At 38.8% G+C, this 109,437-nt stretch overlaps 2 protein-coding genes across 5 annotated transcripts; one reads left to right on the forward strand and one right to left on the reverse strand.

Moving 5' to 3' along the window:
• Positions 1-5,834: 5,834 nt before the first annotated feature.
• On the forward strand, positions 5,835-25,298 carry LOC117400742 (transcription elongation factor A protein 1-like). Of its 2 annotated transcripts, none has more exons than XM_034001059.2 (10): positions 5,835-6,072; positions 7,684-7,746; positions 9,400-9,505; positions 10,235-10,349; positions 16,141-16,286; positions 18,774-18,830; positions 19,885-20,039; positions 21,358-21,504; positions 21,869-21,940; positions 25,003-25,298. In XM_034001059.2, exons 1-10 carry the CDS (start codon positions 5,998-6,000, stop codon positions 25,009-25,011), a joined length of 945 nt encoding a protein of 314 aa, XP_033856950.1. In that variant the 5' UTR covers positions 5,835-5,997; the 3' UTR covers positions 25,012-25,298. The 2 variants fall into 2 exon arrangements, with proteins under 2 accessions (XP_033856950.1, XP_033856949.1); XM_034001058.3 differs by having other exon boundaries at positions 5,836-6,072; positions 16,138-16,286.
• A 12,019-nt stretch (positions 25,299-37,317) lies between these two features.
• LOC117400634 (regulator of G-protein signaling 20-like) lies at positions 37,318-75,334 on the reverse strand. 3 transcript variants are annotated; one of them, XM_059022177.1, is made up of 5 exons: positions 74,969-75,334; positions 51,739-52,127; positions 45,063-45,140; positions 40,390-40,624; positions 37,318-37,784 (listed from the first exon to the last, which is right to left on the reverse strand). In XM_059022177.1, the coding sequence occupies exons 2-5, from the start codon at positions 52,122-52,124 to the stop codon at positions 37,596-37,598; spliced, it is 888 nt and encodes a 295-aa protein (XP_058878160.1). In that variant the 5' UTR covers positions 52,125-52,127; positions 74,969-75,334; the 3' UTR covers positions 37,318-37,595. The 3 variants fall into 3 exon arrangements, with proteins under 3 accessions (XP_058878160.1, XP_033856746.3, XP_033856745.3); XM_034000855.3 differs by having other exon boundaries at positions 45,063-45,152; positions 74,969-75,330; XM_034000854.3 differs by lacking the exon at positions 74,969-75,334 and adding an exon at positions 73,078-73,160 and having other exon boundaries at positions 45,063-45,152.
• Between the last annotated feature and the right edge of the window lie 34,103 nt (positions 75,335-109,437).

Here is a 109,437-nt window from a genome sequence, read left to right on the forward strand (position 1 = left end):
GAGCCGACCTCACACCGAGGCGGGGCACCGCGAGGAGGGGTCCAACTTTAGAGGTCTGCCAGCTGGGACGGGCGCGCCATCTCCGCATCGGGTGCTGTGTGGAAGACACTTACTGCAAGGGTCTCATCGACACCGGTGCCTCGGTGACCATTGTGAGGGCTGATGTCCTGGACAGGGGAGGACAGGGATGGAGGAAAAAGCTCCGGCCGGTGGATGGTGAGCTGTTGACGGCAACCGGTGAACCAGCTCCAGTGCTGGGAGCTGTGACCTTGAAGTTTGAGCTGGGAACGATGTCCGTTAGGCATGAGGCCTGGATTGCTGAAGTGGAGGATGACCTGATCCTGGGCCTTGACTTCCTGTGTGCCACCCGAAGCTGCCTGGATCTTAGCCAGGACAGGCTGATCTTGGGGCCCCGGGGTCAGCAGTTCCATGTTGGATTGGTGAAGCAACAATGGGAGTCACTGCAGCCGAGCGCCTCTGGGCGCATGACACAGGCAATGCTTGAGATGTGCCACCGGGGAAGTCTCTGCCTGGATAGGGAGGAGCAGAGAGCCATGTACTGTCTGGTGGAGGAGTTTTGGGATGCCTTTCCCCAAGGGAAGGGTGACAAAGGGCGCACAGATTGGGTCCAGCACTGCATCGACACTGGCCACTCCACCCCGATTCGACAGCCTCCACGACGCATGCCCTGGGCCCGCCGTGAGGAGACCGAGCGTCTCATACGGGAGATGCGGGAGACAGGAGTAATTGAGCCTTCGGACAGCCCATGGGCATCCCCGGTGGTGTTAGCAGACAAGAAGGACGGCACCAAGCGGTTTTGTGTTGATTACCGCCGCCTTAATGAGGTCACAACGAAGGATTCTTACCCCATTCCCCGCATTGACGACACCCTGGATGCTTTGGCCGGGTCCCAGTGGTTCTCCACTCTAGACTTGAAGAGCGGGTACTGGCAGGTGGAGGTGGAGCCAGCATCACGGCCAAAGACAGCATTCAGTACGGGCCAAGGGCTGTGGCAGTTTACTGTCATGCCATTCGGGCTCTGCAATGCCCCGGCGACCTTCGAGCGATTGATGGAGCGAGTCCTTGATGGCCTTCCCAAGACTGTGTGCCTCGTCTATCTAGACGATATCCTGGTCCACGCAAGGACGGTGGAAGAGGAAATGAAGCACCTGCGACTGGTATTGGAACGCCTACGGAGCGCTGGGCTGAAACTTCACCCAGCCAAGTGCAATCTCTTCCAAAGGAAGACCCCGTTTCTAGGCCATGTTGTGAGCGGAGATCTCTACTGACCCTGGGAAAGTGGACGCTGTCCGGAAGTGGCCACGGCCCAAGAATGTTCATCAGTTGCGCAGCTTCCTGGGATTCACGTCCTATTACCGACGGTTTGTCCGGGGGTTTGCCACAGTGGCGCGGCCATTGCATAGGCTTACAGAGGCCAAGCAGAGTTTTGTTTGGACGGAGGAGTGCGAGAAGGCCTTCGAGTCTTTAAAGCAAGCCCTCTGCACGACCCCAGTCTTAGCCTACCCCATCCCAGGCTGCACCTTCATCTTGGACACCGATGCCAGCGACCAGGGAGTGGGGGCAGTGCTCTCCCAGGAGACCGAGAATGGGGAGAAAGTGGTGGCTTTCTACAGTCAAACACTTAACAAACCAGAACGAAATTACTGCGTGACACGGCGGGAGCTTCTGGCTCTGGTAAAGGCGGTAGAGCATTTCCACCCCTATCTGTACGGGCAATCCTTCATGGCAAGGACAGACCATGCCTCACTCCAGTGGCTAATGAGCTTTCGTAACCCGGAGGGCCAGATGGCTCGATGGCTGGAGAAGCTGCAACAATACGACTTCCAAGTGTTGCATCGCCCAGGCCGTCACCACAGCAATGCTGATGCCTTGTCTCGGCGCCCCTGCCTAGAGGCAGAGTGCAAATACTGTGACCGAAGGGAGGAGACGGAAAGTGAGGCTTGTCGGGTCCATGCCATCAGGGAGACAACAGGGTGGGAACCAGAAGAGTGGACGTGGGAGCAGCTGGCCAAACTGCAGCAAGAAGATGGGGACATTGCACCACTGCTGGGGTGGAAGCGAGCAGACCAACGGCCTACTTGGGAGGAGGTTGCCCCGCACGGAGCGTTGGTGAAGGCTCTATGGGCTCAATGGGACCACCTGGAGATGAAGGAAGACGTGTTATACCGGAAGTGGCAGACGCCGGCAGGAGACCGCACCATGTGGCAGTTGGTGGCACCCAGTGCCATCCAGTCCTCCATCTTGAGAGTTGCACATGACCTGCCCACAGCTGGCCACTTTGGCGTTACCAAGACGCTGCTCCGGGTGCGCCAACGGTTTTATTGGGTCCGCTGCAGGAGGGATGTGGAGAGCTGGTGCCGTCGCTGTGACGCCTGCACGGCGCGAAAAGGGCCCCAACACAGAGCGCGAGCCCCAATGCACCAGTATAATGTAGGTGAGCCCATGGAGAGAGTCGCCATCGATGTTCTTGGCCCCCTGCCCACAACGGAGAGCGGCAACCGATTTATATTGATCGCCATGGACTATTTCTCTAAGTGGCCTGAAGCCTACGCCCTACCCAACCAAGAGGCTGTAGTGGTGGCTGAGGTCCTCGTGGGACAGTTCTTCTCCCGATTTGGCGTCCCAAGTGAGCTCCATAGTGACCAGGGACGAAATTTTGAATCTGAGATCTTCCGGGAGGTCTGCAAGCTTCTGCGGATACAGAAGACACACACCACGGCACTGCACCCCCAGAGCGATGGCATGGTGGAGCGATACAACCGTACCTTGGAAGTTCAACTATCTTTGTTTGTGGAGCAGCACCAGCGTGACTGGGACACCCACCTCCCTCTCCTACTCATGGCATATAGGACAGCGGTCCACCATACCACAGGGTGCACCCCAGCTGCCATTATGTTTGGCAGAGAGCTCAGGACACCCACAGAGTTGCTTTATGGCCGACCACCTGGGAATGAAAATGGCAATGGGCCAGGTCCGGAATACCTACACCAATTGCAGGACCGCATGGATAAAATCCACCGGTTTGCCCGCCGCCATGTAAGAGGGGAGTCTAACCGGCAGAAGCGGCAGTATGACATCCGTGCCCGAGAGACCCACTTTCAACCTGGGGATAAGGTGTGGGTCTACTCGCCGCGCAGGATCAGGGGCAGGAGCCCAAAGCTCACCAGCGCCTGGGAGGGCCCCTGTGCCGTGCTGGAAAGGCTCTCAGACGTTGTCTACTGGGTGCAGCTTAAGGGAAGACGGCGAAAGGTCATCCTTCATCAGGACCGGCTGGCACCCTATCGTCCTGGAGAGCCTAAAGAGAATGAGACGCAGGTGCCCCTGTCTGAGCGGGAAGATCCCCCTCTTGACCTGCCTGTCCTTTTCCAGGAGCCTGTCACTGTTCCTCTTTCTCCCAGGGCTACGGTTTCAGACCCCTGTGACCCCCACCCGGAGTGTACGCCGAACGCTGCTCCAGGGGAGGAGGCCAACGAACCAGACCTGCTGCCCACAACAGAAGAGTGGCCCTACTCTCCAGTGGGTGAGCCTCAACCGCCGAGGGTTCCTGCTGCCCCACACAGACCGAGGAGGGCCACAAGGGCCCACACGGACTGCCCTTTCTGCTGTCGGCTGGGTTCCCCAGCCACCATGGTTACCCAGGACGAGGTTGACAACCTCAGCGGTGGAGGACCTGGGGAGTTAGGGGAAGTTGTCATTGTAAATAGTTAGGTTAGGGGGAGTGTTAAGACCAGGTGGGTTCGGGAGTCACAGGGTGGTTTATTTTGGGGACCCCCCCTCTGGCTAGGGATGTAATTTTAACATATTCGGGGACGAATGTGTCTGAGAGGGGGGCAGTGTAACGTGCTATCACCTCCATTGTAGAAACAGGGGAAACAGGATTAGGGACCCGCCTGCCTATAGCACATTAGGGGGGTCTTGATTGACAAGTGGGGGTCCCATGAGTGTTTTCGCGGGTTTAATATGGGACTATGATAGGGGATTGACTCTCGTGGGCGGGATAAGAGAATGATTATATAGGGGTGCGCGGGGTTAGCCCCGGCAGAGCTGAGCTAATTGTGATTTTCCGGTACACTGTTAGAGTGGGCTGGCACAGTGTAAACAGTTAAAGGGCAATAAATATTTCTTTGAACCTGAACAATGTGGTCCGGAGTGCCTCTGTGGGGTCAGTCAATGGGGAATGCTACAATATATATATATATATATATATATATATATATATATATATATATAAATCACAGGCTACTTTCAAATCAGCACAATCGTTTATATAACAGGTCGGATGCATAGTTAACACACTAAACGTTAATTCGTTAGACTAATTATAAGTATATTGTTTTAGCTGCGAGTTATCATGCAGGCTTGTATTACCAAAAAAAGGCTCGTTTTTAAGCAAGACAAAGCTGAACAGGTTTCTCAAGTCAGATCATTGTGATAAGTTGCGTAATAAAGAACAAGTCAAAGACGTTTTTAATGAAAACGGATCACAGCTGACTATCATCACAAAGAAATCATGCCGTCCTATCGAAAACGTTAGTAAACGATTGCAAAATGCAGCCGACATCTGCTGCGCATGCACATTATTCGTATTTTACCTGAGACACGAACAGAAGAATAATCAGCCGTGCCCGTGAGCCAATCTCATTTTATGCATGCGCAATGCACCTGGAATACAGATTTCAGGGGATACTGGGTGCGTTCACGTAGATCATTCTGTACAGAATCTGACCAATTTAGTCAATGACCTTCTAAGAATGATCTCTGTGAACGCACCCATTGGCTAAATCGGTCAGATTCTGCGCAGAATGATTTCTGTGAACGCACCCACTGATTTGGGCGCTACACCTGATTCTATGATTCATTCGATAAAGTCATCTATGTGTATTACAGGAAGTATCCGGTACATGCAAACTATTTCACTGCCAATTTGTTTTGTACTCTGGAGGGCATGAATGATACAGATATTTCGCACAATCTATGAAAAAGACCTAGGAGTTTATGTTGACTCAGAAATGTCTGCATCTAGACAATGTGGGGAAGCTATAAAAAAAGGCCAACAAGATGCTCGGATATATTGTGAGAAGTGTTGAATTTAAATCAAGGGAAGTAATGTTAAAACTTTACAATGCATTAGTAAGACCTCACCTAGAATATTGTGTTCAGTTCTGGTCACCTCCTTACAAAAAGGATATTGCTGCTCTTGAAAGAGTGCAAAGAACAGCAACCAGAATTATCCCGGGTTTAAAAGGCATGTCGTATGCAGACAGGCTAAAATAATTGAATCTATTCAGTCTTGAACAAGGAAGACTACGCGGTGATTTGATTCAAGCATTCAAAATCCTAAAAGGTACAGACAATGTCGACCCAGGGGACTTTTTTGACCTGAAAAAAGAAACAAGGACCAGGGGTCACAAATGGAGATTAGATAAAGGGACATTCAGAACAGAAAATAGGAGGTACTTTTTTACACAGAGAAATGTGAGGGTCTGAAACCAACTCCCCAGTAATGTTGTTGAAGCTGACACCCTGGGATCCTTCAAGAAGCTGCTTGATGAGATTCTGGGATCAATAACAACCAAACGAGCAAGATGGGCTAAATGGCCTCCTCTCGTTTGTAAACTTTCTTATGTTCTTATGTACTTACATATTCTAGCACATATCTGGCTAGAGTTTGGGAACAAATGTGTCCCCTTTTTGTGTGTATACACTGCAAGACAGAACGAAATGCATTTTTAGCTACAGTCTCAGCACTGGTACACACGCCTTATTAGGTTTCTCGGGATCTGTCAGACATAACAACAAACAGTGCATACATCGATTGTATCTCCCGCCCCCTTTCTCCTTAGTGATTAGTCTTGTCTGTACCGTTTGCGTTTGATGCCTGGAGCCCGCCATTGACAGTGTTTGGTCATTGAGCTGCTTTCATTGTATTTTTTTCAATTTGTTTAGATTTTTTACAGCAATTAAATATCCACAACCATGGGGAAAAATGAGGAAGACGAGATAATAAGGATCGCTAAAAAGATGGACAAAATGGCGCAGAAAAAAAATGGGGTAAGGTTTGTTGCTGTATTTTGAACGGAGGATATGGAATGTTTTTTCCGTTTTTACAGCGCTGTTATACTCCTCATAATCGGGGAAGTAAATTTGGTAAACACAAATGAATAAGTAATCTACACCTACACATAAACATATAGAAACACAGAGTTTCTTAAAATAGTGTACCCTTTTCAAGGAGAGTGCGTTACCTACCATATCCACTTACGCGTACCGCCGGTAACGTGAACCCATGTTTTGTTTGTACACTAATGCAGATTTTGTGAACAGTCCAACATGCAAAATCGAAAGCACAGCATACACGTGTCCTTATTATTTCAGAAAATAAAACTTTGCAGTGTAATATTTCGAGGGTTATTCGCGTAATAATGTATACGTTCTCGTGTAATGTGTTTTGTATTGTTACACCACACAGCTGTGTAGATTCCCGACCCTCGATTGTGAAGTCAGCCGATTAGCAGCTATACTGTTTGGGGAAGCAACATTTGTGGTGGTGGTTTTTGTGTTGGACGTGTTGTTGCTTTCAAATTACATAAGTAACCGTGTTCGTGTTCAGCAGTGTACAGTGTTACAATACAATCAACTTGATACACGGACAGTAATGTGTATGTGTGTGTATATGTATATATATATATATATATATATATATATATATATATATATATATATACTCTCCACTTAAAGCAAGTTAAACCCAAGATAACTTTCGTACTATATTGGTATAATCAACATAACAATTTAAAGTCACACGTTTATTCTTTCAATCACAAAAATGATGCACATAATACTACTGTTTGTTATTTACCACGGCGACCTCTTGTGCCTGCATTTACTTTAGCATGATTTCTAAAACTAGTAATGAGAGCTGTATTATTATTATTGTTATTGTTATCTTAAACTATTAAAACCTTCAATTGTGGCGCACCACCGGATCTTAATAGCTTTTGCTTAAGTATTATGAGTGACTTACTTATCAAGTGTACATTATAAATGGCAGACAGACTCTTTTAAAATATGGCCTGAAATTGCTATTAGAAGCAGTAAAGGAAGCTTGTGTCTCACAGCTGGAACCATCAGGTGTTATAAACAAACTGGGATGTCAACAATATATATATATATATATATATATATATATATATATATATATATATATATATAATATATATCTTAATGCACTAACTGTAGAAAAAAATGAATATTACAGTTGTACATCACAGCTTTAATTGAAGTAAACTGTACAACAAAAATAAACACCCCCATGAATTATTTAAGTAGAACTTGGACATAAGATATTGTATGTTTTAATATAGGTATGATATTTGCATGTTATTGTAAACTGCATCTTTATTATGAGGATTGTTTAAATATTTAATACATTTGAGTAAATTTACTCACTGCTGCAATTAAAAAAAATACATGTTTTATTTTTGTTCTTCAACTTAAATTTCTATTCTTAGTTTAGTAATTATGCCCAAAATGTGTTTTGCTTGTTTAGTTCCAGAGCTTTGTTAGCAAAGATTTTTTCAGTGTAAGCTGCCAAGCTTTAAAAAGAACCCCCTCAGTCGAGATTTTGAATTTGAAGACTGTTTTTCTATACCTGTGTTACAGTCTGAAGCCTTGGATCTGCTGAAGGAGTTAAAGAATATACCTATGACTCTGGAATTGTTGCAGGTAAACTAAAGTTGGTTATTTCTTATAATAGTGCTACACAAAGTTTTATAAAGAACCAAAGGAGCGATGGCCAATCTAACAAAGGTATGCTCCTTCCACACCTTCTGTAGTTATACATGGTAAGCTGAATGTCCTGCTTATGACCAGCAGGAAATAAACACAGGAGGTTAGAATGTGTTATGATTGAATACTCTTAATAAATGTCTGGTTCTTAAAGGAGGAGAAAAAGGAAAAAAAGTCTTTTGACTAGCCCTTGTATTGGTTCTTCAACAGGCTTGTGTGAACCCATGAGAAGTATTTGTATTGTAGATGGATGCGTGAAGCGTTTTTGTTTCGGATTGTATTAAAGTACTGTGTTATAGACTTTCTGTGCTGAAAAATGTACTTTATGTCTAGCAGGGGTTTAAAAAGTAAAATAAAAGCGGGGTTGTGTAACACAGCTTGAAAGCACGGGTTTATGTTCCTTGGTGAAGAGAAGACTACTACTCAGTAGCATGCAAACTGTTTCTCATGTAAAGTATCTGGTACCAATACCACTAAACAGCATCTGTAGAAGGTTGAAAACAGGGTTTTAAAAATAAATAAATTGTCCTGTGGGTCCCTGAGTGCCTCACCTGGTAAAAGAGCAGCAGCATGGTGTGCGGGGCAAATCATACAGGAACAAAGTTGGGTTCAATTCCCTTTTTCAATTCCAATTCCATTTGAAATTCATTTTTAAAATAAATTCCCAATCCAATTCCCAGCCCTTTTAATCAATTCCCATTCCCAGCCCTTTTAATCAATTCCAATTCCAATTCCCTTTTAATCAATTCCAATTCCCTTTTAATCAATTCCAGTTCCCTTTTAATCAATTCCATTTCCCCAGCCCTTTTAATCAATTCCGATTCCCTTTTAATCAATTCCATTTCCCCAGCCCTTTTAATCTGTTCCGATTCCCTTTTAATCAATTCCATTTCCCCAGCCCTTTTAATCAATTCCAATTCCCTTTTAATCAATTCCGATTCCCTTTTAATCAATTCCATTTCCCCAGCCCTTTTAATCAATTCCATTTCCCCAGCCCTTTTAATCAATTCCAATTCCCTTTTAATCAATTCCATTTCCCCAGCCCTTTTAATCAATTCCAATTCCCTTTTAATCAGTTCCATTTCCCCAGCCCTTTTAATCAATTCCAGTTCCAAGTTGATTAAAAGGGAATGGGAATTTATTTTTAAAAATAATTAGAAATGGAATTGGAATTGATTCCAACCCTGTCCAGGAATGCAGTGTCTTTGCATTTAAACAAACCACATTTTAGCAAGATTTGTGACAGATGCATAATGTTTCCAATGTTCTCTGGAACAAAGGAACCCAAATCGATCTCCATGACAACATGTGGCAGGGAAACAATTAACGAGGCCCCATGCAGGATTTACGTTTTAAATAAATGTAATTTTAAATCTGGTTAAAATGATAAAAATGTATTTTGTAGCAATTTATGCAGCTTTTAAAAACTATATTTTGTTTTTCCTTGCTGGGAAAGCATCTTAAATATATTCTGACTTGCTTATTGGGGTGTTCAGAGTCTGAAACTGGTAAAGGTAACTTAGCTTGTTATGTCTTGTCAGAGGCCCCGTCCATAGGTTTATTAACGCATTAAGCTGTTTTTATTTCTAGTCTACAAGGATAGGGATGTCGGTGAATGCCATCCGCAAGCAAAGCACAGATGACGAGGTTACATCGCTAGCAAAGTCACTCATCAAATCCTGGAAGAAGCTATTAGGTAACAGGGAAATAAACATATATTGTGGTGGGGGAAGCGTTTCTCTGTAAGGAGTTACAAACACAATACACAACTGAGTTTTAATTAAAATCACATTCATTGCTGGAACTACCCAACATCATGAAGTAATACTCTTGTTTTGGTACTTCTCATAAACATATATTAAATAAATATAGCTGCATTTTTACAAGAAAGAAATAAAATTATTTAGATCTACCAAGGGAAATTAATGTATAGTGCGTTACTTTTTATGGTTTTAAGTGCCAACACCACAGTAAAATGTTATAAAGTCACATAAGCAAGATGACCACACCATATAAACTGTATATCAACCTAGAGAGAGAGAGAGTGAACCCTAGTGGAAAAATGAATGAGTAAATAAAAAAATAAATATTGGCTGTGGTGTGTTTAAAGTTCTGACTGTTGGTTTCACTTGGTTTGTAAAACTACTTGTAGTATTTTATGGCAATTTAAAAGTTTGCTAGACAGGAGGAATGTATGATTTGTGTTAGGTCTATACTGTGGCCCCTTATTTTAAAACGAGTAAAAGAACATTTTCAGTGACAAATTAAAAACAATATCCTTTGAATTAATTAGTTTCTTGCTAGATTTTTACCACATTACTATTGTTTTATTTGTCTAAAAAAAAAATGCAGCCTCTGCGCTTCAAAACAGAGCCCTTGTTTGACAAGAGCTTTATTGGTTTTGTTCTGATTTTTATTGGGGAAGATGAACCAGGAGGAGCAGAGAAAGCGCCAGAAGAGAAGAAAAAGGAGCCTGCCTCATTACCAGTCCCTGCACCTGCTTCATGTTCACAGAACAGTCCTGAACCAAGAGAAAAAAGGTACTTTTTAAACCATAACATCTGTGTATCAGTGAACTATCCTTTAGAGGGAGCAAGGGAGACAGTGGCTCTTTAAAATTCAAAGTGAAAAAAAAAATATATATAATGTAGCAGACAAAAGTATTTGGGCAGTTACAAAAAAATGAGTAAAACCACAAAGAAAGTGATTTCTATAATTTCTAATTATTCTATTTATAAGAATTGAGAGAAGATGGTCAAGAAATTCACGAGAGAACAATTCAACGATACCTTAACAAGATGAATGTCCATGGGCGAAAACCAAGATGCAAACCTTTGTTAAAAACAGTAACAATACTGTATTTCAGGAATAAACAAAACATTTAACTTGAACTGCTATTTGGCATCCTTTGTTTTGTAGTTAATTCACTGGGGTAGGCCTACACAACATATTCTTTACTCCTGGGATATTTTTCTACTTTAATGTGTTACATATTGTAGCATCTTGCTGTAAAATAAAGGCACACACACACCATGCCCCCCTGTCCCTGCTGCTGTGCTGTCTCTGCCTGCGTACTGAGCAATATAATTGCTTTTATTACTTTTACAAATATTTAAATTATGAGCGACTATCCAAACATGAAAATCCCATGTTCGTCCCAGTACTGTCCAAAATAAAACATTTTTCATCAAGAAAGCAAGAATATGTTTGGAGGAAGAGAGGAGAAGAATTTAAAGAAAAGTTCATGAGTGATGGTATGGGCTTCTTAGAAGCCTTCTTCCTCAGGCACTGGCCAATGAGTGGATCAATGAGTGCTGCAAAATATCAAGGCAGCACTCTCATTTGTTACCCAGTTCTAGAAGGCACTTTGGACGGAAGTTTGTATTCCAGCAGGATAATGACCCTAAGCGTTCTGCAAAGTCTACAAAGGAATTTCTAGAAAAAAAGGAAGATTCTGGATTGGCCATCGTAGTCCCCAGACTTTAATCTCATCGAGATGTTGTAGACTGACTTGAAGGAGGAGGCTGTTGTGGTCCAGTGGTTAAAGAAAAGAGCTTGTAACCAGAAGGTCTCCGGTTCAAATCCCACCTCAGCCACTGACTCATTGTGTGACCCTGAGCAAGTCACTTAACCTCCTTGTGCTCCGTCTTTCGGGTGAGACGTAGCTGTAAGTGACTCTGCAGCTGATGCATTGTTCACACACCCTAGTCTCTGTAAGTCGCCTTGGATAAAGGCGTCTGCTAAATAAACAAATAATAATAAAAAGGCTGCTGTTGCAAAAAGGAAACCAAAGTCGATTGCAGAACTCAAAGCTGTATGTGTTGCATAATGGGCAAATATATTTCTGGAAAGATGCAAGAAACTGGTTTCAAAATACAAAAAGACTGCAAGCTGTAAAGGAAGCAAATGGTGGGCACACAACATACTAATGTAAAGGTGCCCAAATACTTTTGTCAAAGTATGAAATTAGCTTTCACATGTCATTTTATGAATGTTATGTAATAATTTGTTTTATTACAAAGCTGAATTTCTACTTTAATTTATATCTTTCAATAGAACAATTAGAAATTATAGAAATCACTTTGTGGTTTTTGTCTTTTTTTTTTTTTTAAACTGCCCAAATACTTTTCTGTGACTATATGTATTGTTGTGTAGCATTATAATTAGGACTTATGTTTTTCGTTTTTTATTAATTTCATTTTTCAGTGCTTATTTTTAGCTATTTTCGAGTTTACTCTAAATGGTTTATTTTTGGGGGGCTTTCGCTTTTTATATACTGTATGAAATTATTGTCTCTCTATAGAGCCCCTGTTACACCAGCTGAGGGAGAAACTGCCTGGATTGGCAGTACCAGCTGCGCCCAATGCAACCCCTATCAAGCTCTCTGCCCATGCTGACGATCTCAGTGTGTTTGTCACCACTGACCGAGACGTCGCTGTGCTGGAGTCATGCATTATAATGTATGAAAAGGCAACCTCAGCACGAGTAAACTGGGCAAAAAGTGAAGCTTTTCTTGTTGGCAGCTGGGAGGATACCTCCCCTCCATTACTGCCTTCAGTTTTAAACTGGAATAAAACTGGGGTCAGACTTTTAGGTATTTATTTTGGGAATGAGAAGTTCATGCAGCTGAACTGGGAGGGGCTGCTGGACAGGGTGAAGGGTAGGCTGCAGAGCTGGCAGTGGCTCCTCTCTCGGCTCTCCTTCAGGGGCAGGGTCCTCATCATTAATAATCTTGTCGCCTCCATGCTTTGGCATAAGCTGATGTGCCTGGATCCTCCCCTGGTTTTGTTAAATGAAATACAGAAATGCGTGGTGCAGTTTTTTTGGAGCGGGCATCACTGGCTGCGCCCTGCTGTTTTGTATCTCCCCCGTGAGGAGGGAGGGCAGGGGCTCATTGATATCCCTAGCAGGATTGCAGCGTTTAGGCTGCAGGCTGCCCAGAGACTGTTGTACACCCCACAGCTGAGCTGGAAAGACCTGGCATTTTGTTTATTGCAGAAGGCAGGGAAGCTGGGTTTTGACAGACATTTGTTTTTAATATCTCTTGATTGTTTTAGTGATGCAGGGTTGGAGGGTTTTTATAAGAATCTGTTAAATGCTTGGAGACTTTTAAAGATCACAAGGTCAGAAGAATCACAGAGCACACAGTGGGTGTTTGAAGAGCCCCTGTTTTTTAACCCCATTTTTAAATGTGAGCTTTTTAGCTCTGTTTTTTTATCCACTTTGTTTTTTAAAGCCGGTTTTACTAAACTGGGGCATTTAATTGATTTTAACATTTTCAATTGGAAAGCCAGCAGGGTTTTAACCCCTGCACTGAATATTAGATCAGAGCGTTTCCTGGAGAAGGTGCTGTGATCTCCAGGCATCCCTCTGTCCGGCACTCTCCCAGTTTCTGAGCAGGTTTCTGGCGGAGCACGTGGCTCCAGAGCAGAAACCCCTGTTCCCTGCAGTGCTGGTCTCCCCTTCAGTGACAGTGGAGGAGGAGGAGGAGCCGGCTGGAAAGCTGCTGTCGCTTAAGAAGGTCACTGAGGTGGCTTTCCACACAATTGAGAAAAAGACACTATATGAAGTCTGTGAAAACCAGACACCTTGGTGTCCCTGTTGCTGAAGTTCCTGTCTGGAAGGTGCTGTATAAGCTTCCCTTGCCTAAGCGCTCCGGAGACCTGCAGTGGACAGTGCTGCTGCGTGGCATTTTTGCCACAAATTGTTATTTGAGCCCAGTGGAACCAGGGGTCAGTGTCCAGTGCCCCTTCTGTCCCGTGGAGGAGTCTGTTTTCCATTTGTTTGTGGATTACCCACGGCTGCAGCCCTTCTTTTTGTTTTTAGAGAACCTGCTGGCTTCCTTGGGGGTTATTTTTACTAAAACATTTTTTGTTTTTAGTGTAAAGTATAGTTTTGCACGGAGGGATAGGTGCTCATTGGTTAACTTTGTCCTTGGTCAGGCGAAATTAGCTATTTTAAAATACTGAAAAAATAAGATTTTAGCCACTGGTTTTATGAATCCCATTAGTATTTTTAGGATCAAGATGGGGTTTGCCTGTTTTAAAATGGTGCACGACCTGGACAGTTTTGAGAGACGTTGGTGCATTGGGGAGGGGGTGTGTGCCGTGAGTGAGGAAGGGCAGCTTGTTCTGCTCATGTGAGAAACACTCTGAAAGACTGATCCCATTGAACTGGATCTGTCATGATATTTTGCACCAATGTATTTTGTTTTGGCTTTATTTAGTTTTTTATATTGTATTCTAATTTATAGAATAAAGGGATCTTAAAAGTCTCTCTCTCTCTCTCTCTCTCTCTCTCTCTCTCTCTCTCTCTCTCTCTCTCTCTCTCTCTCTCTCTCTCTCTCTCTCTCTCTCTCTCTCTCTCTCTCTCTCTCTCTCTCTCTCTCTCTCTCTCTCTCTCTCTCTCTCTCTCTCTCTCTCTCTCTCTATATATATATATATATATATATATATATATATATATATATATATATATATATATATATATATATATATATATGTATATATATATATGTATATATATATGTAAACTGCCTTGCATAAGTATTCACCCCCCTTGGACTTTTCCACATTTTGTAGTGTTACAACCTGGAATTAAAATGGATTTAATTAGGATTTTTTGTCACTAATCTACACAAAATAGTCCATAATGTCAAAGTGGGGATAAAAATCTGCATATTTTTAAAAATTATTTACAAATAAAAAACTGAAAAGTCTTGATTGCATAAGTATTCACCCCCTTTGCTGTGACACCCCTAAATAAGCTCTGGTGCAACCAATTGCCTTCAGAAGTCACATAATTAGTTGAATGGAGTCCACCTGTGTGCAATTAAAGTGTCACGTGATCTCAGATTAAATACACCTGTTTCTGGAAGGCCCCAGAGTTTGTTAGAGAGCATATCTAAACAAACAGCATCATGAAGACCAAGGAGCTATCAAAACAAGTCCGGGATAAAGTTCTGGAGAAGCACCAATCAGGGTTGGGTTATAAAAAAATATCCCAAACTTTGAACATCCCCCGGAGCACCGTTAAATCCATTATTAAAAAATGGAAAGAATATGGCACAACCATGACTCTGCCTAGAGAAGGCCCTCCACCAAAACTCAGTGACCAGGTAAGGAGAGCATTAGTCAGAGAAGCAACCAAGAGGCCAATGGTAACTCTGAAGGAGCTGGAGAGATCCACAGCTGAGATGGGAGAAACCGTCCATGGGACAACTATAACCCGGACACTCCACAAAGCTGGGCTTTATGGAAGAGTGGCGAGAAGAAAGCCATTGCTGAAAAAAACCCATATCAAATCCCGTTTGAATTTTGCCAAAAGGCATGTAGGAGACGCAGCAAACGTGGAAAAAGGTTCTCTGGTCTAATGAGACCAAAATTGAACTTTTTGGCCTTAGCGCAAAACGCTATGTGTGGCGCAAAGCCAACACTGCTCATCACTTTGAGAACACCATCCCCACGGTGAAGCATGGTGGTGGCAGCATCATGTTATAGGGATGCTTTTCATCGGCAGGGACTGGGAAACTGGTCAGGATTGAGGGCAAGATGGATGGATCCAAATACAGGGACATTCTAGAGGAAAACCTGTTTCAGTCTGCAAGAGACCTGGGACTGGGGAGGAGGTTCACCTTCCAGCAGGACAATGACCCTAAACACACAGCCAAAGCTACACTGGAATGGTTTAAAAACAAGAACCTGAATGTTTTAGAATGGACCAGTCAATGCCCAGACCTCAATCCAATTGAGAATCTGTGGCAAGAAAATTGCTGTTCACCAATGGTCCCCATCCAACTTGACAGAGCTTGAGCAATTTTGCCAAGAAGAATGGGCAAAAATTGCAGGATCCAGATGTGCAAAGCTGGTAGAGACTTACCCAAAAAGACTCACAGCTGTAATTGCTGCCAAAGGTGCTTCTACAAAGTATTGACTCGGGGGTGAATACTTATGCAACCAACAAATGTCTTTTTTTTTGTTTAATTAACTTTTGTGTCACAATAAAACATATTTTCCACCTTCAAAGTGTTAAGTATGTTGTGTAAATCAAATGGTAAAAGTCCCAATTAAATCCATTTTAATTCCAGGTTGTAACACTACAGAATGTGGAAAAGTCCAACTTATGCAAGGCACTGTGTATGTATGGAGAGAGAGAGAGAGAGAGAGAGAGAGAGAGAGAGACTGTAGTAAAGTTATATGATCAATATTTTCTAGAACAATCAATACCTTTAAGTATTCCTATTTAAGCAGTTGCTTGCAACATAGTGAGTATTTTTGTGCTTGTTTATTTGTTTGATGTTTAAAACATGTTGTATTCTAATCTTTTCAGCAGCTCAAGCAGTAACTCAAGCAGTAAAGACGAAGCTGGTGATGCTCCTGTAAATTCTCTGATTACAACTTTCCCTCGCGCCCCAAACACATCCGACTCTGTGAGGATTAAGTGCAGGGAAATGTTATGCAATGCTCTTCAAGCAGGGGGTAAGCTTATTTTTTTTTATTTTACATTTTTTAACATGGGGAGGGTGTTGGGAGTGCTTTTAAGTTGGGCTGTACAGTATGTGTGTATTAGGGATGGGAATTTGAAACGTATAAACTCTAAAGAAATAGTGAAACATTTAATAATATGCTAGACAATATGCTTTTATGTATGAAGTGAATACTGATGAAATATACAAAGCATTTTTACCTTAAATAAATATATATTTTTTATTTAGTCATAGGGAAAGGTTTTGACTAAAAAATAACATGTAGGCAATAAACAATAAACAACGGGGTGGAACAACCACAACAACACGTCCTAACAACAAAAAAAAGGAGAGCGCGAGAGAGAGAGATGAATAAATCATATCCGGGTAAACAGGTTGTGGGGGCGGAGGGAGTGAGTCTAATACTTCAGCGTATGATACTGCTTGAAGCATAGAGCAACGCACAGAGCTTGGCGCCGTCTCTTCGCTGTCACTTGATGTTGATGGTAAATATTCTTCACTTATGTCTTCATTGGCACACTCGCATTCGATTCAGTGGAAGAATTGTATGTATTTGAATTTAAATTGGAATCTGAATTCAGTATTATTATTAATACTTTTCTCACTGAGTGATTTTTTCTGGTTTACAAACACTGTTGACATTTTTGTGACTCGGTTTATTATATGTAATTCAGTCAATATCTGGCAGAGGGCGCAAGAGACCAATAAAAGGTGTTACAGAAACCTAGTGTTACAATATTATGTGATCTGGAGTTTTGTAGGCTCAGTAATTCAAGTTTAAAGTTGCAGAACGTACCGGTATGTTCGTACTCCCTGGGGACCAGCGAGCAGTGAACGTACCGGTATGTTCGTACTACTCAAAGAGTTAAGTATGTTTGAGTAGTTTTATGTTTACAGAGCTCACTTCATATCGCAAAAGACAATGAAACCTGTTGTATTAATTGTAATGATAATTTCTCAAAATATTATATAAATATCACAAAATATAATTCTTTGGGTTGTACAATTCACCTAGATTATGTTCGGACCAAAAAAATAAAAAAAATCAAAGTGGATTTTATTGTATAACAGTTTGTTTTTAAGACAAGCAGCCATTGAATTTCCAGACTTGGCTTTGCAGAAGGTGATGGATTTCGAGATGTGATCATTTGTTGTCATGCTGTACCGACCCATAAAACAATAGCAGCATGGCTGTGTGCTGCAGCTGTTCGTACAAAACTTTCAAAGGGAGAAAAAGTTTAGATTACCACAGACTTGTGGACCCCATTCCCCAATCTTCCCGTAGGCGGAAGGCTTTTTTCACTTGAAATTGTACTGTATGATTTTGGACCGAACGACCATTTGTTTAGTACCATTTTTGTTTGTATAATGGAACTACTGCAGTAAAACAAAGGACCTCCGAGAAACACTTCAAACAGGTAGGCCAGGCATCCCTTTTTAATAACTTACTGTAAAGCTTGTGTGAACACGTGAATTTGAATATGTTACGTTATTTAGCAATACTTGACCATATACAATTAACTGCACAAAAAGAAAAAAAACATATATGCATTACTTAATGTATTACTTGATTGTGTGTTAGATTGGCATTTAATAGGACTTGTGGCAATGTTAGGGAGGTTTATGTACGCTTGTATGTAGAGGAGAGTGGCGACGGATTCGAGAACTCAGAAATTGTAGCGCTCAAGTACTCGAGCAATATTTTTCTCGAAAATCCCACTCTTACTATCAAAGACCGCAAACTTTTTAATCTCCAAGGAAGACCTATTAATATCAGTCACAGTGCTCTTATCAATTCGAAAATCTTGTGCTATTTTATCCCTGGTAATTACCCTTTTCCAGAAGTGAAAGTATTTAAGTTACTTATATTTATTTATTTATTTATTTATTTATTTATTTATTTATTTTACAAAAAAAACAGAAGAGGTTCCTGTTTTTTTTTTTAGTTTTTCTTAAAGGTTCATTAATATTCTAAAAACCTTATACTATCTGAAAATGTGTTGAGTATGTGTACACTGTAGTTTTATCTCTACTGACAACTTTAATTACAACCATTGTTTGATTGAAGAGGACATTTAAATATAAACATTTCAATATATACTTTGGTGTGGGCGTGTTTTTTTTTTCTTCTTTGTAGTTAATGAAGTTTTTTGCGATGTTAAAACTTTATTTGCTTATTTAGGGTTTCTTTGCCTAGAAAATACTAACCAGGGCCGTCAGTATACATCAGAATGTAATATACAGAGTGTGTGTGTAGATATAGTTTAAACATTTAAACACTGACACTGCATAGCATTTAAATGTTTATAAAAAAGTACCAAAAGCACATCCCTAGTGTGTATATATTTAACAGTCAAATTACACTTAACCCCTAAATGCAAGTAGAACATACACGTTGAGTTTCCTGTGTATTCAATGGTACTGTCCTGCATGTGTTTTGTTCCCCATGCTCTAATTAATATCTCTTGATTCTTTCCAGATGACTATATTGCCATTGGTGCTGATTGCGAAGAACTTGGAGCCCAAATTGAGGACTATATCCTTTCTGTCTGAAATACTTTGATTAAAGTCCTCAAAGCAGAGATTGTCAACTTTATGTACCCATTTCACACATCCTTTACCAATACCTAACACAGTATCTTAAAGTGATTGTAGCTAACCAAATAGTTCCATTGATCCTTTTGCAACGCATATCCATTCTGAAATGTGCAGTGTTGTAAGAAACACGTTTCAGCTAACATGTATTTTGGTTTTAGAACATAATATCTATTAATACACTAGGTTAAATAAATCTGTTTGCAAGACGTACTTTCAGATTAACTTGTGCTTCCTGGATCCTTTCACTTCAGGACCTTCTTCCCTGCCAGTAGCCAACCAGCTGCTTCCCCTAATGACTGACATGCTTTGAAGTCTGTCAGGTGCTGGCCACAAAGACACCATTTGGGTGAATTTGAGCTAGAAAGTAAAGCAGTAACATACTTCCTGTCAGTCAATGCAAGAAAACTGACATTTCTTTAACCTAGTGAAGTACTAGATGTCATGTTCTAAAATGAAAACACGTGTTTGCTAAAACTGAACATATGAAACTTATATAGTGAATAAAAGTCCATGACAGGCAAGATAATTTATTTTGCTAGCTACAACCACTAACAAACCCGTTTTGTGATTAAGAACATACTACTTTAACCATCTACTTTTAACACTTTGCAAATCATCATCCTGGTAATATGAATCCTTCATAACACTAAGGTGTTTCTCACGATTGGTAACAATTGTGTTGGTTACATTTCTATAATAACCATCTATGACCTAGTAAACTGCAATATTGCTAGCAAAAAAAGGAGAGCACTGAAGAAAAAAAGTTTGTGTGCTACTTAAATTGTCTGCAGAGTTTGTCTGTCAGCCCAGTAAATTAAACTGGAAGGTCTCTTGAGCTACCGAATTGGTCCCTCATAGCTTTTTTTTTTATGTATACTGTTGTATTTATGTGACATTTCTAGGCATTTTTTTAAACAGAGAAAGATGGTATCTGAGAAAATGCTAGGAATTGAATTAATTGTGAACCAATAAGATCCTTGACCAGTGTGCACGTATCTTTCAAGAATTCAAAAACATTGACATGAAGTACAAAAACAGGGTGCGGAGTAGGATCGCAAATCTGAAGGATATTAAAAACCCCAATCTTAGAAGGAATGTCCTTTGTGGAAGTGTTGCTCCAGATAGAATGGCCAGGATGACGGCAGAGGTGAGGCTAAACATCTGCCATCCAAAAGTTGGGAAAGGTCATGTTCATGGGTGTTCTCCGTGAAAAAACAAGTTTAAACAGAGCAGGACAACAGTGTTGAAGTAGGCAGGTTTATTGATTAGATTTATAACATCAAATACATCAGGACACCCTCGATGGCAGGAAGGTTCATCTGCTACCAGCACCAACCAGCCAGTTAGCGAGATTAGTGAGAGGCATGGCCTGCATACAGGATGAATTGACACATTGGAAGCTACAGTAGTATGACATGTATAACATTATGACATTAAATCTGACATTGCATTACATTAGATTTGGATTTGTGCTCTGGCTCCTGGACTACCTGCGATCAGCCTAATGTTAATCCAAATATGAGAGCACAGTGGAGAGAGTCAGTGGTGATGCGCTAGCAAGAGAAAGACATTAATTTGGGCCTGATCCCTCACCCAAACTGTACCCTAGGGAGAAAAGCCCCCCCACCCCCCCCTCTTCTCTCAACCCCCCTCCCCCACACAAGAACCCAGCTCAAAACAAAACTGCAACATAACGTTTAAGGGTGGGTGTGGCAGGAGAGGGTTTGCTTGAATGACATTGGATGAAAGAAAGCAGGTAAGTACTCTCAGACTAAACCATTTATAGCAGGTAGGGGGTTTGCCCCGCTCTCTGAACTACAGCAAGCTTACATTTTTGTTGTCTGAAGGGTTAGCGCTTAAAATACAGCCAGTGGGGTCTATTCAGTTGCTGTAAACAGTGAAAGATCTAAATGCCCGCACTGAATTGTAATTTGAGAACCAAGGTTATGAAAAACTAAGTATGTAATTGTCTTTGGTGCATTTCAGTCTGTACAAACATGTAAAATACCAGAGAGGGTCCTATTGTGATTTAAATGTGATATTTATATTTACCACAGTTTACATAATTTGCCCCTAGGGTCCAAGCAAGTTTAAGTGTGTGTTCCCTCTGATGAGGCATTAAAGCAGAAGCAGTGTCTATCTTCAGTTTAGACTGCTAAAACATTTGTTAATATTTTGTAATATAATCACATTACTATCCTGTAGCTATTTCAAACAAGGGTGCCCAAACTTTGACCCTGTTGCATTACAATGTGAATTAGCAGTCGGTCCACAATTACTGGAATGTTGTTTTTTTTAAATCGCAATATGCCTTCAGTACAGCTCTACCATATGGGTTGGCCTTGGTGCTTGTGTCTGTTTAGTGTAGTTAGATGAATTGACAGTATAGTACCAGCCCTTTGTGGAAAAAAGTTTGCACATGCCTCGTCAAGAAGAATATAAATCTGAACAAATCTTGCATGCAGGATATGGCCAGCGATGAACTTAAGGAGATGAGAAAAAACCTCACCAAAGAAGCAATCAGAGACCATCAAATGGCGAAGACAGGAGGCACCCCGTCTGACATGTTCTGTTGTGGGAAATGCAAGAAGAGGAACTGTACATATACACAGGTACGTGCTTTTATAAACAGATGAGAACAAATTAACGTAGGTGATGGGGGGGGGGGGGGGTCAATAGAGTATGAGATGATGCAGTAAGAAAATATTTTTGTTTTATATTGTATTTAAAAAGAAAAAACACATCCCCTCACAGGGACTGGGATATAGTGGAATAGTGGAGGCGGTCAAACTTCCATCTGTCACACTTTACATTTTTCCATGTATCTGGAAAACTGCTTTTGCAATTGTGATTAAGCTTGATGTTAACAGTATTTAGCATTAGTTATGTACGTCACATTGGGTGCCAATTAAATTTACATACAGTACTGTCTTGTTTGTAATGTGATTAACCGCTTCCCTGGTTCATGTTTTGCAGGTTCAGACACGTAGCGCTGATGAACCTATGACCACATTTGTTTTCTGTATTGAATGTGGAAACAGGTGGAAGGTAAGAGTTCAAGTTATTTGTGTGTGTGTACACTTTATGCAGGAGAGATGCTTGCGATTTATATAAAATGGCAAGGCACAGTTTCATATCATCCTAATACATTATTGTCATATGATTTGTTTGCATTAGCAATGTGTGTGTAATATATATATATATGTGTGTGTGTGTGTGTGTGTATATATATATATATATATATATATATATATATATATATATATATAATCCACACATTTGAAAATGGAGAATTGCTGTGTAACAAAATGTGCAAAATCAAAAAGAAAAATGTAGTGTAGTACACAAATACATGAATAATTGATAAAAAAAAAAAAAAAAATCTGTTGTATCAAGACGTTTCAAACTAGAAGTCCTTTAGCTGGATGGAAAATATGAATCAGTGTGTAAAATATGAATCGGTGATTGGAAATCCTAGCCTGTGATTGGTTAAAACCTTATCATACGAGGAAAAATAGATTGAACTGTTGCCCTAACATCCTTACACCACCAGTCAATAGTCTCCATCTGTTATGTGATTGGTTCACATCACTCAGTCCTGCCCCTTTTCAAAGGAACACCTTTCTCCCCTGCACTCTTCACAAGTGAATGAACACCGATTCTGTGAGTTAACAGAAAATTAATTGCAAAACATACTGCAAAAGAAAGATGCTCCAAACACTAAAATGGTGATTAAACTGTCACTGTTTTCTGACTTTCTGAAATTCAAACAAATTCAACTTGCCATAAACTGGATTATGCTGCAGTATGAATTTTTTTTCCTGCTATTTATTTATGTTATTTATTTATGTATGTTGTATCGGCAATATTTAAACAAAATATATAACTTTGTATTTATTATCCAACTTGTCGCACTTATTTTATTGACTGATTCATAGATTAAATATGTACTGCAGACCTCAGTTCATAGTGGAAAATTAAATACCCCTCGGGAAGACTATTGTTACCTGCGGCTTCTGGCATTGTAGCCCCCTGTCGGTAACAATAGTCTTCCCTCATTTCAATAATTTTCTGTTATAGCCATCCTCTCTGTCCATATTTACTATATATAGTAAATATGGACTGGAGAGGTGTATAGTGGGAAACTATGGCCCCCAAGGGAAGAACTATTGTTACTAACAGGAGACTATAACTCCCTGACCTGGAGGTAACTATAGTTCTTCCCGAGGGGCCTTTAGTTTCCCATTATGAACTGAGGTCTGCAGTCCATATTTGGCATATGAATCAGTCAAGCTAGTAATGTTTTTGAAGTCCATAGCGCATAGTTATTAGTTTTTTTGGCATAGAACTGTCCGTCTGACTTAGCATAGAATTTTCGGAGGAGTCTGAGTTTGAAGGCTGTATTTATTTGCATCGTCTCGTTGGATTTGTTTGAGTATTAGGAAGTCAGAAAACAACGAAAGCAAAGTTTTTATGACAATTTTAGTGTTTGCAGCATCTTTGTTTTGTAGTGTATTTTGTAATTTTCTGTTGCCCGCCATTTTGCTTTATTGTGTGAAAGGGGAAGGACGTTCAGCATGATGACGCAACAAACAAACAAAAAAAATACTATTGACCATAAATAGTCTCACAGGGGCAGTAGTTGGATAATTAGGGCTTCTAGTTTTCGGGTTTTATTTTTGATCACGTGATGTCCCTTTTAACCCTTTGCAGTCCATTTATTAAGTGCGCGTCAGGTCCAATTTATTTTCACACGTGCAGTTAATTTTAGACGCGCTGTTTAAAAGTATTTTTTTTCGCAGTCAAACGGGTTTAAAAGGCCCTGCATATCAACAAAGCACTCACTAGGCATCTCCAGCCCCGCCCCACCCTTTCGTTCGCTATCGCTTTCACATATGCTAAGAAATAAATAATAATAATAATAATAATAGTCATACATACCGATCAATCATCTCCTGATCACTCGTTTTATCACCAAACTCCTCAATAATGCAATCCAAGTCATTATTTTATTAGTATAACATCTCAAAAAAGCTCTGCAAGTGTCCGTGATAGTCTCTGTGCGCTGATGCAGTATCAGACAGCTTGTTTCCTTATGACCGCCCATATGGGATGCCAGGGGCAGGTATGACTATTCATGAGATACGCCTTTTATTTAATTTTTTTTCGGCTTGTCTCGGCTCCTGTCGCTCCCACTCGGCCATTGAATGATTTTCTCGGCTTTTTCCGGAGAAAAAACGACTAGAAACCCGTTTTTTGCGTCTTTTTGATGATGTCGGACAGAGTCCGATATTGGACCGGATATGAATAATTGCAATGTCGGACGACCGCAAAGGGTTAAAGGGAGGGAGAGAGAAGGAAAATAAAAACCGAAAACTAGAAGCCCTATATATAATTCAGCTACAAATAAACCGAGCCAAACAGATGTGTTTTCAAATAGGATTTAAAAGATTCAATTGTGCTAGCATTCCTGATATGAATCGGGGGCAAGTTCCAAAGACAAGGGGCATTATAACTAAATGCCCTGGCTCCGACCAGAGTTCAAAGAAATTTTAGAGACTGTCAGAAGATTAGCATTGTCCAGTCTTGGGGAACAACCTGGGACAGCAGATCTTGAAGATAAGAAGGTCCAAGAGAATGTAGCCTTATAGGTAAGAAGAACGACAACTTATAATAATAGCATCAGTAATAAAACAAACTTGAATGAGATGGATGCAGTAATTGTATCAATTAAATATGCAATTTGATTAAAATTTGTAATCGCTTGACTGCCCTTATATATACAGTTGTAGTCAGAAGCTTACATAACCCAATGAAAATTGTTACTTTTGTGGATGAGGAAACAAAATTACATGAACAACTCAAATTAAGCCTTAACTGACAGGATATCAATGTTTTACAGGAAACAATAACACACAGCGAGTGGCAAATACCCCTCAATAATAATAACTGCGACAACTGTTCTTCTCAGGAACTAAATCGGACTAATTTTGTCACAAGTGCGACAAAAAATTTGTTTTTGCGAACATACGTTTTAATTTAGGCGCACGTGTGCCACTAAAAAAAGAAATCTAATTTGAAATTGTTGTCATTGTTTCCCTTCTCCCTAGTTCTGTTGAAGAGTGGCAAATTGTTCCTATGGGCAGAGATGAATACAGCTGGACCAGGACTTCACGAATACTCATTTTATACCTGTGTTTGTAAAGTAGAACAGACATAGACATTTTATATCTAGTGGAACCTGGTATATACAGATGGCCACAGAGAAAAACTCCCATGTTTTAATTCAGTTATCGCGTCATCTGAACCATTTATTGTATTTTAACTAGTTAGAATTCCATGATGATTGATGTTAAAACATTTTTTTATATGTAGTTTAACATTAAAATTTGATCAATAACTAGTGCTTTATGCTTTGTCTGTTTTCCTTTGAAAGAGAATAGGATTCGTGCGCACTGAACTGGTGAATGATCACAACTTGAAATGCTCAATTATACAATGAGGTAAATCTATATAATAAACAAAGTGAAGCTGACAAACATATTGGATTAAGTCTCCTAATAAGTTAAACAATTTTCACTTATTTACTACTATCTTATTTGGCTTTTTTTCAGCCTATTAAATGGTTAACAAACATCCTACAGTGTTATAAGAAACACATTACATTACCTTCGCTGTACCCCTACTGCAGATTTTTGTTTTAATTTAGTTTCGTGATTGTTGTGGTATTTTCATTCACCCATCATGGGGTCATAAATCAGCTGGGGAATAACACTGAAAACATTTCTCAACTTGGGAGCGCTCAACCTCGGAATAAGGATTGGCCTTATAAACATCATGCGCCCTATGAAGACACCTTCCATATAAGTAGGCTTCCATAGATTCGTCACACTTACTTTTTTATAAAATGTTTATGTACAGGTGGTGAACTTTTCCGTGATGCCGTTACGTCAAATTGTGTATTTCTGGCTGTGGCTGCAGCTATTTTTCTGCTGATGTACTTTTGACTTATCCTCACAGATGGAAGGGTTGTTTCACACCAAATGGATAAAATGTTGGGATCTTGTACCCCCTCAACTTCTCAGATTCTGCTGATATCGCATATGGAAGTACCTGGAAATGTTTTGGGAGGAATCCCAAAATATTAGCTTGCAACTTATTTTTGAAGCTACAGGCCTCTGACAAATGAAAAGTGGCCATGTTTGAGAAGTCAGGTCTTTCAAACTTAAAGATATTTCTTGATACTTGTTGCACACACATAACTGCTCTTCCAGTTTAGTAATGTGTCAACATACTACCGAATTGTAACCATGGATGTAACTGTAATGGAGGCAAATATAAATTAAATGTTGAGTTAAATGATGCATTTATAAATATCATATTGTACTTGCAAGAAGTCCTGAACAACTGTAGTTATTGCATTATTTGTAGTTTCTCCAGGTTATCAAACAACCAGTATGTACACCCACTAATGTATTGTACACCCACTAATGTATTATGTTAGAATTAATCAATTTACGTTTACATGCTTCTAGACTGCAAATAACTGATGAAACAGCAAACTGGTTTCTGTTATCAGCTAAACCAAGCACAGTATTGTATAGTTTGGCAAAAGTGTGTTTGTATCCATCTTTCAAGGACACTTGTCCCTATGGCAATTCAGAAAGGTCTTTCTAGGACAGTTTGAGTCAGCCATTTTAGTTATATATATACACACACACATTATATATATAATGTGTGTGTATATATATTTATATTTATATACATATACATGGGGGACATACATATATCTATATAAACATATATACATACATATATACACATACATAAATATACACATTATATATGTGTATGTATATATGTATATATATATATATATATATATATATATATATGTGTGTATATGTATATATATGTGTATGTGTATATCTCTCTATCTCTACAGTGCCTTGCATAAGTATTCACCCCCCTTGGACTTTTCCACATTTTGTAGTGTTACAACCTGGAATTAAAATGGATTTAATTAGGATTTTTTGTCACTGATCTACACAAAATAGTCCATAATGTCGAAGTGGGGAAAAAAATCTACATATTTTTCAAAATTATTTACAAATAAACTGAAAAGTCTTGATTGCATAAGTATTCACCCCTTTGCTGTGACACCCCTAAATAAGCTCTGGTGCAACCAATTGCCTTCAGAAGTCACATAATTAGTTGAATGGAGACCACCTGTGTGCAATTAAAGTGTCACATGATCTCAGATTAAATACACCTGTTTCTGGAAGGCCCCAGAGTTTGTTAGAAAGCATATCTAAACAAACAGCATCATGAAGACCAAGGAGCTATCAAAACAAGTCCGGGATAAAGTTCTGGAGAAGCACCAATCAGGGTTGGGTTATAAAAAAATATCCCAAACTTTGAACATCCCCGGAGCACCGTTAAATCCATTATTAAAAAATGGAAAGAATATGGCACAACCATGACTCTGCCTAGAGAAGGCCCTCCACCAAAACTCAGTGACCAGGTAAGGAGGGCATTAGTTCAGAGAAGCAACCAAGAGGCCAATGGTAACTCTGAAGGAGCTGGAGAGATCTACAGCTGAGATGGGAGAAACCGGCCATGGGACAACTATAACCCGGACACTCCACAAAGCTGGGCTTTATGGAAGAGTGGCGAGAAGAAAGCCATTGCTGAAAAAAACCCATATCAAATTCCGTTTGGATTTTGCCAAAAGGCATGTGGGAGACACAGCAAACGTGGAAAAAGGTTCTGTGGTTTGATGAGACCAAAACTGAACTTTTTGGAATTAACGCAAAACGCTATGTGTGGCGCAAAGCCAGCACTGCTCATCACCCTGAGAACACCATCCCCACGGTGAAGCATAGTGGTGGCAGCATCATGTTATGGGGATGCTTTTCATCGGCAGTGACTGGGAAACTGGTCAGGATTGAGGGCAAGATGGATGGAGCCAAATACAGGGAAATTCTAGAGGAAAACCTGTTTCAGTCTGCAAGAGACCTGGGACTGGGGCGGAGTTCACTTTCCAGCAGGACAATGACCCTAAACACAGCCAAAGCTACACTGCAGTGGTTGAAAAACAATAACCTGAATGTCTTAGAATGGCCCAGTCAAAGCCCAGACCTCAATCCGATTGAGAATCTGTGGCAAGACTTGAAAATTGCTGTTCACCAATGGTCCCCATCCAACTTGACAGAGCTTGAGCAATTTTGCCAAGAAGAATGGGCAAAAATTGCAGGATCCAGATGCACAAAGCTGGTAGAGACTTACCCAAAAAGACTCACAGCTGTAATTGCTGCCAAAGGTGCTTCTACAAAGTATTGACTCGGGGGTGAACACTTATGCAACCAACAAATGTCTTTTTCTTTGTTTAATTAACTTTTGTGTCACAATAAAACATATTTTCCACCTTCAAAGTGTTAAGTATGTTGTGTAAATCAAATGGTAAAAATCCCAATTAAATCCATTTTAATTCCAGGTTGTAACACTACAAAATGTGGAAAAGTCCAAGGGGGGTGAATACTTATGCAAGGCACTGTGTGTATATATATATATATATATATATATATATATATATATATATATATATATATATATATACACACACACACACACACCCCGTGCCTATAAAAAGTCTACATCCCCTTGAACTTTTTTTCACATTTTGTTGTGTCAGTGCCTCAGAGTTTCATGCATTAAATTAGGATTTTTTTCCACTTATCTACACACCATACTCCACACTGTTAAGGGGGAAAAAGTTGTATATTAAAAATACAAAACTGAAAGCTCATAATTGGATAAGTCTCCACCCCCCTGAGTTTATACTTGGTGGAAGCACCTTTGGCAGCAATTACAGCTGTGAGTCTGTTGGGATAGGTCTCTACCAACTTTGCACACCTAGATTTGGCAATATTTGACCGTTCTTTACAAAACTGTTCAAGCTCTATCAAGTTCCTTGGGGAGCGTTGATGGACAGCAATCTTCAAGTCATGCCACAAATTTTCAATTGGATTTAGGTCGGGGCTTTGACTAGGCCACTCAAGGACATTTACCTTTTTGTTCCTTAGCCACTCCAGTGTAGCTTTGGCTGTGTGCTTTGGGTTGTTGTCATGCTGAAAGGTTAACTTCCTTCCCAGTTTCAGCTTTCTTCAGGTTTTCCTCAAGGACTTATCTGTACTTTGCTCCATTCATGTTCCCTTCTGTCCTGACAAGTGCCCCAGCCTGCCGATGAGAAACATCCCCATAACATGATGCTGCCACCACCATGCTTCATAGTAGGGATGGTGTTCTTTAGGTGATGCGCTGTGTTGGGTTTGCGCCAAACGTAACGCTTTGCATTTAGGCCAAAAAGTTCAATTTTAGTTTTGTCAGACCACAAAACTTTTTGCCACATGGCTACAGAATCTTCTGAGTGTTTTTTTTTGCATACTTCAAACGGGATTCAAGGTGGGCTTTCTTGAGTAATGGCTTCCTTCTTGCCACCCTACCATACAGGCTAGATTTGAGGAGTGCTTGAGATATTGTTGTCTCATGCACACTGACCAGTCTTGGCCATAAAAGCCTGTAGCTCTTGCAAAGTTGCCATTGACTTCTTGGTAGCCTCTCTGATCAGTCTCCTTCTTGCTCAGTCACCCAGTTTGGAGGGACGGCCTGATCTAGGCAGGGTCTTGGTGGTGCTATACACCTTCTGCCTTTCAACAACTTTGTCCTGGAGTTCTTTTGAAAGCGCCTTGGTGCTCATGGTTGAAATCATGTGAATAACTATAATTTAACACAGGTGGAGGCCACTTAACTTGGTGTGTGACTTTGAAGGCGATTGGTTACACCTGTGCTAATTTAGGATTGCTATTACAAGGGGGGTGGACACTTATCCAACCAAGCTATTTCAGTTTTTATTGTTAATTAATTTTCTACAGATTTCTATAATATTTTTTTCACTTGGAAGTTGTGGGGTAGGATGTGTAGATAAATGAAAAAAAAAAAAACTATTTAAATGCATTTTAATTCCAGGCTATAAGGTGAACATTTTGAAAGGGGGTGTTGACTTTCTATAGGCACTGTGTATATATATATATATATATATATATATATATATATATATATATATATATATATATATATATATATATTATTTCTTAGCAGACACCCTTATCCAGGGCGACTTACAATTGTTACAAGATATTACATTATTTTTACATACAATTAGATTATTTTTTACCTACAATTACCCATTTATACAGTTGTTTTTTTTTTTTCATTGGAGCAATTTAGGTAAAGTATCTTGCTCAAGGGTACAGCAGCAGTGTCCCCACCTGGGATTGAACCCACGATCCTCCGGTCTAGAGTCCAGAGCCCTAACCACTACTCCACCCTGCTGCCCTATATACATATTATATATATACTACAATAATGTATCTGCAATTTGAGAAATCAGGCTCCTGCTAAATCTGCTCTGAACTGATCAGACAGCCAACCAGAAATCAATCTGTAGGTCTTTAACTGTTTTTACCTGTTGAAAGAGACCTAGGCAACCATAAAATGGAAGCAGTTTACTTTAACCAGTTCACAGCATATTTAGTAGGAGCCTGATTGTTCAAATTGCTGGCACATGATTTTTTTTTTGCTTTTTCCAAAAAAAACAGCTTTATGACTTATAAATAACACGTGTGTATCTGCTGCCTTTTAAGTTCTGAGGTGCTGAATGGATGAAATTTTTGGCCTAACATCCACTTTGGGGGCTCATACTTTGTGACACCGACATTGTATAGCATTTGTTGTTGTACAAAAGCCTGGGGAAACTACAGAGAAGGCGATAACTACAGTGGTTCAGAAGTTCTTGCAAGTACAATATGGCATTTTTGGTGGCATCATTGTATGCTTTTTTCCTAGATTTGCCTTAATCGCATTAACATTCATGGTCCAAGACCCTTTTGTCAATTTGAAATGATCCTCTGCTGTGAAACAATGGGGACAAAACCCCATGTGTTCAAGCAATCAGTCCTGTTTCAATCTCTTAAGGTATTGCAGTCTGTGTGGTTTAACAGACTGACCATAAATAATGATCAGCAAGGGAAATGAGTGAATTTAAATCTTATGCATTATTAATCTTGCCCAGTTTTAACAAGAATAATTAAGGTGCAAATGCAATCTGTCCCCTTTGTGATCTTCACAGGTGCATCCACTTAGTGTTCAATAGTGCATGGACACAATCTATTCATTATCCTGTAAATACAAATAACAAAATTGAAAGTGGCAGGAACAAGACCTTATTAGTAAGACATAATCCCCTTATATTGGGATGAATCATTTAATATTTGGGTATGTGGAGATTTAATTTTAATGTTTTGTTGAATCTGAGCTTTTCCCCACCTTATTCACTCATATACAGTGGTGTAACAAAATGCAGTGAATCTTCTATGTTCAATACATGCACGGTGCTCATTTTCTTGTTTTTCTGTAGATACTACTGTACATTATTCCACTGTTGCATCATTCACAACCACTAGAGGGCCCACTGGCCACATTGCTTTCTGCTTAGTCGCATTGCACACTCACGCTATGGAAGTTGTATATGTCAAATAAGAGAATGTTATCTTCTTCAAACAAAGATAATCTGACATATTTAAGGAAGGAAAGTACTTGAAGACTTACAATTATAACTGTCCATTATGTGTACCATATGAGAAAGAAGCAGGCACAAGCAGCAAAGGTAGTTCTGTAATTCTATGCATGTTGTTACACCATGTAGAAAAGATGCACACTTTGTAACTACCACTGTGTGTGTGAGAGAGAGAGAGAGAGAGAGAGAGAGAGAGAGAGAGAGAGAGAGAGAGAGAGAGAGAGAGAGAGAGAGGGATGTGTACTTGATTCCATGAGGATTTCTTGTGCATCAGAGCAGTAGCCATTAGCAAGATGAATTCACTTGAGCAGCAATAAAAACTGAGGGGGTAGGAAACAGCATGCAAATGCCTGTATGCTTCACTGCATGTCAATTGGACCCTACAAAAAGGAAACGTGCAGAAAATTCAGATGTATCTCACTTTCAGAAAAACAAAGTATTTCAGGGTACTTTCTTGACAGCAATTCACGCAGTCTGGTAAAGCAGTTTTGTAAACACCATTAAGACATTGCCATGTAGGCCAGAGCTGTAACTAGGCATTTTAGTGCCCCCCTCCCCACCACCCACCTCCACCCTCACCCCCTCCCGTTTTTTTCCTCCCACCCATACTGCAATGACTTAATGTCATGAAGCATATTCAGAAAGACATAAAATCGCATTTCCATCTATACAGTTAGCAAAAAGAAAATTTGTCACTTTTGAGTAATGAGTCACTCTAACTAAATCATATTATAGAAAAAAATGACCTGATGAAATTTACAGAGGAACTCTCCTAGCCTTAACACTCGCAAACCTGTCTATTACAGTGTCAAAGTTTATTGCTGCGCTCAATGGAGAGAATCAGCAAGTTAAGCCCCTTTCACACTGGCACTCCTACCTGGGTCCGGACCTGGGTTCTGGCTACAGGGGTCACAATCCCGCACAGTGTGAAACCATGTACCTGGGTCCCAGCAGCCCACCTCAGGATGTGGGTCGACACGCAGTGTGAAATCGCGTAGCCAACTTGCATGACACCGGGTCCGACCCGGGTAGAGCATGTCAGTGTGAAAGGGACTTTGGAGAGATGTTCTTGTCGAGCTTCCACCCAAGTCAGCGACCATTTTCAGCCAATTCTGCCACTGTTGAGAAAGCTTACGTGCTTCCTCTTCTCTTCCTCCCTTCTGTTTTCTGAATTAGGCTCCAGATGGCTTCTTTGGAGGCATCTTGGTAATGTATTTATTTAGTTTTCGCTCTGTATTAAAAGTTTCTCACATCACATGGTTTGTGTAGAACCAGGTTAGTGGTCATTAAGACCGTTGCTAAGGAAGTGATGCGTTCCCTTTTCTAGTGTAGAGGCGCATGCAATCTTCAGACTATGCTGGGGGTGGGGGAGACTCTGAGAAATTATTACTCAAGAGGCATTGCATTTCAGTCATTTTTCCAGCCCTCACAGCTTTGCTCCCGGGGTAGCTGCCCCGCTCACCCTGCACTAGTTACAGCTCTGATGTAGGCCTTACATTTATGGTAAGCCATCACTGATGTATTCAAGTGTTTCTTTATGTATTTAGGCAACACAGAATATACTAATGAGCGCCAATGTTAGCATCAAATGGAACTAATAACTTAATGCAACATTACCTTGAAATTATAAGTACTTTTAATAAATACTAAAATGAACAAAAAAATTCAACAATGCCTTTTTCACAGTCATTTAGCCATATCTTAATAATATATAGTTACTACTCTAGTTACTAATAACAGTTGCTACTCTCGATGTAGTTAGCTACTGCGTTCACAGAATCTCCTCCCACTAGTACGAGGCTGTTACGGTTTTTATAGTTGTTTTCTGTAAATCTTCCTTTCTCTATCTCTTGTGCGCTACCTTTCCAACTCGACAGACACGCTCCCTAAAAATGTCCAAAATATTATTAAAAAGCTGATACTACACTAATGCCAATAAAGAAACAATTATATTGTTTTCCTTATTGGTCGCCTTGCTATAGCAATATAAAACATATTATGTAGATTTACCTTTCACAAATTTGGTTGACAGATAAATTGGTAAGTTAGGTTCAGGGGGGACTAAGACGGAGGAATCCAGTCGTTTTTTTCACCAGTCACAAACACGCATTGCAAGTGAGTGGATTCAACCGTAGGTTTTTATTTATTTTGGGATTTTATTGAAAATCCACTTATTGGTCATGTGCTTCTGGCAATTCCCAGGCAGGCTACAATTAGCTGTCCCGGCATTTCTATAATCACCTCTCTAGCTACAAGTTGCAGTATATTCACAATTAACCATTGAGATGCTGAGAAACAATGAAGTACAAAAAGCTTGATAACATGCAAACTCAAGCTGTACAGCATCATTTCTATGCGTGTTACGTTAAAAATTTAAATATCATGTAATTCATATTTTTTCAATGCATAAAACAGACAGTACGCAGTTTATCTGGAGCGATGTATATATATTGCAGCCAATTCACAAATTATGTTATTTAAATCCTCATATTGCTTTTTGAAAGTATTCAAATATGTGACTAAAAGGCAGGTTGGATAAAATTGTTGTGCTTTATTGTAATTGAAATTCCCACATTCAGTCCGTTGTTTTCGTCTGTAAAATAAAACCCAAGATAAATTCTTTAAAAATGAACTATTATAAACATACATAGATTATTAACAAAAATGCATTTTAAGCTAACTCTGATATTAAAATAAAAGATTTTTACAACAAACAAACAAACATTTTATAGGCAGTATTGTTCCAAACCATTGGCTTAGATAACTTGAGGTTGATCCATATTGTTTTCCCATTAGCACTATATTAACAAACCAGTACATCAATTGAGTGTATTCCAAGACAAGTGAAAATACCACCCCTACATTGTTGTTCTTAATAAATGTGGTAAGAAGTTTAATCTAGGTTATAGCCCATGTCAGAAACTACTGTAAATGGCAAGGCACTTCCCCAATTGTAGCTCTTATCTTTGAGAATTTTTTCTGTTTTATATATATAGTAAAACATTTGCCACTTGGGTGTTGTTTGGCCATCATCAGATCTGAACCATACAGCAGCCATCCATATACACTACTCACAAGAAATACAGAGACGCAGGTAAGGTGCCCCAATGCTGTTGGCAGTATATATATATATATATATATATATATATATATATATATATATATATATACAGTACTGTGCAAAAGTTTTAGGCAGGTGTGAAAAAATGCTGTAAAGTAAGAATGCTTTCAAAAATAGACATGTTAATAGTTTATATTTATCAATTAACAAAATGCAAAGTGAGTGAACAGAAGAAAAATCTACATCAAATCAATATTTGGTGTGACCACCCTTTGCCTTCAAAACAGCATCAATTCTTCTAGGTACACTTGCACACAGTTTTTGAAGAAACTCGGCAGGTAGGTTGGCCCAAACATCTTGGAGAACTAACCACAGTTCTTCTGTGGATTTAGGCAGCCTCAGTTGCTTCTCTCTCTTCATGTAATCCCTCGATGTTGAGATCAGGGCTCTGTGGGGGCCATACCATCACTTCCAGGACTCCTTGTTCTTCTTTACGCTGAAGATAGTTCTTAATGACTTTCGCTGTATGTTTGGGGTCATTGTCATGCTGCAGAATAAATTTGGGGCCAATCAGATGCCTCCCTGATGGTATTGCATGATGGATAAGTATCTGCCTGTACTTCTCAGCATTGAGGAGACCATTAATTCTGACCAAATCCCCAACTCCATTTGCAGAAATGCAGCCCCAAACTTGCAAGGAACCTCCACCATGCTTCACTGTTGCCTGCAGACACTCATTCGTGTACCGCTCTCCAGCCATTCGGCGAACAAACTGCCTTCTGCTACAGCCAAATATTTCAAATTTTGGCTCATCAGTCCAGAGCACCTGCTGCCATTTTTCTGCACCCCAGTTCCTGTGTTTTCGTGCCTAGTTGAGTCGCTTGACCTTGTTTCCACGTCGGAGGTATGGCTTTTTGGCTTCCATGAAGGCCACTTCTGACCAGACTTCTCCGGACAGTAGATGGGTGTACCAGGGTCCCACTGTTTTCTGCCAATTCTGAGCTGATGGCACTGCTGGACATCTTCCGATTGCGAAGGGAAGTAAGCATGATGTGTCTTTCATCTGCTGCAGTAAGTTTCCTTGGCCGACCACTGCGTCTACGGCCCTCAACGTTGCCCGTTTCTTTGTGCTTCTTCAAAAGAGCTTGGACAGCACATCTGGAAACCCCTGTCTGCCTTGAAATTTCTGCCTGGGAGAGACCTTGCTGATGCAGTATAACTACCTTGTGTCTTGTTGCTGTGCTCAGTCTTGCCATGGTGTATGACTTTTGACAGTAAACTGTCTTCAGCAACCTCACCTTGTTAGCTGAGTTTGGCTGTTCCTCACCCAGTTTTATTCCTCCTACACAGCTGTTTCTGCTTCAGTTAATGATTGTGTTTCAACCTACATATTGAATTGATGATCATTAGCACCTGTTTGGTATAATTGTTTAATCATACACCTGACTATATGCCTACAAAATCCCTGACTTTGTGCAAGTGTACCTAGAAGAATTGATGCTGTTTTGAAGGCAAAGGGTGGTCACACCAAATATGGATTTGATTTAGATTTTTCTTCTGTTCACTCACTTTGCATTTAGTTAATTGATAAATATAATCTATTAACATGTCTATTTTTGAAAGCATTCTTACTTTACAGCATTTTTTCACACCTGCCTAAAACTTTTGCACAGTACTGTATATATATATATATATATATATATATATATATATATATATATATATATATATATATATAAAGTTACATACCCCAAAATTTTACATAACCCAATGGAAATGTATAATTTCTAGAAATTTCTCAAAAATAATGAACTTTAGGAAAAATTGTTTTGTATCAAAAGTTTTGCAAAAATGCGAATTCAAAAGTATTCATTCAAGTACAAGACTCATGGTACTGTCACAACGCTCCCTCGGTCTGGAAGAAAGAAGGTTCTTTCATCAAGAACAAGTAGAAGAATTGTGAGGAAGGTCAATAACAGTCCGAGATTGACTGCCAAAGATATTCAAAGTGAATTGGCTGCAAGTGGTACTGGGGTTTCCATTTCAACCATAGGTTGAGTATTGCATGGTGAAGGTCTCAGTGGTTGCAGGCCAAGGAAAAAGCCACTCTTAGGAAAATGTCACAAGGACAGTTGCTTAAAGTTTGCAAAACGGCATTTGAATGATGGATATGAGTTCTGGTAAAAGGTTTTGAGCGATGAAACAAAAATCGAGCTATTTGGTCTGGTGAGGCATACAAAGAAAATAACACCAACACACCTCGGAATTTGAATGAACTGGAACAAATTTGCGTTGAAGAATGGTCAAAAATCACTAAAGAATCATGCCAAAAGCTCATTGACAAATATCCTAATCGTTTAAAATAGGTTATTATTGCTAAAGGTGCCTCAACTAGCTATTAATTTCATTTTCCATGTCAGGGTATGAATACTTTTGAATTAGCATTTTTGGAGTTTTGCAGAAAATATTCTGAAATAAATAATTGTAGACATCTATTTCTTGAAACTTTTTTTCTTCATCCACTAAAGCAAAACTTTTGATACACAAGATTTTTCCTAAAATTATTTTTTCTTTTTCTTTTTCGAGAAATTTCTAGAAATTATAAATTTCTATTGGGGATGTAAACTTTAGACTACAACTATATATATATATATATATATATATATATATATATATATATATATATATATATATATATATATATATATATAGATATAGATATATAGATATACACACACACATAGTTAAAAAACACAACAAGCTTTTTTATTTTTTACTTTTTTTCTTGAGTTATCCTTTGGAGTGTTTTGCTAAGTTGGTCTGAAGTTGCATTCAGTTGGTGGTGGTGAGCCCTCTGCAGATTTGAGACTTTAAAATCCATAGTAAAATAGGCCTGAGTATACATTTCAGGGGCAGATCCTATAGGTCTAAAGTCCCTGTGAGTGACCACTTGGCCCACTGGCATTTTCTATTCTAAATAATTTAAGAAAAAAGAAAGACAGTTCCTAAGATTCTGAGGATGGTTCCGATAAGGTCTGGAGCAGGTCCTTGTAGACTGAGGAGTTCATGAATCGTGGATACGAGTCTCTGTGCATTAAGGTGTATATCTGCAGCTGTGCATCGTCAAATGTGTGGGATGTTGTCTCAAGCATATTCCTGTTGATCACTTCACGAACTCTGGAGTCCAGGCTGACCTGGTAATATATAGGAAACTCAGTAAGAAAAGAATTACATAAAGGCAATATATGTTTAAGAATAAAATGTGACCTTTCAGAGTTTGATAACAGATAGTCCATGATGTGGGTATACTTAAGACGGCGAGCTGCACAGAATGTATAAAGGACACTGGTCACTTTCAGCTGTGGCTGAACTGGACAGTCTGTGAGGTGAAAATGGTTTCCACTGATACTCATCTACAATGTGAAAAACAATAAATCATATTCTGACAGTATATACTATACGTACAATAATGCCAACTATTCGAATGTCTGAGTACTGTTCTAAATTTAAAAGTATACAAAATGTTTCAGCTACACAGCCGTCCAGTGTCGGAAAAAAAACAAGGCAGTTAAAATAAAGATTTCCACTTATTGGCTTACACTGGCTTGTTTAAACAAATATGAATAATTCTCTCAGCAGGAGGTCCCCAGTTCAAATCCCACCTCAGCCACTGACTCATTGTGTGACCCTGAGCAAGTCACTTAACCTCCTTGTGCTCCGTCTTTCGGGTGAGACGTAGTTGTAAGTGACTCTGCAGCTGATGCATAGTTCACACACCCTAGTCTCTGTAAGTCGCCTTCGATAAAGGCGTCTGCTAAATAAACAAATAATAATAATAATAATAATAATAATAAAGGTTATTTTTGTCTCCATGTTCAATTTTAGTTTTAGATCAGTCAGTCACATGTGATTCAGCATTTCAAAATGGAGTATATTCATATTAACAACCAAACAAATGAGATCTAATTAGAACAATTCAATAATGCATTGTCTTTCATTCAGCCACAACAAACTACACTATTGTTTTTGTTTTCAGTTGATCTAATTAATGTGCAGTTAATTGCATTACCATACGCCTATGGTCTAATTTCATCTCATTATACCATTATATCTTGCTGAACTATCCAGGTCTCTTCATTCCTGAGCTGTCCAACCCTTTCGATTAAAGTCATACTGATGACCAGGTAGTTCTTAAACAATGAGTCATGCCTAAATCAATGTATTTGCATTTTGACTACTTCTGCCAAAGACTATCGATTACCCTTGTAGTCTTTTCAAACCCATTAAGAGCCTTGAATAGGATACAGTCAGCACTCACATATCCGACCCTATAAAATTTTGACTTCACTGACGGTTAAACGCGTGTGACACATATCTGATTATTTCATTTTGGCCTGTTCCAACCCTTGTCCGTTTTTCAGGGAACACAAAAAAAGATACAATATCAAAAATACATATCTGAAAGGACTATTTTAAAATAAGTAGGCTTCCATTTAGATGTACTATATTGGTTTTGTTGGTACAGTACTATATTTTCAACAGAAGTAGTATATGAATTCGGAACGATATGATTCTGAAAATATCACTTGCCAAAACTAAAGAGACGACACATTAACTGTAATACAGTACATACATTGAACTCAGGTATGTATTGTAGCAGTATGTACAATTTCCCATTAAAGACCTTTGTTTTGGCTGCATTTTCGTCAGGTGTAACTGGAGGAAGCACTGTGTAACTGCACAATATAAGACAGACTAATTTGGCATTAGAGAGAATTAAAAAATAAATGTGATTTGTGATAGACATTCAGCTAAATTGTAACATTGAAGAGATGGGCTTTGTATCAGAAAACTGGTGACGGAGATGGAAATCGCGTGTGGCGGGTAAGTGCATTCATTTGTTATATATATAATGGGGATTGATTTTATTCTTAATACAAGGGCGGTAAAATGCAACTGACGTGTACCTGGGTAACAGATATCCGAGTGCTGACTGTACTCCACTTCTATGTCAAAAGAGCCCTATCGGAGAGCTTGGTGAGCCATATATGGCTCAAGACCCATCCGTCGGACAGCCTTGCTGTATATTATGCCAGTGGTTTACAGTGATGGTTCTCTATTCTTGGTTGCAAGAAACAGTGGAGTATGATCCTTACCCTGCTTTCCTAAAATGTATAAACCTGATGTTAATAGAGGGGCACTAAATCAGCCCTTGGGGAGTTACAGTGGTATGCTACTGGGAGCACACAGAACTGCCAGATCATGTCTGCACCTTACTCTATTGATGATGAACATATCTTTGGAAATAAGGTATCTAATTTCTATCTAAAAACGGCTGTATTTTGTACCTTACTAGGTTGTGTTGAAAATGCCCCTTCACTTAATTAAATATACCAGTTTAATGAACATGACATATGAAAAAAGATGTAATTCTGGAGTAAAATGAAAATAATGAAAATACCGAAACAGCAGTAATTACAGAAAGTGTCATTACAGAATCATTTTTTGACCTTACTAAATTAAATAAGTCACGCCTTGTCATTATAGTACAATGGAAAACAGGGCAATATGGCACTTACTGTGTGCAATTCCTTACATCTTGTTTGTTTACTAAGTACTACATTAATCTCTCTCTCTCTTTTTAAAACTAAAAATTAATGTATTCATATTTTTTGTAAAGCAGTTTGGAATTTATTGGCATTAAATATGCTCTTATACATTGTTTTTGTAGATGACTTTAATATTATTTAATTATATTTGTATCATCACAAGTGGAACAGCTCACTACAACACACTCACCTCTTTAGGCGAAAGGATTGAAATATAGTCCTCATATATAAGCCGTGCTTTTTCTTCTATGACACTTTTGTTGGTTTCCTTTTTAAGTTCCTCACAGGCTAGCCAAAACAGCATGTTCTCTTCGCTGAACTCTGTTCGTAAAAAATCACGGAAAGCGTTTCGTCCGGCGGGGCTTTTCATTAGCTTGTCGAAGGACTGCCCCCAGGAGCCCACCTCCTCCAGTGTCGGCTTTGGGCTTTGAGAAGGACAAGGGGGTAAAGAATGATTTCCTTTAGTAAGATATAGCTTATATTTTATGCATGCTTGAAAACTACCTAATTGTGGTTATTATCTAAAGGTAATGCCACTGCTTTAGAAACCGTACAGTATCATTAAACTGGTTAAATTTGTCAGTAACTTGTAACTGTAATGGATCCTTTTTCAGACAGATAACTAAATGTGGTAACACATTACATTTTATGTGAAAAAATAACCTACCGTAGTTACTTTTAGTTACATAAAAAAAACAGGACTACTGCTTAAAGAAAGGGGCTTGTTACCAGGAGGTTCTGGGTTCAATCCCAGCTTAGCCACTGACTCACTGTGTGTGATCCTGAGTAAGTCACTTAACCTCCTTGTGCTCCTTCCTTAAGATGAGACATAAAACTGAGGTCCTATTGTAAGTGACTCTGAAGCAGCAGTTGTGATGCATAGTTCACCCCCTAGTCTCTGTAAATCGCTTTGGATAAAAGCTTGCTAAATGACTAAATAATAATAATAATAATAATAATAATAATAATAATAATAATAATAATAATAATAATAATAATAATAATAATGCATAACATGGAAATTTGAAAGTGCAGCAGTACTAGTCAAACAATACATGTCGCATGAACGCACTTTTCATATTAGCTTGCCAGAAAATGGCATCAGAGGAGGAGTGTGTTCGATAGCTGGACCTTCAAGAATATTTCAAGCTGTAGCCTGATCAAACTGAAGAAAAAAACCTCTGTAAAATGTAAACTCTGCCTGAGAAGTAATTATTTGTCACTGTAAATGTTACTAGTTACAGTTTTATGGGTGTTTACCTTTGAAAGACCTCAACGTCATTTTTTCCTTCAAGCCTACGACCGGAATGCTACCAGGCCAAGCCGAGGCTGCCCTGTGCGTTACCTTTCAGAACCCCAGTAACAAGTAGCTAGGGCTAAAAAATTGAGGGAGAACTTACCTCTATGCCTGTGTTGTAAGGGTCGACTAAGAAGCAGCCCTTAACGCTCTAGTTCCAAAACTAGGGTTTTCAGGATCCACGACCTAAGTCTGTAGAACCTAGTAAAGGTATGGGGAGTAGCCCACGTCGCTACATTGCAAATGTCCTTGACAGATGCACCCTGGAATGAAGCCCACAAAGTTGCCATGCTCCTGGTGGAATGGGCAGTGAGCTTTTCTGGAGGGGGCAAGTTGGACAGCCTCTGCTTTGACAGGGCTTGACCATGGTATTTAAGCCCTAGCAGACAAAAAATTGTTCAGACTGCCACTTTTTGTCCTGTCTACATAATATGCCAGGGCCCACACAGGGCAAAGACTGGAAAAGAGGTGGATGGAAAGCCTCCAATTCCACATAACAGGTTGACATGAAATGCCGAGATTGTCTTCGGCAAAAAGACAGGATTGGTATGGAGTGTTTTTTGTCCTGGCCTCCATGAAAATTAAGCAGGCTTTTGCAATAGAAAATGCCTGCATTTCACTCACCCTCTTTGCGGAGGTGATAACAAGCAAGAAAGCCGCTTTGAGCGATAGATATTACTGCTCAGCTGAAAGCATGGGCTCAAATGGAGGCTTCACAACTGCATTAAGCACCACTTTCGGGACCAAGCATTTTTCAGTGGGATGCTCCCCCAGGACCAGGCGTTTTTTGGCTGTAGTTGACTCTCTTCCTATAAAAATTCACAAAAAAATATTTTACAGTAGCATCTTGGAAATGGTGTCCTTTTTTCAGAACACTCTGGAGAACATAGTAAAGTACCCCAGAAACCATACAAATGTTTCACTTTTTTTTCAACACAATATTTTGTTTTTGTTTGTTTTTTAAATTAAGTATTTTTATTATGTATTCTGTGTACAGATACATGTATAAAAATGCATTATTCTATGACCTGAGGGACCTTACAATACTTCCTGAAAGTTTTGTTGAAAAATATTCATGTTTGGGCAAATTATAAGACATTATTTCACCTGAGTGATTGCAATGACATAATACACGTTTATTCTCAGGGTCTTTATAATCAAAATTTGCCCAGCCAGAAAGTGAGCTCCTGGGGAGACGAGTCAATTTTGACATAGCAAGCCGAAATGGCTACCAGATAGACCTTTAACGTGAAGGGGGATTTACCCTCATCAAAAAGGTCCTGCAAAAATTGCAGTATAACTGCCATGGGACAGGTTGTGGGGTCGAACCCAGGAAACAGACACCACGTCTGAAAACCACCCCACCTGTACACGTACTGTGCTCTGGCATTCTGCAGGGTGTCAATTACCCTATTAGAAAGCCCCAGATGGCTCAAATGCAGCCGTTCAGGGGCAGACCCAGAGCTGCAGGCTCGATGGGTCAATATGCCATAAGGTCCCCTGTGGCTGAGCAGGTTGCGGCACTTGAGCAGTCTCCACGGCCTCCACTCTGAGGCGCCAGGCCCAGCTTCTACATATCATGCACCCTATATAGGGTGTCCATCGACCGGGAAACAGCCAGAGCTGTAGCCGGATGATCCCAGGATGACTGGATTTCAAAAAGAAAATCTGGGTGCTCTGGGGGGGACACGGGAGCGATGGTAGGCTCATCATCAAAGATAGACTGCCTTGTTTTGCCTTCTGTAGGCCACGGCACTTGCAAGACTGCAGTGGCCCTCTTGATCAGCGGTAAAAGGTAGAGTTTAACCGCAGGGGACCTGGTGTCTGACTCCAAGTCCTCAGAGGGGAACGCCAGCTCCTGTTCGCCCACCTCATCAGAGGTGGCGATGGACAGCATGTCCTGCTGTTGCCAATCTGCACTCGTAGTCTCCTGGGGCCCCCCAAGGGGACAGGAGGGGCAGGCGGGGCCGAACGTTCACACAGTAATTCTGCTAGACCCGTTCCTTGGTGGTAAACAGCTGCCCAGAGCTTTTCCATCTGCTCTGAGTCTGTTGATTGCTTGGAATGGTGACGACTTCTTCTTTCTCAGGGGAGGAGAAAGAGGAGCAGAGGAAAATGAGGAAGACAGTGAAGACAGTTTCCTGCGTGGGCTACTTTCCCGGGTGTGTTGTCCGTTCTCCCCCGGCACAGAGCCATGGGGTGAGGATGCAGCCACCTCTCTAACAGAGGGTGATGGGGAAGAGCACTGTGCAGGAGTAAGGGACGCAGAGCGCGCTAGAGCTGCGGGAGAGACGTTTCTCAAGGGTGCTCTTAAAGAAAGATGCACAAAATTCATAGAAACTGTGGTTCGCCAGTGCCTCCTTGGCATGCTCGGGCCCCAGGTAGGAAGAGCATCTGCCATGCTTGTCCTCAACAGGCACACTGGCCTTGCATGTTTTGCAGGGATAAAATCCAGGCATGATGCAAGTAAGCAATGCAGTGTACAGTATACAGATGTACAGGTGCTGCCTCAATCTGCTTATAGACAGCAACCGGACGGGTCAAGACCGGTTTGGTACCGGACCGGGGGAATGAGCACCGGTCGGTAGTGGGCCGTGTTGGACCGGGTAGAAACTGGGTCGTACACCGGGATTGCCCACCTGTACAAGCCACTGGCAAAACCACACAGTCAGTACTCACACGAGACTGAGGGAAGCCTGCTTGTTAGAATGAACTAACAACCATCGTAATGGTGATGCTAAAGCTGTCACCAAAACGGCATCAAGATGCTGTGGGAGAGATTGCAAGCAACCACAACTGAAGCAAGTATCTTGGTCCTGCACAGTGCTGCTGAGCTGTAGTGCACAAATACGCGTAATTAGTGAAACTAATTCAGCGATTATTTTAATATCACATATAAATGGTGTAAAACACAATAAATGTGAAATATATTGCAGAAAAAATAACAAGTACTTATCTGAAACAGCTCTCCTGTCAGGTCAGTTCTTGAAAGTCTGTGACCGCAGTGCTTTCATGTCCTCGGGGCGGGCCATGACTGCGTCACAGGCTCGTCGAGCAGCTTTGATATATCTATTCAGGTTTCAGGTCTTTCGAAGGTAAACACCCATATGGTAATGGTTACATTGCTTGTTGTCTTATTCCAGGCAGAAACAAAAATTCCCAGAAGCCGAGGGCTTAGTTGCTGGTTAAATATGAATAACTAGATGGGTACTGCTGTTTCATGACTACTGTACTTGACACACACATACAAGGTACTGCTGGATTTCATTAGTTAACCAAAAAGTTTGTTTTTTACAGGACCAACAACCAAACCAACAACCTGTGAAAAAGGTCATTGCATTCTGCATTCTACATTATTTCCCAAAGCAAGGCAAAATCAAACTTATCAAAGAGATTTTTTTCAGTTTTACATGTTTTCTCACAGTTTACCATTTTTCATCTAATTGCTATAACAATCAAGTGAAAAGGTCTAGAAAAAAAGACCTCTCTATACATATGTATCATGATACACAAGGTACAAAGGCAACCCACTCCCCAACAGTCCGAATAACAGAATGGTTACACACCTTTCTTCACAGCTTGGGGTGCCTTCCGCCCTGACGTCATGGGAGGCTCTTGCAGGCCTCTCATCTTCATCTTCATTCCTAACAGTAAGACTGCAAAGTAGTAAACAAATCATTTTACCCAGGTACAGACAACAGGCGAGAGAACTGTGCAGTGTTTGTGAGTGAGCAGAAATATGCAATCCACACCTAATTGAGGACCCTGGAGGCTAAATATTTAAACAATGTCTCTAGGTGAAAGTTGGTAAAGCAGATCTATCTTAGTTATTCATGTCGGGAATTTGACTGAGCTCAGGCACTGTTAGTTTACGTATTTGTATTTATTTATTTTAACAGAAATAGTTAAACGAGACAGAAAGTCTTAATTTTCAGTGACTTCCCATGTTAAATATCCACACAAAATGACAACTGCAGACATACAAATGTAATCAGATATGGCTAGATTCAAGAATCTACAATGCAGTATCCAATAGTTCACTGGTCAAGATATTTGATCGTTAGAGGTTGGAAATCCATTGAAGATCAAGATGGAATGCGTTCCACAATGAAGGAGCAACATGAAAATAAAGCAGTTCCCAATTTACGTCTGCTATTAGAAAGACACAACAATCAGAGCTCCACACTTCTTAAAGCATAACTCGGCCAAATATTCAATACAATGCAGGTAAAGTGATGTGAGGACAATGCTTGACATAAATGATAAGTGGCAGCTAATTTAGTTTATTTGTTGATTTTAGTGAACACCCCTAGTTCATTTTAAAGCCTCATCAAGATGTTTACAGAACTAAATCACTTTAAGAAAACTAAATTAAAACCAATTGGCAGACGTACATTACTGCTTGGAATGTTGTGTTCTTTCACTTTCTCTGAAGCTCTGAAAAACTACTTCACAATAAGGCTCTTGGTGTTCAATCAGTGTGGATGTTCAACTGGTCAAGCAATATAGAGGACATGACTGTGTAAAAAAGAAATGGAATATACAGTGGTCTTTAAAACCTTTTTATTTGTGTACTGTCTGCAACACAGTTTTTTTTGTTGTTTGTTTTTTTTTTTTGTAGTTTTTGGCTGACAAATTCCGGCACTGGACAGATCATTTAGGGATTATCTACCCGCAACACGTGGTTGCCATGGTAAAATGTACCATGGATTAGTGAGTTTTTAATTGCTTATGGAACAAATACAAAACCTTTTCAGTGGTTTTGAAATATGGACCTTCAATACCAGCATTTCTGACCAGTTTTTTTTTTGTTTTTCAGGAGCTGGCAAGTTTATTCATGTGTGTGTCATGTAGAACTTGAGAGGGATGAGCTAAAGCAAGATTTAATACTTTAAAAACACAACAACCGTGCTTTGTAGTCGCAAATGTTATATTTGTTTGGACATTTGCTGGGGCAACAAAAGAATAAAAGTCTGTGAAATCTTCATTCTGTTCATTTCAGATGCTGTAAACTGCTTTCACTCTAGACATGCAGCGGTCCAGATAAGTTGCATTCACAGTAAGAATAAGAGAAATTCAAAGCTACACAGGTTGAAGCATAAAACACCCCAGTCCAGCTGCAAATCCAGCTGGAACCATCGGCAGAGGCAACCACTAAAAAAAGGTGCCTATAATATTAAACAAACTGTTTTACAATGTATTAATGCATGTCCTTATTTTATTTATCTGTATGGCTTTATATTGAAGTTGTAATGTGTTCACTGAGTTTAAGAATATATATATATATATATATATATATATATATATATATATATATATATATATATATATATATATATACATACATAAAAAAAACTAAAACTTTGTTAAGTTGAAATGTGGTACAGCAGTTATTTCAAGTCTTGGCCTTTTTAAATGAAGGTCACCACAGATGCCATTTTAACCAGACAAAAGCAAACACAGATGTTTTACAGTGTCCTGTAGAGAGTGTTGTATATGGTATTAGCATTTGTATTGCGCCTTGCACTGTTATGAAGTTTGGCCTATTGTATTAAAGTCCTGGATATTTGTGACACGGAAAGAATGCATCTTAGTTATAAATCTCTCTCCTGACCTGTGAGGGCGCTGTGTAAAGGGAACAGAGTGCCCAGGACTGGATGGTCAGACAATTAATTCCAAGGGTTAGGTGGAAGTCGGCCATCTAGAAAGGGGGCAAAGCTATGGTACACCAAGTCATTGCTCCAGAGGGAAAGCGATGTGACAACTGCAGATTGGAAGAGAAACGTTTGCACCGGCTAACCAAGGGGGCGTGACTGACGGTACAAAAGGGGATGTGGCTAGGTGATCTGTTCCTTTGTAATGGTTAAGAGTGAACCACTGAAGGACAAGTGTAAAATAACTGTGAGTGTTTTGTTTGTTTGTATCGTCTAATTGTACTGTTTGTTATTCATTAGACGGCAAACACGATCTGGAGCTGTTGCTGCAGGCCAGCACAAAACCGGACAACACTTCACCACTGTGCACAAGTAAATTATATTTCACCACGAGCACTACAGCACTCACTCTGGACTTGTGACCGTGTCTGTGTTTTGTGTGTGTGTTTAATACTGTGTTTATTATTTCGGGACTGAACCCCGTGTCTATTGAACTGTGCAATACACATCGTTGTGTATTGCGAGCCCCCCATTTCTTTACTGTTGTCATCAGACTTTGGATTATAAATAAATCACCATTTCACCAGTACTTTGTTGTTTGTCATTGTCTTGAGAACTGCATCGTCTCTACACCTGCACACTGCAAACCACTTTGCCATAATGTTATATGGTGTGTCACTAGATTGAACACAATGTACATGATACAACAATAGATGGAATACTTAAACAAGTTATACATTATTGTTTTCCAAAGGCTAGAAACACTCTATGATACAATGATACGTGACCTTGCATTTAAAATATCAATGTACTCTTCAGATTTGAAATGGAGAGACAGCGTTTAGGAAAAAGGCAAACTGCAGATGTTGATGGCTACTGCAACCCAATACACCATGGGAAGATGAGGACACAGCAACCAAGTTTAAATACATTACAAGTAGTCTGAGACAGGATTATAACTGTCTAGTAAAGAAGGAACTTTACATACCCTTCTTGAACTTTTCTAAGATTTGTCATAAGATTTGTCCTCTTGAAATGTTGTAGGGTTAACATTTTTTAAATGTTTTATGCATAATCAATCACATTTTACAGAATGTTTAAAGCATAGGATACAAAATTTGCATTGGAAAAAGGAAACATGTTATTAAAAGGTTGAACCATGTGAAGAGTCACTTGATCAACTGTGCAGTATTTTCAACCTTGAACAGTTAGCTATTAGATGGCTTTACAAAAAGCAGGTCAAACCAGTGCATACCCATAATGGCAGACTGCTTCACGTAAACTTCACTTAAAATCAGCAGTTTATCATAATTTACCCAAATGCAACCCAAGAGGTGTATAGGACTGACTAGAACTGTATGGTGAAGATTGTACAAATTGATTGTGATGGACGGACAGACAGACATAAGTAGTGTATAAGGGATCTGTGGCAGAGCTCAGAGCTTCACATGAAATAAGAATAAGACTCTGCACACTGCCAGTTCTGTTTCCTCAGTGTTTTGTTTTGCCTTTTTGCATTTTCTGTTCCCATTCATTTTGTTGTATTGCCTCCTGTGCACTACCAATCCTGGTAGCATCAAGTGGTTGTTATTGTAAATAAATCCTAAGCACCTGTGAGGCATGTCAGTCTCACCTCTGTGTCTCTCCCCGTCTGTAAGCGGATAACCCACACCCCCTATCACAGGTCCACATTAAAAATGAGGATGCTTAATATATAAAGGAAAATATCTACTCTCAGCATTTTATATGATTATTTTGTTGAGAAAAAAAAAAAATTATGATACAAAAGTATTTATCATGACATTTGTTTCCTAATGATGCTAACAGCTAAAAAGAAAGCGTATAAAGGAAAATCAATATGAGTTGTCCAATTAGGGTTTATGAGACTGGTCAGTCTCCTCAGTTCCAGTCATGAACGTCTGTCAGTTAATGTCCTAAAAGCCTTGGGTAGATGAGTTTTCTCCCTGGGGAGCCCTTTGTATTTGATATTCCAGGAATTCAGAATATTTTATCTAATCAGAAACAAACTGGAATAATCAAAAAGGAACATTAGGGGGGCTCCCGAGTGGCGCATCCAGTAAAGGCACTCCGCGTGGAGTGCAGGATGTGCTGTATAGCCCATGACCAGGGGTTCCTAGGGGGAGGCGCACAATTGGCTGAGTGCCGCCCAGGTAAGGAGGGCTTAGGTCGGCAGGGGAATCCACAGTTCACCGTGCACCAGCAACACCTGTGGCCAATAGGGTGCCTGCGGTTCTGCAGTGGAGCCATCAGATCTGTGTTGTCCTCCGGCACTATAGGTCTGGTGGCCTCGCTATGGATCTGCTGTGCGAAAAATGACGGATTGGCAGGAAAACGTTTCGGAGGACGCGTGTTCCAGTCTCCGTTTCCCCGAGTCGCCAGGGGGTTGCAGCGGTGAACCGGGATACAAATAACAATTGGGCATTCCAAACTGGGGAGAAAACCGGGGTAAAAAAAAAAAAAAACATTGAAAAAAAAAATTAATAATAATAATAATAACAATAATAATAATAAAAAGGAACATTATTGTGAGTCCATAGGTAAAAGCTTTAGGAATTTAAAACATACTAGCTTTAAAGTCACAAACTTGGGCCTAATCTTTGATACTGAGCTCACTTTTGAGGCTCATGCCCCTCCAAGGCCTAGCCTTCCCATGTCTGATGCTGAGAAGCTGGTCAATGCCTTTGTTCATAGAGAAATGTCTATTGCAATGACTTCCTTGCTGTAATGATGAATCATGTAATCACATTGTTTTATTGTTTTTATTGTTTCTTTGTCCATCGATTTTACATGGCTTTAAAAATTGAGATTCTTGTTGATGCACATCATTCGATTGTGTAATGTTGATCATTTGATACTACTGTAACTGAGAGTAACTTGTATTTTCTAGTAGTGTGTTCAGGCCTTTTTTTGTAAAATTATTTGAAAATAATACCATTTACAGTATTTCTCGGTTTATTATCTACTCAGGTCAATGCAAGACATTTCCATCTGATGGCTTTTCAAATGTCATATTTACATTATGTTGGATACATCTACACCCACACACTCTTTACTGAAGATACCTTTGTTGTGTCAACACTATGCAAAAAGTGTACACACTCACCCACTGATACAGAGCTCTTAAATGCATGATAGGAATTTGAAAAAAACCTGGATCAACTGAATCCTTTTCTCTTGTGAACATGTAGACATATCACAAACAAAAAAAACACTTTCATGGCACCACAAAACCTTAACAGACAGCCACAAGCACATGCACAAACTGAGCTTTGACACATATGTAAGAAGTTCTGTATGACTAATCCAGATATCTAACTGTTGTTAGAAAGACCTTAAAGCCTTGCAAAATGTTGATCATGCAAAAAAAAAAAAAACATGTAAGTGGAGAATCATTCAAACTATGTACTGAATTTCAACATTTAAGCTGTGTTTTATGCCACATAGAAACAGTTTTATTGTCAGGTGTGTGGTATGCACCACTGAGAGGAAGTGCTGCAAACTTCAGTGAGTCATGTACTATAACAAATACTACTAAAATAGTGAGTGATCTGTGGAAGAACTTCTACAGGCACCCTTATTTTGTTTTTACTGCTATTTTCAGAGATATGGAAAATTGTTTACGGAATCATCAATATTGTCAACAACAATAGTCTAAGCTTAGTTGATTTCTTATACAGTGTAAAATAATTAAATCGCACACAAAATAAAAAAATAAATAAAAGAAATTGGAGGTGGGGGTGGTGGAGGGGGAGGGGGAGGGGGAGGTGGTGCTGCTGCTGCTGCTGTGTTTATATTTTATTTTTGTTCAGTGAAGGCGAATGCCCAGCCTGAAAACGTTTTTTGTGTTTTGTTAAACCTTTATTTTGGCCCTTTTGTTGGTGTTATTTTTGTTTATTAAAGTGCACATTAGCGCTTAAACTGCAACTTCTTTGCCTCTGACTCTCTTTCCTGCCGCTATCCTCTTACACACAGGTACACTGCAAACCACAAAATATATTAATAAGGGATAATGAAAAGGTTGGTAACACTTGATTTTGTGTGGCATAAAAATGATTTGCAATTACTCATTTATTGAAGTTCAGTTATGTTATTAAAGTCAATTGGGGTGTATCTGCTTTTAAACTACCATTTACGTTTTGAAAAAAATATTTATATCTTGCGTGTCATATTCATCTCTTTACATTTTCCTACTGTATATCTATTGACTGTTTATTAACTTTAAATGTGCCATGGGAACAAAAGAAAAACATTACTGAAAATGGTGTAAAAATAAGACAAGTTTCATAAAATGAACTATTTGCATGCCATTTTTAAAGAGAAAACGCACAAGTTACATTTATCTAACATTATCAATTTTGTCTCAAAACATATCCAGCACATCCTTGCTGAGTGTGAATATAACAGTTATTAGCTGTCAACCTCATTAAGAAAGCTATTTTAAATGAAATGTGCTGCATTCCATTCCAACCTCACCAGCCTTTGATTGGGACTAAATGTTTGGTGTAATTACTATTAGTGTATCTAGACAGACCCTCATGAGGGGACGAGTGTAGTCTGAAAGACTTACCACGAGCAGCTGCAGCAGCAGCACCAGCAGAAGCAGCAGGCATTGGATCCTCTGTTCCCTGTGTCCTGCTGTGCTTGTGCAGTGCTCCCTGTATCCGGCTGTGCTTGTGCAGTGCTCCCTGTATCCGGCTGTGCTTGTGCAGTGCTCCCTGTATCCGGCTGTGCTTGTGCAGTGCTCCCTGTATCCGGCTGTGCTTGTGCAGTGCTCCCTGTATCCGGCTGTGCTTGTGCAGTGCTCCCTGTATCCGGCTGTGCTTGTGCAGTGCTCCCTGTATCCGGCTGTGCTTGTGCAGTGCTCCCTGTATCCGGCTGTGCTTGTGCAGTGCTCCCTGTCTCTTGCTGCACCGACATCTGCCGCTTGCGCATCTCCATCCGTTCTGATCCCATGGGCTGTGGAAAGAAAAAAAACTAGTGTTAGTCCATGTGAAGGAGCCATATTGTATTCATCTTTCATTCTGAATTGGAGATTAGGTGGAAACATTACTATAGACAAAGAATTTCCATCAGTGGTTGAAGCTCGTTCAAGTGTATTGGGGTAGCTACCATCCAATTACAGAATAGCAAAGAAGCGATTCGATCAGCTGATGAAAAGATTCAGAACAGACATAATGATGTCTTCCAGGAATATATCGAACAAGGTATAGTAGAAGTAGCAACAACAAGCCATGCAAGCAAGAATGCACATAACATAATACTGTTTACCGCACCATGCAGTCATCAGAGAAGACAAAACTACCACTAAATTGAGGGTAGTGTTTGACGCATCATCACATGAAGAAAGGAGCCCTTCGCTAAATGATTGCTTACTGACCGGTCCCAACTTAAACCCGGATCTACTAAGTATCCTAATTAAATTCTGACGGCACAAGGTTGCATTTATGGCGGACATAACAAAGGCATTCCTGCAAATTTCACCTGCAGAGAGAGACAGAGCTGCAGTGAGATTTCTCTGGATGAATGAGGTTCCCAAACCAAACGAAGAAGCAGATCTGCGCATAATGAGAATGACCAGAGTTCTATTTGGAGCATCATCAAGTCCATTCCTGTTAGCAATAACAATCAGACACAACCTGAAACAGTATGAAGAGACTGTAGTGCATAGACAACTGAAATACACCGAAAAGAATTTACTTGCGTAACCTACTATATGTACTGTACTTTTTCCTTTACACAACCAAAATTTACATAGACTCAAACAAAAGTTTTCTGCAATATTCTTAAATTAACAAATTTTGGGGATTATTAATTTGTTAAGTGTGTTCATAGAATTATGTTTTCACTTATGAGTTGTAACAAAAGCGTTTGTTATACTGCAGGCTAGGTTTTGAGATGCACATATGTTTTTTTATCTAAACATTGTCATACTAACTTTTGTTGAGAACATTAATTTAAAAATCCAACTGATGCCTATGATTAATAGGTTATGTGACCAATTTTCAAGATATTAATGTTTCAATATTAACTAAATCGAGTTATTAATCAAAATGATTAATCTTGTTACATAATTAATTTATTAAAATGTTTGGATATACTGTTACTTGATTGATTACTGCCTTGTTAGAATATGTTTTGTTGAAGAAAAACAATAAGTTTTCTGACCAATTCAGGTTCTGCTGTATTTATTTTCAAAAGGTTTTCTTTAGGTTGTGTCTGGGGCTGTGGGGGTGGGTTTACGTCACAGTAAATCCTAGCGCTGGCACTGGTCTTGGTGAACTTATTTTGTTAGTTATTTCTTTCCATGTTTTATTTCTTAATATTCTTTGGCCCTGCGAAGTTTTAAATAATATTTCAGTTTTTTCTTTCCATTTCACTAACTAACAGGTAAATGTCATCTTTGTGAAAATGTGTTTTCTTTTTGGCCGGTGCCATTGTTGCATCAAGGTTGGAGTCTGCAGAAGTCATAGCTTGATCCTATTATATTTGTCTACTATTTCCTGTTCTAAATCTTGACTTTTGCCGTTATAATGAGATGCAAATTCTGATCTCTCCTGTATATTGAGCAGCAATTTATGCTGTTTGTACTTGCAGTGATATTATGGTAGTTGTTCACGAACAAGAGCTGTTTAGTACATCGCACGCAAACATTCTATGAAGGATGGAGGATATGAATTTGCATTATTTACAAACACGTAAGTAATATTAGTACATAGAGCCCAAGATGTCTGAATAAAAACAGATTAAATTGTATCCCCCTAAATATATGTCAATCACATCCATAAACTGGCAATGTAAATGAGACAGGGAAAAAAAAGTATATTATAATCTAGTGTGTGTGTGTGTTTTTTTCCCCATTCCCGATGTATTCATATAACTTTGATGTTCTGCAGTAGCCATATGTTCTGTTTAGATTTTTAGCACAGGAACACACATCTCTGAACAGAGACTCAGGTATTGGGCATCACCTCATTATTTTAATGCACATGTTAATCAAAATGGCCTCACAAAAAATCACAATAACATACACAAGAAAACCTGCATTTGCATGCTCCCAATAACAAACGTGTTTAAGCAACAAAAAGAACAGCACTGTTTTGAAACAAATATAAATAATACGGCTGGAGACTCCTGTAGCTATTAAAGCTGTAATCGTTTACTTCTGCTATTAAAAGCCATTTCTGAATTTAGTTTAGTATTGTGATGGGTTTTTGTTTTAAAGTTATAAAGGAGATTGTACTGTGATGTGTGTGATTCTTTTGAGTTCTGAAATCTGTATGAAACCTAAAAACAGAAGCATGTTATTTTGTTTTATTTTATTGCAAACAAAACAAAGCAAAGCGTGTAATGACATTCAGCAAAAGTTTGAACCTAGTCCAGGCCCAGTACTGACGGAAACTTCTGTGTATTTTGATGCCATGCCACTGGGATGTCATACATACAGCTATGGCCAAAAGTTTTGCATCACCTAGAATTTTAGGACTGAGACATAAAAAAAAAACTATATGAACAGACTTTATATATTTTATTTAGCATCCTGTAATAGTAGTAAAGTAGTTCATGTTAGATTTCGAAATGTCACAGTTTCCATTTTTGTATGTAGAAAACTACAAAGCGGTATGTAATTCAATATGTTAATGTAACATTATTCAGCAGGTTTCATTCGACTTCATGATAAAGCAAAATGTGTTAATTCTATAGGACAAAGCAAAACCTTTGGCCATAGCTGTATGCTGCGGCTCAAACAAGCCTTTAAATAAATAAATCAAGGCCAAATTTTAAAGGTACCTTTTTATTTTCTTTGTAATTTGTATTTTAAACCTGTCCTGTGATATTCTTCTAATAAAAGTGGGCACCCTTTCATTAAAAGAACATTCAAATTTTGCAGTGTTCACCAAGATTACTGTTTTTTTCTTTCTTTCCATAGGTCTCCTGGTAACAGCGCTAACAGCTCTCCTCCTACCAGTTTTTATACTTTTGGTTACAGTACGTTATTCTTGCAATACCATGCAGACTACGATGAAACGGCAGTGTTAACTCTCATAGTTTTTGTCAGGGTAGGGATTAACAACCCTCACACAAGTCCACCGTTTATAAACCTTTGTTTTTACCCAACTACAGACGTGCTCAAATTTGTTAGTACCCCTCCACAAAAAACGAATGCACAATTTTCTCTGAAATAACTTGAAACTGACAAAAGTAATTGGCATACACCATTGTTTATTCCATATTTAATAGAAATCAGACTTTGCTTTTGATTTTTGATTCAACATAATATTGTAAATAATAAAACAAATGAAAATGTCATGGACAAAAATGATGGGACCGCTAACCTAATATTTTGTTGCACAACCTTTAGAGGCAATCACTGCAATCAAACGTTTTCTGTAGCTCTCAATGAGACTTCTGCACCTGTTAACAGGTAGTTTGGCCCACTCTTCCTGAGCAAACTGCTCCAGCTGTCTCAGGTTTGATGGGTGCCTTCTCCAGACTGCAAGTTTCAGCTCTTTCCATAGATGTTCGATAGGATTCAGATCAGGACTCATAGAAGGCCACTTCAGAATAGTCCAATGTTTTGTTCTTATCCATTCTTGGGTGCTTTTAGCTGTGTGTTTTGGGTCATTATCCTGTTGGAGGACCCATGACCTGCGACTGAGACAGAGCTTTCTGACACTGGGCAGTACGTTTCGCTCCAGAATGCCTTGATAGTCTCGAGATTTCATTGTGCCCTGCACAGATTCAAGGCACCCTGTGCCAGGCGCAGCAAAGCAGCCCCAAAACATAACTGAGCCTCCTCCATGTTTCACTGTAGGTATGGTGTTCTTTTCTTTGAAAGCTTCATTTTTTCATCTGTGAACATAGAGCTGATGTGACTTGCCAAAAAGCTCCAGTTTTGACTCATCTGTTCAAAGGACATTCTCCCAGAAGGATTGTGGCTTATCAATATGCATTTTTGCAAATTCCAGTCTGGCTTTTTTATGTTTTTCTTTCAAAAGTGGAGTCCACCTGGGTCTTCTTCCATGGAGCCCACTTTCGCTCAAAAAGCGACGGATGGTGCGATCAGAAACTGACGTACCTTCACCTTGGAGTTCAGCTTGTATCTCTTTGGCAGTTATCCTTGGTTCTTTTTCTACCATTTGCACTATCCTTCTGTTAAATCTGGGGTCGATTTTCCTCTTGCGGCCGCGCCCAGAGAGGTTGGCTACAGTTCCATGGACCTTAAACTTCTTAATAATATTTGCAACTGTTGTCACAGGAACATCAAGCTGCTTGGAGATGGTCTTGTAGCCTTTACCTTTACCATGCTTGTCTATTATTTTCTTTCTGATCTCCTCAGACAACTCTCTCCTTTGCTTTCTCTGGTCCATGTTTAGTGCACTCAATGATACCAAACAGCACAGTGACTACTTTTCTCCATTTAAATAGGCTGAATGACTGATTAAAAGATTGGAGACATGTGTGATACTAATTAAAGAAACTAATTAGTTTGAAATATCACTATAATCCAATTATTTATTATCTTTTCTAAGGGGTACCAACAAATGTGTCCAGGCCATTTTAGAATATCTTTGTAGAATAAGCAATAATAATAATCTCTTTTCACAGCTTCTTTGCTTTATTCTATGACATACCAAAGGCATGCATGTATACATGATAAAATAGCTTTTAATTTCATCACTTTTCAGGAGGAATGAAGCATTATTTCAATGAGCTGTAAGGGTACCAACAAATTTGAGCACGTCTGTATTTATCATTTTAGCCTGTTGTGCAGAATCAGCTCCTTGGTCTGTTTCCTCACAGTCATGGTCCCAATCCGCTCTAGTAGACCATGGGAATGAGGCGCTTCTAGGGAGTCATGAGGTACCAATAAGCAACAGTTTAAACGTCTATATTGTGGTGTTTGAAAAATATGCACATTTTTTATTAAAACAAAAATTATTCAGCTTCAAGACCAGTGATAATACTTGAAATGCTAATAAGATTGTGTTTACATTAAATCTGTTGTGGCAATCAGCTAGACCCTTTGATCAGAGGCTACCCAGTTAATATTAATTACCTAGAATGATTCACTTTCACACAGTGGGTAGTGTAATGAAAGCTATTGTTTTTCACTCTAGAAAGCAGGGAAATGTCTAGATTAGTTCTAAAGATTTGCTACCCAGAAACAGCTTTGTATGAATTTAAGCCACTGGATGTCAATAGAAAGAACATTTGTACGCTTGACTTAGCTGTATGCTACATGTTCATTGAAGACAGACACAGTAAGCTGATATATACTGGTACTATCAACTATCCATGCACACTTCCATTCAGAACAACTGGCAGGCCCCGCTTGAGAGAGGCACATAACAGAATGATATTCTGAGTGTACCACACCATTGTAAACTTACAAGCGAAACTGCAGCATTACAGAAAATGTAGCATTTTGAATCAATATACCATACAGTCCTAAAGTAATCAAGTCTGCATATTTAAAATAAAAATTAATACAATTTGAATCTCTGGGACAAACATGTCCAAACATGTTTTATTTTGAAAATGTTTCCAGGTGATAATGAACTATTAGCCTAATACTGTGAAATATCCTTATATAAAATGAAATTCATGTCATAACAAAGGTTTTAGGTGATCAGTAGCAGCTGTGATTTTTAAGCTGGCTTTATTGGCAATGCAATTTTTTTAATTGGCGACGAGACACTTTCGCAGCGACATGACCATACACACCTAGCGACACAGAGGCAATGCGACAGGCTTGAAAACTGCCAGATCTATACAAATGTTCAAAATTGCTATTGACAAAACTATGATCAAGACTGGTACATATTCGCCAACATGAAGTGGAAATGATACTCTGATGGTATTTCAACATATATGGCTATAAATCATAAACACCAGGCTTATCCAATTCCTTCGAAATGGGCTCCCATATATTATTTTTTAAATCTGTATCTTTATAATTGTGATGTTTTTTGTCATAAAGCTCTGGGTATTTTGGATACTGCTTCACCCTGCTGGACCACGTGCATTGAAGCTGTTCTCTGATTGCTCAATGCCCTAGTTGACGCATGTCAAATCTCAAAAAATAAATATGTGAGGCACAGGTCTCTGAAGCTGGGAGCGGGAAGGCGTCCCACAGGGAACCTGCAACAGAGAGAGATGGGTTAGTCTAGAAGGGGAAAGGGGAAAACCTCTGGTGGCCCCGGCGGTCAGGTAGCCCCTACTCTGGCCATGCTAGCTAGTCTTTGAAGTGCTACTGCTATGTCGGTAGGGCATGAACGGATGTATGAATTGACTGCAGCAGAGGACCAGCGCCCCATGTTTTTGATTAGACGGAGACTGATGTTGGCTTGGGGGGGTATAAGATTCGGAAGAAAGGTCAGTTCAGGAGACAAGAGTGGTGAGACCATCCTATGTGTTAGTTAATGTGGCATTGATCAGCAGTTTGCTACTATCATGTCTGCTTGGAATGGAAAAGGTGAACTCACATTCAGAGATTTGGGTTTCATAACTCCAGTCATTTTCCTAATAGTGGAACTCCTTAACTCATAATCAAGACAGATTTCCAGTCTCGTACCACGTCTCTCACCATGTATTAATGTTTGTAGTATCTGAAAGGATGAGCGGACTAGATTGCTGAGGAAGTCAAACGGGAATGGCTGCCACGATCTGAGTATTGGAGGAAAGCTGGAGCATTGGAAGCTCTGGAGGAGGGCAGTTGCAGATTTAGGCTAAACGGTAAACTAAAGCAACTTTTGAGGGAGCTGAGATCTGCTGTTGTGAGGAGCGATTAAGAGTAACGGGCGGGATCTGCTGAATAGTGCAGAGATCTGAGGAAGTAAACGATGGAGTGCTGTCAGTAGTGTGCAGTAGCCCAGCTATAGAAAGCAGAGATCTGCTGAAGCAGTTACCTGTAGTAGTGAATGGTGGACTACCATCTGTAGTGTGCAGTGGCCTGCTGAAGAGCGCAGAGATCTGCTGAATGTGGTGGATATTGGTCTTTGAGTGTTATAGCGGTTTAGATGGAGCTGAAGATGGGGCTGCCTTCAGGCAGAGATGAAGAATGCATAGATCTGAGGCCGCTGCAGAACCTGAGAGGATGACGAATGCGTTGCTTTGAGGCTGATGCAAAACCTATTGATTTGATAAGGAGCAGTCTATGAGTGTATTGTCCATTGCGGGGTAGGAGGGCGCCTTGACTGAAACGTTGATAATAGTAGGACATGGTTTCCTTCAGAAATCTTGTGTTTTGTATGCATTATACTGTTTACAAAAAATATATATTTTATTGTTCATTGTATGTGTTGCTATTTACAAAAAAATGCTTGCCTTTTATATTGTGTATGATGTTTGTGTTATTCTTTTCAAAAATAAATATTTTCATAAAAAATAAAGTACATGTCAAATGTGTGTGTCTTACTTATTTTACAAACATACAGGCTTTAAAGGGTTAATGTGAATGTTTATATTTATATATATATTATTATTATTTATTTCTTAGCAGACATCCTTATCTAGGGCAACTTACAATTGTTACAAGATATCACATTATTTTTACATACAATGACATTATTTTTTACACATTATTTTTACATACAATTACCCATTTATACAGTTGGGTTTTTACTGGAGTGATCTAGGTAAAGTACCTTGCTCAAGGGTACAGCAGCAGTGTCCCCCACCTGGGACTGAACCCACAACCCTCCAGTCAAGAGTCCAGAGCCCAAACCATTACTCCACACTTATCTCCAGTGGCTTGCTGCTGTATCTTCCAATTTTCTTAATGCACTCACAGATGAAAGGGATGTTTGCAAGAAATGCGATTGGATAAAAATGTCACCAGGCAAACCCCCAACTGCAAATCAAACATTCCACAGCATGCACACTGCCTATACATAGGGGTCTACTTAAATCGCGGTAAATTTACGTATTTTTCACGGGTATGTTGCAGAATAAAATTAGGATTTCGCGGACATTTCACGGACCTGTTTAAACATTAAATAAACCTAAGTAGACAGTATTTCAGAACACTATAAAGCCTAAAAATAGTGGTACTTGCTTCATTTCTAAAACAGAGTACTGTCATTTGTTAAAGGCGAGTATGCAGCATCCCCCTGCAGTTGACTTGCCCATACATTGAGACTGCACGTTTGCATCCACTGAATTGCTTGGAAGTGTAAGGCACAGCTTTGCCAAGTTATACAGATGTGAAAATCGATTAGAAACAGCCCAAAAACTCGGTTACACAAGGGCATCTGGCATACTTTAATAAAGGCAATGTATGCAGCACGTTCGTTGTCATGTTATTTGTTCCATCCAATCATTTATTTTATTAGTACCGAGTCAAAACAAAGAAGACGTGGCTATTCGGGTCTAAAATTCAAACTGTAAGCAGAAGGTTGAAGCGAGGTGGCTGTGCTGGATCATTTTAGTACTTATTTAACTTGCAGACAGGAATACTTCTTGTCTGCGCTGACTTTCCAGTTTGTTTTCTGAAAGCTGCTGTTTATTTTACGTTCTGTTCAGCAGCCTCTGAAGTAGCCGTTTGTTTAATGTGTGATTCTGAAGCTAAATGGCGATCGATCGTATTTTCTCCAAATACACATTAAGATATGGAAAACAATTACCTCAGTTTGCATGTAGTTTCTTTGTGAAATATCTTAAAACGATCATCAGCCGAAATATACTTTGCTTTTTTTGTCGTCCATATCTACTATTTTCCCTCCAATGCTGAACTAGATTTTAGCATCCTAAATCAAAACAATGCAGCACCTTTGTCCCGCCCCCTCCTGCACAGTACAGATCACATAAAAGCAGTAAAGACACACTGATAGGCTGAAAACTTTGTCATTTGAATAGTAAATAAGAACGTTAACTGCTTTGGAGAATTTATTTTGTAAATGTTACTTGTGGACATTTTTTGTTTGTTTGTTTTTTGCTTAAGTGCAATGCACACGGGACGGCGAAGGAATAAAAATGGGCTATCTACAGAAGGAAGATACGTAGTTTGAGTCACTTGTGTTGTGCAGTAGTTCATTTAAACAAGTTTTCTTTTTTTTTCCTCTCCGTACTTGTTTGTATGCATTGGCCCCTAAGAGGTGAATTTCGCGGTGACCCCTCAATTTCATGATTTCCGCGAAATCCGCGAAATCGCGAATTAGGTAGGTCCCTACCTATACAGCATGCACACTGACCAACCAAAGACACCCCACAGAATAGATGGCAAACCTTGATGTACGTGGAGCGCTAACTACACGGTTATGCGGTCCCTGACTAGCTCGCAGGATGGCTAAGCCATTTACCTGCCCAACAAACACAGCAACGTTTTGTCACAGCACTTACTTTTATATTGACTGCTCGGAAACAGAGCACACCTTCTGTCTCCTTCTACACAGCAGCCCCGAGCAGACTGACTGCACCTCTTAAATACCCTGCACCCGTTTCTAATTTACAATTACTACCCAGTGCAGGGGATAATTAACAATAAAATAAATTAAACAATTAACAGAATGTGCCTACCCACATGTTTTGTGCAGGGAGGATATTAACCCCCTCCCTGCTGTCTTACAATATATATATATATATATATATATATATATATATATATATATATATATATATATATATATAATCTCATTGATTTGTTTAATTTTAACAGCAATTTCAGAGTTAAAAATAGTTTCAAAATCTGATACCTGACATGCAAATTCATTTTTACATCTGGGGTTGAAGGGGTTAATAGTTTGTATTCTATGTTTATGCATCTGAGAATTACCTAGGTTGCTAGTTACTCTCCAAATTGTGAACACGTTTTAATCTTGCATGAATCTACACTAAACGTTCTTATTTTATTTTACACTCCTATCCTTCTATTGAAGTTTCACAATACAGTTCGCTCTAACCTTGCTCTTGTTATGGGATTAAGAGGACCCTCTGTACATGCCTGGGCACATCATCACACTGTTCCCCTCTGAGTTTAATTAGAACGAGTTAGCCACTATAACTTAAAAACAACATTACTGTACATGATGTAAGCTGAATCCGCAATGCCTCAGCAACAAATAAGTACTGTATTCTACATTGAGTCTATCCCTACAAAATTGTATTAAAAATGTCATACAAGCAAACGGCTGGGCTCTTTCTGCCAATCAATTCAATTGTTCAAGCACCTAACACCCAACCAAAAAAATAAATAATTAAACAAAAATCTAACTCTGCAGGCTAGCTACACAAAGAAAAATGCAATGATGAAGGGAAGAGATATTGAATATAGTGTGACTCTCTTGTATGCACACAGCTCACGCGTTCGGGGTTTCCTCTGCATCCTCCATTCTTGCACTTGGAGAGGCTCAAAGGAACACAGCCAATTATAATAACACAAGCACACACAGTTTCTGGGCTTTGAAATCTGGATCTGCTGCCAACTAAAGAACAGAGGTTCCATAAATTGAGTAGAGGCTAAGTGCAGGAGGACAAAGTGGTATGCTAAACCAGTGGTTCTCAAACTTTTGGACCGTGACCCCCTTCTTCTTGTCTTTGGTACTTGATGCCCCCTCCCCTTCACACACAGGTGCTGTTGTGTTTTTTTTCTTTTGTACAAACCAGCCACTGATCCATCGTAAGAGTAAACTTAACACTGCAAATAACAATTTACCAATTGTGACCAACACTTACTAATGTGGACACCCCATAGTAAGTCAATAAACAAGTACATTCAGGGCACTTCATTGAATAATACGCAAGCTTAAATAAAAGGCACAGCGCCATCTAGAAACGTTGATATGCCAGGAGGTGTCAGTAGTAAGATTTGCTTTAAGTTTATATGTATAGGTTAAGATGTGCGCAGTAATTAAAAAAAATTAAATCCTTAACCTTAACCTGTTGCGCTGTTACATTCTTTCACTCAGGAATGCAACATTGACATTGACGTACTCAAACGGCAGCTGGCAGCGCATCTGTCTGGTTTACTCAACAAATGTAATGCTTACTTTCCTGAACTCATGACAAAACAAGCCGCAACACAAACCCCATTAGTGAGAATATTAAAGCTAAACAGGGCAGCAGTGTGGAGTAGTGGTTAGGGCTCTGGACTCTTGATCGGCGGGTTGTGGGTTCAATCCCAGGTGGGGACACTGCTGCTGTACCCTTGAGCAAGGTGCTTTACTTAGATTGCTCCAGTAACTGTATGTAAAAATAATATGATATCTTGTAACAATTTTAAGTTGCCCTGGATAAGGGCGTCTGCTAATAAATAATAATAATAATGTGTGTGTATGTAAGCAAAAAGGCTGAGAACCCCTGCGGTACAGAACACACAAGTAGTTACAATAGTAGACTTGCGGCACATCTATTAGAACCGCTAAACCAGAATCCCACATCACAGACTGTACATCTAGAGGCCAACTGGAGATAAACTGCTAATCGACTGTTTTAATGCACTGTTCTTGAGCTTCTGTGTAATTTAGTCCTTTCTCTACGGTGGCCCTGAAGTGCAAAACACAAATACAAATTACCAAAACACAAATACAAATAACAAAAATACAAATACAAATGACCAAAACACAAATACAAATCAGAAAAACATAAATACAAACTGAAAAACACAACTACAAAAACTCTAAACACGAAAAAAACAAAAGCACGAAAAGCAAAAGCAAAGGCAGGAAACACAAATACATAAAGCCCACACACAACAGAAGTCATTTCACAATGGAAATACATCACGATGGAGGCCACTAACCCACATACTCCAGCACAGTCTGGGGAAGATGAAGCTGTTTAGAAAGTGCAAGTTGAGTCTTTAGTAATTTAAGACCCTTTCACATTATGTATTTGCAACTGTCACCCAGGTCAACCCTGCTTTATCAAAAGCAGTGTGAAATCACTATTATTGTTAGTAGTCATGGTAGTAATAGTCATAGTAGTGTTGTTATTGTTGTTGCAAACTTTAAATAAAAAGTAGACTATATAACCTGCTTCAATATTTAACGTAGTTGTTATATTACATTCATTTATCCATAGAAATACTGCTTAAAATTACTTTTTAGTTTTGAAGGAAATTGGTGGTTTTTCCATGTTAGCAATGTTATCTATATTGTATTATAGGGGGAAAAAAAGGTTTGGCAACAAGACAAAGATATGGTTATTGTTTTCTGTTGTAAAAACAGTCATTAACTGAACTTTATGCAAGTACAAGCTTGGTCTCTTGCATTTTGTGATAATTCTGTATTACAAAATGCATCAAGTAGACTATTAGTATTACATATTATGTTGCTATAACAACACCTGTTAAACCATCTTTGTTCCAGGCCTTTTTTACGTTTTAAACCCAAATATATTGTATTTTGTTTTTACAATATGTGTGCTTTAAATGTAATTTGTCCTGCCAAGCTATAATTTCATTTAAATGTCTGAAAATTAGCTGTGCTTAATTTGTACAGCGAGATGTGCTGGAGCGCAAACAGTGACAATACTGTTCTTAAGAACCTCACATTCAAAATCATAACCAGTTTATTTGAAAGAGTAGTGTACTACTAGTGTTAACCAACTTATAACCGTGGTATATGTCTGTCAGTGTTAACTGGTATCGCAACGGTTTACCATAACTGAGTTTGTGTATAGTAATGGTGGTTAAAGAATACTATTTTAGTTAGACTAAAAAAGTTTGATTTGTTTTTTTGCAGATTAAACAAGTTTGGCTTTGATGCCTGAAAATGATCAGTTATAACACTGACAGAAATATACCACGGCCAACTAGTTAAGTAAAGACTCAGCTAGCGTTTTATAAGCGGCTGCACCTTCTCCAGAAACAGGTGGAGACTGAGCTGGGTATCTGGGGGAGTGGCCTCCATCGTGATGTATTTACCTTGTGAAATGACTTCCGTTGTGTTGTGGGCTTTTTGTATTTGTGTTTTCTGTTCATATATTTGTGTTTCTTGCTTTTGCTTTTGTGTTTTCTGCTTTTGTTTTTGCATTTCATGCTTCTGTTTTTTTGTGTGTTTTTCAATTTGTATTTCTGTTTTTCAATTTGTATTTGTGTTTTTCAATTTGTATTTGTGTTTTTCAATTTGTATTTGTGGTTTTCAATTTGTATTTGTGTTTTTCAATTTGTATTTGTGGTTTTCAATTTGTATTTGTGTTTTTCAATTTGTATTTGTGTTTTTCAATTTGTATTTGTGTTTTTTATTTGCATTTGTGTTTTTTGATTTGCGTTTGTGTACTTCTACCTTAAAACCTTTATAACAAATAATTTATTCAGATGCAACCTCTGCAAGATGTTCTTTAAAATGCTCTGTGGACTTTTTTGAAGACAGTCCAAAATCATCACTATGTTTGGCCACCAGCAAAAGAAAATGTTTCCCACGAGAAGCAACTTGTACTGTAGTTTATTCTTATTTATGTTTAACAAAGAGAATCCGTCAATACAAATTTGAATTAGGGATTGTGGCAGGGCTGAGGCTTGCTGTAAATAATGTTTTTGTTTGATTAAAAATAAAACTGGTTTCATTTTTAAAATAAAGTATGTGCTAAATATGGCAGGGCCGGGAAGTTAGAATTCCCTCTCTGCCTAATTTAACCTTTATGCATATCATGTGGCCAGGTGTTAATTGACTGATTATCAATTAACCCTGGCCACATGCCTTTAAAAAGGGTCTGAAAAGCCAGTTTCTTGGTTCTTAAGCCTGAGATGGATTGGCTGAAGGCTCCCAGCTGTGTATCATAACCAGTGGGAGAGAATCAAGTATGCAATCCCCGTGTGTGGAGCCGGGGTCGTAAATACTACCTTCAAGCATAAGGGTTATATTAGGGGATTTTAATCCCACCAAGTTTATTTAGTTTGTGTGAGGGAAAGGTTCCAGGTGTGGGACCTCCCTAGCTTTTGTTTGTTACTTGTTTATTCACTGTTTTCTTTTTGCCTCTCATTTCTCAGCTGATACCCACAATTTTAACAGAACAAATCGGTTATAAAAACATAAGAAAGTTTGTGACCCCTGGTCCTTGTTTTTTTTTTTCAGGTCAAAAAAGTCCCCTGGGTCGACATTGTCTGTACCTTTTAGGATTTTGAATGTTTGAATCAGATCACCGCGTAGTCTTCTTTGTTCAAGACTGAAGAGATTCAATTCTTTTAGCCTGTCTGCATACGACATGCCTTTTAAACCCGGGATAATTCTGGTTGTTCTTTTTTGCACTCTTTCTAGAGCAGCAATATCCTTGATCCGTTCTGTTTTTGACGTTCAATCATTTTTTAGTAAAAACTAAATTTTAAACTTTAAAACTGAAAAAACAAACTGAATTTCTGCAGCTAATCAGAACAAGACATACCATTATTACCCACATGTTTTTTTTTTTTTGTTTTTTTTTTACTGTGACAATTACGCTTAATAGAGTTTTATTGTATCATTCATACCACTGTATTATACAGTTAAACACAATGTAGAAAAAAATACTGTATTAAGGGACATTAAACTTGTTAATTTATTATTTTCCTGGTACCCCTGTTATCACTGCGGACATTTGTAAATGGCAAATCACGTCCTGAGTAAAACTGCATGGTTTTCAAAATTACAATTATGTAATCAACATGTTGGCTTAAGACTGAGATGTTTGGCAGTATTTTAAAATACAATAATCCATTGTGTATCCGTCCATCACATATCCGCCATCGCCGTTTATCTGCCATGGATAAACCCTGTTTCACATATTGAAATGCTATATTCATCATTTTTCATCATCAGGACATTTTTGTAATAGGGAAAATATTTCCAGCACTTAGATAGAATGCTTAGCAACCCAGCAGTAAATAATGTATACAGAGCTGCACTTGCTCCTTGGTACAAATCTACTTATTACGTCTTTGATCTCGAAAAATGTGAGCAACAGAGGATTCTATCAAGGAGAAAGCTATCAAACACACCAAATGATCTTACATGCTGTCTAATAGTAGGGGTCTGACAATTGCACTGCGTATGAAGAGATTAATAAAGACATGCCAAAAGGGTTGTGAAATTTAGGACAGCATTTAAAAGACTGACAAAGTAATCATCTTGGTTCCCTTTGCCTGAACAGCAGCTTTACAAGTTATAGAAACAGAAAAGGCAAGAACGCTTTTTTTGAAGCAACTGAAAATCGGAAAACCATTGTGGTCATCTTTCTTAAAAAAATAAAAAACATCTCCACTCAACACAAAATCTTAAGAGTTAGAAGAAAGACTGACAGATGAAGCTACAGAAGGAAAGAAGGACATAAATTAATGTAGCATTGTTTGTGCTGTGGCTGGATCTGAGGCGATGATAAAACCACTGGAATATTGAGAAACTTTAGAGATGTAATGTTTCTAAATTTAATTGGGTGCTGGGAGTGTGAGTAGTTAATGAGGTGTATTGTCACTAATTCTAAGGAACCTTGATTATTATTATTATTTGTTTATTTAGTAGACACCTTTATCCAAGGCGACTTACAGAGACTCAGATGTGTGAACTATGCATCAGCTGCAGAGTAACTTACAATTACGTCTCACCCGAAAGACGGAGCACAAGGAGGTTAAGTGATTTGCTCAGGGTCACACAATGAGTCAGTGGCTGAGCCGGGATTTGAACCGGGGACCTGTGGGTTACAAGCCCCTTTTCTTTAACCACAGGACCACACAGCCTTGTTGTGTACTTACACACATCTGGTCCATGGGTGTGGTAGAAACTAGCTGAGAGACAGTTCTTGCATTCAAATGCCCTACCTGACGTTTGTGTTCATCAACAGAAAGCTAACTGCAGCCGAACACATCTCCATCCTAGAGACCAACATAATGCCTTTGTTACACCTCGATGTGTTTTAACACAAGCAGAAGGGGCACATAACAAAAGAAACAGAATCGATAAGCAAGACCTCTACATGGCACAGATATGAATGCAATTAAACATACATGGAAACAACTTTACAGGTAACTCATTTACAGATGACTACCCCCTGGCAACAATAAGAAAGTATCCAAATCTTCTATGAACACAGAAAGCATTGCTGTGTTAAATGTGAATATCTGAGTGTTTTGAATTAAAAACATCAGCTCAGGGATGATTTTTTATTTGATCTGAAAAATGTAATTCAGACCCTTGTTGGTCTGGTTGTCCCCCAGAACGTCAGACAGCCATTGTCCGCCAGCCATTAAAGCCTTTATTAGGCCAATATCAGTGGTTGGCCTAAACTACTCTTTTGTGCTTTTATAAAAGTCCTAGTCTTTACACTGCTGATTGGCTGACAGCATTTCTACATTTCCATCAGTGAGTCTTAGATGAAACACTCTTCACTCGCCCAGCTCCCAAAACACAAAGAACCATGTTCTCTGGTTTCATTGACTCAGGTTTTACCGCGTTATTACTAACACGGAACAGCAATACCGTTATCTCTGTTTTAGCAAAGTGGCCTGACAGTTGTAAGCTTTTTTGGTGCCGTACCATACCAGTTCTACCTGCCCAAAAAGGACTATAAAGAACTGTCCGATGTCTAAAGGACACTTGTAAAAACTGCAGAAGCTACAGCACCCACAATCATTGCACAGGTGTATTCAAACCCTATGGTCAATATTCAGTATAAGCTACCACAGAAGATCACTTACTGTATACTACCAAATCTTTTGCAACAAAAAGGGGAAAAGACTGTGAATAAATTTCAAGAAACATCTTGCGCTTGGCAGACTAACATTTCGACATGTCAAACGTTTTTTTAAAAAGACAAAGAAACGTATTAATGAGTGTTAAAAAAAGAACATTGCGGGGCTCCCGAGTGGCATATCCAGTAAAAGCACTCGCTAGAGTGCAGGATGCGCTCTATAGCCTGAACGTTGCGAGTTCAAGTCCAGGCTATTCCACAGCCGACCGTGGACGGGAGCTCCCAGGGGGCGGCGCTCAATTAGCCGCGCGTCGCCCGGGGGGAGGGAGGGTTAGGTCGGCCAGGGTGTCCTCAGCTCATCGCGCACCAGCGACCCCTGTAGTCTGGCCGGGCGCCTGCGGGCTTGCTTGTAAGCTGCCCAGAGCTGCGTTGTCCTCCAACGCTGTAGCTCTGAGGCGGCTGCACGGTGAGTTTGCAGTGTGTAAAGAAGCGGGCGGCTGACGGCACACGCTTCGGAGGACAGCGTGTGTTCATCTTCGCCCCTCCCGAGTCAGCGCAGGGGTGGTAGCGGTGAGCTGAGCCTAAAAATAATTGGGCATTTCAAATTGGGGAGAAAATAATAAAAACTAATTGGCAACGACTAAATTATTAAAAAAAAAAAAAAAAAAAAAAAGAACATTGCTGATATACATGAATCTTACATTTGTATTTGCCTTTTTTTGTATGCCCAATTATTTTTAATGTCCAATCATTTTTTTCCCCTCACAGCAGTAATTCCCCACACATTTCAGGAGAACTGAAGGTTCAGTGGGCGTCCTCCAATCTCAACGACCGAGCCAGCTTCCTCTAACACCAAGGAACTCAAGAGCAGGTGTCAGCGAGCTACTGGCTCCTGGAGGACAATAGCCAGTCGTGCAGGTGTCCATCTGAGCTCATGGGTGCCTGGTCAATAGGGCCCCTTTCGGTTTTGCCTCCCTATCCCACGGGAGCGCCAAGGCCAAAGCGATGCTCCCTCCAACCGGTGACTTTGCACAGCCAGGACGTGAACCTGCACTCCTCTGTCTTTAATGATTCACCCTGCACACCAAACGGTCGTGCAATTACCCGCAACTTCTTGAAATTGTATTAACATTTTATAAGGATAAGGATTTAAATGTCTTTTTGTGTCCCTGGTACCTGTGCAACTCCAGAAACACTGTGCCTATTTTCCTCATTTCCCTAGGAAGTAGATTATCTTGCAGCATATACCATAACTCATCTTAGTGGTACAGTTTTGTGATATATTAACTTGTATTCTACTTTTAAAGAATAAGCCATAATGCTCCCTTTTCATGAAGTGACCCAAATGTGACATTAGTGCGATTCATTTGACGCTGGGACTTTAACACCATCTACAAGTCAAACAAGTCCCAGAAAAATGAACACATGCACAGTCCCATCAACTGCAACTTATTTATGCTGTGACGTAAATGACACTAAGGAGTCGGGTCAGGAAAAAGGAATCTACATTATCAGTCACAAAACATGTATATGTGTATCAGAATTATGACTGTCAACAACAGACATGGGACCGTGTTACAATTGTTCCATGGCAGCAGTCCTCTTTAAAACAAAAAATGCATGTTCGTGGTGCAATAAGAATAAAGCATAGAGTAAGAGCAGACTGTGGTATGAGAAGGTGAGTCTACTTTTCCCCTTTATCTATCATATGGCCCAGATAAAGAATACACCCAAAGGTTCTCTAATGGTGTGGACAATATTTTGCTGCATGGACTGGGTTCAATCATTACTATGAAGGGCAGGGTGACAGCAGACCATTACCTGGAATGTGTGGCTGACCAGGTCCATTCCATTATGCAAGCATAATTACCCACAGTCTCCTGCAGTATTTGCTGACCGGTTTAAAGAGAATGAGACTGCCTTTCATAATCTAACCTCGCCTACCCAGTCACTTGATCAGAACCTGATTCTGAATCTCTGTGGGACATTGTGGAGAACTGCCAAAGCTTTCTTGAATGAGTTGGAGGCAGTAATCATTGAGGGATAGGCATGTATTCCTCCACTAAATCACTACCATCCAGCTGGCCTTCGTAGCCCAGTGTGTTATCTAACACCTGAACTGTATCCCCCAGCATCACTCCTGATGCATGTCATTTGGTGCATGTCTAGCCAGTGCGCTTTCATTTTACACCAAATAAGAAGGGGGACCATGGCAGAGATATGATATGCACATGGTATCAAACATAAATTAAGGTAATAGTATATACCGAAATTGTGTATTTGAAAACATAAAAAACATATAAAATCGGAACCACTAAAGACAACACTTTACTATACTTTACTAGCTATAATAAACAGTATCCAGCCATGAAAACCAGTGTCCCTTACGCCAGGGGTGCAACAGCAAAACGGAAGGGGGTCCATACCATTTAATGTAAACTTTGTAGAAACTGCTTTATAGTGGAAAACCTTTTTGACTTGCAAATAAGTAATTCCAAACACTGTAAGAAGAGTGATGGCAAATTTACAAGCACAGGTATTACAAAAATATTTTTAAAAATACTTTTGCCTTGGTGTTTTATCTATTTAATGTGATAACTTTCCATATGCATTCTTTTAAACCTGGTTTTCCTTAGTTACGTTGTGTATTTCTGGTGCATTATTAAAACTTTTGACAGTTTGCTGCGCGTTCATTTCAGAAGCTGCTGTTCACAGCTAGCCGCTGCGCGCTCATCGCAGCTGCTGAGTCGCCGTGAACCCGCTTTGACAAAACCAGCCGAGCCCGTGTAGACTGGGAAAAGTTCTCTCTGCACATGCGCAAAATGAGCAGGAAACACTGATTTCCGTGGGGCACCGAATTTAATACTGCACCTGTATTAAAAATAAAAACCATCCCCTCCTGAGAATAGGCGGAGTAGTTCGCATAATGAACATAGGAAATCTATAGATTTTAAAATCAACTCAGTGCTTACAACTTAACATTCTATAGGGGAGGGAAAGAGCAAGAGAAATGTACAGCTATGGCCAAAAGTTTTGCATCACCTTAGAATTCAAGATTGAGACATAATACAAAAAAGATACAAACAAGTACAAATATATAATTTAGATATTTTATTTAACATAATGTAATCAAAGAAACTACAAAATTATATCGCAGAAGTCTATCAGAAGCCACAATCATATTCCGACTTGTCAACTATTTTCTTTGTATTCGTCGTGTATGGAAAACTAAAAAGCGATATGTAATTCAATATGTTAACTTGACACTATTCAGCAGGTTTCATTCAACTTTATGAAGCAAAAACGTTTAGCTTTTGCATTAATATAAATTCTATGGCTATATAATATGCTTTTTTAGACACAAATGCAGCAATAATAATAATAATAATAATAATAATAATAATAATAATAATAATAATAATAATGCATACTTACTCACACGACCTAATTTAATTGACTGCATGTGACATAAACTGAGGTTATTATTATACATGCAATAACAGAATTATTTAAATATACTCGAATGTATGTTTATTTCCCATTCATAACGTTTCAAACAAAGTGACATGTATTATATATATATATATATATATATATATATATATATATATATATATATATATATATGGTATATTTGCAGTATTCCGCAAAAAAAAAAAAAAAAAAAAAAAAAAAAGAGTTTGTCAATAAACCCCGCACGTATAATAAATAGGTATCTGTTAACCATGATGACTGCTGTACATCAGCAGCAATGGTCAACAAATCTGTTCGTACTGCAGCTCCAATATGTCAACATTTTGTTTAAAGTAAAAGATTTAAAATAAAAACAACACAAACACAGACATTTCTCATTAACCGAAACTGGTGCACATGTAACACGTTCACCCAATTCTGAATAGACATAACAAACGATACATACTGTCACAGAGTAAAAACAGATGCAGTGCTATATTTGTATGCAAGCACTGCTGAAATACCAGAACCTATTTAAATACTCCAACTGCAAATCAAATAGTAGATTGACAACAATAACATTTTATTTCCTCAATGTAATAAACTATACGATAACCATAAACAACCATCGATTGCAAATTTGAGTTACTGATAGAATGCATGCAATACAATCAACAATCAGTATCAGATCATTAAAGTGAACCATGTAGAAGAGCTACATCGTCCTGGGCACGGGAAAAGGCATTTCAATGGTAGCCTGTTCTGCGAGTTACCACATCACAGGATGACATCTCCCATTATTAATATCTTGCCATTAAATCTTTATAGAAATTAATTACTGGTCACCAGTACTCACAATTTCACCATGTATGCTAGGAGATGGAGGTAATTCTTTCCCTTGCTCACATCCGTTTGCACTGATCTCCTCACCCAGGGCCGACAGATTGTCACCCATGCGCATGCGTCTGCCTTTTTATTTTTGCTAGAATATCCCTCCTTCCATTTATTTGTGTCTGTATATTTGTAATACACATTCTTTCGAGTGTTTATTACAACAAGTTAGTATTCCAGATGTGCTTTCTTCAGGAGAACGTTAATACATAAGGAACTCAGGAAGTATGGGGGTGAGGGGCTGATGTGGGTACATACATATCTACTACATGAAATACAGCTTGAGTGGAATGACAAGTGAACCAAGAATGCCATAATTACTGTACGGAATATTCACGTAATTCTCAAGATTTATTCAACTTTCTAATTAAACACCAAACAAATCACGGTTTATTTGCAAATCACTCTCGACTGAAGTGATCATGAATACATAATTCTGTATTCCAGCCTGGAACTTCATGCATACATAACTGAGAAAGTAACAAATATAGAACAATTTAGACAAATCTCAAAACTGAACAAAACCCAACCGGTGGAATATAATTGATGTTACTGTTTATTCACCACCTCCACACCCCCACCTAGCCACCCACACTCACATCCACACACACACTAGCAGACTTTATCATAAGTTAGAGGAAATGTATGCCCACTAGAGTTTCTTCACAAACAACAAGACATATTGTGACATAAACTGTTTACAATAAAAGGAAATAAATGCCATATGCCGAATGCATTCCTCTCTGAACTGCAGTGACCGGTTTAAGTTACAGCGCAGTCACAGCGTGCTTAGTTCAAACCTGTTGGTATTACACATAATATATTTACGTTATCAAAAATTGAGCTGATACATAAATAACATCCGCGTCAATTCCTCTAAATACCAAATTGGAATATATATATATATATATATATATATATATATATATATATATATATATATATATATATATATATATATATATATATGTGTGTGTGTGTGTGTGTGTGTGTGTGTGTGTATATATATATATATATATATATATATATATATATATATATATATATATATATAAAGTTAAAAAATCACAGTACTTGCATTATTCAATAGACCGTATCTAATTGTAGGGCTTTTGTTGTGGATAACTCCGATAGTTACTTGTTACAACTGTTTGTAAAGCAAACAAACACAAAGTAAGTAATAGTGCAATATTATTTGTGCAAATTACAATAAATCCAATATACACTATAGGCCTACCTCTCTTTTATGTACAGCAACTTGAACATTTAAATGCTAGATTATAATATTTTGATAAGTGTTATATCGATACTAATGTCTCATCTACATCTACAGTTATAAAACAGCACTGTATAGGCATAATTGATAAATCGTATTGACAACCTTTCACCTAAAACCATAAATGCTATTTATAATGCCAATTTCATTTGCTTCAAGCCAATGGCGGTTACAGGTTTGACTTGATTCCTTGCTGTAAAATTAATGGAAATCCCAAAAACCGGATTCTTGATTCTCTGTTCTTTTCATCTAGAATCCCCGAGTCCAGACATCCAGAAACATATTGATGTAAAAAGCAAATGTGTAGAATCGAGCATTCTCTGAGATCATCATATTTACAGTGTAGGTCTACATTAAACATATAGATTACCACTTAGTATTCCTTTAAAAATGATATCATCGTCCAGCTATCAAAACAAATAATCAGATTTCTTAAAAGCCTGTAACAACAATAACAGTGTGATCATCATCATCATCATCATCATCATCATCATCATCATCATAATAATAATAATAATAATAATAATAATAATAATAATAATAATAATAATAGATAGATAGATAGATAGATAGTACTTACCTCCTTCAGATGTTTGGGTTTATTTTATGACCTCACATCCTTGTTCTACAACTTAGTACTGCTGTTTTCCGTGATCTGTCGATTTTTCAGGCTTCAATCGCTTTATTGTCTTATTATACTGTTGCTAACATCGTATTTTGCTCATACAAAGATGTATAACATTGGCTTGTTGTCTTGCAAGCAATGTACTCTCCAATCAGTAATATTACTAAATCTGATAATAACATAAATACAAAATATATCACAGTACTCGTGTTGCACTTGCGGGCTGGTAACCGCGGTGTTGCTTAGCAGCAAATCTAGTGTCTGGATCCTGGATCGATGTATGAGAACTGGAGGAAAACACCACCGAGTGTAAATCAAGCTAGAAATAAGGAATATCAGTTCCGAAGCACCAACAGGTTGGTTTAAATGAACATGTCTTTAAATTTTGCTATGTCACAAATACAAATTAAATCAGGGATTACAAAAAATATATATTATTATTTCACATTGTTCCCAACCTTTCAATTATTCAATATTAGCTACTAGTGTTCTAAAATAAGATTAATTTGGGAGAAAAACGTTAAGTAGCAATATGAAAAGAAATGAATACATTATATTATTTATTTATTTAGTTTTGTGACACAGTAGTTGTTCTTATGCTCTTGGGGTCTTATAGTTTCTTACAAATTGAGAATGACCAGTTGTGAAGAAGGCCTAACCAAATAAAATTATTTCTATCTATCTATCTATCTATCTATCTATCTATCTATCTATCTATCTATCTATCTATCTATCTATCTATATATATATATCTATATATATATATATATATATATATATATATATATATATATATATATATATATATATATATATATACACACACACTACCGGTCAAAAGTTTTAGAACACCTCAATTTTTCCAGTGTTTATTGAAATTTACGCAGTTTAATGTCTCAATGTACTCTGAAATTAAAGCATAGAACAAATTGGAGATAAAAAAGAAATTATGGAATCGTTTTGTTTAACAAAATTTAATCTAAATTTTTGACTCATCAAAGTAGCCACCTTTTGCAGATATAACAGCCGAACACACTCGTGGCATTCTTTCTACAATGGAAATCAAATATTGTTCGGAAAGTTCTTCCCAACACTGTTGCAGAAGTTCCCACAAATGTGTTGCACTTGTAGGTTGCTTTGCTTTCACCCTTCTGTCCAGTTCATCCCAAACCAGCTCGATGGGGTTTAAGTCTGGAGACTGTGCTGGCCATTCCATGATTTGAAGCCTACCGTCTTGTTCTTTTCTTCTAAGGTAATTCTGACATAGCCTGGAGGTATGTTTTGGGTCATTATCATGCTGTAGGATGAACCCCTGACCAACTAGGCGTATACCAGAGGGTATTGCATGGCGCTGCAAAATGCTGTGGTAGCAGTTTTGGTTCAGGGTGCCACTCACTCTGTGCAAGTCGCCGACTCTGGATTCAGCAAAAGAGCCCCAGACCATCACACTTCCTCCTCCATGTTTGACAGTTGGTGTCACACACCGAGGAACCATCCTTTCGCCTACTCGACGGCGTACAAAAACCCTGCGTGATGAACCGAAGATTTCAAATTTTGATTCATCGGTCCATAAGACCTTCTTCCAGTCTTCAGTAGTCCACTGGCGGTGCTTCATGGCCCAGGCAAGCCTCTTTTTCGTATTTTGCCATCTTAGCAATGGCTTTCTTACTGCCACTCGACCTGTCAAACCTGCAGCTCGAAGTCTTCTCACAGTTGAAACTGAGAATTGCTTACTTCGACCAGTGTTAAGCTGTGCTTGAAGCTGTTGTCCTGTGAGCCGCCTATCACGCAAGCTGTTGACTCTCAGAAACTTGTCTTCTGTTGTGGCTTTGGGTCTGCCAGACCTCTTCCTGTCAGAGTTTCCTCCAGTTTCCAAGTGCCTTTTGATGGTGCAGGAAACTGTACTCACTGACACCTTGGCTTTCTTTGCAATTTCTCTAAAGGAAAGACCTACACTTTTAAGGGTTATAATGGTCTGTCTGTCTTCCTTTGTTAATTGCCTTTTTCTCGCCATTATGAGAGCAATATACTACTTCCTGCAGTACAATACTGTCCAAATAATGCTTAAGAGGGTGTAGTAACACAGTCTGTTCCAACACTGCTTTATACAGACAGAGGGTTTGTAAGTAATCAACAAAAGTTGGGACACCGGTAGGAATTGTTAGCATCAACTTTCAAGGCTTAATTTACTTCCATTGCTGCAGAACAGCTGTAAGTTGTTAACCCATTACTTGTTCCCTGAAAAAGGCCTTTTTGTATGACTGTGAAATGTACATTATTTTTCAGTTTTTGGTAACCTAAACTTTTTTTTTTAACCTCTGGCAGTTTACCGCTTACCTTTGTACCATTTCAGGTTATTCACTGGACTTGAACTGCTTAAAATTCAATAAAAACTGGAAAAATGGGGGTGTTCTAAAACTTTTGACCAGTAGTGTATATATATATATATATATATATATATATATATATATATATATATATATACACATCATATATATATATATAGGTTATAGGTTAATGTAATCAAGATACTTTAAGTTTTTTTTATTTTTTTTTTAGAATTAATGATCAGATAAAACCATTTTGGTTATATAATGAACCCAAAGAAGCATGATTTATGATGGAACCTTAACAAGATATATGAACCATACAGCACACTTTCTGTAAAGAAAGTCTGTAGCATCAAATTGTTTTTTCTGTAACTTACCCACCTAAACTTTGCATGGATTAATTTCAGTTCAATCCAGTGAGTAAAACTACTCGCATCTTGTTAAAACAGCTTTTTGGAACAGAAAATTATCCTATTCTTAAATGCGATGATATACTGTAATACATACACTAATATGGTTAAACTTTGCATACATAACATCATTCAGTATTTGTCTACCTAAGTCAGAGATCAGATATCAATTATATTTTCTGTTTCTCACATATAGATGGTTATTTAACAGAAAAGCGGTCAATAAACAATTAACAGTCAAACTACTGATTATTTCAACTAAATAAAACAAAATATCAATTGGAACAGCCAAAAATGTTATTGGAATGAATATCCAGAAAAACACTGTACATTTTACAGTAGATGAAAAACTAAAATTGATTTAAAAAAAAGACTAAATAAATAAATAAATAAATAAATAAATAAAATGCATAAATAAATCCTAGTTAGGAAAAAAAGATCACAGCACATTTCTTAATTGTAATTAAAAATACTATATCCTCTGAAAATGATGAGGATTGTTGCTTTAGAAAGGTATATTTATGAAGATTTATATTTTTAAACGAACAAAACACACACACACACACACACACACACAAAAAAAATACAAGCTGCCCTCAAATAAAAAAATAATCTCATAGTACTCATTAATTTATGGCAGGTAACACACGTATTTGGCATTCAGCATCAAATATGTAAATCAATAAATAAATAAATCAATAAATAAACCACAAGGTGGCAATGTAAGTCTATAATTCAATATTTTTTAAATGTTGCTGCAGCTATTGTGTAGTGTAGTGTGCTTTTTCAAAAAGCATCTACATCATCAAAGGCAAAGTAGTGCATAAGGACTTCTATATTGATGATGAGGCCATTCCAACAGTGTCAGAAAAGCCTGTAGAAAGTCTTGGGAGGTGAAATGATGGGGAGTTAAAGGTCAGTGAGTGGGAGAGGTGAGACAGCAGGCAGTGCAAGGGCTGAAGAAGACTGACAGCAGTGCTCTACCAGGCAAGCTTAGAGTCTGGAGCTTTCAGTCTCATCTTCTTCCAAGGTTCTTCTTCCAGTGCATGAGATGTCAGTGGTAGAGAGACTGGAAGACTTGAATAGTTCATACATTAGGAAATGGCTGGGAGTTCCACGATGCCTTAGCTGGGTAGCATGTTATGATAAAGGGAAATTGCCGCTACTAGTCTCAGTTCTGAGGAATTCATGTGTACTATGGATCAGCTGGAAATGACTGATGGAATCACATGAGTGTGTAAGGGATGTAGCACCCGTAGTGAGAACTGGGAGAAAGTGGGCAGCAAAGGATGCAGTGAAAGATGCAATTGCTGCCCTTGCTATCAGTGATATCATGGGGCAAGTACAACAGGGAGGAGGAGGCCTTGGTCTCAGTTCAGCTCCCCGAGATGGCACAAAGCAGCTCCAGCTGAATGGAGGAAGTTGGTAGTTACTGGAGTGCAAAGTTAGGAGGAGAGGATGAATGGGTCAGTATACCAGGCTAAGCAGGGAGAATGATTGAGATAGGAGAATGTAGAACAGTATCAGACTGGCTGTGAGAGACCTGAACAATGGAACAGGAGGATCAGCTTCCTAATCAAGTTCACATATGATGTTCTTTCATCAACGCAGAACCTGAATGTGTGGGGTCGGAGAAAACCATGCATGTTCTGTGTTCATTGCCAGCTACTGTAAAGCACATCCTTACTGGCTGTAAGGTGGCTCTGAACAGGGTCGCTTCACTTGGCATCGTAACCAGGAGCTGTAATGCTTGGTATTAGCACTGGAAGGACGGCACCATCTAATGCGGAGAAGTGTATTGCCAGCAAGGAGAACTAAAGTGCAGCACCTGGCAACATAAGTTTAATTCCATCATTCCAATCACATTCTTGGATAACATTTTAAAATGTTGCTTATTACACAGCACACTATATTTGATCATTTTTTTATTTGATCATTTTGCAGTTCTTATTTAATACCATAATCTCTGATACCGGTCACATACTTGACCATTAAATTAACTTTTTATCGGTCTACATTTGTAAAGGCCATTATGCTCCACATGAAAATAAAAAAAAGATTGCCGTTTTAGTTTCAGAGAGCTTCAGAGATTCTGATCTAATGGAGCTAAAATACCAGTTTAATGATATAGAAATTATCACATCAAAATGTTTAGTACGGTACATTTTTTAAATATTGGTAATAATAATAATAATAATAATAATATCATTCAATGGTCATTCATATTGGTTTGCTGGCATATGCATTGGTTCAGTGGCATATGTATTGGTTTAATGTGGCATATGTATTCGTTCGCTGTTACATGTATTTGTTTGCTGGCATATGCCTCGGTTCTCTCACGTATGGTTTGCTGGCGGAAAATAATTCTAAGCAGGCACAATTTAGACAGCCTCTGGTCCTGCTTTATTAGCACAATTTCGCCTTTGTTTTATTTATTTATGTACTGTTTTCCTGTGGGACATACTGTAAAACTGAAATAAATATTTCACATTGATTAAAAGACACTGGATAAGGGTGTCTGCTAATAAATAAATAAATAAATAAATAAATAAATAATAATAATAATAATAATATGAGGTTTTTTTTTCATAGACCGCATGTATAAGAGGCTTGGGGAGTCTAAGGTCTTCTGACCAACACAAAAAAATGTGAGAGAAGAGCGTTTTTTGTTTGTTTTTCCGCAAGTGCGCAAAGCAGGTCTAACAAACACATTTCTCGTTTTCCTACTGCGCAACCGCCAGACCGCTAGGGCAGGTGGGATATTAAAATCAACACTGTAGACTGAGATACGGATTTACTTGCCGTTCAATTGCAGGAGACAATACGCCTTATTCTCGCAGCAGCCATGTTTGGTTGAAAGCGAGGCTTGGTGTGCGAGCAACTGTCATGGCCGCCGCAGCTACTGATAACACTATGTAACACAATTTTTGTTCCTGGGTAGTAAGTGTTATTTCCTAATTGCTTATGCCTCAAAAGTATAGAAAATGGCTATTATTCCCCACAAACTTTGCTTTTGTGACCAGGACAGTGATATTTTTAAATTTACCTATTTCCAATGAGAAAACGGGCGAATTTGTGTCTTTTCGTTCACATAAAGTCAGAAAAAAACAACATATGAATCCAAATTAACATGTATTTATACTAAAGTAATACAAAAATGACTACAAAAGATTTAGAAGTGAGTAGTCTTTTTGGTTGGGGTAGTATGGGTTTCTCTCCTCAGCTCCACCTCTGAAATTGTCATCTGGATCTACAACGTCTTCCTCGCTCTCTGACTTGCTGCTCTCTTCTAAAGACGGCTGCTCTCTCTCTGGAGGAGTGGGTACGGGGAGCTCATGGCAGTGTGGCACCGGGGCGATGGAAGAAGGAAGGTCCGGATACGTGATAGCAGGTGCATTCTTACCAGTCCGACGTTTGGAAGGGTCCACCATGCAGAAGTAGCAGTTGCTTGAGTGGTCAGTGGGTTCCCACCAAATTCTTTGGATAGCGAACTTCATGGCTCTCTTTTCCCCTCTGTACCATTCTACAAAAATACATTTATTTCACCCATGACTAATGTGTAAGAGATTCTCGCAACAATTTTCATATATGATATATTTTTTCAATAACATTGAAAATTGTAAAACATTTTAAAATTAAAGACTTTTACAATTTAAAAAATTAACAAATTTTATAACATAAAATTCCGAGCAACAATTGCCCATCTTACCTTCCAGAGTTTTTTTGCAGTGCTCGCAGGTGGAATGAGGTGCCCAGGGTTTGTCTTGATCCCCGACAGGCATGCCGAAATATGCCTTGTAGGCCTCACACATCTTAGCAGATGCTTCCACGGAGTACTTTTTCGCTCTTGTCTTGATAAATTGGCCGCAGACATAGCAAAATGCGTCTGCCGGATGCTTGCAGCCTCTTGATGCCATCTCAGAAAAATGCAGATATGTATCCACTTAGGCAGCTGGAACTAAACTGAACTGGTGAGCTTAAGGCCCCTGTATTTATACTACTATTTATATTACTGGAAAGTTCTAGAAGTTACTCCAAGTTTACTCAGCACTGAATCTATCTGGAATGTTCTGGAAAATAGGTAAATTTCAAAATATCACTGTCCTGGTCACAAAAGCAAAGTTTGTGGGGAATAATAGCCATTTTCTATACTTTTGAGGCATAAGCAATTAGGAAATAACACTTACTACCCAGGAACAAAAAAAAAAAAAAAAATTGTTACACGGTGTAATATCACTATGTGGACGAAATCTTTAATATGTGTTCCTCAAATAAAAGTTGAAGAAATTGATTTGGGCAGATAATAATGCGAGGATTCCAAAAAACATACAGTAGAAAGGGTACAGCAATTGGATCGAGGGTTACATTCATGAAGTAGAAGGTAAATTAGCAAGTGTATTTGTGATCGGAAAGTGAATAAGCTACTAACCTATACTAGATTCGTAAAATATGTTTAGATCTCTCAGTTCTAGTTAGAGAACGTTCACTTTAATATTGATGTTGATATCAAGCCTCTGTATTGTTTCACGTTTATTGGTTTGGTATAAGCATGTGTTAATTGTTTTCTAAATCCAGTTAAGAAGCAGGAGAATGGATGTAGCGTTAGGGCTAAGGCGTTCTGGTCGATGAAAAAGAATGGGGTTCAGGTAACACCATATCCAAAAACCTAGGCTTGGTTTGTTTCTCCAAGCTTAGTTCTGTTCAGTTATTAATCCCATTATTAAGATTCTGTTCAGTTGTATACTAATCCGCTGTTCCATTAGCACATTCAATGTTTTGTGTGTAGAACAAGTGTACGTATAATAATAAGAAGGTAAGTAAAGGCATTTTAAAAACAAGAATCAAACGTCCCTCTTTCTGTTATTCCTGTACAGTTTATTTGGAGTTAATGTAACGTTAAGGATCTCCTTTCTGACCAAGTATTGTGTAACTCAAGCATATTTTTTGTTAACTCGCGTTACTTAATAAAGACTCTTTTAATACACTCAGTGTGTCATATACGTTTTTTTTAATACAAACTGGGCATTGCATCCCACAAGACACATTCCCTTTAGTAGCCATGCATAATCTCAAGCTTCTGCATCTTACTTATCTATTGATTAGGACTGATTGGAAATGCTCAGTTGGCTTCCAGACAATATAACTGAAATGTAATCAAATTTGTGACTATAATGAAGAATATGTACATTCACACAGAAATGAAAGTTGAGATTTCTCTTCAGAAAAAAAAATATATATATATATATATACAGTGCCTTGCGAAAGTATTCGGCCCCCTTGAACTTTGTGACCTTTTGCCACATTTCAGGCTTCAAACATAAAGATATGAAACTGTAATTTTTTGTGAAGAATCAACAACAAGTGGGACACAATCATGAAGTGGAACGAAATTTATTGGATATTTCAAACTTTTTTAACAAATAAAAAACTGAAAAATTGGGCGTGCAAAATTATTCAGCCCCCTTAAGTTAATACTTTGTAGCGCCACCTTTTGCTGCGATTACAGCTGTAAGTCGCTTGGGGTATGTCTCTATCAGTTTTGCACATCGAGAGACTGAAATTTTTGCCCATTCCTCCTTGCAAAACAGCTCGAGCTCAGTGAGGTTGGATGGAGGGCATTTGTGAACAGCAGTTTTCAGTTCTTTCCACAGATTCTCGATTGGATTCAGGTCTGGACTTTGACTTGGCCATTCTAACACCTGGATATGTTTATTTGTGAACCATTCCATTGTAGATTTTGCTTTATGTTTTGGATCATTGTCTTGTTGGAAGACAAATCTCCGTCCCAGTCTCAGGTCTTTTGCAGACTCCATCAGGTTTTCTTCCAGAATGGTCCTGTATTTGGCTCCATCCATCTTCCCATCAATTTTAACCATCTTCCCTGTCCCTGCTGAAGAAAAGCAGGCCCAAACCATGATGCTGCCACCACCATGTTTGACAGTGGGGATGGTGTGTTCAGGGTGATGAGCTGTGTTGCTTTTACGCCAAACATAACGTTTTGCATTGTTGCCAAAAAGTTCGATTTTGGTTTCATCTGACCAGAGCACCTTCTTCCACATGTTTGGTGTGTCTCCCAGGTGGCTTGTGGCAAACTGTAAACGACACTTTTTATGGATATCTTTAAGAAATGGCTTTCTTCTTGCCACTCTTCCATAAAGGCCAGATTTGTGCAGTATACGACTGATTGTTGTCCTATGGACAGAGTCTCCCACCTCAGCTGTAGATCTCTGCAGTTCATCCAGAGTGATCATGGGCCTCTTGGCTGCATCCCTGATCAGTCTTCTCCTTGTATGAGCTGACAGTTTAGAGGGACGGCCAGGTCTTGGTAGATTTGCAGTGGTCTGATACTCCTTCCATTTCAATATTATCGCTTGCACAGTGCTCCTTGGGATGTTTAAAGCTTGGGAAATCTTTTTGTATCCAAATCCGGCTTTAAACTTCTCCACAACAGACCTGCCTGGTGTGTTCCTTGTTCTTCATGATGCTCTCTGCGCTTTAAACGGACCTCTGAGACTATCACAGTGCAGGTGCATTTATACGGAGACTTGATTACACACAGGTGGATTCTATTTATCATCATTAGTCATTTAGGTCAACATTGGATCATTCAGAGATCCTCACTGAACTTCTGGAGAGAGTTTGCTGCACTGAAAGTAAAGGGGCTGAATAATTTTGCACGCCCAATTTTCCAGTTTTTTATTTGTTAAAAAAGTTTGACATATCCAATAAATTTCGTTCCACTTCATGATTGTGTCCCACTTGTTGTTGATTCTTCACAAAAAATTACAGTTTCATATCTTTATGTTTGAAGCCTGAAATGTGGCAAAAGGTTGCAAAGTTCAAGGGGGCCGAATACTTTCGCAAGGCACTGTATATATATATATATATATATAATATTAAATAATATATGTACAGAATTTGGAGTTTTAACATCTAAAAAGGGCAATGTGCACTGGGTTACTTCTTAAATCAGAACCACAAAACGGAACGCACCAGTGAAACTCTATAACTTCTCTCCACTGCATTTGGAGACATCAGCGACCGGAAGCTAGCAGCTGCACTGCAAGCCTCGTTTTGAGTCTGGCGTGAATAAGGTGTATGCTTGGCTGGTTTAACGTCAGTTTTTCCCACCGATCTGAGAACCCCATACCGCTGCAGGAGGCAGCCGATGAAAACTTTCCCTCATTCTCTTCACAATTTCTACATTTATTCGAATTGCTGTTATTTATACAAACAGCTCGATCCGAATCTGATTTTACAGAACTTGTGGCAAAATATTTTCGTAGAATACAGTTTGTTTTCACGCACCACCGTTTTGTGAGAATTTGATAACTGACGCCTACAGTCAGACCATACTTCCTTTGACTGAACAAATGCCACATTTCAGAACACTGTTTTTAAAAAAAAAAAAAAAAAAAAAGTGAAATATGTATGTAGCATCCCTGAGTGGTTTCAGGGTCTGTTTTTTGTTATAAATTATTATACAGTACAAGTTCTCAAAAAGACACAGGAGAATAAATCCAGTTTAAAGACTTTTCCAAACTTTAGCCAATACGGTTATGATTATTATTGTTATTATCTTCATTATAAGCTTTTGACAAAGTCCCACATAAAAGATTAATCATCAAACTGAATGCAGTAGGGATTCAAGGAAATGCATGCACATGGATTAGTGAGTGGTTAACATGTAGAAAACAGAAAGTACTGATTAGAGGAGAAACCTCGAAATGGAGCGAGGTAACCAGTGGTGTACTACAGGGATCAGTATTAAGTCCTCTGCTATTCCTAATCTACATTAATGATTTAGATTATAGTATAGTAAGCAAACTTGTTAAATTTGCAGACAACACAAAAATAGGAGGAGTGGCAAACACTGTTGCAGTAGCAAAGGTAATTCAAAATGATCTAGACAGCATTTAGAACTGGGCAGACACATGGCAAATGACGTTTAATAGAGAAAAGTGTAAGGTACTGCGCAGGCAATAAAAATGTGCATTATAAATATCATATGGGAGATACTGAAATTGAAGAAGAAATCTATGAAAAAGACCTAGGAGTTTACGTTAACTCAGAAATGTCTTCATCTAGACAATGTGGGGAAGCTATAAAAAAGGTCAACAAAATGCCTGGATATGTTGTGAAAAGTGTTGAATTTAAATCAAGGGAAGTAATGTTAAAACTCTACAATGCATTAGTAAGACATCACCTAGAATATTGTGTTCAGTTCTGGTCACCTCGTTACAAAAAGGATATTGCTGCTCTAGAAAGAGTGCAAAGAAGAGCTACCAGAATTATCCTGGGTTTAAAAGGCATGTCGTATGCAGACAGGCTAAAATAACTGAATCTATTCAGTCATGAACAAAAAAGACTTGATCTGATTCAAGTATTCAAAATTCTAAAATGTATTGACAATGTCGACCCAGGGGACTTTTTTGACCTGAAAAAAGAAACAAGGACCAGGGGTCACAAATGGAGATTAGATAAAGGGCAATTTTGAACAGAAAATAGGAGGCACTTTTTTACACAGAGAATTGTGAGGGTCTGGAACCAACTCCACAGTAATGTTGTTGAAGCTGACACCCTGGGATCCTTCAAGAAGCTGCTTTGATGAGATTCTGGCATCAATAAGCAACTAAGCAGTGTGGAGTAGTGGTTAGGGCTCTGGACTCTTGACCGGAGGGTCGTGGGTTCAATCCCAGGTAGGGCACACTGCTGCTGTACCCTTGAGCAAGGTACTTTACCTAGATTGCTCCAGTAAAAACCCAACTGTATAAATGGGTAATTGTATGTAAAAATAATGCGATATCTTGTAACAATTGCAAGTCGCCCTAGACAAGGGCGTCTGCTAAGAAATAAATAATAATAAAAAATAATAACAACCAGACGAGCAAGATGGGCCGAATGGCCTCCTGTCGTTTGTAAACTTTCTTATGATGCTAGTATGATGCAAAGTCACATAAATAGAGAGAGAGCAACGATTTACTAAGCTGTGTGGAAACCCGGGGAATGTCTATTACAGTAGACATGGTGTGAGGCTGAGGCAAACTATACAGTACAATATTGACTTGCTCCGATTAAATAGAGAGAAAAATAGGGACCACATTCTCTAATGAATCTGCTTGGTTCATACATTGTGACATATGTTGACAGCCTCAAGTACAATAGCAACAAACTAAGTTTGTGAGATTCTGGGATCAAAAAAAAATAAATTAAAAAAAAAAAAATAATCATTAGCCTTTAGTGAGAAGCAAGTTGAACCGAAGCTCACAATGAACTGTGAAGCTGTTTCTTTTTCAAGGAAATTCTTTATGGGGGCACTTTCTCTGTCAATTGATATTCCAAAGGTACTTTAGTACATTGAGAATGCTTCTTTTAACATTGGTAGTTTTATTTTGCAAATTGCACTTCGGATCTCTTACTTTCTGCTTGGTTCCACCAGCATCTAGTTTTCTCACCACAAGATTGTTCAAAGACCTTTTGTACGGTATCTTAATGCTGAATTGAGGCCAAGCTTGAATAATTTGCTAGTGAAACCAGCTTGTGTTACATTCAGCTCTTAAGGGGGCTTAATGCCAAATCTATTCCAGCATTGTGCCTAATTAAACACAGCAAGCATTTGGAAGTTGCTAATGTACATACAGTGCTTTTCCCATTATAGATTAGTTAACGACAACACTTTCAGAATTTGTATGCAATATATCCGAAACTACAGTAAAATTGAAATCGCTTACAAATAAGTACAGTGTATATATATATATATATATATATATATATATATATATATACAGTGCCGTGAAAAAGTATTTGCCCCCTGTCTGATTTTCTGCATTTGTGCACATTTTTCACATTGTATTTGGTCAGATTTTTTTGTGGGTTGTAGTAGTATATAGAGGAAGTCTGAGAGAAAAAATGACACCAATGTTTGGTGCTTCTTTCATTTGTTTGGTGTGCAAGGTAATCAAACATGCAATCTTCAGGTGTGAAAAAGTTATTACCCCCCCTAGTTAACTCAACCCAATTAAAGGGATAATTAGGGTCAGCCTTTTGAGTACTTTGGTTAACAACCAGGCCTGCCCAATATAAATCTGACTAACTTTGGTCCTGAGTCAAAAGTGGAACTTTTTGGCCGACATGGGCCCCGTTATGTCTGGCGAAAACCAAACACTGCATTCCACAGTAAGAACCTCATACCAACGGTCAAGCATGGTGGTGGTATTGTCATGGTTTGGGGATGCTTTGCTGCATCAGGACCTGGACACCTTGCCATCATTGAAGGAACCATGAATTCTGCTCTGTATCAGAGAATTCTACAGGAGAATGTCAGGCCATCCATCCGTGAGCTGAAGCTGAAGCGCAGCTGGGTCATGCAGCAAGACAATGATCCGAAACGCACAAGCAAGTCTACATCAGAATGGTTAAAGAACAATAAATTTAAAGTTTTGGAATGGCCTAGTCAAAGTCCAGACCTAAACCCCATTGAGATGTTGTGGCAGGACCTGAAACGAGCAGTTCATGCTCGAAAACCCACAAATGTCACCGAGTTGAAGCAGTTCTGCATCGAGGAGTGGGCCAAAATTACCCCACGGTGCTGTGAGAGACTAATCAATAACTACAGGAAGCGTTTGGTTGCAGTTATTGAGTCTAAGGAGGCGATTACTTTTTCACACTGGGGCATTGGGTGTTGCATAACTTTCTTTAATAAATAAATGAAATATGTATCAAATGTTTGTGTTATTTGTTCACCATATATAAATATGGTACAAAGATGATTTCTATAACCTTGATTTAAAAGTTACACTGATTTAAAAGTTACACTGACGGCCATCATGTCATCCAAATCATACAGAATTGCATTGTAGTTACCCTCTGTATTTGTACTGTATCATCCACATATAAAACATTCAATAGCAGTAACTATAGAAATACTACAAGAAACTTTGTAAAATACACAGTTCTAGGTAGACATATCAGTGTGTTTTTCTCTTTCAATGAGCAATAATGGGAAAGTATGCTTACCTCGATCCTCACTAACAGACAACCCCCTTCCAATGAGCCCAATTTGCTTAGTAAATATAGCCTGTGGTAGAGATAGTGCTTGTTCTACTCCTAATCACAATGATACTATTAAAATATTTCCAACCTCATTAGATTATACTGCTTGTTTGACTTTATAGGATATTACATTGCCTTTATGTTGTCTTGCCATACTATGAAAACAGATGTTAAAATAATATAATCCAACCTGTTTTGATTTTGTAACCAATAAAGCTTTGCAAGGTGTGACACTTCACAAAATATCCATTCAGCAAAATCTCTTTGAATGTAAAAACATTTTTTTTTTAAATTAAAAACTGCATGAGAAAATGCTTTATAGACCTTGAAATTTAAATGGCATGACAGTCCTTGAGAAACTGCAGATGAATATAAGATGAATAGCACAATACAAACTATTGAATCAATATTTGCAGCCAAAAAAAGGCGCTGTCAAATCCTTCTATTTTAACTCATATGTAGATATAATTATAAAATAATACCATGCTTATGAATATGAAGAAAAAATCTTAAAAAATTAGGTCTTTTATTTTTTCATTAAAAAACTCTGTAATCTTTGGTACATAGGTTAGGATATGACTGGAACCAAATAGCTTACTGTTCAATTTTGGGACTCCAAAAAGTCCAATGATGAAAACCATGAACTACTGTACTACTCTCTCCAGCACTCTCTCCAGCACTCCTCTCTGACACCCAAAATTACCTCTTTTATGGTTAGTACTTTATTGAATAACAGTCAATTTCAAATTATCCAATTACCTCATTAAACTCAGGTGTTTTGCTACCACTGATTTCTGATCCTGATGACATCTAGTGGTCATTCCGCTGCTACTGCAATTCTTCCACTTCCAAATGGGAACGATGTTCTTGACAATCTTAGACTGACATATTTTTCCTCTGTTACTGCATCACATATATTTATGTCAGCATATTTCAAATACTCAGACTAGATATAACGTGTTTTGTGTATATAGATTATTAATCTTTGTTTGTTTGTTTGTTTGTTTTGTATTTTTGACCTAACTTTAGACATTAGTATCTTGAGTTCTGAATATAATATCTTGAATATTCTTGTACCAGACCTTTTAAAAATGTCTTTCAGAAAAAGAAAAATTCTTAACATAAAATTCACAAGGGGAACTGGAAACAGCAAACTTTGCATTTCTACCATTTTCTTTAAATACAGCTTTATTTTGTAGAAAGTTTGTAGTATTACCCACAAAGAAGACACAAGACAGCAGCCTTAAAACTATAAGAGTAAACTAAAAGGGATTTATAGGAAAATACAGTGATCTACAAATACATTTGGTTACCATAGTTTTTCAGCATTTAAATTCTCTAAATTCACTTAGGTGTTTTGCTTTTTGCCATAATCCACTTCCTGTGTAAAAGATAATAGCTCCTAACCAAATGACCATTATACTCTCATTGTATGCCGTGCAGAAACTACAGTAAGTGTGGTGGGCAAAAAAAGGGGGTAAAGAGAATATAACTGAAAACCAAAATATCAACAGTAGAAGAAGTGATTTATGAGAAAGTTATTGTGCCAATGACATGTATGGAAGTTTTAAACTCAAAAACATAAGAACATAAGAAAGTTTACAAACGAGAGGAGGCCATTCGGCCCATCTTGCTCAGTTGGTTGTTAGTAGCTTATTGATCCCAGAATCTCATCAAGCAGCATCTTGAAGGATCCCAGGGTGTCAGCTTCAACAATATTACTCGGGAGTTGGTTCCAGAACCTCATAATTCTCTGTGTAAAAAAGTGCCTCCTATTTTCTGTTCTGAATGCCCCTTTATCTAATCTCCATTTGTGACCCCTGGTCCTTGTTTCTTTTTTCAGGTCAAAAAAGTCCCTTGGGTCAACATTGTCATACCTTATAGAATTTTGAATGCTTGAATCACATCACTGCGTAGTCTTCTTTGTTCAAGACTGAATAGATTAAATTCTTTTAGCCTGTCTGCATATGACATGCCTTTTAAACCCGGGATAATTCTGGTTGCTCTCTTTGCACTCTTTCTAGAGCAGCAATATCCTTTTTCTAACAAGGTGACCAGAACTGAGCACAATATTCTAGATGAGGTCTTACTAATGCATTGTAAAGTTTTAACATTACTTCCCTTGATTTAAATTCAACACCTTTCACAATATATCCGAGCATCTTGTTGGCCTTTATTATAGCTTCCCCACATTGTCTAGATGAAGACATTTCTGAGTCAACATAAACTCCTAGGTCTTTTTCATAGATTCCTTCTTCAATTTCAGTATCTCCTCTAATTTCAGTATTTCCCAGTAACTTTGCTACCTTATTACAGTCATATATACAAACTGGTGAAAAAATATTCTATGGAATGCAATTACAGTTATAATCCCTTCCATGTGTTTTTAATATAGATTTATGGGACAGTGAATATCTGTGCAAGTAGAAGTGAACTAACCAAAGCTACAAATTAATGGGATAGAAAATGTGGAGAAAACAGATGGTACAAAAAGATGACATATTTATGGTTTGCAGTTTCTGTCAGGAATAAGAAATGTTGTATAAGCCAGATGTTCTAGATATTTCCAGCGATAAACTAAAACCATTCATCAAAACACTAGCATTTTACATGGATAGATGTGAATTCATCTGTTTTCTTGCTCTTACCTTGAAAAGCAGCAGCTATTCTCTGTTGTTTGGTTCATTTTCATTGTCAAAGCTTTCTGTTGCCTGGTAACCTTCAGTGTATTATGAGGCTCGAAGCTGAGGGGACATGGGAGCGTTTACCAAGAGAATAACCCAAAAAAACAACACTGGCCTGCTGTAAATCTGTAAATCATAGACCATAGACCACAAAACACTATACTTTCTTACATTTTGTCCTTTATATTGGAAAACAGCAACCAATAATAAAATAAAAACAAGCAGTTTACACCCGAGCAGGCTCAGCAGGCCGAAAGGATTATCTACTCTAGGGAAACCATGACTGATCCATTGTGTCTTAATACATCACAACATCTTAGTACAGACTATATTGTCTATTTTGTGCATCTTTTTTATTTTATTTTTTTACTTATGTACTATATAGATAAGAATGCTTTTCTATAATAGCTTCCAGTTAATTCCAGCAGCAAGATTCTGAATAAAGTTGTATCTGAGAAAAGTTTCCATCTGTTGTCTTTGTGTAAAGGCCTGAAATACAGATGGGATGACACAGATTGTTTAGTTTAGCCACCAACACTCTGTTATATCTTACTTTAGAATCAAGGATTCATTATGTGCTGCTCTCCACAACAGATGGCCTGGTCTACAAGTTAATCCTTTTAGTCTTAATAAAGACACATGACTTCATGTTTTGAGGGATATTACAGCACTTCATATTTCACAGCTAAATTGACAGCATCAAGTATTTCCAGTTATCTGTAATGGATATTGTGTGTTATTTCTAGACAACTTAAAAATACATTTTTACATAGTTAAAAAGTATGCCATACAGTTGCAAACTCTGGGTTCTGAAAGTCTAATTGAATTGGAAATCATATAACCATTATTTTAAATTATTCCAGGAGGAACAAGTGAAAATACTCATAGATGATGGCATTTTGAATTTTATTTATCGTTCCGTTTTTCACTGGAATATAGATTTTTGTTTTTATCTGCTTTTTCTTAACTTTTTAATTCCAGATCTTTTAGCAGTTATGTCCAGTTTTGTGTCCATGTTTGCTACTAATGAGTCCATGAGTGTAACTAATATCAATAAAATAACAGATTTTCAGACAAAAACCACAAAGCATAAATTATTATTTTATTAAATTCTGAGTGTTCTTTATTAGTTATTATTTAAGTGGTGAGCGGACTTGTGTCCTGAAATAACCAATTATCTGCAAGAGAAAAACAACCATAGGTTATTTATTTTGATTTATAGGATTGGTGTTCAATAGATTTCTACATGACAAAATTAAGTTATTGCAAAATGACTGTATGAAAGATTTCAGTTTCTAACTCCTTTGAAATAAAATGAATATGCTGTGTTGGGCTAGCATAATAAAATGGACTCCTCCATTATACATTACTGATTTTGCTATTTCCTTTGTCACTGTCTATGCTGCATATTCGATAAAGCAGAAGTCAATGACAACTAGTGACAGGCTTGCAGAAGGCCAAATGAAGATCTGCCTGCCAAACTGACAAGCAGAGAATGACAGATTTGGGCTTATTTCCAAATTGCTCAACTGAGAAGCTCAGCTGCTCTCACAGTGACTGGCTCCAACCCAGATGGTCTAGGAGGAACTCCACATCAGGCACTGGAGATCACAGCATTGTTACTAAAGGGTCCAAGGCCAATTTGAAGTAGGTGTGAGGTTAAATATAGCTTGAGTGGAAAAAATGTCAACAGTTAATGATCTTGGTTAACGCAAGCAGGCGCATCACACAGGGCGAGGCAATCCACACACAGGCGAAAGGCGGGCGCGAACCTAGGACCTCTCACACCAAAGCATAGTGCAGATTCCGCTGTACAAAAGAGCCGGCTCCTTTGCAAAGAGCGTATATCGGGCTTATGTCTTCATGTGTTATTACGGCACCTACCAGCCCTGCTGCTGCCTTCCCCCGTGCATGCTATACATTCGGGATGGGGTCAAATTTGTGCCACGGCAGAGCACTACTTAACACTCTGCCAATTTAGAGCTGTGACGGTCGATCTTCATACATGTCCCCCATTAAGTAATATGTTGATTAATGATTGAAACCATGCCTACATACTTATTGATGACTAGGAATCATGCAGTGGGGTAACGTGTTTTGTGTAAAGAGAAGTACTGTAGTATATTTGAGTATATTGGCCTACAATTTATATAGACCACTTTACACCACTCCAATTTATAATGAGGTTGGAGAACTCAACTTGACTAAATAACCAAGGTTCTTTGGAAATCCCAGACAGTAGTGGTATATTGTACACAGAGGACAGACAACACAGGGTTACCAAACAATTATCTTTATTTTCTAAAGAAGTTAGTCGTCTAAGGTAGAATAAGGGATCTCAATGTGAAAAGAGCAGTGGAAGGCAATTTAACTAAAATGTTTACAAAAAGATCCTACAGGGGGCAGTACTATCACAATTAAACATTGAGCAAGAAAATGGCTAAAGAAGAATGGGGGGTTTACAAGTAGTGGGCAATAACAATAATAATAATAATAATAATAATAATAATAATAATAATAATAATAATAATAATAATAATAATAATAATAATAAAGATTTAATAGCATTAAAGTAAAAACAAAAATACAAAAAATAAAGTCCAAAAAATATAACTAATCAAAAACAACTTGCAAAATTTAGACTGTGTAAAAATAATAGAATAAAACAGTGCTTGAGAACACAGAGGGACTCGAGCACGAGAATATCACGCGTCCACGTCCAGCTTTGAAAAACTGCATCTGCACAGGCATGGAATCATGCGGGGATACAGAATTCTATGAGGATACAGAAATCTGCTTGACACCTGGTTTCTTTGCGCTCCTGGTTGTTTGAATGTGTGTGTTCTTTAACGTTGCGCTGCCTTTCTCTCCTTGTAGTCTGCACACTGAACGCACAGGTTATTTCCCGCCAGCGAATAAAAAAAAAAAAAAGGTCCTGCCCAAGAATCTCTGGACAGCCAGCTTGTTATCCTTTTGATCAGCTTAGTGTGCTTTCCTACAGCTTTCAAAAACATTCTATCTTCACCCGAATAGATGACTCCTCTGTACCACTGCGCACCACTAACTGAGAGAGTTAAGGTAGGGCTAAGGAAAGGGTTTAAAAATAACTAACAGATACATTTTATTGTTTTCTCACTATTTATTATTTAAGATGTATAATGTAAATTACTAACAATTAATTAGGATTGGGTCATTTTATATGCATTCTGAGACCAAAGAAAGGTCAAAGGTCAAATTTCAGGGTAATGCATTTTAACAAGACCAGTATCTATTTACATATTTGTTCTCAACTAAGTTTTTGGTCTTAAAATTTTGTTTAGTGAACTTTAGCAAAGACATACCTCGTTGGTTTTTGCATACAGAAAAAAAGTGATATGGTGACCTTTCAATTTTATAGCTTTAAAACATTTCTTTACATCTATTCTTTGAAACAAAACAAAACAAAAATGCTTGTCTTCTTGCAAAATATTAAGATATCATGAATTATATGCAGTAAAAAGCACTCGTGAGTTAGGGTCAGTCAGCACACGGATTTCCTACAAGAAATTCAGAAATGTTCTCTATATCTGTGTGCCTCATAGTTACTCTTTGTTTTAGAAGCAGTGTTAGCCCATTCAGTTCATCATTTTTTACCACATTTTACTCATACAGGCAGCATATTTTGTGTTGACATCGTAGCAGGATTTCTGAGAATTGCTTGCTTGTTTCAGTGTGTCTGTTTTTGTATATACAGGATATGATCGTTTGTTGTGATCAATTCAAATTCCTCTGCTGGCACATATGTGATCGAGGACGTTTTTCTAAACAGAATGAGGTTTAAAAAACATTTGGAAGCAAACTTTCCTTTCACTGGCATCTTCTTCACGCACGCTGTCAGAACTGCTATAAATGATACAAAACACGAAGCAAAACGTATGCAAATTAGCAAAATGGTTATGATTCATCACGCACATGTGACCTTTCCTTAGCCCTACCTTAAATTAATATAACATTCATCTGAGGAGTCATTTACACGACAGCATCCATGTTTTCATAGTGTTTAACTGTAACTCCCCTTTTAAAATGACCCTGAGCACTGTTTAATGTGTTTTGGTTTCTGAATTAAACCAGAGAAACTGTTCACTGTGAAAGTAATTCATAAAGGAGAGGCGAAAAGTCGGAAGAAAACAGTGAAAGCCAGAAGCCTGTGTGTGTGTGTGTGTGTGTGTGTGTAGTGTGTATAACTCGTGACGTGACGACACGTAAGAGGGGAGGATGTCTCTTGGAGAAAATTAGAGGTAGTCTGTTTTTATTTGTTTATTTAAAAAACTTAACTGAATATACATTTTAAAAAAAACAGGGTGATAAAAATCTTTCAAACCACACAAAACAAACCAGACACAGAATTTAAAAACAAAAGAAAACATGTAATGAAAACTAGGGTAATCCCCTCCTGCTGGTAAAACTCTACTCCACTCGTCTCAACGTCCACTGTCCTCTGAGCTCGAACCGCCAATGGACCTCGCTGTAACGACACCCCAAAACACAGATGGATATGGAGACGGAGATACTGGGGAACCTGAGAGGGGGAGGGTGGCAAAGAAGGGAGGCCATCAGGAACGTTTACACAGGTAAGTAAAACTATCACATTCACCCGTATGGTCCAGCTGGTTACTTCGCCTTGGCCTATCTTTGACCCTCTCGAATCTCCCTCTCCTCTGTTCTGGAACCCAGCTGTTGCACCCTGGACTGGACCACGAGGCCTTGACGTCGGACAGGTAAGTATCACCCTGGACTGACCTGGGGCGTGCCCTAATGGAACACACACGCAGAGCCAACTCAGTGGGTAAGTATGAGTTGTCGATATAAAATTTCCAGTTTATTCAAAATATTAAAAGTAGATAGATAATAATAAACATCACTTCCCTTCTTTTCCAGGCAGTACTCGCCCTCTAGAACCGGCAGCGAACTCAGCTGTTCTCTTCAGCAATCCCCCCTTCTTTCCCTTCTTAGGTAGCAGGTCTTCCGACACAGTTCACTCAAACCTGGGAAACCTCTTAAATGAAGCCAGACCAACAACAAGCACTTGTAGCAAGCGACGTCTCCAACACACTCAGTGACGACAAGGAGGGATATATAACATTTACACAGTTATTATTATTATTATTTTATTTAGCAGACACCTTTATCCAAGGCAACTTACAGAGGCTAGGGTGTGTGAACTATGCATCAGCTGCAGAGTCACTTACAACTACGTCTCACCCGAAAAACGGAGCACAAGGAGGTGAAGTGACTTGCTCAGGGTCACACAATGAGTCAGTGGCTGAGGTGGGATTTGAACCGGGGACCTCCTGGTTACAAGCCCTTTTCTTTAACCACTGGACCACACAGCCTCCATGAGAGTATACAATAAAGTGACTTCTAAAATCCCATGAGTCTCCCAGTGTCTGTTATCCCTCTAAGAACAGCCCAATATAAACGGTGTAAGAAAGAAACTCAACACTAAGTTGGAGCAGCAAAAAACAAACAAAAACTAAATCCAGAAAAGTAAACAAAAAGTCACAACACAGTCCCAGTCCCAAAAATGGCCTAAATGGCCAGAAAGGAATCTATATCAGTTCTTTACCTTCTGGTCAATAGTCTTTCTTCAGTGTAGCCAAAGACTCTTTCCTTCTTTTTTCCTTTCCTTCAGTTTGTATAGTAAGTCCAACGGAGCCGGTTTTCATTGTTTTGTGACAATGTTTTAAATCTTATTTTGGTCTAATCCATGTTTTCATATACACTCTATTTTAAACACCCTCCAAAAGAACTGGCATATTAGATATTATTTATACATAGTGAAAGAAGAATTAAGCGGTCTTAACATTCATTAAAATCCAATAATGCAAACTTTACCAGTATCTATATTAATGAGATATATTTCAGAATTGCTTCTTTATATGCGGTATCTATCACAAAGGGGCAATTTAATGACAAAGACAATGGCTGATTTAAAGAATGTGCTTAATGGGCTGTATTTCAATAAAACAGAAAATCCTGAACTTATCTTGGTGAGAAATGTGCACCTCAGGGCAGTAAACTGTAACACAACCAAGGATTTTACAATCAAATTAAGGTTATCATCCAGTTAATTTACATCATAACGCTAGCACTACAGACGTGCTCAAATTTGTTGGTACCCTTACAGCTCATTGAAATAATGCTTCATTCCCCCTGAAAAGTGATGAAATTAAAAGCTATTTTATCATGTATACTTGCATGCCTTTGGTATGTCATAGAATAAAGCAAAGAAGCTGTGAAAAGAGATGAATTATTGCTTATTCTACAAAGATATTCTAAAATGGCCTGGACACATTTGTTGGTACCGCTTAGAAAAGATAATAAATAATTGGATTATAGTGATATTTCAAACTAATTAGTTTCTTTAATTAGTATCACACATGTCTCCAATCTTGTAATCAGTCATTCAGCCTATTTAAATGGAGAAAAGTAGTCACTGTGCTGTTTGGTATCATTGTGTGCACCACACTGAACATGGACCAGAGAAAGCAAAGGAGAGAGTTGTCTGAGGAGATCAGAAAGAAAATAATAGACAAGCATGGTAAAGGTAAAGGCTACAAGACCATCTCCAAGCAGCTTGATGTTCCTGTGACAACAGTTGCAAATATTATTAAGAAGTTTAAGGTCCATGGAACTGTAGCCAACCTCCCTGGGCGCGGCCGCAAGAGGAAAATCGACCCCAGAGTGAACAGAAGGATAGTGTGAATGGTAGAAAAAGAACCAAGGATAACTGCCAAAGAGATACAAGCTGAACTCCAAGGTGAAGGTACGTCAGTTTCTGATCGCACCATCGGTTACTTTTTGAGTGAAAGTGGGCTCCATGGAAGAAGACCCAGGAGGACTCCACTTTTGAAAGAAAAACATAAAAAAGCCAAACTGGAATTTGCTAAACTGCATATTGACAGGCCACAATCCTTCTAGGAGAATGTCCTTTGGACAGATGAGACAAAACTGGAGCTTTTTGGCAAGTCACATCAGCTCTGTGTTCACAGACGAAAAAATGAAGCTTTCAAAGAAAAGAACACCATACCTACAGTGAAACATGGAGGAGGCTCGGTTATGTTTTGGGGCTGCTTTGCTGTGCCTGGCACAGGGTCCCTTGAATCTGTGCAGGGCACAATGAAATCTCAAGACTATCAAGGCATTCTGGAGCGAAACGTACTGCCCAGTGTCAGAAAGCTCTGTCTCAGTCGCAGGTCATGGGTCCTCCAACAGGATAATGACCCAAAACACACAGCTAAAAGCACCCAAGAATGGATAAGAACAAAACATTGGACTATTCTGAAGTGGCCTTCTATGAGTCCTGATCTGAATCCTATCGAACATCTATGGAAAGAGCTGAAACTTGCAGTCTGGAGAAGGCACCCATCGAACCTGAGACAGCTGGAGCAGTTTGCTCAGGAAGAGTGGGCCAAACTACCTGTTAACAGGTGCAGAAGTCTCATTGAGAGCTACAGAAAACGTTTGATTGCAGTGATTGCCTCTAAAGGTTGTGCAACAAAATATTAGGTTAGCGGTCCCATCATTTTTGTCCATGCCATTTTCATTTGTTTTTTTATTTACAATATTATGTTGAATAAAAAATCAAAAGCAAAGTCTGATTTCTATTAAATATGGAATAAACAATGGTGGATGCCAATTACTTTTGTCAGTTTCAAGTTATTTCAGAGAAAATTGTGCATTCTTCGTTTTTTGTGGAGGGGTACCAACAAATTTGAGCACGTCTGTATATTTTGTTAATTTAAAAAATGTAATTTACTCTTTCACAATAAAATTAATGTCAAAGTGCTTGCAATGCAGCATAATTTTAACTCAATGATCAGTCACTGCTCGCTTGAACTGTAAATTGTGTTATGTAGAATGTATAATTAATTTATAGAACTGAATAATTAAATCAGATTTGCAGCTCACAAAACTTTTCCTTAAAAAAACATTCCTTCAAACAGCCCTTAATGTTGTAATTAGGGCCTGTGGCAGGACTAAGACCCTGCGCATAGAATTTGTGTCTTTAGTTTTTCTTCTAGTTTTTATAAATAGTTTGAAAATGTCGGTGTGATGCTCTGCAGAAACGTGCTGCCGGCTGTGTGTGGTTACAGGGAATGGCAGTCAGGGCCTTTTTTTGAATAAAGGAGTCCCTGTGACAGAAATACAATGAGTGTTGGTTGTAAATCTCCCTCCCGACCTGTGAGGGTGCTAAGCAGTGAAAGGAGAAGTCTTTGGACGGGCTGGCCTGACAATTCTTTCCCCGGGCCGGGAAGTCGGTCAGTCTGGAAGAAGGCGAGACTCTGTTGCAGGAACATATTGACCTGGAAGAGAAACGATGTAGCAGCTGCAGATAGTAGAGACAGCTGCACTCGTTTCCCAAGGGGTCATGCGTGAGAGCATAAAGGGATGGAGAATCGCAATCTTTTCCTTCGCTTGGGTTTGAGCAAGAGCGAAACTGGAAGGACTGGGAGAAACCCAAAAATATGAAAGGATTTGTGAGTGTTTTTTGTTTGTTGCTGTTAGTAATTGTCTTTTGTTTTTGTAAATCACTAGACGGCTAACACGTATCCGGAGCTGTCGCCTTGGGCCAGCCCTACCCGGAACAACACTACACCACAGTCACTGTATAACTGTTATCACCCACCACGAGCACTACTGCACGCAGCCGGACTGGTGACCATGTACTTATTGTGGTACAGATATTCGTGTTTATTATTTGGGACTGTAACCCTGTTGTTATTTACTCCATGCACTACACATTGCTGTGTATTGCCGGGGATTATTATTTGGTCACCAGACCTGGATACAATTAAAAACTGTTTCAAACTGGATTATAACTCTCTGTGTTTCATTACTGCACTGCATTACATCTGCACCTGCACGTACCACTTAACACTTTGCCACAGTCTCAGAAAAAAAACTAAGTATTTGTAATGGAGAAATCTGCAGCTAGATCCATTAACAAGGATACTTCTATTAATAAGCCTAATTATACAACAGCCGGACACATTGATTTTTATGGCAGTCAGCTGTTCTGTTATAACATAATTCCATTTTAACCAAAGCAGCACACTGCACTTTGATTTAATCTGCCACCTTGTTTCTACTTGATTCTCCAGTGTGTTCTTATACCAAACACATACATTAAAATTAATTCTGACTTCAGTTATTCAGCACTCACTAGTCACTGTTTGATTAAATAATGTGCTGATAGGGACAATACAGTTAATGAATGCCAATGAGCCAAGCCTATCATTAAGGCTTGGCTCATCAAGAAGGCTTGGCTAGAGAGAGAGAGAGAGAGAGAGAGAGAGAGAGAGAGAGAGAGAGAGAGAGAGAGAGAGAGAGAGAGAGAGAGAGAGGAACCTTGAATAAAGGCCAGGTTGAGATTATAAGTATAACAGACTGAACCATTGGCATTACTCTACTCCATCCAAATATCTTGAAAAACCATCTGTTAACAAGATTAAGTTCAGAGTTGGAGACAAAGGTTATTACAGTAAATTACTTCACAGAACTTTGTTTGATCTTGCAAAGCATAAATACAGAAACAATTCTCTTGTGGCTTCCCTGTGAAAACTGGTATTGGAATCAAACTAAGCATTGAACACTTTAATACAAAATACATTGTAATTTTTTGGAAGCAAAGCTTTGCTAAAAACAGATCTTGATTAATATAGGAAAAACTCTATTTAATCTTATTGGTTTTAGGGAGTTGATTCTATCTAAGTGCCACTTAAATTCTTCCCCTGTCAAGCCATAATAGGACATGGGAACCAATCCAGTAACAAATTATTGTCAAATAAAACTGTAATTATGAGAGAAAGGGTCGACTGTACATTTACTTACAACATGGCAAACAAATTATTTTGGTACCAATTTAGACGGATCATGGGAACTAAACTAGACCAGTATATAGAAAATATAAACCAGGATCTTTGATGATTTGAAGAACAATTGTGCAGTGCAAATATAATTATACCTATTTCCCTATTTATACAATTATTGTTTTTTCCCCTTTGTATTACTTTAACAGTGACAGCACTGACAGAGGAGTGTTTGGCCATTAAATGGACTACTCACTCTTTACGATATTACCTGCTGGGACATTCATTCGACCTTGTCAGTGACCACGCACTACTCAAGTGGTTAAGCACAATGAGGGACAGCAACGCTCGGATAACTCGGTGGTATCTGGCATTGCAGCCCTTCATGTATCATATGATTCACCGTGCAGGGAAAGAACACCAAAAATGTGGATTATGTTTTCCCAGGAGGGGGGAGTAATGGGAAAGGTAGATTCAGCCGAGTGTTCCTTCGGGTCCACTGTGAGCTGTGGGATTTGTGACAGAGACAGAATGATTCTTGGTGACAAATCTCTCTCCCGACCTGTGAGGGCACTGTGTAAAGGAAACAGACTGCCCTGGACTGGATGGCAGGACAATTCATTCCCAGGGTTAGAAGGAAGTTGGTCATCTAGAAAGGGGGCGGAGCTATGATACACTAAATCATTGACCCAGAAGGGAAACAATGTGGCAGGCGCGGATTGGAGGGGCAGTTGCACTAGTTATCCAAGGGGTCATGATTGACGGTACAAAAGGGGGCGCAGCGAAGTAATCTGTTCCTAATTATGGTTAAATGCTGAACTGGAAGGAGAACCTGTGTTGTTATCTTGAGTTGTTTTCGTTGTGTCTAAATACTGTTTGTTTTTATTAGATAGCTAACACAATCCGGAGCTGCCGGGGACATCTGCGCACAGAGGAATGGGCTTAACTGTGGTCAAAATAAGAAGTAAAAATGATATTATGCATATGGGCATATGCATGTATATATGTGTGTGTGTATGTGTGTATATATATATATATATATATATATATATATATATATATATATATATATATATATATGCATGGATATGCATGTATGCATATTTATAACACGGCTTGGGAAAATAACAACCTCTGAACAGCATCACATGACCGTGCATCTATATACCGTATAGCATGGCTTGCATACTGTGGGATTTAAATTTAATTCTCCCTTTCTAAACCCTGGTTGACTGCCATGTTAGTGTATGTTTGTGTATTTTGTTTTGTTGTATTTTTTTTCTTTCTGGTTTATGTTTCCAATTAATGTCTTATTTTCAGCTGAATGTACTGTTTATATACATTGGAGTGTGCAATGTCAACGCAAATATATACTGCTCAATATAAGGGGGTCAGCTTTGTGTGGAGAGCGCCCTCTAGCGTTTTGCTATGGTAATGTACTACTATGGTTTTTTGCTACTGTTATGGATAGTTCCTTACTGTTACCCACATTTCTGGAGAGCAGGAGCGCTTCTGTCATATTGAACGTACAAGAAGACCAATAATAGTTATCTATTATGGCTAATTGCAAGGTTATGTTCTGGAATGTGCAAGGCCTAAATTGCCCGGTGCTTAGAAAGGGTGTAGATATTGTTTTGATACAGGAGTCTCATCTAAAATTAGCAGATGTACGTAGATACCAAGATAAATATTACACAGCTATCGCCCGATCATGTTCTCTAACCAGATCAAAAGGCGTCCTGCTAGCTGCGAATAGGAAACTGAATTTTACTGTTCATTCTAAGGGCGGTGATGATGAGGGAAGGTTTTGCTATGTTGTCTCAATTCTCAGCCATAAACTTTGCTTTGGGAATGTCCATGCTCCGAATGGATATATTCATTTTCTCGAAAAGATTAAGATGGAACTTGCCAATTTGCTGAACACTCTTATTGTTATAGGAGGTGACTTTAATCTGCCCCTTGACCCCGCTCTAGATTTATCCAACAATACTGTTGTCGCTTTGCCTGCTGCTTCTAGAGCTTTTCAAGAATGCACACATGAGCTAAATGTAGAGGACGCATGGCGTCTGAACAATTCTAGTGTTAGATTTTACATTCTTCTCCCATAGACACAAAACATTTTCTAGAATTGACTATATTTTTAATTTTCCAAATATCCTGCAGTATATTATATCTACCTATATTCTGCCAATTCTAATATCTGATCACACCCTGGTTTTATATGCATTTGATTTTTTCCCTGAAGTACCACGTGCTAGAAGATGAAAGTTCAATTCCTTCCTCTTGCAAAATGACACCTTTGTAAAACACTTAAAACAAAGTTAATCAAATAGAGAAAGATGTCTCGAAACTGGAGACAGAACATAAACAATGGTTTTCAGAATGTAAGGCAGAGAACCTAGCTGCCTTAAAGGCACAGCATAAAAATGCAACCAGGACCAAGGCAGAATTTTTTATTCATAAAACCAGACATTACTATGAGCCTGCAGAGAGACCGAGTAGACTGCTGGTCTTGATATTGAAACAGTCAGAGCGCTTGGCTTCGATTGATGTGATCAAAGACCCCAATGGAACCCTCCTCTCTCAACCAGAACAAGTTAATGAAGTCTTGAAAGAGTTTTACTCTAATTTATATAAATCAGAGACCATCACTGATGATAATAAAATTGCTGAATTTTTTAACACACTGGAATTACCGCGCATTTCTGCGGAGCGGGCTGCACTTTTGGATGCTCCAATATTATTGGAGGAACTGAGGGAGACGGCTCCCAGACAGGCTCCATGAAGGGCTGGCTAGCTTCTGACAATTTGTGCCATCTCTTGCATATAATTGAATCGCCTTCTCAGCAACCGGTGTCTTGTGCTTTTTTCTCCTTGGATGCAGAGAAGGCTATTGATAGAGTAGAATGGAATTACTTGTGGGTGGTTCTTGATCGTTTTGGGTTTGGCCGTTTCTCTAGCACAGGCTGTCAGGCAGAGTAGTAATAATGCTCCCATTGATTTAGAGGGCTACAAACACCACATCTCCTTATATGCAGATGATATATTATTATTTCTTTCTGATATATCCTACTCGATTCCCCGTGAGCTGGAACTGTTTGACTATTTTGGTTCTCTTTCTGGCTATACAATCAACTGCTCCAAATCAGTGTTAATGGCTGGTGAACAGGCTGGCTGTAGTGGTGACATCAGACCCGGAACAGAAACACACAGAGTGGTGAGTGAAATGTGAATTGCGCTGTTGCACCGGTTTATTGTAAAATAAAAGGTTGAATAAAATAAAAACACTTAACAAAACAAACAACGCATTGGCCAAAATAAATAGACAGACAAAACAGTCAGTGGATGAACTTCAAAACAAGTATTGTGTGAGTCCTCCCGCACGAGTAGCATTTGCTTTTATATTTTTAATTTTTAATTATTTTCTCCTTCTCGCTCCCGTTCTCCACTCCCAAACACACAACCCAGAGTGAGTGCATCTATATATACAGCTGTGCTGGGATTCAATTACTGATTAATCATTCACTTGAATCCCAGTACGTGAACTAATTTGTGCAACCCCCGTGCCACATACATATACACACTTTGCTCTGCATGTGAAGTGATTGTGCAATCCTCGTGTTTAAATACAAATATACATTTTAAAACACTTGTGTTACATAACCCCACATTATGTCCCGTGCACCACTATATCCACAAATAACAGACAACATGAAACACACCACATGCAACATAAAACACAAAGGCATGTGGCACCCCACCACATGCCTTTAAACTTGGTGACCAACGCGACCCCATTACAGTTGCAAATCCCTCTCCAGCTCCAGACATCTGGCTTTACTTATTATTATTTATTTCTTAGCAGACACCCTTATCCAGGGCGACTTACAATTGTTACAAGATATCATATTATGCATTATTTCACATTATACAGATATCACATTATTTATTTATTTTTACATACAATTACCCTTTTATACAGTTGGGTTTTTACTGGAGCAATCTAGGTAAAGTACCTTGCTCAAGGGTACAACAGCAGTGTCCCCCACTGGGGACTGAACCCACGACCCTCTGGTCAAGAGTCCAGAGCTCTAACCACTACTCCACACTGCTGCCCTGGGAACACTTATCTGGGAATCAAGATTCATACTAATCTTCAAACAATACGGAAAGAGAATTTTACAAAAACTTTGAATAACATCAAATCCGATCTAAATAGATGTGCCCCGCTGCAGATTTACATGGCAGAATATCGGTTATAAAGATGAGTGTTCTCCCTCGTGTAACTTTTCTTGTTTTCTATGCTATCCCTACCTCTCCCCCCTGGATACATCAAAGACATTAACTCAATATGCTCTAAATTTATTTGGAATGGCAAGCGTCCTAGAATCAAGTTCGCGACATTGCATCGTCCGAAAGCATTTGGCGGATTGACACTACCAAACTTTAAATTGTACTATTGGGCTTTCCAACTTAGAATTCTCAAAATATTAATACTAAATTACATAAACTACCTGGAACAACCTATTTCTGTTAACAAGCTCTCAACCCTTTGTCGACCCACCCTGGACTAATACAAATATCTATGTTTTAAATTACATGTTCTATGATTCTGGCCTACACATATTCCAGGACCTTCAAGAGACTCACTCCCTGGATTCTCCCTGGATTCTCTTTTAGTATTTCGGGCTGCGCTCATCCTGTAGGGAGAAATGATAATCTGGAGATAGGAGGGAGCAGAAAGGTCAAGACAGAAGACAGGCGAGTACAAGAATTTTGAATTGGATGCAAGCAGCGATATGGAGCCAGTGCAGAGAGTGGAGAAGCGGTGTAGCATGGGAGAAATGAGGAAGGGAAAAGACAAGGTGAGCAGCAGAGTTTTGGATGAGCTGGAGTGGATGGATAGCAGAGGCAGGGAGGTCGGCCAGGAGGGAGATGCAGTAATCAAGGCCTGGTCTAGGAGCTGCGTGGAGTAGTAGGTGAGGAAGAGGCGAATTCTGTGTATGTTGCTGAGGAAGAAGCGAAAGGAGCGTGCCAGAGATGTGCTGAGAGTTAGAGAGGAAGGGGTCGAGGGTGAGGAGGGAGAGAGGGTTGTTTATTCAAGACGAACAGAGATAGGGAGATCAGTGGTGGGGGAGGAAGATGGGGGAAGAAAGAGATCTGCTCTGATCTGTAAATACTGGTTACATCAAGTTGGCTATAGCCCCAGTGTGACAGGATGCGAGTGACGTGGTGCAATAAATACAATGTCCAAACCAGATTCTCCCAAAATGTCCGTGATTTATTTAATAAAGTTTATAAAATAAAATAACAAAAAGAAAAACACTCCTATCCCACGATCCTCCGTGCACGAAAACTGTGCTCTGTAATTCCAGGGATTGTGGTGAGTGGTTGGTGCCGTGCTGTGAGGGAAGTGTTCCGGGGATTGTGCTGGTTCAGTGGCTGCAGCCCCTCGCTCCTACTCCTCCGCTGTAAAAACACAAACACAGACAGCACGTAACACAAAATACAAACGAGAACAGCTCCGGCTGGTGGCTCATTCTCTCAGCGCAAAATTAGGTACTGATGTAGCTGCTTCCCCTTTGTACCCAGCAAACTCCTCCCTGCAGTCAACGCGTCGCCATGGTTTCTCCACTAGAGGGCTGCCCCGCAGCTGACTGCAATGGAATCGTCCGGAGTACTTGCAGCTACGCGCCCCTCCTAATATGGTCACCTTCCGGTTTCCACCTACCACCGAGGTGACAAATCTAGGAGGCAGCATACCCTCACCTTTACACATCACCCTTTCTAGTTGGGAGGGAGATTTACAGCATTGATCCTTTCTCTCTTTATCACACCCAGTTAAACACACAATTGCTTTTCCAGCAAAACATTAGTACTTATGTGGCTTATAGCCCGACATTGAGGTGCAACACACCTCTCCTATTCTCTCTTTGGGTCTCCCAAGGGCCTGTCTCTTCCCTTGGACTTCGGCGGCATACACAAGGGGGAGCTGAAAAACACAACACATCATGTTCCACACAGGATTACTTCCTGTATAAACAATGGCTATAGCAGCCTGTTCTGCTTTATATACTGTTCTTATAAATTGTTTGCACCCATAAGTACTTTCTTTGTTTTTATTTTCAAGTTCCAAGCCTGTGTATTTACTTAAAGGCCAAGCGAATACTTCCCCTGGGTTGTGCTCGATCTACTGCGCCGGGACCCGCTCCTCCCCTCTCTCCTCTGTCTCCGCGTCCTGGCTCGGGCTGCTTGCTGCCTCCTTGATCTCGCTCTCACTGTCTTCTTCTGTCTTCCTCGCTCTCACTCTAGCTGTTTGCTTCTTCCTGAACCTCCGGCTGTTGCTGCTTCCTGCTGGCATCTTCTGTCTCTCTCTCTCTCTCTCTCTCTCTCTCTCTCTCTCTCTCTCTCTCTCTCTCTCTCTCTCTCTCGCTGGCTGCTGACTGTTGACTGTTGACTATTGTGTTGACTATTTGCTTCTTCCTGGCTCTCCTCCTGGCTGTACACTGGATCCACCCTTTTATGGGCAGCACTGTGGAGTAGTGGTTAGGGCTCTGGACTCTTGACCCAAGGGTCGTGGGTTCAATCCCAGGTGGGGGACACTGCTGCTGTACCCTTGAGCAAGGTACTTTACCTTGATTGTTCCAGTAAAAACCCAACTGTATAAATGGGTAATTGTATGTAAAAAATAATGTGTAAAAATAATGTGATTGTATGTAAAAATAATGTGTTATCTTGTAACAATTGTAAGTCACCCTGAATCAGGGTGTCTGCTAAGAAATAAATAATAATATAGCCCCCTTAATTTATCCAGTTCAGTTCTTCAAGGGATATATACCTGTGGTGAATCTTAAACGCGGCAAAATTACTGTACCAACAAATGTATCCTTCCAGACCAACAAATGTATCCAGACAAATGTATGTAGATTTCAAAGCAAGGGCAACAGTTTAGTTTTAAATAAAATGTAGGCTTTTTTTAGCCAAAGGGGGCTGAATGCCCGAACAAGCTGTATGACTGCATTTTGTTGAAAATAAAATAAAATAAAAACAAGCACTATATTAACCCATGTTTTCCTGGATGCTTAAATCTTTGTTTCTGCTACAGTTATGATTTAAATAGTAAGTGAAATTGCTATTGTGCCATGTACTATTTTAAAGCCTGTAAAGTCATAAATATGAGTATTGCATTACTGTGCTATATCCTTGTGTTATTCTCCAGATTAAGGTTCTAGATAGCAGGTTTACACATTTATTGAAACCATGGAAAACTCATTTTCAGAGTTACAGTCATTTCATATTTATGAACAACTTCCATTCCAAGGTGCTTGTAACTCCGAGGTTCTATTGCATCACAAGTGTTAGGTCTTTATTATCAGGAAACCAGTCAATTACATGACCCCAATATGGTGACCATTTTAGGTCACATGTCAAGATGAAGAGTTACGACGCATTTTGCCAGAGGAGTATATCCTATGAGTATATCACTAAAGAACTCCCTGCTTAAATGGTTTATAAGATACCAGCCATTGTAGGTGTGATGGTAGTGGGTTACAAACTCAGACAAAATCCCCATATGATATGTTTAACTATATCTGGAAATATTAATCTAATAATCCAATATTGTGAATTGTGACTGATTGTCAGCAGTGGAATGCCCCTGTCTGTTATGCTGAAGTAATAATAATAATAATAATAATAATAATAATAATAATAATAATAATAATAAGCATGGTGATTGTATTATATATATATATATATATATATATATATATATATATATATATATATATATATATATATATATATATATAAAATTACCCAGGTTAACATTATCATCAAGCACTATAATCACATCAGCACAATCTATCAAATAAACGTTTAGTTGTTTAAATATATATATATATACAATATATGAGTGTATATTTATATTAATAGGAAACACTGTGCAAGAAAATAATAATAATAATAATAATAATAATAATAGCTGCAAGCAGCAATGACCGGGGTCCAAGCGCCAGACCATGCGTCCTATGACCGTATTTCACATGTGGCATAGTAGCCCATTGGCCTCTACTAATCTGTGAAGCATATTTTACC

The sequence above is a fragment of the Acipenser ruthenus genome, chromosome 4, assembly GCF_902713425.1.
Source record: "Acipenser ruthenus chromosome 4, fAciRut3.2 maternal haplotype, whole genome shotgun sequence".
Taxonomy (NCBI): Eukaryota; Metazoa; Chordata; class Actinopteri; order Acipenseriformes; family Acipenseridae; genus Acipenser; species Acipenser ruthenus.

Excerpts from the sequence above, each read along its gene's own strand:
- LOC117400742 (XM_034001058.3), top strand. The coding sequence starts at position 5,998 with ATGGGGAAAAATGAGGAAGACGAGATAATAAGGATCGCTAAAAAGATG. Across the intron at positions 9,506-10,234 it reads ATCCTGGAAGAAGCTATTAG|ATGAACCAGGAGGAGCAGAG; the intron begins GTAACAGGGAAA and ends TTATTGGGGAAG. Across the intron at positions 10,350-16,137 it reads CCTGAACCAAGAGAAAAAAG|CAGCTCAAGCAGTAACTCAA; the intron begins GTACTTTTTAAA and ends TAATCTTTTCAG.
- LOC117400634 (XM_034000855.3), bottom strand. The coding sequence starts at position 52,124 with ATGGGATCAGAACGGATGGAGATGCGCAAGCGGCAGATGTCGGTGCAG. Across the intron at positions 40,625-45,062 it reads ACCCCAAGCTGTGAAGAAAG|CCCAAAGCCGACACTGGAGG; the intron begins GTGTGTAACCAT and ends TCCTTCTCAAAG. Across the intron at positions 37,785-40,389 it reads CAATCCTTTCGCCTAAAGAG|GTCAGCCTGGACTCCAGAGT; the intron begins GTGAGTGTGTTG and ends ATATATTACCAG.